Source organism: Coloeus monedula (genome assembly GCF_965178545.1).
Source record: "Coloeus monedula genome assembly, chromosome: 1".
In the NCBI taxonomy this organism is placed as follows: Eukaryota; Metazoa; Chordata; class Aves; order Passeriformes; family Corvidae; genus Coloeus; species Coloeus monedula.
In genome coordinates, this window is record NC_138781.1 from 43470803 (window position 1) to 43614981 (window position 144179).

At 39.0% G+C, this 144179-nt stretch overlaps 2 protein-coding genes across 4 annotated transcripts; one reads left to right on the forward strand and one right to left on the reverse strand.

Moving 5' to 3' along the window:
- Window positions 1-802: 802 nt before the first annotated feature.
- COL6A6 (collagen type VI alpha 6 chain) lies at window positions 803-67588 on the forward strand (the record flags this gene model as incomplete). The annotated part of the gene is made up of 32 exons (XM_082303011.1): window positions 803-1323; window positions 28160-28265; window positions 29609-29903; window positions 31920-32263; window positions 35293-35371; window positions 35956-36101; window positions 36202-36294; window positions 37635-37688; window positions 38176-38247; window positions 38725-38751; window positions 41082-41126; window positions 41360-41413; window positions 41645-41707; window positions 42844-42909; window positions 43999-44052; window positions 45017-45052; window positions 49423-49485; window positions 50243-50305; window positions 50991-51053; window positions 52649-52711; window positions 53153-53203; window positions 54751-54786; window positions 54914-54976; window positions 55286-55348; window positions 57324-57359; window positions 58227-58263; window positions 58946-59466; window positions 61334-61424; window positions 63658-64329; window positions 65169-65262; window positions 65468-65739; window positions 67416-67588. 32 exons carry the CDS (start codon window positions 803-805, stop codon window positions 67586-67588), a joined length of 4416 nt encoding a protein of 1471 aa, XP_082159137.1.
- Window positions 67589-99075: 31487 nt separating this feature from the next.
- Window positions 99076-120776, reverse strand: PIK3R4 (phosphoinositide-3-kinase regulatory subunit 4). Of its 3 annotated transcripts, XM_082295809.1 has the most exons (20): window positions 120689-120719; window positions 119746-120527; window positions 118369-118502; window positions 117617-118199; window positions 116108-116242; window positions 113971-114192; window positions 112596-112769; window positions 111291-111436; window positions 109958-110161; window positions 108961-109162; window positions 107185-107384; window positions 106032-106242; window positions 105552-105717; window positions 104937-105101; window positions 103648-103859; window positions 103231-103362; window positions 101907-102007; window positions 100818-100906; window positions 100251-100359; window positions 99076-99305 (listed from the first exon to the last, which is right to left on the reverse strand). In XM_082295809.1, the coding sequence occupies exons 2-20, from the start codon at window positions 120473-120475 to the stop codon at window positions 99135-99137; spliced, it is 4086 nt and encodes a 1361-aa protein (XP_082151935.1). In that variant the 5' UTR covers window positions 120476-120527; window positions 120689-120719; the 3' UTR covers window positions 99076-99134. The 3 variants fall into 3 exon arrangements, with proteins under 3 accessions (XP_082151935.1, XP_082151934.1, XP_082151936.1); XM_082295808.1 differs by having other exon boundaries at window positions 119746-120776; XM_082295810.1 differs by lacking the exons at window positions 99076-99305; window positions 100251-100359; window positions 100818-100906; window positions 101907-102007; window positions 103231-103362 and adding an exon at window positions 103412-103536 and having other exon boundaries at window positions 119746-120776.
- Between the last annotated feature and the right edge of the window lie 23403 nt (window positions 120777-144179).

The following is a 144179-nucleotide window of genomic DNA, read 5'->3' on the forward strand; positions in this document are numbered from 1 at the left end:
TCGTTGTTTAAGAATCATTTTAAGTTTGAGATAAATATCCATATGCGGCTCTGAAAGCCAAGAGTCTTCCCACCGTTCCTCCATAGTTTAGATATGGAATAGCAAAACAGAACCAAGAAGAGGAATCCAAAGTTTCCAGGGTTTACTCACACAAATCAGTCGCTTAGGGATCAGGGATCGTTCTGCTCACAAATCTCCACCATTATGTTGCAGTGGGGATACTGCAACATGCATATACCAAACCAGGAGTCCCGTGGAAAGGAAATATATATGGACAGACAGATTCTTGCTAGCTGTTTCAGAGATGTTTATTTCTCCAGCCGCATGGCCGGGGCTCTGCCCAGGAACTGTTCCAGTCACGGACCGAGGGTCCTTCTGCCCGCGCAGGGAACACAAACCAACCCATGGGAACAAGGCTGAGCAGGGGCAGGGAAACCCCGTGTCTGTGCCCTCAGGGCCCCTCTGCCAGGGCTACATGGCAGGGGAGGGACCCCAACAGGTAGCCAAAAACTAAGTCCTGAAAGAATTACAGGGATTTTATCCCTCCCTCCTCCCTCTTCAAAGAAGGAGGTTAGGAGACTGCTGGGGCTACTGGGATATTGCAGACTATGGATTAAAGGATATACACAAGCAGTAAAATTTTTATATGAAAAATTAACAGTAGGAGACAATATACAATGGACCAAAAACTGAAGTTGAAACTGGCCTCAGTACCATCCCTGAGCTTTCCCTCACTAGAAAAGCCCTTTTATTTATATGTGAATGCAGAGAATGGAGTAGCTCATGGTGTTTTAGTCCAGGAATGGGGAGGGGTGAGAAGACCAATAGCTTATTTATCCAAGTATTGGACCCAGTAAGCCGTGGCTGGCCAGTATGCATTCGAGCCATAGCAGCTACTGCTATTTTGGTGGAGGAGAGCCGTAAGCTCACCTTTGGAAGTAAACTGATTGTATACACACCCCATGTGGTTCAAAATGTCCTAAATCAAAGAGCTGAAAAATGGTTAACAGACTCCAGGATATTAAAATATGAAGAAATTCTGATTGACAGTAATGATTTAACCATAGAAATGAGCAAAAGCCTTAATCCGGCCCAATTCCTGTATGGGGAACCAAAAGATGACCTGGCACATGATTGCTTGGAAATTATTCAATACCAAACAAAAGTTCGGGAAGATCTAGAAGAACAAGCCCTCTTGGAAGGGGAAAGAATATATGTTGATGGTTCATCCAGATGCTTGCAAGGAAAAAGAATGTCAGGATATGCCTTAGTTGATGGGATAAATATGCAGACCATCGAAAAAGGAAAGCTACCTTCAAATTGGTCAGCGCAATCTTGTGAATTATACGCTCTAAAGAGAGCACTGGAGCATTTAGCACACAAAAAGGGGACCATCTATACTGATTCAAAGTATGCCTTTGGGAAGATCTGGGAAGAAAGGGGTTTACTAAATTCAAAAGGGAAGGAACTGATACATTAAGGCCTTGTTTCAGAAGTTTTGGAGGCATTAAAGCTGCCTGAAGAAATAGCCGTAGTGCATATCAAAGGACACCAAAAAGGGATGACCCCAGAAATAAGAGGGAATAATCTGGCAGATCAAGAAGCCAAAGATGCAGCAGAAAATGGGACTAAACGAATTACATTAATCTTGACCCCAGAGAGGGAAGAATTGGAAATCCCTAAATTTAGTGAAGAAGAAGAAAAGGAATTATCTAAGATAGGGGGAGAACAAGATCAATCTGGAAAATGGAAATGATGGGAGACAGTTACTTAATAAGCCACTCACTAGGAGAATATTAGAAGATATGCATCAAAAAACTCATTGGGGCACTCAGGCTTTGTGTGATCATTTTTTAAGAAATTATGAGTGTATTGGAATCTTTGGGGTAGCAAAACAAGTAACTGAGAACTGTATAACTTGCCAAAAAGTAAATAGGAAAATAATGAGAAAAACAACAGTAGGAGGCTGTGAGTTAGCTCTGCGACCATTCCAAAGTATCCAAGCATATTTTACTGAATTTCCCCAAGTACAGAGATGGAAGTTCCTATTGGTAATAGTGGACCATTTAACGCATTGGGTAGAAGCAGTTCCTGCCACTAGAGCTACAGCTAATGTAGTATGCAAAACCCTTCTGGAACACATTATTCCCAGATATGGAATGGTTAATAAAATAGACCCAGATAGAGGAACACATTTTACATCCAAAGTCTTACAACAAATAAGTCAAGCCTTAGGAATAAAATGGGAATTACATACCCCCGGCACCCACAAAGTTCAGGCCGGATAGAAAGAATGAACCAGACTTTAAAAAGAACTTTGACAAAATTAATGATTGAAACTCAAATGTCGTGGATAAAGTGCTTACCTTTGGCTCTGTTGAGAGTCCAAACACAGCCCAGGTCAGACCTGGGAGTATCATCTTATGAGATGATGTTCGGATTACCCTTCCTTACCACTCAACATGAAACAGCCACTTATGAAGTAGGGGAAGTAAGTGTCAGAAAATATGTCACCACAATTGCCAGAACACTTGAAAATTTGCAGATGAAAGGAATGATCCCTCAAACCACAACCTTGGAGTTCAAAATTTATACTATCCATCCAGGGGAATGGGTACAAATGAAAACATGGAAAGAACAATCTTTGACTCCACAATGGGAGGGTCCTTTTCAGGCACTGCTAACAACTGAGGCTGCAGTCTAGACCAAGGAATGAGGGTGGATCCACACCAGCAGAATCAAAGGACCTGTAAAAGAACCTGAAGAATGGACTGTAATATCCAAACCAGGTGATACCAAATTGACTCTTAAACGGAGACCAGGTGGCAATGAACTGGAACAATCTAAATAATCCAAAGGATGGGCAAAGAATCACACCTAACTGAGAAGTAAAGCCAAGTGCCCCCTAGACAAATTCTAAGACATCTTGGGAAGGAATATTCCCACTTCAAACAGGAGGGTTGGGGACTGTATCAAACAGGGGATTCTCATGTTCTGATTCCAGCCTGTGACTTGTATTTAGAAGGGGGAGAATCACAACTTCCATCAGTGCCACATCATATACCCTGTTTGAATCATTCTAACACAGGGCATGCCAGTTAGGTCAAATATAAGTATTTAATCTGTGGGAAAATTGGCATTTCACACCATTGATGTCCTAGTTGTAAGGAGTGTCAAGCACAGAATTGACCCTCTATCCAGGCAGAATTACAAGTAACAGAAGTAATAACTTTGTTCTGCAGATGGGAATTACTAGTGCCTGTTGAATGGGAAATACCTGAGATACAGTGGGATACTACAGTTAAGAAGTGCCAGAAGAGATTTACCTAAAAGCTACAAAAAGGGAAGTGACAAGGAAATAGAGGGCAAGACTGGGTTGGCCACTGTACTCGCCACCGAGAAGATCCAATACACCTGCTATGGGTTGCAACCTCATAGGCAAGGGAGGTGGGAGTATAAGCCTTGCTGGACCTCTATTATTCCTTCTTTTGTCACTTATCCTGGTCCCTTTCGGGACACCGGCAAGACCGTGTTACAAATGCTACCGAAAGCTCTACATGGAAAGACACCGGGGCTTCTTTCTTATTACTCATACCCATATCAGCAGTCACTGTTATGACTCGTACAAATTAGGTATTTGCATGCATAAAGGGGAAAAATATTGGATTACAGAAAATTTAGGAACAAGTGGAAACAGACTAGGAAGTAGTTGTCCAAAAGGAGAAAAATGGATTTGCTTCACAGCTGCCACCAGGAGAACAGTCCAAGATTTGGTAAAAGAACAAGTAGTAAGAAAATATACAAAGCCAGCACAGCAACCTCGCCCTATACTAACCTCACGTCAAGACCTATATGCAAAGCTTAAACAACAATTAAAAGAGGAAAAACATACCCCAAGGTTGGGAAAGAGCCTGTTTGTGGAACTGGGGGAGAGGATAGGTAAGGAACTTAACATAACCAACTGTTGGGTCTGTGGAGGGGCTTTAATGACAGAAGAAGGAGGGGCTTTAATGACAGAAGAATGGCCACGGAAAGGTAGCAGCATAGGCCCGGTAGAACTCTTTAAATGGAACCGGACAAATATAAGAGGGGGGAACCAACCTGAAGGGTGGATTTTAAGTTCAACAGTGATAGGGGAAGAATGCCTCTGGTGAACTGGGAAAAATTTTCTTAATGAAGTAGGAAACACTCCCTGTAAAAGGTATAAAGTAAGTAATAAAACGTCAACATGGTGGGTCCCAGAAAAACCAACTTGGTATTGGGCTCAGAAAAAAACAAAGGACTGTGTATATGATAATGAAATTGGACTCTTTCAATATAATGACACAGGGAAAAATCCCTATTTTGAAATCCCAGAAATATCCAAATTTTGGGAAAATATAAATCAACAAGAAGACAATTATTGGAAAGCACTGGATGGCTTATTTTGGATATGTGGGAGAAGGGCATACCCGAGATTCCCTTCACATTGGAAAGGGAGTTGTACCCTAGGAATCATTCAACCAGGGTTTTTCCTTTTGCCACAACCAGAGGGAGATAAATTAGGAATACCTGTCTATGAAGACTTCAAAAGAAATAAAAGAGATTTGATTGGAGGATTTCAAAAATGGAAAGATGAGGAATGGCCCCCTGAACGAATATTAGAAACATATGGGCCAGCTACCTGGGCACAAGATGGAAGCTGGGGATATTGAACCCCAATTTACATGCTGAATCGTATCATCAGACTCCAAACTCTTGTAGAGATCATAACCAATGAAACAGCTGGGGCTATGGAATTAACAGTCAGTCAGCAACGCCAAACCAAAGCTGCAATATATCAAAATAAACTGGCTTTAGACTATTTATTGGCTGAAGAAGGGGGTGTATGTGAGAAGTTTAATACATCAGATTGTTGTTTAAAAATCTATGACAATGGAGATGCCGTTCTAGATATCGCCAACAATATCAGAAAAATACCAGTCCAAAAGTGAGAATCAATAATGACTGCTAACTGGTAAGATGGCATATTAGAGAAAGAATGGTAGAAGAAGCTAGGTTTCTTCCTCTTATGTGCTACAGCTGGTCTAATATTTCTCCCTTGCTTGATCCCCTGTTTTATTTGGCTAATCACCAGCGTAGTTCAAGGCATGCAAGTTGTGGCAATGCCTACTGACCCAAAGTTGGCTATGTCTGGAACAGCACAAAAAATTATTGTATTAAAAAGACAAAGTCATATAAAAGACCCTCTCGAAGAAGCCAAATTGATCTGTGAAAAGAACAAACGGGCATTAGAAGCCAAGAAAAAAAGAATTATTGCTCAAGCCAAATGATTTATAAAATAGAAAAAGGGGGAATTGTTATAAACATATCTCGTAATATTGGCTTCTCGCAAGTATAAAGGTAGAGATTATATAATGTTAGAAATGCTTTTGCCGTGTGGATGTAGTTTTCTTTCTTTTTAGCAAGAATGTTATCAAGTGTGAGCAAGTAAGATAACCTCCAAGTGAACAGAGGATGAGGCCAGAGAAGCTGCTAATCAACACTTTGTCCAGGGAACAAAGGGGCCCAAAGGCTGCTCCGCCCGGAGAACTGGTGGCCAGGAGAGTCCGAGAGCCGCTATCACCGCTCTGCCTGGAGAGACGAAGAGGCCCAAAGCTGCAATCAGCCCTGACTGTCTGGGGAATTAAGAGGCCCACACTACTATCAACTCCCACCTGGTGAAGCCAAGCCCAAGAATCAAAAGAAATAAAACCACAAGGCAGAAGAATACGCATGCTCTAAAAAGGCAGAACCAAGGAGGGGCCATGCAGAACAGCTCTTGGAAAAGTTTGAATATGCATAAAGAACAGACAGTAAAAATGGTATAAAAAAGGACTATCCCTGAGCATCAGGTGTGCTCTTGGCAGAGCGCCAAGGCACCCGGCCGTTACCCCTTTGCTTTATTTTATGTGTCTCTTATTGTCTTTATATTAAATTTTTTTAATTCTCACAGGAGAGTGAACCTCGTTTTTCACACTACTTTCACTCTGTTGAGGCAATACAGAGTCAGAACAGGAGTTACTCTAGTCCTTTCTTCCTCTGACTGGAGTATACTTGATGCCTGTTGAAAGAGTACAAGAATAGGATAAAGTCAAAGTAATGTTTTGTCTCAGCTTCCTGTGAGTTGAACTCACGTTATTGCCTCTGATACTACTTGCTGGGTTTCTTTTCAGTTAGTTAGTCTAATTGTTGCTTTAGCACATTTTGATTTTGGCATTCAAAATATTTTGAGGGAATGTTTAAATTTGTTGTATAACATTCCATTAAAATAAAAAGCCCGAAAAAAACCCCAACCTCCATGCTGTTTCTTGGTGCATTTTTTCACCCTTTCTCCCCTGCTTATATGATTAAATTATGATCCTATCACTCACATCTTTTATTTTGCCCATAAATTTGTGTTCTTTACTATCTCTTTCTACCAACATTTTGTTTGTCATACATTCTCTTTTCAATCTCACATTGTTTGCTTTGACATGGAGTGACTGGAATGATGTGCAGTATTAGAGTTGTCTTATTAATTTTGTATCCTTATGCATTGTTTTCTTCTGTTTCATAATGATTCCTAACGCTCTATTTGCATTTTTTACCACTGCTTAGCATTGACTGAAGTTCTGAGTACTCTCCAGAATGACTCAGCTTTTCTGAGAAAGGATAGATGGTTTAGCATCTGCCATTATGTACCTAATGTGGTGTTTTTTCCCCTGTGATTTAACAGCATTTAATTTCACAGGCTGTTTACTATATACCCAGGAGAGATCCTTGCACAACTTTCTGTAGTAGGCTTTCACAAACCAGAGTATTTGTATCACTGGCTGTGGAAAATTGCCAGGCTTGCCGTGGAGAATTGTTGAGGCTGGTTGAGCCAACGTGAGATGAGGCACTTGCTTGTCTTGCACCTGGCTAGAGCAAGGCTTAACGACTCAATATGTGGGGTGAAGCACAGGCCCCACAGCCCACATGTTGTCTCAGTGAAGCACAGAAGAGCACTGACACCTCTGTACAGGGGTGTTGATTCTGGGATGTGAATTCCCCTCACCCAGGTGTAACAGGCCTTGATAGAAGTATGAATCTGGTTGTTTGAGGAGACAATGATATATGGTTTTAACATGCTGGTGGGAGTAGACTAGCAGGCAGAGGTCAGACAGCCTTTCCTGCTGCTTTGACTTTTTGGGGGGTGGAAGCAATGCTGAAGTGTCAAGGTTCTATTCTGCCTTTGATTCATCTGTAAGTCCTATAGCTCAGCTTGACCAAAGGTAAGCAAATCCCTCATTATCCTTCCTTTATGTGTGAAAAAATATACCCATCAATATCAAAATGAGAAGGGGGCTGCCCCCCCCACCTATGACAGCAACATTTGACCAATTATATTTGACTATAGTCCCACCCCCATTTACCCAAAAATATAACACTGACATTTGGAATCCTCCATGCAGAGGATGACAATATGACCCCAGTTCACAGACAAGTTGATGGGCTTGCTCCTCTCTCCTCCCCAAACCAGGTAGGTGTTTTTTGCTAAGATTTGTGATTCTGACTGTGTCAGAGCATATCCCGGTGAAACCAAGCTAATTAACAGTGAAGTTAAGCTTAATGAAAAGCTGAATTTGTTACTTTAGCTTGAATTGTTAATTTAGTTTAATTAATCGCTAGCTAGCCTTGATATATTTATCACTAATACAGTAAGTGCATTTATCAATGGCTATTCCAAATCCTTTTTTCTCTTGCTTCAATAGACCAGACCAGTAATGAATCTATGATTGTGAAAGTTCTTATTGAACATGACTAGACTTATAGGGCCAAATTGCTTACAATCAGAAATTCAGCCTAGCCGCACCCAGCCCCTCTGATCTCTAAGGACTAGCTGAAATGCAAGGGGGATTATTTTCTCCCAAATTTCATACTCTAATGCAGCACTGGCTCTTCTCCTTATTATTTCTTGCCATTTTAAGGTTTTTTCTGAGTTTCTGCAGTAGGTGACCACTTCGTTCAGAAGCAGAAGTTGGATATGCTGTTTCATGTTTCACAGTGGCCTCGCCCTACACCATTTTAAGAACCAGGATCCCATATATTTTACCAATGGTTACTTTTTCCTCTACTTGTTAAAGAAGAGCTCTGTGTGGGAAACTTTAAGTACTGTATTGAACTGTCTTCCAGATTTCTACTCTCTTATGAGTGACATAAGAGACTACCCTTTCCCTAGTGCTCTCCTTTTACAAGTTGCTTTTCAAACCTTCTACATGAGATGCTGTTCATATTTTGACACTATTGCTTAGCCAGGACAGTGTTCTCTCATTGCTTCCATGGACTGTGCTGTTTCATGTCTAGTCAGACTATAGGTAATCTCTTGCTATTTTTAGTTCCAAGTACAGCAAGAATATGGTAATTATCACTACTGTAAAATAAATAAAACTAATCACTGTATTGGCCCCCTCCCCCTTCATGTCATTTGTATTATTTTAGTCACTGAAGTACGTTGAATAATCTCTTAATTCTACATTAAAAATTTGTAGGTTTGTGTTTTCTAGTTTGATTCAGTACAGTAACTATCAGGTTAATTTCTTTTAGACATGTGATGGTTAGTATTTTAAAGACTTTGGGAGATCTGGGACTTAGAGGCATGGAGCGAAGTGACAAGCTAAGGAAGGTAAAGCAGCTCTCTAAGGAATGGCTGCTGTTTGTTCAGAACATCACTGAATATCAATATCTGTTTCATCAATAACTTGTTGAACCTGTATACACAAGTGTAAGATGGATTCTCCAATAATTTAGGCAAATGTTGCCTATATTTTTCAGCTATGTAGGAGCAACTCCTTATATCTATATTTATGGGCCTGGTTTGCTTGGCTGTTCCAGAGCAAACCTGTTTATATTCTCTAGTGCATAAAATGTTTCCTTAAACAGACTAAATAATCTTGGCTTATTTTTGTGCAAAGTACCACAAATTTGTTATTACATGGGCTATCTAAGTATTGTATTTTCAGGCCTGAATCCCTTCTTATTGATTATATTAAACTCTTTTTGCAACAAAATTTAATTTTCCTTGATTAAAGGCTTCTGATTATGAACCCAGACCTCTGATTGCTGTGTGGTACTTTTATGAAAATAAGAAGGCAGGGAAAGCACAGGAGAAAATAAAGGCTTTAGGTTTGTATATAGTATTTTAATTTTTAATATGCTGGAAATCCTTTCTATTCATAGGGCTTGGATTTATGAAACTATTTCAAAAAAGGAATCAATTATATTTTACCACTAGGTGTCCATCTATGGTTAGATTGAAGCTAGAATTTTTTGCATGGTTAAAGGAACAGAAATTGAAAAAATACATTTTTAGTTTGGCTCTGGTTTAGCTACAAGTGCGTGTGTTGAAGTTGCTTGAGTTAATTTTGGTTTTGAAGTTTTCTTGACTCTGTCACAGAGATTTAGATTTGGTTTTTGCAGTCAAACATCCAGTCTGGTCTGAAATTTTGGGTCCCCCTACCCCCAAGCACTAGAGAAATAGTGGTATGAAATATAAAATCATGTTACTATAGATTCTGTAGATTTTTTTTTTTAGTAAGTAACACAGTTTCAGCAGAGATTATTGCAGTCCTCTAAAATTCTTAGTTAGTTTATTGCGAAAAGGAATAAAATTTTCTAAATCCAAGTGTTCCTCCTCACACTTTTAAAACACTGGTTCTCAGCTTTTTAGGCTGTACTTTGTGGCATCTGTTTAGAAACAATAGTCATGGTGACAGGGACTGTGATCCTTACTATGGAAAGAGGGAACAAAAGAGAGAAATATATCTTTATAACAATATATCAAAATATTTAGCATAGCCCTAGTTAATTTTCTCAGTTTCAAGGACAGAAAAGTTATATAATAGATGCTCAAGTGTGTCTCTGTCATCTGTTGAAAAACATTTCTGTAAAGAAAACCTTATTCTCTATAGGATACCAAATTTTTTACCAGAAGCAACCCCTAAAGGGTTAGTATTGGCTGATTTTTAATTTCCTTTTGAAGAAAAATTAAAATTCAGACTCTATGGATTGGGTGAGAAGGGCCTTTTTTAAAAGTGTTCCTTTGGTGCTATTTATTTTCTCATTTCTGATGAAGGCATTTTAATTAGCATGAATGATGTTATTTGCAAGAAACTTGAATTTAATCAACCAAGTCCTTTACTGAAACAGCCTGTTATGCTGTCAAATCTGTACTCCCAGGTAATAAAAAATTTAAAACTCCAGACACATTCCTCGTTGTGATGGGTTGGCTTCAGCTGGCAGCCAAGCTCTCACACTTCTACCTCCACATCAGGGCAGGGCTGGGGGAGGAACAGAGAAAACAGAAGAACAGGAGTGAGAAGACTCATGAATCAAAATAAAGTCAAGGAAATCATTCACCAGTCACTGTTTACAAACAGACTCCAGCTGGGGAATTTAAATTAATTTATTGTCCATTAACATAAACATTTAGTTAGTGATTTGGGCACTGGGAAACAAAGATAACAAGCATTTCAACACTTTGTGAAAACATTTATTTTCCCCCTTTTCCAGGCTTCACTTCAGACACCTCTCCTCCCCTCTTGTTACTGGTACAAGTTAAGAGAGGGTGATGTATGATGCAGGAGTTAGGGGTCAGTATGTAGCAGTTTCTCTTTGCTGCTCCTTGTTTCTTTATTCTTCTGCTGCATTTACTTGTGTGCTTTGCTCAGGTGTGGGTTCTCCACTGATTGTAGTCCCTTTGGGGTTGTACCTCCTCCAGCATGGAGTGCCTCCTACTGTGACCCTGTTGCTCTTTTGATACCATACACTGGTCGTCTCAGTTTTTTTGCCCTTTCTTAACATTATTTTCAGAGAGGTTTGACAAACTTTGGCTGGCTCAGCTTTAGGCTGTGGTGGGTCCATTGCTGGGTCAGCTGTGTTTGACACAGAGCAGCCCCAAACCTCTTTTCACTGAGGCCACTTCTGCAACCCCACCACCACTACCAAAACCCTGTTCTTTATACCCAGTGTACTCATAAAGGGATCAGCTTGAAGAGAAATAAGAGATCATTACAAATAAGGATTTTTCCTCCTCAGATTTGTTAACAGGCAACTCAGTAAAATTAAGGCAGTCAGTTGGACTGGATTAGTTATTGCTTGATATGTAAGGCACAACTGAAAACCTGTTGGAGGGTAACAAGACCCATATGGAGGATACATGGATTTCAAGTTCCCTTTCTAGGGTTACCCTCTTCTATTTGCAGAGGGTGTACCCTGGAGTGCAGTTTATGAGCTGAACTAAAGCCACAGCTGCAGAAGGAAACAATCCCTGCTGCCTCAGCTGATATTGCTGAAGCTGGCAGGGAAGACCCTTGTTGAAGACCCTTGTTGGTGATCAAGGGGACATAGGTCAGAAACCGCTGATACCTCCTGCGGGTTGTCCTTCATGTACAGGTGGTATGTTTTTGTGGCTGCTGTTCTCATGAAGGTTTGGGTATTAGGAGTGTTGCCTTCTCCTGTTGGAAGGAGGTTCGTGTAAGAATGTATTTTTGCCATTTTGCCAGTAAAACTAAGGTTCCAAACTTGATGTATATCAGCTGCACTGTGCCAAGTACTGTGTGAAAGCAATTCTAGATAGTGAGATCAGTGAGAAGGTAAAACTGCTTTGTGCATTTTGTCTTTTAGAGGGTAATGTACACGGGGCAACTGTTCATTGAGTTTGCACTTGACCTTCCCAAACAGGAATTTTGATTACATATTGCACTCTTAATTGAGACTGTGTCTTTCAGGTGCTTGATTGGTCACTCTTGACTACCTTTTTCATGCCCTCCCCCAGCCCCCCCAAATCTCACACTGTACTCAGGTTCTGATCGCTCTCTCTGATTTGTTAGCAAGTTTAGCATTTCTAATAAATATAGATCTAAATGGGTTAAATTTCAACTTTTGTCTAAGTATGGAAATGGAATGGGGAAAGTTTGAAGAACATTCACATCAGTTGGACTTGATTAGAAAGGTCAGCTCAGTGGACTGTGGGGAGGCTGAGTTTTTTGGCAAATCCTTGGGATCGCAGTAATGGTTTCCGTGGATTATAAGTAAGATGGTTTGATACAGGACTGGGTAGTTTATCCTCCTGCCAATACCACTAATAAAATTGGTCTGTAAACATTCTGATTATTTTGCTTGATGTGCTTACTCTAATTAAAAACTAAAATATTGTTTTAATTTAAGTAACGCTTCTCCATTAAAGTACATTCTTGCAGGATTTCATCAAATAACCACACTCTTTATAACTGTCTTCCAGGATGAGCAAGATATTGGATGCTTGAAGAACCTTTTCCTTCACGAATGAACTTCATTCCTGTACTAATGACATCTGACTGAATTTTGGAGATAGCTTTGTGGTAAAAATATTTTCATGTCCTTAAGCTATAAAATCTAGGTGAAAAGAACAAATGTTTATGAAGGAATGTGGAAATGTATATGAAAGAATGAGGAAAAACTGCTCAGAAGAATTGTAATGGGAGGATGGAGTGCAATTGCTCCAAGAGTGTTTACACCCACCTTGGTAATTGTCACTTTTCTGAGAAAGTTTTTCCTCATGAATTGACACAGAGAACTAATCTGATAGCATTTGAAGTAGATACCAAGTGTTCAGCTTTCCCTATCTTTCCCTGTGTGCATAAATACACTTGTGCTCAGCCAAGCCAGTTTTTACTACAGATTTTTTCCATTTTTAAGTCAAATGACATGATTTCATCAATCATCAAATTACATGATTTGTTTTTGTTTTTGAAGGAGGCCAGACACATTATTGTAAGCAGTAAGTAGGCAGGCAGCAGACAGATTCCCCGATGTGTGCTAAAATAATGCCATTTATATTGCATAGGAATGCAGCAGGAAAAAAAGATGACATTGAAGTCCTGAGCACACCAATGTGTATGTAATAGTGGACCTCATTCAGTTATTGCAGATCCTAAATTTTTACTTTACCCTTGAAAATTTCACTAGGATTAAGTTGTTCATGAGCATAAGTGTTTGTACAGCTGGAACAAGAGAAATTATAGGTACACTACATTTGAATCCCTTAACCTAACCATAACTCTCCAGCTATTTATAAAAAAAAAGCATGCAAAAAAAATCTAGTCCGTTTTTCAAATGAAAAACCAACTATTATTTTTTTCTCCTGCAAGTAACCAAAGTCTCCCTTTAGTCCTGTGGGATGGGACCATTATGCAGTATTTAATGGTGTGACAAAATAACACTGAATAAAGTCTAGTATGTAGTAGGTTTTGTAATCTGCATTGTTACAGCATGTCTGCTCTGAGTTACCAAAATAAAATGGCCAAGTACAATCAGAAGGAATTAAGAACAGAAAACCATGACCTGGAAATGTCACTTCTGATCTGGCTGTCATATCCTACAACCTTTCCACATGGTAGTAGTGGCTTTGCATGTGATGGTCTCATTTTCATTATGTTTTTACTTATACATTGAATGTCTTAAAGTTAAAAGGAAATAAGGCATTTGATTTTCAAAGAAATTGTGTCTGCCTCAGACAAGTAAACAGAATGATGATATGAAAATGTCCCTCAGAACTAAGACAATTCCTGTGCTTTGTTTATTTTTAAAGTACTGCAGGCAAGGAAGTTGGCAGTGAACATGGTCTGGAAAACAGAACTTGGACCTCCAACAGTATTGGTGAATGAACATTTCTTTGACTGTTTTGCTGCCTAAAAACAAAGAAGCAGTTTAGAACTGGAACTGGAGCAGCCTGGAAGTTACAACTGTTTTGGGCAAAAATCCCCAGTGTTTCTTGCAGGAAATAGTTTTTCTGCTGTGTTTTACAAGTGACATGTGCATATGCTTTTTTTAAAGTGGATCCTGTCATTAGAGCTGAACTTCAGGCTCTCTGCAACAATCTTTAACTTGAGTTCTAAGAGGAATCCTTGTGTTCTATATGATGATAAATTTTTCAGATCCTTGGTTTATCAAAATTTTTTCAAATAATTTTTCCACCCTCCCTGGAAGTCTGTGTGAGAGAAGAGTAAAAGGTCACAGCAGAAATGTAGTAATGCTCTAGGATCAGAGAGCTGGGAGCTAAAAGGTGGATTTTTAATGCCTTATGATTTATTTACTATCAATTCATTGGCTCTTTGTGTTTATCTCAAGTCTTAGCAATCCCAATACCCTGCTGCAAAGCTTTCCACAACTTAAGCACCCAGTGCTTGAGCCTCCATTTTGCTTGCTGTGAATCTGCCAGCATCTAGCTTCAGTTGATATCCCGTCCTTTTGTTTAAGAGCCATTGTCTCCAACTTGTTCATGGCTTTATAAACACCCATCATATCTTTACTTAGCCATCTATTTTTTTCCACTAGTCTGGGTAGTCACTTTATACTTAGATGTCTTTCCATACCTTTTATTTATCTTCTTTAGCCTGCTTTGTACTTGGATGAATCTGCAGAATTATTGCTGATTTCTGAAATCACTATTACTTTACTTCAGTGGGGACATGGGAATTAGATCATATGAGGGAAAAAAGTGCAGGAAAAGAAACACATGGGCTTGAAGGATCTGAGTTGTCCAGTCAAATGCAAACATTGCTTCTTCTTTATGTGTCTCATGTGACACCCTGCAATAAAGTTACGCTCAAAATCTTCAAAATCAAACATTATGGCACAAGAACAGAAGTAAAAACCAAAGAAAATTAATGTTTAGGTGAGAGTAATATGTGTTATGAAGCAATAAAGGGAAATCAAGAAAAATAGTAAAGTTGTGCAACTGTGCGTGTTTTATTAACCTGATCTCATCTTTATGTAGCAGTCAAGTGGAAAGTATTCCAGTTTATAATAGATCTCAATAAACCCTCTATTCTTATGAACATAGCAAAGTTCACTTTGCCAGATGTTCTAATTTCCTTTCTTTTGTATGAAAACTGGTGATTGCCAGAGGAGGAAAGCATATTTCCGTAGAAGATGGGTGTGTCTTTGAGGATTTTCTTTATGCGTCGTCTAGTTGAAATTCCAGTAATTGTTGCTAAATATCAAAATTGCCACAGCAAGGTTTGATTTCAGCGATGACCTGTGTCAAAAGCCAGGAGTGTAGAGTTCATGCAGATGCATGAAAAACATGTAAAGTTTATACTATTTCTTTTCAGTGTTAAAGCTTTTGAGGTTTTACTTTTCGCATTTCCTGGTTTGAAATACTCAGACTTTTCAGTATCTGTAGTAAGAAACAAAATTAATCAGTTGGGAGTAGAGCCTATTTAGAGCTCACTGTGTGTTCTTCTAGACAGTGCATGCGTATTCAGATCAAGACCCTGAAGACATGATGAAGATTTAAGCCACTGGAGTAAAAAATTAATGATGCAAGGGTGGCATGCTGGGACAGTGGAATTTTTACCATAAGCCTGAGTTTGATCCCTTTAAAAATAATCACACAAAAAATGTATTGTGCTCAAAAACTGCTCTCAGCTACAATGAGGTAAGCCTGCCTATTTCTTTCCCTCCATCTCCCCAGTTTGCTTCCATCTATGAAGTACCTTAATGTTCCCAGCAATGCGAAAATGAAACCAAAACAGGTTCCCAAGAGACCTAGCTTTGCTATTCATAATAAGAAAATAAATTATATAGTAGTTTTCTTTCGACCTGGAGAATTATATTGTGCTCTGAGTTTATTAAGGAATAAAGACTGATCTTGCGTTAAATTCTGAAAAGGTATAGTGATGCAGTGATTGGTTAGACTGGAATGGGTTTAGTCCTCAGTTTTGACTGAGCATTTTTGTTACAGCGGGGATTACTGTAACATGCATATATCAAACCAGGAGTCCTGTGGAAAAGAAATATCTATGGACGGATTCTTGCTAGCTGTTTCAGAGATGTTTATTTCTCCAGCCGCATGGCCGGGGCTCTGCCCAGGAACTGTTACAGTCACGGGACCCAAGGGTCCTTCTGCCCGCGCAGGGAACACAAACCAACCCATGGGAACGAGGCTGAGCAGGGGCAGGGAAACCCCGTGTCTGTGCCCTCAGGGCCCCTCTCCCAGGGCTCCATGGCAGGGGAGGGACCCCAACACATTTTAATAGTTTTTCTTCATAAGAAAATCTCAACTTTATTAAGACATGGTATTATTTCACTTCTTGCTGGCTTCTGCAATGCAGGTGTAAAGCTCCTTGAAAGGATATTCATGTGATGGCTCCAGGCTTCTTAACGTAAGAGACTGTCTGACTTTTTTTTTTTTTTTTTTTTTTTATTGCTTGAAACAGGTGGCTACCTAAGGCATCAACCTCTTGGCATGATAGCCTGTCTGTGTTAGGAAGGGTAGGAATCAATTTTTCCAGCAGCTGCTGCTGCTCCTCTGACCCGGCTCCTTAGCTTCACTAACCCCTGCCTAGTTTCTTGTTCTTTTATTCTCCACATCCATTCCATCCTTTTATTTAAAACTGTCATCCTTGACATGGGATGCCAACCTGTGTACAAACAGACATAGGTACCCTTGTTGCTTCCAAGGAGGCTGAGGGTGGACAACCTGGTGTGCCACGACCTTCCAATAGAGCGACAGGAGCCTTGTATAGCAGTTCCCCAGAGGTAGCCTTCATTGGCCAGCAGTCCCCGTGAAGGGGTGGCCAGGGACAAGGCTCCCTGCATCAGGGCTAGGGGGCAGAGGTTATATGGGGTAGGCAGGGGGTGGGGTAGAAACCAGCTAGCCAACGGGGTACTGGGTATTACCACATAGAAACAAGGCATGCTGCAGGTGGTTCACTTTCTCACCAAGACCCAGCGGAAGGTTGCTTATCTCTGGGGAAGATCGTCTTGCCCTCAGGCCTCTCTTCTCCAAGAGAGAGCAGAGGGCTCCTGTGCCACGGGTTCCCAGCCTTCTACATGCCCTGTAACAAGCAGCATTTTGTATTAGCTTTATTTGGCAGGATAAATGAATCTGGTGTTACCAACTAATGGGGTTAGATCGTCCCACAGCAATGCCAGCTAGCCAGTTTTCTACATGTAGATACTTGTATTCCTCAGTGTTGTCTGTTTTCTTTGACAGCATGTGTTCGCTTCTGGAACTACCATGGAGCCATGAGATGTCACTGCAGGGTTGTAAACTGAGCCAAAGATATTTGTAAGAAGTTTAAAAAGTCAGGTTTTTAAAATGTGTTTTTATGAAGAATTCTCACCTTCCTAGGGTGTGAGGATTTTTTATCTGTACAGGGTTAAATACACTACCTGTGTACTGTCATCATGTGAATGTGCTACAGGATCAGGATGATCCAGAAACTTTTTCAGGTATTCTGAAAGTAGGTTTAGTCTGACTGTTGGATCAGGCAAACATTCGGCAGTGTCCATCTCATATTCTGACCAATGGGATCCCTAACCCCCAAATTCAGGAGAGACTAGCAAAACATTACAGTATTTGATGCCTGAAATCAGTTTTTCAATAAAAGGTACAACAAAATAGAATTAAAGCCACTACATCCCTGAAAGCATCCCAAACAGTGCAATTGCCCCATTACTTGGTGTGATGCAGTCCATAGTGTGTAGAGTGCCTTGTAATTGGAGCAGGGATAGATTTGCAGGAATCATCACTCATGTGATCTCTGTTCCAGCATTAGCCTTGCTTATGGTGGCATTATTAGCTCATACTTCTTTTAGCTTTTACACCTTTCTCAGTTACTGTATTCAGAAAGGATGGACTTTCCTACTAAATTTCTCTTTCACTGGAAATAAAGCAAAAGATCTCTCTTGTATCTTGAAGCAGTGTGACCTGCAGAGTCACTCTTGCAATAGCTGGTCATTGCCAGTGCTGGACAGTCTAAAGTTCAATAGCTTTCCCTTTTCCTTCTAAGGGAAGAGGGAGAGGTTGGAATGAAAGAGGTTGGAGATGAAAGCCCCATCTGTACACCAGATCCTTATCTACTCTAACCTGTGCTATTGAAGTTGTTGGTATTTTGCTATTTGTATCCCAAGGGATATGTTGAATAGGAAATAAATTGGAAAAAAAAGCAAAGTTGCTGCCTGTCTTTTCTGAGACAGCTGATTGCTATAAAACAGAACAAAAAGCGTGGGGGTTTTGAGACTGTATGATACATAGAAGATGTTTCCTGGGGAAACAAAAAAAAAAAAGGATGACACAGCTGTAGGTTAAAGCAAATTGAAGATAAAATGAAATACTGAAGAGAAGAAGTCAGGGTGCAGGGGGGGAATCAGGAAAGCCAAGGCTCACCTGGGGCTGAACCTGGCTAGAGAAATAAAAAATAACAAACAGGTTTTCTTCAGGTACTTAGGACAACAAAGGAAGAGAAAAAAACTGTACCCTCCCTGATCGGTGGGAAACGGGGGACCTGTCTGCGACTGACATGTACAAGACTGAGATACTCAACAACAATTTTTTGCTTTGGTCTTCACCAGCAAGTGCTCCAGTCATGTTGCCCAGTTCAGAATCCAAAGGCAGGGACTGGGAAAATGCCCATTTAATACCCATTTAGAGAAGATCAGGTTCAAGACCACCTAAGGGATCTGAATGTGCACAAGTTCCACCTTTTCCAGGTGTCCTTGCCTTCTGTCCCTACCTTCCCAGGTGCCCTTGCACAATAGGTGTGAGGCTCTGCAAGTGGAAGCAAACAATTACAAAGACGATGATTCATCTTACATGGGGGTGTCACTGAGGTTAAGTCGCTCTACTCCCTGCATCAAAACTGCTTCCTTAAAGAAAAGAATATAGGTGAGACTCCCTTCTGCAGGGAACAGAAGACCCAATATCTCTGATATGGGCAAATGAACTTTCAGCATTTTCTTTCCCATTTCAGTTTGAAACATCTCAAACATTTCTGCAGCATGAAGAAGCATTTTTCTTACCTACAATGACTCCAGATAAATTTGGTAACGTAGTGGTTGCTGTCTCCCTTTCATTGAAGGGAACTTTACTGTCTGTTGAGGCCAGTGTCTCTGGGTGGTGCTTCGACCCACTTCTCAATTTTCAGACAATCCCAGGAGCTCTGCTTGCAGTGTTTGGAAGTAATTAGCATGTTTTAAAAAAGGGACTGAACTGCAGTTAAATCATCTGTATGTCAGTATGTTGTGCAGGACGGCATGCAAGATTCAACTTCTTTTTAGCTTTCCTGACATCAGATGACATAAAAGCATTTGTTTAGAAGCCCTTTTACATCTGAACTGAACCTACAACCTTCCACAGCAAAATTAGAATGTAGAAACATAATGGCTCATGCAAGAATTCTAATCAGTAAATAATTAGAGGCATATGGTAGTCTTGAACTGAAACATTGTCCAGGAAATGTTAGTAGTGCTCAGGGAGAAAACATTGATACTGTACTTGTTTTCTTTTGTATGGTCCTAGAAAAACAGAGGATTCTTTTTGTAGATGATGCTGTAGAGGCCAAATTCTATGAATATTATTAATTGTATATTATCTCAAAATACATTTTCTACATAGGCTATTCAGTGTGCATGAAGTAGATTTCAGTGTGCTTTGTCAATATAAAAAAATGTGGTGAAGGAGTTTATGTGCACAATTCTTGCTGGATTGGAACATCAGGGACAAGGCTTTGAAGGAAGAGAATGCAACACCTTTAGCAGTAGTCTGGAGACTCAAGTGATATTCTTTCATCTTCCTACATAGTCCTATGTAATAATGACTAATCATGTACGACAAAACCTCATTTTGGAGCTCATTTCGGAGCTCATTTCAGTGTTTAAAAGCTTGGTATTTTAGTATTAAAAAAAAAAAAATCAGAGAAAAAATTTTTTTTTAGAAAATGCAGCACTTGGGAGATGCCAAATTGTATTCAAATTAATTTACCTTAAGGGAAAAATTGAAATTTTTGGCTTATTTTGGTTCAGTATAAAGCTACATTTTAAAGTTTCTTAGCTCCTCACAAAACTGTTTTTCAAGATCTGCTATAGTGGGATACCATTTCTGAGGATTATTGATGAATGCTTGCATATGCATTGACTTACATTTTATCTAGTGCATTGTGACTTTAGTGCATGGTGAGTGTCACAAAATGTGTTGTCTAAGTTACCTGCATAGGCACACAGACACCTGAGAAAGTGTCAGATTTCCACATGTACTTTCCAGAATTTATTCTGGATTCTTCTCACGATGTGGCAATATATAAAACATGCTGTTTAATTTTCATTGGTTTCACAACAGCTGCAGTTGTAAATTTGATTGCCACAAAGTTACTCAGCTCTAATTTGCCTGCATACAATCATTTACATAATTCTTCCACACATTCAAATCCAAATACAGTATCATTCAGTCAAACAAATATCCTTCATGTCAATGAATAAGAAAAGAGCCTTTGGATAAACAAAATGTATTCCAAATGATTCAAAGTAAAACATGCACCTAGTAATAATATTAGGATGCTTCAGAAATGTGTATGTCTCTTTGTTTTGTTCATATTACAAAGATGTTTCATTTGACAAGACAAGATGAGGCTTGAACTAATTATGGGCGATACTGTAGTCTTGTGAAGATATTCACAAGCAAAAGTCTTGATTCTTCCTAGCCTCATATTTTCCTGACACCAAAAGTGATAGATTCTGGTAAAAATGCATGACTTTCAGCACTTGAAATGAGAGGATAATTAGGTGGGGTTTTTTAAGCAAGTATGTTAGCAGAAGTTTTACTTTTATTGACTATTGCAAGGTAAGATTTTTCTAATATTAAGTCTTTATAAAGCAAGAATTTGCATCTTGCCACCACCAGTGAGCTCATATTCTCAGTCTTATCTCAAAGGTATGTCTAGCATATGTTAGTGAATAATTGATGGTTTAAAATTTGTGTCCTCAGTTTTAAATTCCCCACTTTGTGGTAGTTCAACATGAGGTGACTTACACTATTTTTATTCTAAACCAAGACTTTTTATAAAATTAATTTGTTCCAGATGAGTTTGAGTACTCCTGTGGACAGGATGATTTCCCACTCAATATTCCTGGAAGTAGGAGAGTCACATCTGCTGGTTTTCTTAAGAACTTTTGGCTTTGAGAAGCTGCTTTCATGAATGAAATGTTTGTGTTTAGTTCACTTAATATCCTTTACTGAATGAGTCAGTTAAGCACATGTGGGTAAGGTTTAGCCTTTATGCTGTTGACATTTGTCTACTTTCCAGTCAAAGGGACTGGCAAGGATATGAAAAATTACTTATATCATCCTCCAGGTTTAGCTGGCCCATTTTACAAGGTCTGTCAAATGGTTTTGGTTTCCTGCTTCAGTGCTTTTTATTGATCACTTTTATACTGTTTTCTTCATGTAAACAAACTTGATCTGTGGCACTGCCATGATATTTCTTTGATACTGACATGATGCTACAGCAAAGTAGGTCTGAAGCCAGGACAGATAGGAAAGAGAGAGAGGAACAATAACAAATGCATCTCTAGTTCCGTAAAAACTTTCTGATGTGGGAAAACTGCTCCTCCGTATGAAGGATCTCTTTTGGCTTCCTTTACTCCTTTTTAACAAATCCCTTAGTAAAATACATATATACAGGTTATTGATTACAATACCAAGTTGTCATATGAGGTCCCCTACTGCTCTTCTTTTATTGAGGCCAAAGAACAGAGTGTTTAAGAGTTCGAAAGTGAACTAGTTCTGGGTCAAAATGAGTCATTGCTAGGTAAGAACTCATTTAACAAGTAGACTTACTTGTTAGACTCTTCAGTTTCACAGCTCCGTTTACCAGGTTTGGTTTTAAAAATTCTTTCCCCCATATGCGATGAAAGGTGAAACGTAACCTTCACCTTGACTTCTTTTTTGAGGAAACTAAACCAGAAGTAAAGTCTAAAGTCATAGTAATGTACATAGTTATGTTCACGTTTTAATAACAACACGGGATAGTCTAGTTGAATTCATACACATAGAGGATGATTTAATTAATTTCAACAGAGTATAGCAGTTTAGATTAGGGTGTAATTAGTAAACAGCTAATTACAGAATGTGCAAAGTGAAGAAATGAAAGCTTTTCAGGCTCTCAGAATAGCTAGCTGTGGTCTTAGGTAGATGTTGTAAGTATTCCAGTTAGATTTAATTTTCAACTAGTGAGGTTTTCAGCTGTTTCTTTTATTTTATTCTGTGTTAGAAAATAGCTTTTTGAGGAAAAAACCCCAGACTTTTCACTGAAGATTTCCTGAAAGCAAAGTATTGGGAGTTGGTGCAGGCAACAGAGCAGTGTCAGAAAATTTGTTGCATGAGTCCTATGGAATTTTTACTTCTGACACCTGGCAGGCAGCAAGGACAGCTCTGTTTGTCTTGCTACCATGCATTATGGAGCTGCAGGCTGGTCATGCTGAGCTAAGGGAAGGTATGTAAAACAGAGAACGTTTTTTAAAGGATGCTGAGAACTTCAGAAGGAATTGTCCTGATCTTGAGGGAATATACATATGTACTTGATACATTCAACACATTTCACTTCAAGAGAGACTAAAAGGGTATGGTGACTTCAGATACAGAGATGTCATAAATAGTTGGGCTCTCTGACAGAAGATTGGTTTTTGAGGGATCTTCTGGACTGAAGAGAGAAACTACAATTTTTTTTATTAATTTCATGATAGGTTAAGAACTGTTTGTGGCTGCGAGGATACCAGGGTCCATTTATAATTTTTTTTTAAATGTGTATTTATAGCTATTTGTGCTGTATAAGCTATCAGGAAGATAGAAGTGTGAATAGTAATGAATGTTTACTTACAGGATCATAACATGCTAATTATTAAGCTTTACTCAGAAATGGAAAACAGCCAATAAGCTTATAAAAGGTGCACCAAATACTGAAATGGAAAATCATTATGTCTCTTCATTCTTTAAAATGAAGTCAGCAAGTAAACATCCATCCATCCCATTTGCTCACAGGCGGGCAGACACTGATTTTAACAGTAAATGAAACTGATTTTTACTGTCAGTTAGTTTTTCCTTGTAAGATTGAGTGTAGACTCCTCATGGGCTGGTTGTGCGCTTGTATGTACTTAGGTCTGACTGTGGGGGTGTTCCTATCCTGGTGGCCACGCCCTTTCCAGCTGTGTCTGCATGCCGTCTAAACAAAACCACTCCTTAAAACGTATTGAACCTCATGTTGATCACACTGACTTCCTTAGTCAGGTAAGTCATCCAGGGTCTCCTTGCTTGAATCAGTGCCTGGCCCTGTGATTACACCTGGAATCACTAGGAAACTTCTTTTTTCTCTGGGAAACCTGCAATGAGTAAAGCAGCAACTTTCTTCCTGAGACATTTCAGTGCTAACAAAAAGATAATGTAATTGTAGGAAAAAATAAGTGCCTGTAGAGAAGAGATAACTAACAAAAATATTCCTTCCTTTGTGTAAAGAGCTGACACCTAGAAAATATTTTGCATTATTTTTACAGCAACATTTATCTTTCTTTTGGTACTCTGATTCTCAGTGTTTGAATTTCAGTACATGGATGTATGAGTAGAGTGGTAAGGTGGGAGGGTGGGTATGGACTTCTTCTGTTTTACTGTTTGATGAAACCAGAAAATTCCACCGTTGAAAACCAGGCTTTAACTTTGCTTTAGTGAGAGAAAAGGGGATGGTGGAGGAAAGGAATAACCAACTGGGGCATGTAAGCTGAAGCTTTGTGTCTGCTGTATTCCAGGACATGAGCTTGTATCAGAAGGAATGAAATCAGCCTGTAGAAGCTGAAGTAATCTAACTGGGGTTCTTCAGTAGGTAGGAGAAAACTACGTGGTCACATTTATTTGCACTGGTAGAGATGGGATTTTAAGTTGTAACAAGAAAGATTGCATTCCTTTTGTTAGTATATACCAACATGAGAAGGAAAATATCCCCAAATCAGGTGTGCAGGGAGATCCTGTATGCAAGATGGTTATAAATCATAGGTGAAAAAGAGATGTTGCTTCAAGATCTCTGAGCTTTTGACAGTGTGCTTAAGGAGTATATTATCATTTGAGAATGCATTTTGCTCTGGCAGCAAAAATCTACAGAATTACTTTTTTACCTACCTAAAACACTGAAGCAGCTGAAGATAAGATTGGGACATTAATTGGTTAAAAAAATAAAAGCAGTGGCAAGTAGTTTTTGTCAAGCATTTAAAGGATTCAGGAGTACTGTTGATCTTTTCCTTCCTTTGAGATGTATATTCATATAGGTGTATCTCTGGGAACAGCCAGCATAAGTAAAAATGCTGGCAGTAAAATCAGCTTTAAAATATGTATTATTTTATACTGTTTTCTAAGGACTTCTAATAATTTTCATATTGTTGTCTCCTAAAATAGAACTAAAGTGGAAAGATGTCTTAGATTTTTGAGAATTGCTGCTTTAGCATCTTGCATAATTATGCTTATATATATATTTATATAAACAACTACAGATAGTAAGTACCTTATGCTAAGATCTTGTGTATACTATTTTACATTCAAATAAATTTTAGAATTAAGGTATTGCTAGTGTAATGCTCTGTAGCACTGCATGTTTCTGAGTGAGTTTATTTGGGCTTTGGTAATATCTAAGAGCTGCATGACATGAATTTTCCATTAAATTTCTTCTCATTTTGGGTTAGTAAATAATGAAGAATACACATAGAAGGCCTAAAGTACCTCTGTCTATGCAGCTTGTAGTGCATGATTGGAATTTTGTATGTGAAGGCAAAATAAATAGTACAAGTAGGAAAATTAGTCTGCACATATTTCTAAATTGCAGTGTTTCTGTGTATTTGAAGAAGCTGCCTGATGTCAGTAGGGACTAATTAAGGGAAAATCAAAGCAAGTGGTAAATAGGTTCTCATCTACACTCATTGTTTAGGAAGAGTGGGAGAGATTTTTCAGGTCTCGGATATCTGACCCGATGAGCAGGGAACATTCTTAGGGAATATTCTTGAGTCATGGGGCAGAAAGAAGCTAAAGGAGGCAAACAGAGACCACAGTTGTTAGGAGGCATGGAAATAGTTGCATAGCTAAACAGTCACAGATTATTTTTTATATTATAACAGTAAGAGCTATATTTTCGTATGAAATCTGAATATTTACATAATTGAGGAAAGTCTAGCCCCCTGCTAAAACACCAGCTGTATTTTACTCATCTGACTGTGGGCAGCTTGGAATCTTGCTGCTATTGGTGGCCTTGAGTTTTTCACATACTCAGTCATGGAAATTTCTAGAGCGAAACACTGATTAGAGGCTTTGGGAATACTGGCAGCAATTTACTTGTCTGCCTTTGAATATGTACATGTCTAGCTGGGTCTATAGATCTGTGAGCAATTTATTAAAACAAGAGAGTTCAAGATGTTAATGCTGCTCTGGCATAATAACTGTGCTATCAAAGCAGGAACTGTGTAACACCGTAATGAAAATTAGTAATCATTATTATTTTTGGGGAGTACCATTAAAATACTTAATTGTCTCTCAGTATAAAGTTTTAGCTTATTAACATCTAAAAAAGAGGCTCATATAATGAGGTATAAGAGTGAAAATAGGTAACAAGATTAAGTCAAAGTGATCGAGGGGAACTCTTAAGAGATTCATTAACTCTCAGGAATATATGCAGAAAAATTAATTAAATCCAAGACAAAATTTAATTGTGAAGATGGCATGTAAAATGGTTGCAAAACAGTTTCCTTTATGTTAGTAATGGTTACTAAAGAAAATTGTTATGTGCAGAGGCATGAAGGAGGTTTCCTCAGTGCACCAACTCCAGCATTGTTTTCTGTCCTTGTTGAGGACTACATAATACCTGGAACCTCTTTGGTTGCGTAGGGACCTCAGTTGCATCTGGAATTTCTGTGTTACTGCAGTTCTAATAAAAGTGAAAAGTGCCTGTGTCTGATAAATGTCTTCAAATATAGAAAATGTGGTGCTAGTCCCCCCAAAGAACTCTTCGAGAGCCTCAGTGCAGCTTGGTGTGGTGATACTTGGAAATGAAATTTTGCTGTTGCCTGAGGTTAGAACATAGATTCAATCAGATAATTTCTATTCATTGCCTTTTGTTACTTACAAGACCTAGGGTAATATTACATGGTGTTACCCTAAGAACCTGGAACGGAACCCTGTGCTATAATGTTAGACCAGCTGTAGCCTTTCTACTAAGTTGTCTTTGCAGATCCAAGATACAGAATAAACAGTGTAATGAGCTGTTAAAGGCAGCATCAAGGGTACTTGTGTCCTACAATAGAAAGTTTTTCAAAACTGCTTTGTTCTCATTTGTTTAGTGTGCTTAAGCTCAATATGCCTTAATTTCATACTTTCTGAGAGATTTTCATTCTCATTATCCACAGCATTGAGTTTGGCTTTTGGGAAATTTTTATGCTTTATTCCATTTTTCTATGACAAGTGTCTTTATTACTGGCCCACTGGCATATTTCGTTTGTAAATGAATGCTTGTTCTTATCCATGTGTATCACATATAGATACCACCACCAAACTTTTCTTTTAAATCGATGTGTGGGTTGGAAATTTCAAGGCTAGAAGGGAATCTTAAAAGCATAACTCCCAATAATCTTACACTGTGAATAGCTTGCTTTTAGCTGAATTTTAGATCATTGTAAATATAGCTGTGTGAATCAGAATAAAGCATGATTGTGAGAGCAAAGCATTGTATAGTTCCTTTTGGTTATATCCTGTACATCAGTGTCAAACTCTAACAGCTCTGCGTTCAAAGCCTGTATGTTAAAAACTGAGGGAAAAAAATGAATTTAAAGTGATGGTTTAAATTGCATACAGCTAGAAAGCCTCCGTGTTGTTAATAAAATGCACTTACCCAGTTCCCCCACAATTGAAAACCTCTTTTTTAGGGAATTATTCTCTGTATTTCTTATATATTTGGTTTTGATTTTTTTTCCCTAGGAAGGTTTTCAAAATGGTTGCCTGGAAACCACTTCTTCTTCTCTACATTTTCACCTTCTCTACAGAGGCACAGGAGACTGGTAATACACTAAAGAAATGATGCTTCAAGTTGATAGCAAAATTGGTTTTTTACATTTATACCCAATGTGAGAGAGAGATGAAGAGTTGATGACATTTTTTTCTAACTAGGAATTATAATTAGGGATAATACAGTATGTTTTTATGAAACTTATATTTATAACTACAATAGGAGAGTTTTCCTAAAAAAATGCAAAATTTAATGCAGCAGCTCATTAAATTTGGGTTTGTTCATGCATTCTGAGGTTTCATACGTGCAAAAGCAATGTAAAGCTCTTAAAATTGTAAGACTGCCAAAAGCAAGATAAGTTACAGTATTTAGCAGTTCCATTTTGGTAGTCAGGTCTTTTGGAAGATCTGTTTAAGAAGTGTTCTGCCCAGTTGCAGGATATTTTCTGCATGACTGTTGATTTGAGGAAATAATAACTGTTCCATCCATGCTCTGCTAGCTTCTGGAATTTGTGGAAACACATACGTTTAATACTTATAACAGAGAAATATGCTTAGTACTCTTTAAGTTGGAACTGATTTTTTTTCCCCTCCAAAAATAAATATTAATTAGTAATCTATGCATGCAGAATGGAGCTCAAAGGGTGTGACTAAATTTTCCTTTGCTCTCTTGAGAGCAGGCCAACACATTCCTATGGTTGTGTTTCACATACAGAAATGTTTAATATGCATTTACTACAGATAAGTTCTGAGCAGACTGTGAATGAAAATTGTGTTGTAGATTTCAGCATCTCTCATTTTCCTATGAATGGTGTTGCAGAAAGATGTATCTTCTGATCCTCTGTATGATAAATAGGGGAAAAGAAGGAACTAGTGGGTGATGACAATTTAGCAGGATAGATGGAAGGGATTTTCTGGAACAGGCCAATAGGTCTTGGATTCTGAAAAGCAATTAGGATTTAAAATTGCTGTTCTATTAGATTACACAACTTTTAGGGGAAAAGTTGCAACATATTCCTTCAGTCTGCAGGAAAGCTTCCATGACAGACATAGTTTTCCTGGTAGATGGATCCTGGAGTATAGGGACAAAGAACTTCAACATCATGCACAATGATCAATGTCAAGACAAAATCTCTGGGTTTTGTGATTCATCACAACAATGTGACATACACTGAATTCCTGTTGAACACTTGTTATAACAAGAATGACTCCTTACAGAAGATAGAAAAAAATCACATTACAAAGAAGGAGGCACCAAAACAGGGCAGAGACTCCAGTTTATACTAGAGAACCACTTAGTAGCAAAAGAGGCTTGTCCAGAGCCTTTTTCAGTGAGTACTCTGCTGACAGGGTAGAGGATGTAGCAATGGCTTTGAGGAACAATGGGATCCATGTCTTTGAAGCTGACATAGGGATGATAAAATCCCCTTTGAGAGCTGTTTTTAATAGCTGATGACGCAGGGAGAGTTCCCAGTGGAAACCTTGATGCACTGAAAATCATCAAAAAGAATGTCAATCGGGTCTGTTAATCCAAACATCTCCCTGGTCAGGGTAAGGAACAAACTTTTTGTTGAGTGTATAATGACAAATATCCACATGGCTTTCTGCAGTCGCTGATAAAAGTACCTGAGCTGGCTGGACTGCAGTGCAATTGTTTTACTAGAGAATACTGCCCACATTACTCAGTTTGTGACTCACAGTTTGTACTTTGCTTCAGTCAAGAGCCACTACAGTCTTTGCTATGGTAAATAGCTTCTGAGGTAAGACAATGCTTCACATCAAGCCTTCATATGCATAGTTCCTCAGTGTCTGAAAGGAACCACAGCAGATACTCCATCAGGTATCTTAATGAAAAAAGGGAAACAGACAATTCAGTGATATTTTAAAAAGAACCTCCTAGAAACATAACTTTGCCGTCTCCAGCTGACCATTCTGCTTCAGTGGGACTGTCAGCACTCACTGTCTGTCAACAAGACTGAAGAGTCACAGAGGCACTGTGCAGAGGGGGGGTGTAAGGAAATCCATCCTTGGATATGTGGGAGGTATTGGCAAGATGTGAATAGCAATTCTGAAGTAATTCTGAAGTGCTACCCAAAAGCTTTTCCTAGATGAGAAACAGAAAGTGCTATCCCTTACTATATCTTTTGGATGCCAACAGTGGCTTGAATGCCACACAGCCTGAGAGGCTGCCAACCCCAAAGAAAATAAACGTTCAGTAATGCTTTTAGTTAGCATAGCAACTTTTATCAGATGTCACATGCTGGTTTTGGGTCTGTTTTTTCTGACTTGATGCTGCATTATCAGTTGCCTTATCATGGGGGAATAGCGACGTACAGAGCATACACAGTTGCTCTTTAACATTGTGTATTCATGCCAGCTATGCATTTACGTAATACTGTAGATGTGGTTCTTAAGTTGCAAAAAGAAAAATGGAGTGCATGACAAATCAAAAAGCTGATATCTTCTGACTGTGGTGTAAGTGCGTGGCATTGATTGGGGACGGCAGGAAGAGACGGTTCTGGAGCATTTCTTCTCTCTGTGCTTATCCTTATAGGGACTGTGACTGTCCTTTAAAGCTCCTTGTTGTCTTCCTGGTGTTTTCACCATAGAGGTGGTATTTTACATGTGTTGGATACATGCTCTTTGTTCTGCCATAAAACTGATCCAATGCAGTTCTCCAGGGTTCATTCCCTTTGTGATCAGAAACCTTCTGAGAGAAAGGAACACCAGGATGACCACACTGCTTTTTGTAACAACTACTGAGCCTCTCATGCATCCTAGGCTAGTGAGATCTTGAACACCCCAAAACTGGCTGGTGTTTGCCAGGGTGTTGGGGGCCAAAATGAAGAGCTGAGCCTTTCTTCCCTGAGACAGAAGCAATTCTGTGTGAATTATATTCGCTCAGGTGGTTTGCAGAGAGAACAGCTGGGCCTGATTCAGTATGAGCTCTGCACTCCCACCCACTCTTTTTCCCATCAAGAGCTGAGCAGAGTCCCAGATGAAAAAGCATTCCTCGGCTTCTGCAAGCAGAGAGAGAAGGCTGCTGTGGAAGTGGAGTGCACTGCCATGGAGCAGCGTGACCATGGCTGATGCAGTAGCACCTCCTGGTGTTTTATGGCAGGGAACAGGGAGATGTAGTGGGAGATACAGCAGTGACCTATATATATATATATCTACAGGCACACTTGTTTAGAGAGAGAGAAGTCAAGAAAAGCATATTTGTTTTCATCTCAGTGATGCATATATTTATTACTAAGCTCTGCATAAATTTGTCTCATAAAATGAATATCAATTTTCTGCGAAGCCTGTTTTATCTTGTCCTGGCATCTTTTTTTATATATTCACTGACCTTCTTTCCTGTAATAAATCTATTATTTCCCTTTACTCCAGTAACCTTCTCTTAAACTGCCAGATTTTTCAATTTAAAAAATTTCATTTCAGGGACAGCATGTTGACAGGAGAAAAAAGGTACCTTTGCAGCAGTAAGATAGGGCAGTTTAACAATGTGGATGTTTGTAGGAGAACAGGTGGTGAGAAAGAGTTTGGCAACACAGAGGTGTTTGCTCCTGCAAATAAATAGCGATTAACAACAGGGTGTAGAATACCTACCAGTAAATGTTTTACACATTCTCATGCACAACATAGTAGCACAAAAAGTGAACTATTTACTGCTGTTCTGTTATTATTGCTGGTACACTGAGGACTTGACAGAGAACATTTTAAGAGCTGAACAGTGTGGATGACCATCAGGGCAAAATTTCTGAGTTCATGCTTACCCTTCACACTGCCTCCAAACTATGTGACTTAAAAGACCCAGGTCTTAGAAGAATCTCATTGTGAACACATACTCTCTGTATGCTCTACAAGAACACATACTGGAAGAAACATCCATTAGATTTTGTGTTCACGTGTGTGTAGACATGCATGCATATAAGGATATATTTAACTGATTGCTTTTTGTGAGCTAAAAAGATAAGTGGCATAGATTTTTGATGTTGCTCTGAGGTCTGAATGTCAGATTTTTTTAGCCATATAATCTCATTCAATGTGACCTTTTACATTCAAAGATTTTCATGCTACTTTCCAGCAGATCATACCCTCTAGGGGGCAGTTTGTACCACAAGTGAAAATATTGAACCATAATGATGGTCCCTCTGAGATGAAATTATTTCTAGAAGTATTTGACTAAAGAACTGAACACAGTTATCTCTTCCGTGAGAGAGGGAAAACTCAGGAAACTTACGTGGAATAATGGGAACAAGCCCAAACTAGCAAACACAGAAAGCAATCTTGTGATTGCTAAGTGTTTCAGAGTCAATGAGTGAAAAGAGAATAAAATTAGGTAGAGTGCTGTTTTACAGCTAAAATTGCACACCTCTGACTTCCTTGCAGAGGTACAATAACAAATAATAATGCATCTAGGATCACAGAATAAAATTCAAAGTGAGAAATGAATAATCAAGGTAGAGAAGAAACAAACATGTTTAATGAGGGCGAGATGATTGGGGAGGGAGAAGGAATTAACCACATCACACTATTTGTTATTATTATAAGGAGCAATGCAAGCACTTCCATCACTGAGGTAGCCATCACCTTACAACAGCTGTTTTTCACAATGGTTATGACATTTCATGTAGGCAGTGCTGCCTCTTTCTCATGTTTGTTTCTTTGGCCTGTTGTTCTGCATTTATATGTATCACCTGGTCTTGTGACAAAGTCAGTCATCAGGGTTCCCTTTGCAATTGGAATTTGTGTTGTACATTCTCAGTTGGCAGCAAAGCCTATGGAGACATTTTCAAGATTAGGCCCTTTGAGGATACTGGGTAGCTGGAGAACAGACATGTTTTGCAGTTTGGGTATGTGCAGATGTCAAGTAATTTAGTTCTTAGTATTTGCAAGTTCACATGGGCACACTGAAGCCTGTGGGCTGAGGTATTTTATGTTTATGGAAAACCAAACTTACTGGTCTTACTTCTGGCTTTAAATCTACCATGTTGAATTTTGTTCCACTCCCATGATTCTGACAAAAACCAGGATCACAAAGAGTGTATGCTCATAGTTTCCTGTTTCCTAGATATATTTTTTTTTTCAGAATGCAACATAGATCTTTCTATAGCAATTGATATTTCAAGGCGCACGCAGCCGGTACCCACAATGCTTCTGAAACAGAGACTGCAAGCATTCCTCCCCAGACTTCTACTACAGATGAAATCACTGCCAAATACCAGCTGTAATGCTCCAGTTGACATTGGGTTCAAGTTCCAAGTATTGGCACAGAACAAACAATTAATCTTTGACTCTGGTTTTGAAGACTATAATGAAGAGATCATCCAGAAGTTCTTAGAGGCACAGACCACTGTGGACACCTACCTGAATGCAGACTTCTTGCAGGCACTTGAGGAGAACTTCTTTAACGTGACCTCTGCTAAAGTTAAGGTAACTTAATGGTATGAACATATAGCTTGGAAAAATTAGACAGTTTGGTATTTACAGACTCTGATGCTGAGTACTCCAGGAAGACAAAAAAGTAGTTCAGGAATAGATGATGCTAGTAAACAGAATGACAGAATGGTAGAGATTAGAAGGAATCCCTGGAAGTCACCTTCTTCAATCCATCTGCTCAAGGAGGGTCAACTAGAGCAGGCCATCCAGGGCCGTGTCCAGATGGCTTTTGTGTATCTCCAGGAATGGAGACTCCTCAGCATCTCCAGGCAACCGGTGCCAGTGCTCAGTCACCCTTGTGTTTTCTTAAGTTTATATAGAACTTCCTGTTTTTCGTTGACCTAATATAACCTGATATATCAGTTCCAATTTTCTAGGCACTCCTGTAGTGAGGTGGTACCCAGAACACTTGGCTTAATACATGTGATGATGAGTATTCACACAGACAACCTTCTTATATCTACTGTGGAATGATTTTACTTTGGGTAGTGGAAAGTAGTTTTCTTTCAGGGACTCTTATTCCTGAAAGGAAACTACTTTCTTATTCCTGAATCTGCATCTTTGTCCAGAATAGTGACAGCTCGAAGCAGAAGTCGCAGAAAAAGGTCATCTGACAAATTTGTTTACAGAAGTTTGTTCATGTCATTAACTTGTCAAATAATTTCAAATAACAAAGCTGAGTTCTACTTACAGATAACAGATGATCAGGAAAATCTGCCTAGATGCTGCAGTTAATTCATCCATCTTGAAGTGAGGTGAAGGAAAAAGCATAAAGCTTCATCTAATCTGTTCTGAAATGAATAGGGATTCTTTCAACCTGGGTTCAAGAAATTCAGATCTCATTGAAGTGTTTCAGAATCAGTGCCTTGACAATTTATTCTAAATGAGGCACTGACTCTGTAAAGCACTGAGCAAGTCCTGTAGTAGCTGTTTGAATATTAGCGCTTACTAAGGTCTCCATGCAGGAAGACCTTCCTACTAAGGAAGGACTGGTTAGTTCTTGCAAAATACATAAGGGGTTTCCTCTTCCAACTTTATTTTCACTTTTATAAAACACCGATTTTAATCTGACATGGAGTGAGGAAGCCATATTACAAATTCCCCTGCTTTCAGATGAAAGTTGGCATTCTATTTTTTACAGCATTTGCATAGGTATGTGTGTCTTATCAATTTAAGTTGTCATTTGGTGTATATTTAATGGAGTTTTTTTCCAAAGATTGCTTAAAATATCTGAACAGGGAACATGACCACACAAGATTTTGCTGCTTCTGAGTCTCAGAGAAAGAATTTGTTTGACATAAAAGTAAAAGCAGTGCTTTTTCCCTCCTAATTGCCAATTCTGGAGATCAGCATCAAGCAAGGCTTCTTTCTGCTTAGGCATTATTACTATAAATAAATATGCTGCATATCTCAGCATTTTACCAGTGGATTAATATTCCTCTCTGAAACTGCTTATGTACAAATTGAGAGTACAAGGCTTTAGAATGCACATGAAATCACAATTTAATCTTCCTAGGATCCTGAGCAATAACATGCTTATTCTGTAAAGAATATTAGTTATAAACCTCATCAGAGACCATGATTCTCTGTTGGTTGAATTTCTTCTTTTCTTTGTTATTTGTTTGCTTAGCAGCAAAAAAGCTGGACCTAGTTCCAGCATTTTTAACAAAACATGACTTGGATGTGTTCCAACAAGAGCTTGATATAAACAAATGTTTTGTAAACATAATAATATATCTTTACATATATTTACATATAATGCCCAAAGTAACACCCCACATTCCCTCTTCCCCATGTTTTTAAACTGGAGATCGTAGGAAAAACAATCAAACCCAGGCCTACAGTGTTGTCTCTAACAACCTGGGATGTGTTTGCCCATCCATGGTCCAGGTGTCTGCTGCTATCACACAGTGCTTGAACAAGTGTAGTATTTGTACCAGTACCTCCATAGTGTATGCTTGGGAACTTACCAGTTAGGTCTAGCTTAAATTCTTGTCTCCTAGCTGCTTTAGTACAGAAGTGGGATGTTTGGTGTGGCAGTCACTTCATTTGCTTTTGTCATCTGTGGAAAAATTTGCCTTAACAAAAGTAATGGAGTTTGCATTGGTAAAAGCTGTGCCTTGCATAGGGAATGTAAAATATGAAGGGTGGAAGGGAAGAAGCTGTAACTGTGCTTGTCCACTTGTTGGTCAGAGAGCTTAGGAGGATTTTAAGTCATTACCATTGGGGAAAGGACACAGTTTACCTGTGCAGCTTCTTTTTGGGCAAACGAAACCACTCTGTGAGTGGGACCTGAGAAGTCTTCTGTTGAAGAGGGAGGAGAGAAATGAGAAAAGACTGATAGGTTGAAGGGGAACAGTAAGAAGTTGTGCTTTCCTCCATCCTAGAAGAGACTTAGTTATAGTTGTTTGGCCTGAAAAGATGGAAATGTAGACAATACAAATTATTAGCATCCTGAGGTGAGTGAAACCTCATGTCTTAAGAAGGAAACACAAGGCAGAGAATGGAGCAGGGTGATGTACTGCCTGTGTGGAAAGGGCAAAAGGACATAAATATCTGCATGGGGTGAGGATTAGACCCAGAGAGGATGCACTTCCTGGTGTTGCTGAGTTGACAGCCAACGGGAGCTGCTCTTGCAGATATGGGAAAATTTGTTCACTCTAAATTCTTCTCCACATTCACATATATGAGAACTCTTCAGACATAAGAGAAAGTTTTTCAGTAGGTAAGTTGTAAAAGAATTTTTCTTTTACCTCGCATGCAAAGAAGATGACACAAATAATAGCCATTCTATGTTCAGCAAGAAAAATCCCTCGAATGGAGGTGCTATCAGGGAAGAGCAGCTTTTGTGTTTTGTTCTCGTTGTTCCTCCCTACCATTTTCCAGCACACATTTCAGATCTACCACAGTGTAGTGCAATTTGACCATCTCATAGCCATTTCTCCATGTGAACTGTATTTTTTACAAAGACTGAACTTTCAGTCCCTTTGCAATTGACTTGGCATTACTCCCTTTTCTGACAGGTTCTGTTAGTATTTTCGGATGGGCTGGATGATTCACTGGAAGACCTGAAGAAAGCAGCAGACTCACTTCGCTTTAGAGGTATTATTACAGTACTACGTTGATGCTCCAGCCTCCTACTACCAAAGGCCTGATTTACAGCTCCCTCATTGCAACTTTTCCATGTAACACTGCCTCTCCATGCTCGTGTGGCATTGCCCAGGAGTCCCTGGCAGAGTATTCCCTTCTCCATGTGAAGCAGTGTACATGATGATATGTCACTATTTGGCAGATGACACCAGAAACATGCTTAGGGGGCAGAGGTTCTAGTTTCTGGAGTCCAGCTCCAACAGCTGGAGCAATTCAGGACAGACCCCTTTCACTGGTGGGAACAGCACCAGAGGTTAGATACAACTCTGACTTCTCTAGGAAAAAGCAGGTTTAAGCTTGTGTTTGGGCACTGAGTAGCAGGCTGGTCTGACAGCTGGGGAGAGAAGTCAGTTGGAAAATTACTGGTCTGGATTTTTCTCTTACACATTTTTCTCAAGAGATTGCTTTCTTTTAACATACTGTGTTGAAGTCACGAAGTGTAAGTCCTTTAGGGAATTGCTGCTATTCAAGTTTATATTGTTAGTTAATAGTATGTTTCAGGTATTCACTAATTTAAATCTGTGCTTATGTCGAAGGTCTTGATGCACTTCTATTAGTTGGCCTGGACAATACACAGAACTTGACTGAATTTTGGGAAATAGAGTTTGGCAGAGGGTTTGGATACAACGAACCTCTGAGTGTTGGGTTTGCAGATATTGCAAACATCTTGCAGAGAAACCTTGTAAGTCCTTCTGTGATATTAAAAAAAGGGGGGGGGGGAGGAATCAGTCTTTGTTTTATGATTAATATATGTAAACAAAATGTTTCTTGTAATTTTTCAGGATACTGTTGCAGAAAGAAAATGCTGTAAGGTTATTTGTAAGTGTCTTGGAGAAAATGGTGATCATGGTGTCCGGGGAAGTCCTGGAAGGAAGGTAGGAGGTCTAAGATAGACATTACATAAGAATTGCTTCATTTTTCAAAGTGTTTCTGTTTTTTGTAGTATTTCAGATCATGCATGCATGTCTCCATAACATTTAATGTTAGGACAGATGAAGGAGTAACATGAAATGGGAACCTTTCTCTGCTGCATGCTTCTATGCGAAAGTATTTTTGTAATGAAAATTATTTGTGCATATAAAAATCATTAAGCACTCCTCTGCATGAATTCATCAGAAAATGAGGGGGATTAAAAAAATTAAGTGTAACTAATCAAGAGGCTTATTATCTATTGGGAACGAGTGACTTCCAAATGACAAGCTGAGAGTAGAAAATAATCCTTTTTCACTAGGTATGTGCCTTATCCTTTTGTGACTGGTTATTCCAAATATCTTTTTCTGTAAGTCTGTTTTCATCCAAAAGGATTGCTTCTTTTAAGATTTTAAATTGTTTAAGTATTTTTGAATATTACAGATATCACTTCTTCTACAGCATGCTAGTAGAATTCCTTATTAAGGTTTTTAATATGTGTAATCTCTATTTGACTGCTATTCATTCCATTCTTTCTACTTATTTCAGGAGCATGTGAGATAAATGATATCTGTAGTTCACACTCTTCAGTTATGTGGTTGCAGTTAAATGAAGTTTTGGTTATCTCTTAACAAAAGCATAGTTTTCTAATACTTCTTCATAAACCAATTTACCAATTTCTTCCATTATTCTTGTTGATTTTCTTACACCTTTCTGTTTAACTAAAAGGCTAGATTAAGGTGCTTAGACAGTGTTCAGAATGTAGACATAGTTGTTTTGCAACTAGAAATTCCCTTCGTTCCAGTTTCTCTCTGCTCAAGTTTTTGCCCTAAAGGTATGATATTTGCATGACTTCCAACACAAAGTTGAAACGTTCCTATGTGTTTGCAAAGCATTGCAATAACTTTGTCCTAACAAGTTTCCAACTCCTTATATTTTTCATTTCACCTTAGAATTTCATTACTGTGTAATGCTTCCTTTTCCAAATCACTACAAAGATGTTTAATTTGACCAAGTATCCCAATGAGCTTTGTTAAGCTATCAGAGAGTTTCCTGAAATAAAAACCTGACATTTTATATTAAACATTGTTGTTTCCTTGGGTTTGGGGTTTTTTTCACAGCCGTGTCAAATACATAGGACTGTACAGAGTGTCTGTGTAAATGCAGGGAGCCTGCCCTCCTCAGCATAACCACATCTAATATTCAGGGAATGTTTTCTATCTCTAAGTGCAGAATAATCTGATAGAGATGAACCCAGTGTGTTTGGAGAACAGTGTAACTTATCTTTTAAATTTTCGTTTTTCAGGGAAGTACAGGTTATAGAGGATCTCCTGGCCATCCTGGTGAGGAAGGTGGGATTGTAAGTAAACATTTATCTTCCTTCTATGATGATGTTAGTTGGTGCTTGAACCTGTCTATGCTTATTCACTGAGTACCCATCAATGTTAACCCAAAATGTGTTAAAGGAGCAGGTAAATACACAGATCTGTTTCTCTGTGACTCTGCACCTTACCACACATAGTTACTCACTTGAAAAAACAACTCACCAAATGTGGGCCAGTTATTCAGTTAAAAAAACTAACCCACCTTCAAGTACAGACATTTTAGCTGGAGATTGGTAATGCAGTATAAACATGGCATGACAGTGAGAGTGAAGAACCAGGTGCAACTCAGATTAGTAACTGATGTTCTCTTATGGCCTACATGAAAATTTCCATGTGACTTGTATTTGTGTCCTTAGTGCACTGAATGGTGATATAGGTCTGTCTTTCTTTAGTCTTATGTGATGAATTAACCAGTAATTATCATTGTATGGATGACATTGAATATTTTCTTTTGTTTCTTAGGGGGAGAGAGGCCCAGCTGGTTTCAGTGGGACTCAAGGAGACAGGGGATGTCCAGGTGTCAGAGGCCGTAAGGCAAGTGTTTAACTTTGAAACATTTCCTGATGTTGTTTCCCACAAACCTGTTTTCTGTGCTGGGAACAAATCCCTGTGCTGTCTTCCTGAAGCATGGATGGACAGCAAGGTCCAGCTGTAAGAATGGCAGACTTTGTTTGCTGTCTCATTTTGAAAGGTGTTTTGTGTAACCCAGGCGTGGTTGAGTGGTTCAGGATTTTGCTGACTAAGCAACTTGATGGTGACTTTTTCACCACCAGCTCCCGGCTGGCCTTAGTTAAAGCTATAAAGCTTTATGGAATGGGAATGAAAATGAAGCCTGTACTGTCTTCCCAGAGGAAAGGAGTAAATCCTATATGTGGCAGTAGAGGGTTTTACAGTAGGGACTACCAATACTGAGCCCAGCATACCTCTGCACATCAAGCTATTTTGCCCTGCTTCTCAAGCTCAATAAAAATACTTTTACCAAATTTCATCTGTATTTATTTTCAATTCCAGGGGGCAAGAGGCTATAGAGGAAGTCAGGTATGTGTTTTTGTGTGTGATCAATTTTCTCTGGGAGCAATGTTCTGCTTCCTTTTAAGTCCATGTTACTCTGTAAAAGGAAATTATCAACAAAGAAGGAAAATAGTGTAAAAATTTCACAGCACTTAATATACTTTTGCTATGGTTCTGTAAGAATGGATTTAAGATTCCTATCACATTAATCAAAATCAGCAGTCATAATTGTATTTTTATATGACTGCAGTCATAATTGATTTAGTCTAACTGATGGGAAAAGGATTTATTTACTGACTAGTTTGATAATCTGTTAAGGTGGTAATTCTGGTCAGCTGAATTTCATTCTAATTGTTGAGGAAGAGGAGCAGAGGGAAAAAAAGGTTGTGAATAATATTTATTGGGGATCAGACAGCATTTTCACTAGATCATTACTGACATATTTTCAATATCCAAACTTCTCTTCAAACTGTTTTTCATCTCATCTGCTAATGTTGCAAGTCTGCTTGTTTAACCTTTCAAACATACCTGTTCATCAAGGAGATATGGTCACCAACTCGTTAATAAAATGTGAAGCCTGGAAGACAATGATCTATAAAAGTAATCCTTTCCAAGCTACAGTGATTAAAATGAAATTAACATGTATTGAATGCTTTGATACAAAACCACTTCTGAAAAAGACTTGTGAGCCTCCAACACTCAGAAGATGTTTGCCTCCATAACTGAGCAGCTGCGAGAAAGTTCAGAGAGTGTTTCTGAAACCTCAGCTCTATTTAAAGTACTGCTCTGTACTAACTTTTTAATCTTCTCATGTATTTCTCGTTCCTTTTCAATTTTCTCCTGTGTTCTCTGAAGTAATTTGCCCTCCTTCAAATATCCAAAACATCTGATTATAGAAGAGGGAGACTACTTGCTGATGATTTCGATCTGTCGAAGTTAAAAAGTGCAGTAGGAGATACCAGGCACACAAACCATACTGAAATCCAGTGAATATGTAAATATCTTCATTGTTGTGTCATTATATCCACAAACTTTATTTTAGCTAAAAGTGTGAAACTTTCAACACACAAAAAATGTGATTCAATTGTGCTAACTTAGTAAGGCTGAGGCAGTTTATTGAAGTTATTGAAGTCTGCAAGGCATTTTACTATAGCTATTTGGAGAAAAGGCAATACTGAATATTTAATGGTATGAAGTTTGGCTCAGGTTTTCTGAGGTAGGAAATGACTGATGGAAAAAATAACACTTCAATAAAAGTCATGATTACTTAGTGTTCAAAATTTTTCTGGAATGCTTATTCAAGAAATTCTTGTTTGTGATGTATTAATCTTATCGAAATGTACAGCCAGCTGTTTTTTCTTGTAGTAGATATAGAACTGTTTTAAATGAAAGAAGTTCTTCCTCAGGAATTTTAGCTTGGTAGTTTTGCAAAGTCAATTTACGATCAAAACCTGCAAAGCAATTGTATCTGTTGCCTCTATCAGAGTGAGACTCCTGATGTTTTTAACTTGTTCTTGTGCCACTTACAGTATTTATTGAATATCATTTCAGCTTTCTGACTAGTTGTCTCTGCTAAGTTAATTTCTTACTACAAATCAAAACACCACAGTTAATTCCTTCATTTCTGTCCTAAAAAAGAAAAATGGAAGAAATTTCGAAATATCCTTTAAAAATTGAATGTGTGATTTGGCTGGGTCTGAAACATTGAGGAGCATACATAAATGAAATAAAATTCTCACAGTTATAACTTTATTTAGATGCCTCACACAAGCTAACACTTCAAACTCCTTAAATATTTATTAATTTTATTATAATTTTTTAATCATGGTTATTCTTCCTGGTTTTTCAATCCACTGTTCATGTTATAAAACTATGCAAAAAAGAAAAAAAGCACAAAACAAACACATATGATGGTTCAAATCAGCATTACAAGTTATCAGCATGATAGATCAATTACTATATATTTTGGAATATATTTGGATTTTGAAGGTGCTGCAGTTGGGAAAAGATCTGAAAGCTAAAAGAAGGAAAAGCAGAATTTAAATCTATATAAATAGATTCTATATAATAGATTTCTATATAGAAATCTATAATTTAGATTTCTATTTAGGTTTCTCTTTTTATTTCTAATTTAGGTTTCTCTTATTAAGGGTCCTTAACCATTAGTTGTTTTATACATTCTTAATTCATTAAAATATGAATTATTAATTCAAATTTATAGTTATTATTCTTAATTATTCTTGCTAACTGTTAAAGACCACAGATCTTCAAGTTTCCAAATGCAGGGTGAGCACTTCTTTCCTCAAAGAGACAAGTGGACTAATGCTAACTGGTTTTTTTTTTCCTTATTACTACAGGGTGAACATGGTGAGAGTGGATTTGATGGCACTGATGGAGAGCAGGTAATCATTAGTTTAAATGTGCAGTGCTATTAAAGACACCAACCTCAGGGTTCAGAGGTACAGATTTTGTGCCTTGAATGGGTTTTAATGCTGAACAGAAATTCTGTTGTTGGGTGTTTAGAATTCCATATCTGATTGAAGCTGGATTCTGCCAGACAAAACTTGAGAACCCGATTTAGCAGGAAGAACAACCATTAATTTTTTTCTTCTTTCTTTCCTCTTTCTGAGTCTAGGGAGAACATGGATTTCCTGGACCTTCTGGAGACAAAGGCAGCAGAGGAAAATGGGTGAAGTACCGTTTACAGTAATGCTTACATTTTATTGAAACATCTTTCCAAAGTGTAATGCTGTCTGTAAAGCCTGTGAGTTGTTTGTAATAGCTGCCTGTTCTCTAATAAGCTGTCACTCCTGCTCTGAATCAGCATAGCTCCACTGACTCCAACAGATCTGGCCCTCCACTGCCACAGATACTATTTATACTTGTACCTGAATTGTTTGTGCTCTTTTTATGAATTTAGGGCATAAAAGGCCCCAGAGGAGAACCAGGTGAACGAGGAGAATCTGGTCTAAGAGGAGATCATGTAAGTGCATTCCTTTATTTTTGTTATATTTCACTGATTTGCACCTCGATTTTGGGATGGAGATGTCTGAAATGTGATTTGAAGAGTTTTTCACAGTCTAGACAGTGCAGTACTCTGCAAGGAGAATGGTGTATTCTAGGAGTTCTGAACTTTTTAGATGTAGGTGGACTGATGTGTTTTGATATGTTGCTTGGAAGGAGGTTTTTAAGCCTCAGGTCCCACGCTTGTTTCATGAATTTTTGGTTGGTTGATTTGTTTGTTTGTTTTTACCAGAGGCAACATAACTCCTTCTGAGGCTATTTATCATAGAATCATAGAATGGTTTGGGCTGAAAGGGACCTTAAAGATAGCTAGTTCCACACCCCTGCCATGGGCAGGGACACCTCACACTAGACTAGATTATCTGGTGAAAAGACCGGGTGGACTAGGTCAGTCTTCCCTGTTGGTTCCCACCCTGCAGAGGAATTTTAGATCACTTGAAAACCCTGTGCACTGACTCTTGGTTAGCAATTTATAATGATGCAAAGGCAAGTTACTTCTTCATGTTCACATTTTTTCCTTGCATGCTCAAGAGACCTATATAAATGCACTCCCTGAGGACTAAAATTCCAGTGCAGACAGCACACTTCTTGTGTCACAACTTTGTCTTTTCACATGTATTTCAAAGACTTTGTTCCAAACAATCATACACTGTGCTAACTCCAGTCTTTAATGCTTATATTGAAATGTTCAGGTGTCATGGTAATTTGCCTCTTTGGGAGATAGAATTTCACCTGATCTAGTATTAAGTGGCTAAATGGAACTCCATTCTGGTGTAACCCCCCATCTGAAATTCATGAGTTATTATCTTAACTCTATTAACTATATTGAATCAACCAGAACAGTTTCACATTTTCAGTTTAATTTGTTGCCCATTAGTAATTTTGCTTTTAATCTCTGAGGAAAAGAACTTTGTGGACTTTGCAGAACTTCCTATATAGTGTTCTTACAAGCAGCTTCATTTAAAATAGCCTTTTTAGTTCTTGCTGTCTGCAATTACAAATCTAATTAATTCTATTTCTGTATCCTGCCTCTGTAGTCAAAGTAATAAAGGTATGGTAACTGAAAATGCTGAGGTTTCCGTTGATCTTTTTCAGGGAGATCCTGGAGCTAACAATAATGTTACTGGTCCAAAGGGTGAAAAGGGAAACCTAGCACCACAGGTAAGCATGTTGTTCTATTTTGTGGGGAGAGGATTTGCATAATTGCTAATTTCTATTGGCTGTCCAGTGACCCAGGAGGTTTTTGTTTGTTTGCATTTTGCCTTTAGTGTTTGTCTGCAACACAGAAAGCCTCAGGAACTGCTTGATACAGTAAAAAAAGAAAAAAAAAACCTAAAAATGTTTATAAAGACTATGGAAATATTCTCATAATGTAGAGCTAAGGGAGAATATGAATTTCGTATAAATATATTATTCTACCACAAATTTACATCAGTAACCTGAGAGGCTTCAAGATATGGGTTGTAAGGATACTGGTGAGAATCGTGCTGGGAAAAATGCACAGGGTACCAACAGGCTGTGCTCATTTTGTTACAGAACTGCTATTGCCTCAGGGTGGTGGGTAAACTTCATTTTGATCTGTAAATAGAGTATAAGAGCTGGGATATGTCCTTTTATAGTGATGTTTGAGTTTTTAGCAGGTGTTTGAGCAAAACTGCAAGAAAAGAAGCATAAGAGAAAAGTGCAGCTTGCATTGCCATTACACTTTGTTTGGAAAGAATAAGAAAAGTTGATAAGTAGTTGGACAGTGGTACATAAATGGTGGTGAATGAGAGCTTAAGTGGGTGGCAAACATGTGAGAAAAATCCCCTATTTTAGAAGTCTGATTTTCTCGGAAAAAGTAGGGTTGTATGCACACATGTATGTCTATGTAGAGTGTGCTGAAAGCAGTAGAAAAACTCCGAGGGTTACTTTTTGGAGAGTAATTGGGTTTTGATGACTCTTTGGAAGCAAATCTCATCTTATGTAGTCCAGCTGAAAGGCTGAAGTCAACAAAAATGATTTCAAGGAAGCCTTGACTTAATATTGGCTGTTAGTAATTGGAAATCCAAAGCAGACATGATCTGTGTGGTTTATAATTTTTGAATAGAAATGATTTGCAGAAAGCAAGAATCAGCTTTAGTATGACACAACTGATTGCAATGAAAATACTTAGAAGAAGAAACAAAGAAGGAATGTATAAAGAAGAATGTGTATGTACAAGAAAAAAGGAAAGTGTTTAAAGAGCTTGGTAATTACTTTGTTTTGCAGGGAGACCCAGGCCCACATGGAGTCCAAGGAGAGCAGGGTGATGCTGGCCTAGATGTAAGAATAGTAATCAATATGGGGTGGAAATAACTGATAAAAGATACAGTAGGGTTCCCACTGTAAAACCCATTTTTGTCTTCTTCCTGTCATCCCACCCTTCAAACTCCTGCAAGGAGAGGGAACAAAAATCTTCTTAAGTTTTCATAGTGAAACATATTTGGCTTCAAGTTTAGTAGCTTATATATATTGCAATGTGTTTTCTTCTCTTTAAAATCAGGAGTTTGCATTCCTGTTAATTTCAGGTCTGATTCGTATGAAGTCACAAGACTTAAACTCCATTTCTTTTTCAATGAACCTTAATTGCTTCATGATTCCACCCTAGATATATTTATCTCTTCTTTCTGCCCATAACTACAAGTTTTCTATGTCTGTTCAAGCATACAGATAAGCTCACTGGCAGCTGAGCTGCTCATTTTTAGTTCACTGGAGACTAGAAATTGTGAAGGCCCCTCTTCTAGGCTGTCAGAACGGTTGCCTAATGCCAGAGTCTGGCACGATCACTCCTCAGTCAGGCTGCAAAAACATCCTAAAGGCCTGCGGTGATGTGAGGTTTAGCAGTAGCATTCACTAGAGCTGCTGAGCAGTGTGCAGCAGGAAGTGGTGCAAACCTCTGGTCTCACAGGGAGAGAAGAGGGCTTTTATTCTCTTCTTACAGAAAAAAAGCCAAAGGGCAGCTGACTGGGAAGATGTTTTCCAGAATTTTGTTGAAATGTCTTCCCTCTGCACTCATTAAGGATCTAAAATCTTTTTGCATTTTGGAAAGACTTACTCATGTAAGAATTTCTGTCCCAAATCCACCCTTTTCTCATTTTTTTTACCTTAAATCTTTCTGTGAAAATAATCTCTTCTTTCTTTAAGCTGTATTTGATTTTATTGTATATATAATGTGTTTTATGATAAACAGCTGTTTCACATATTGCTCAGTATTCTGGATGTAATCTCTCATGCCACTCCTTCCTAGGGTGCAGCAGGTCGAAGAGGCCCTCCAGGTATAAAGGTGAGTGGCTGACACTGCAGCTACCTCTTTATATGCAGCTACATGGCCAGCCAGAGTGTTTGTTCCTCTTAAAGGAAAAATTTCATTGTGAGCCAACACACAAGTGTTTAACAATCAAAAGTCTATTTCAAGCTAAGACAGCCTTTGACTCTCAGGTGGATATATTAGAGGCCTTCCTGACTTGAAGGATTTAGAATTGGAAAGGAGGTTTCATCAAAATAAAAGGACAGTTACTTTTACTATTAGGGCAAGTATGGGAACGTAACTAGAGAAAAGACTTTCACTAAAGATGACAGGAATGAGTAGTCAGGCTGCAAAGTCTGACAGTTTATTCCTCCTTTGCTGCATGCACACAGAGATATGCATGATACACACATTCAGCACAGATAAAATTAGGGGAAGTTCTACATGATGCTTTGCTCAAAATAAACTTAACAGTGTTAACTGCAGCTCTGAAAGTTGGCTCAAAGCATATAATGTAATCAAGATTTTAGAAATAATTTCCTAAGTCAATATCTAAAAGAATATAGGATGTACAGAATGGGTCAAACCCACTGCATGCTGACTGATCATTCCAGGAAGATCCTCTGGTGGAAAAAGGTCTCATGTCATTGAGAGATGACAATCTCTCTCTCACTGTTAGGTAGTAGCCTCGGTTCTCCTAGGCTTATACCCCACACAGTCACAATGAAAGAAATCTTTCCTGAGGCGTACTTAGTAAAGACATCCCTGCAATTCTCTTAAATGATGATTCAAATAATGTTCTTGGAAAAGAAAACTTGTTTGTTCCAGAGTATGAATTACAAAATACAGTTACCAAAGCAAATCTAAAGGCAGCTATATTCAAGGGCGGGTTAGTGCAAGTAAAAATTAAATTCTGGGTATTCTCAAGTATAGATTACGTGATCATTCTAGAAAATCTTGCTTTAGCACAAGTGGTTCACATTTACCCAGTCTCTCTGCAAAGTTGCTGACACAGATAAAGAAGATGGTATATGCCATGGTATAGCATTTCCCCTTTATCTTAGTGCATATAAACCCAAGGAAACATTACAATTTTGTGTATAACACTGTCAGTACCAGCAGGATGGAATATATCTTGAAGTCCTACCCTGTGTTGGAGTCTGGGGAATAGGTAGAGTTGTAGCTTCTGAATGAAACTGCAAACCAGCATTTTGAATAGGCCAAGTGTAAAATGTTAATAAATAATAGAAAGAACCACCACAGTGGTGCAATATAGAACATAAATTTCAGCAAAGGAAAAAGACTACTGGGAGGGGGTAGTCTCTTTTATGACAGTAGTATTTCTTCAGCAGCACAATGTTTGATTTGTCTCTAATTTCTGGTCTTCCTGTTCCTCTCCTGTTGAGAGGCTTTGCTATACCTTTATTACTTTTTTCCTGTGTTTGGCAGCCAGGTAACACAGATTTTTTTACATTTAGAATTATTCAAATTAATATTTCACTGGGAAATGTCAATCAGAAGTGAGAGTTCTGCAAGTTCCCTAAACTACAGTCTGGTCACTTCCCAGCTTTTTGCAATGCACATGTATGTCTCGTGCCAAAACCCCTGTCTCCACCTGGTTTCTGAAAGCCCCAATTTGGATTTCACTTTGAGAATCCAGAATTTTCACTGAGGCATTGCAGATAGGAATATACTGGAAAATTTTGATACTGTCTGCCAGCAGGGAGAAAGCACCATGCTTTGCCTATTTCCAGAATCAGCATAACTTGAAAGAATATGAGCTTTTTACAGTTGTTTCCTATTTCTATCTTAGAAATTCTTTATAGGTGAATGAAGATGTTTTAAATTAAAATATTGAAGAATCTTCAGCAATTCTGCCTCTTAATTATTCCAATCCTTGCTTGATCACTCAGAAATTCATTTCTTAGGTAGTTATGAAACTTGGTGCCTTTTTTTCTTTTCCCCATTGGATTGCAGCTGAACTCTGATGAATGTTTGCATTATTCTGTCAGGTTACAATAAAAAGAAATAATCCAAGTAACCTATGGAGGTTACAGGACCAAAACTGAAGTCAGTGGAAATCGATCTGTACCATATCTTGGTTGTACTGACAAGCACAAGAATTCTCATGTGGCTAGAAAATAAGAATGTTTAAATTGTTTAGTAAATTCACAGAGTACAGAATTAGTTGAACCTTTTCAACTAATTGAATGTTAGTTGAGACAACCCTCTTCATCTCACTGGAAGCCCCCTCAGCCAATGGTGAGGCCACCCTTTTGTAAAATGGCAGGGAACAAGAGAAATGACTGAAACTCAGAGCAACAGAGAACTTTTAAACTGTTTTCATTCAGGTACTTGATGATGAGCTTTGACTTCCAAAAGCATAATAAAAAAATATTTTTCTGGGTCAGTAGGCATTGAAAGGTAGGTCTCAATCAATGATCAAATGCATGTAAATGTCCTTCACTGAAAAGGTGTAAGAAAGGAATGGCAAAGAGAATTGCACACTTCTGTCTTCCACATCCCCTGGAGAAGCAAGATGGAACAGGAAACCCTGCAATATGACAGTGGCATCCATCCTTGGGTGAGATTGTGGGTGTTGTGTCTTCCCACTGAGATCTCTTGCATGGCAGGATGTTACAAAGCTGCCACAGGGCACAGCTCTATCAGCAGAAGTTAGGAGAGCTTCACTGTGAAGCTTTCCTGATGTCTCTGGGCCAGGAAGCAGAACTATTCGGTCCTGATGTTTGTGGGGTCTTCAAAGACCCTTCCGTGGACCACAGCATCCTGCTTTGTAAGGAAATATGATATGGCCAGTCCCTCTGGAAGAGGAAGATTTTGTGCTGAAATGGAATAAAGAGGAATCTCTCTTTCAAGTAGATAGATATTGGTGGTGATGTACTTAGGGACAAATAATCAAATTAGAGACAGTGAGACAGATTTACCCACCTAACACATAAGGGCTTGTTTTGGGTTTAGCTCTTAATAAAAGGCACTGAAATAATACCCTCATCAACAAAGTCATTAACTTCCCTTGCAGTCTGCATGGACACACTGCTGTTCACCATATCCTGAGAAGGACTCCTCCCAGGACTTGTAGTTCCAATTATCTGTACCTTTTTGTAATAAAGGGAGGGTACCTTTTTCAATTAGTTGAAACAACATAAAGAAGCACAGCTAGCCATACTTAACAGTCAGAAGTAGTCAGCAGGCAGAAGGTGTGGTGTCGTGTCAGAGGTGTGTTTGTCACTGACAAGAACAACACTGCAGTCTGTGTGCTGGAAACAAAGCAAAATAGTGAAGAGCAAAAGGAGAATAAATTAAAGGAAGGCAAGAGAGAGAAGAAAAGAGAGAGGAGAAAAAAGGGCAACCACTTTTCTGAGTTTTGATTCAAAGTAAATTTAAGTAGCTGAAAACTTTATATTGGTTTTGGATTTTAGTAGAGTGTGCCTAAGTAATGTATCCATTTTCATTATAGTCAAAATTATTTTTGTGGAAATCTATTGCTACATGATTTTTTTTTGCATCTGGAAATAACATTTACTTACTGATGTTCCATTTTACAGTGTTCTTACTCTGGCTATAAATTAGCTTTCTTTTTTGCTTTTGGCTTTTTTTTTTTTCCCTGTTGTTATCTTTTGTTTCATTCATATGGTGGAGAATGAAAGTTCAGCCTTTAAATTCATTTTTGCTCAGAAGATTCTTTCCAGAACCATCTGTTTCCCAAGAATCTTCAGACACATGTTTATGATTTCTCCAGTGAAAGGGGTTCTGCAAGGCCTGGAATATCTTGGTGCTAGTTGTCACCATTTTACTCCATCCAGAAGACAGTGAGTATTTCTTATGGATGTCAGCTAAACTGACTCATCCTCAGATGGCAGCCTTATGGAGATGGAAGCTGGAAGAGGTTTTTTCCCATCATCAAGGCAGATTTGATTTGCCTCACTGAAATAACCAGAATGAAAGATGGGGAGTAAAAATGGGTCTAATTCTAGTGTGATTGTGAAGTCATGATTCCCCCTCAGAGCCATTCTCCATGGGTAATGGGAAAGAAGATCTGCCCTTGTGGCTTGGCTTTATGACTTCTGGTCTGCAGTGGACAAGGGTAATGCACAAATATTGCTGACACATGGTGAAAAATGTATTCAGCAAAATAAAACTGACCTCTTCTGCTGCAGCTTTTATATTCATCACACCCCCTAGAAAACCAAGGAAAAGCTACTCTTCTGCTTTTTGAGTTTTCTTCAACAGGAATTTGAAGCTGTTGGAAAGCTGTTTGAGAGCATTGGAAAAGTTTCTATCAACTGATACTCTGTACAGAGATGAAATTATTATATTTTGATGTGCAAATGACAGGTACTAATTTGTCTGGGTTTGTTGTTGTTTTCTTGGGTTTTGTTTGGCAGGGTGAGCAAGGAGATCTGGGGGAAACAGGTTACTCAGGAGAAACTGGTCTTCCAGGCCCACAGGTAACTAACAGAATTTCTGAGTTGTTTTTATGTTAGTTATGGAGAAAATAAATTGTCAGTCTTGGTATTTTGTTTGTATTTTGGAAAGCTTTGTTGACTTCGGCTAATGAATATTATGAGTAAGACTTCTCCTTGGTAAATCTCTTCTGTAACCCCGAGGAATTAAATGTGGCAAGTTACATGGGTGCAACTTCTAGTGAAACTAGAAGAGGAACATGAGTAGCAAAAATAAGTAATTTAGCCAACACATCTCCAACTTTCATGATACTATCAAGCAGATATCTGCAAAATGAATTAATTAGAAATTGCTAGCAATAAATACATAAAATCTATTGCATTGACAAAACCAGTGAGAAAAGCTTTGTTTAAAAACTTTTCTAGGTGGAGTCATTTTGAAGAGAATTATCATGGTAGACTTACAGTAGCTTCTAGCTTAAAGATGCTCTTAAATACTCTAGAGATGCTTTTAACTTTACATTTTAGGATGGAGAAGGCATGCCTACTTGATAGTAGGCTGCTTATGGCTCCCTTGGTATCTTAGACACCTCAGTGAGTCTCTGAATCAGGCTGGCAGGCAGTGACTGTCTCAGCTGCTTAACCCAGGCAAATTCATACAGTGAAACAGCCAGAAGTTTCACCTGTAAAATAAGGCTTGTGAAACAGGCACTGGGATTCTGATTGTTGCAGCAATCTGATTGTCTTTGAAAGGCTGTTAACACTGAACTGACTTTTTCTTTCAATGGTTTCTTTACATCAGGGCCCAAGAGGACCACAAGGCATCAGAGGACCTCCAGGACCACAAGGCATGTCAGGCCCTCTGGTTAGCATTAAATAATATATTCCAGCTGTGCACGTTAGGCCTTTTCATTCTCGGTGTTGATGTTGTTCTTATAAAGAGTTTTCAAAAAGCTCATAAAAAGTAGAAACCAAGGGCTTTTTGGTGTAATACTTAAGGAAACTGATTTGCAGTTTCATATGATAAAATAACAGCCCTGAAAATAGATTTAGGTGCGTGAATAGCAAGTGCCAGAGTGTGATGAGGTTGTAACTGTTGAGCACTGTCTGCTGAACTTCTCGCTTGTGTGATGCTGTTGATTTTGTGGATTCTTGTTCTGGAATTACACCATTGTAACTCAAGACTGGAATGTCCTATGTCATCAGCCTTGGTCATCTGTTTCAGTCAAGTAATGATGCTCATGCTTACATACCCAATTATATATGTGCATTAATATATCTGTGCATATATGCATGTATTAAGTAGGTATCTATGTAGATGGAAAATAACATTTATGTCATACTTGATAACATTTTGAGAATTTTATGGCAGTTGTACAGATGGCAGGAAATAAGTGGAATGATAGCTTGACCAGTAACTTACTTGTGGCCCTCAAAAGCCTGTTATTTTTACTGATTCCATAGTAATTTCAAGCGGCAATGAATCCTTGAGTGCAGTGAGCCCTTGATTTTGTCATTGTGCACCTTTTAACGGATTCTTCTTATTACAGGGTAGTCTGGGAACTCCAGGTTCACCTGGCTCTGTTGGAAAGTTAGGTGCAAGAGGAGCAAAGGTAAAAATTTTTAAAGTATCTAATTGCAGCAATCTAACAGTGTCATTCATTCAAGAATCTGACCAAAGAAGCATGGACTAACAAGGGGCAGTTCCCTACTGTGAAACGTGCAGAATGTTAAGTTTTTAAGATATTTTTAGCTTGCATGGCAAGACAAGTGATGTGCTCAAGGTAATCTTACACATATCAGAGCTATACTAAGAAGGTTTTAGTGTTGCCATGACCACTGTTGTAATTGCTCTTGTGGTAATGGTTCTGAATGGGACCTGGCTTCTCACAAAATGGAGCAGAAGGCAGTACTGACCCCTGAATTTGTTTTATGATTCCTAGAATTTGCCCAATCCATTGAAAATACTCACCAGTGAATCGTAGAATATCTTGTAGATAATGGTTGGAGGGGATCCATGAGAATCATCAAGTCCAACTCCCTGCTTCTTGCGGGACTACTTAAAACTAAACCATAAAGAGCATCATTCATGCTGCTTGAACTCTGACAGGCTTTGTGCCATGATCACTTTTTTTGGGGAGCCTGTTCCAGTGATTAACACTGGATCAGTGACTTTACCCTTGGGGGAAGAACTTTTTCCTAACCTCCAATCTGACCTTCCCAGTTCAAAGAAGATGCTTATGTTAACCTTGTTTTTCTAAAGATTCCAAACAAGTCCAAGGAAGCTTGACTGTTATGATGTCTATTTTAGAGGAATGTGCATGTTGAGATGAACTGCATAAGCATGAAGTCAAACAAAAAGGCTAATACTAACAGCTTGTTCACGTTAGAGTTTACTTACTTATAATAAATGTTATCCTTACTTTCCTTTCATTTATGCTTGTTGATATGTGAGATTTTATTTAATAAAAATAACTCAATTTGGGTGTTGTTGCATCTTTGAATCTAAAAATCACAAATAACACCAGTTAGCTAAGCCTTTCAGACTCTTTGAAGGGTTGTAGCATTTAGTGACAGAGAGGTACCAGAAGGTCAAAGTGCTACTATGAAAAACATCACTGTGTGGAAACATATTAAAACAGTGACAAAAATTGGGAAGATATATAGGAATCTCCATCATACATTCCATTTTCTCAGTCTGGTTTCGTGCTGTTTAATATTAAGGTCTTTGTTAGAAGAATGTTCAATAAGAAAGTGAAAACAAAAATGGAATTGAAGAAAAGAAACCTTGCAAGAGGACTAAGAACACAATGCAGACAGCCTGCCTGGGAAATATAATTTGCTATCAACAGGTGCTTCAGGCTGGTAGAATTCCAGAATATGTCCTGCTACCATTAATATATATTTTTTTCAAACTCCACTTTTTTCGCTTGTAATTCTTTATAACAATGGGAGTTGTATTGAACAAAGGCCTTTGGGGTTTAGCCGCATGAGTGCTCAGCATGTTCTGATTTGCCAAGTCCGTTCCAGTTCCACCACCAGGAACAGTCCATGAAACATGGTCTGTAATGGAAGGCTTTTGCCCAGCATCAAGTAATCTATAAAATGTATAGGCACACTTCAGTTTAAGAGACAAGTTTGTGTTTCAGAGAGAAGAACTCTCCTGAATGAGCCAAACCTAATGGCTTTTGTGTTGCAATTATAACAGGGTGAACCTGGTGACCCTGGAGAGAAGGGCCTAGTTGGACCACCTGGACAGAGAGGCATTCCTGTGAGTCTTTCTGCCATAATTTAGGACTCCTGTATTTTAATACCTATCCATCTGAATCAGTACCATTCATTCCCTTCTATTTTCTCTATTTGATACCATTAAAACTATTTCACCTTTGGTTCTCAGTTTCCTTATGGACACCAGATTTCTTGTGGGCTAGAGAGAATATCTTTTCCCTCAAATTCTCTAGAAGTGAGACAGTATGATAAATGTAGGGCACACAGTGGAAAGGAACTATGACCTCTGTCCTTGTTTTCCCTCTACAGTTTTTGCCATCATTTGCTAGTGGTTTTAGATTGTGTTTTGGTAGCTTGTCCTACTTCATCAGTCTTAACAGCGTGGGCACCTCATTGTAATGGGACATCTTTATTCCAAAATGAAATTGAATATAAACCTAATCCTCTATTAAAAGCTAACTCATACTATATTTAACCTACACAGGGCAAGGATGGCAGAGATGCCTATGGTCCTGAAGGAAGCAAAGGAGCAAAGGTGAGTGCTTCAAGTCAGAGAGTCTCTCGGCCTCCATTCTACTGTGCCATCAAACATGACCATCCATATTTAATTAAAAAGAATGCCAAGTGCATTTCTATGGTTCGGTGAGAGGCTCAGGATTATCACAATCCTTGTGAGACATTTTTCCATAGGATATTGTTTTGAGGACCACTCACTCTTACTCTTTCCCTGATGTGTGTATGTATATGTGGAGGATTGTACTTCTTGGAGTACACAGTCCTTTCTTCCCACTTCAGCCTGCCTGACCAGACACTGTTATTGGCAAGTATTGGTAGGCCAGCCACTAAGGGATCTTTTAATTTTTCTTCTTTCAGAGGAGGGATTCCTCAGCTACAAAGTTGGGGATGATATGCTTCAAACACCCTTGCTGTTTTAATGTGAAATATTCTTCTTTGTTCTCCTAAGGTCAGCAGTAAAATCTGAGGATTAACTTCTGGATTGCTAAGAAATTCTTATCATTCCACTCACAGTGCTGAAAAAAAAAAATAATTAAATGGCTACTTCCCTAAAATTGTGTAAGAATTCAGCTAAAATAAAAAGTATACAGAAAGTATGAGGTCAAAATCATTGCACCAGTGGATCAGTCCGTGAACAAAGCAGTCAGGATGTTGGAAACAGCTGCAGTTCTCCTTTCAGAGAGTTTGTGCAGTATTGCAACTAGTCCATTCTTGTTGCTTGTGAAACAGAAAGGGTCCAGTGAATCTCACTCGTAGGCCTATCTGTTTCACTCTCTCTTTTTGTGGGAGAGCCAGAGTGTTGCCGAAAGCTGCAGAAAAGATATGGAAAGCCTTCTAGGAGCCTCTCCAATAGATAAACTCCTTTTTCAAAAATGGCTTTTTGGTAAAATGACTCTTGATATTTCTTCTTTTCCAATCTCTTTTCTTACCTTCTTAGCTCTACCAATTTCCTTTGATGGCAGGGTTTCGTGGGTTACACATACTTTGTATGCAAGAGGACAAGGACATATATAGGTAGTGTGAATTCTGGTGTTTAGGAAAGGTACACTTCACTTCTGATTGGTTTTTGTGAGAGCTTCTGTATTTCTCATGGATGAACAAAGAACACACTAAAAACTGAAGTAACTGAAAACAGTTGATGACTTGACTTCTAGTAAGCCAAGAAAATATTATGGTATCATTTTTTAGTCTGGGTGGTACAAAATTTTGAAACTACATTCGAACACTGAGTTCTGAATGTTATACTTTACTCATAAGTGCTCCACATGAATTCCTCTACATGTTATTAGGAGGCATGAATAAGTTTTGATAAAACACTTACTTGAGAAATGGAATATTCTCAAAAATTTAGAAACTATTGGAAATTCTTAAAATGCTCTTGTTTTAGATGAGCAAGGTATTAATCTAAAATGGTGTCATTTGAGACCAGACTAGCAGCCACTATTACTCGGATGGGTTCTAAAGCTGAGAATAATTTTGAAATTGTTTTCGGTTTAATGACATCACACTCTAAGCAGATTACAACATTCCAGATTCTTATGAAATCTATGTCCTTTCTTTTCATAGGGAGAGTCTGGATTCATAGGACATCCTGGTCCACAGGTATGATTACATGGGCGTGTTTGTGTGCTTTTTGTCTTGTTTTACATTATTCTTATTTGGAACAAGTTACCTGTGTTTCTATCTGTCTTCTCCTTCCCAACAAATTCTGGATTTCATTAATTTTCAGGGAGAAGAAGGAGATCCAGGCATTCCAGGAGCTGAAGGACCCAAAGGAATTAGGGGTAGAAGAGTAAGAATGATGAATCTGCTAACTCTGTGAGAGTTCTAAAAGTAAAACCCTTACACCCAAAGTGTTTCTTACCAAAAGTTTTTTAAATTGGTTCCCACACTAATCTTTTATTGCCATACCTTGGGCAAGAGGTCTTGAGAGAATGCAGGTCTAAATCTTCATAAGTGATAGTTGCTAATAATTCTTAGGAGTGGTAGTCTATAAAAATGCAGGATCCAACTCACAGTATCATTACAGTTTATCTGCCTGATAAAATTTGGTACTAGTGCATGCAATTATAAAGAATAAAACTTGTATTTCTATTTTTAGGGTAATGCTGGCACACCAGGTTCCCTGGGAGATCCAGGTGACCAAGGGCCATCAGGACCTATGGTAATTTTATTTTTTTTTTAATAAAATTTTTATTTTTAAAAATCACCCTTGAATTGCTCTTGAACTTACTATTAGATTGATGGAATATCTAATAGTGTTTCACATGGTAAACTATGCTTAATCGGCCTGGCAGTTGCACAGAGTTATGTCTTGCTTGTGGGTGTGTGTGTGCAGGAGCACCTGTTGGAAATGGAACTGCAACAATACAATGCTGGCCCGAATTTCTTCCACAGTACCTGGTATTGTCTTTAGGCTGGGTAAACATCTAATTAAAAGAACAGAAAATACTGAAATGTAGAACTGAATAGATCTGCTGAAAGCCAATGCATTTTTTTTTTAAATTTAAAAAGAAAAGCCATTTAAAATCAAACTTGAAGTTAAAGGCACTTATTTAAAGCTTAAATTGACTATAACCTCTTAATCCATAATACAAGTAGATGCCTTGATGTACTTTTCCAGTGTCTGTGTTCTGCATTTTATACAACAAAATGTTTTATTCTCTATCTAAGCAGATGAAAGGATTGTGGATTTCAGTAGGATTTAGGACTAGCCCTTTAGGTAGTTAGGAAAATCTCTGTATGTGTCTGTCTCTACCCTGTGGCAATTCTGAAAATCAGCTCCACAGTGACCAGAGACAATCCCTACTGTTAGTGACTTGTTTACTTTCTTAAGCTTACTCTTTCAGTTTAAATGTGGAACATTACTGGTAACAGTATCTTTACCTGTAAAACATGGCCCACAGGATGTGTGCAACTTAGAAAACATTTTTTTTCCCTTCTCATTACATTGTGTTGGTTAATGAATGTACCTGTCCCACTTTATTCTATGATGCTGGGCACAGAATGGCTAAAAGAGTGCCTGCTGGAGTACATTGCCCTCTCTGCTGCTTGGCCACTCACAAAATTGATGGATAGACAGATCTTGTGAGCTGATGATCCACAGCTGTAGGCCTTGCCAGTCCATGGTACAAGAAGTCTTCAGAGGTATTTCAAGTTCAAGATCTCCTCTTCAAGTGTAGAAATGAGAACAGAGCTTGGGATGTATGGGCTTGGTGGGATTACTGCAGTAGCAGTGAATCAGTGAAATGAGAAAGTGGGAACACTATAAGAAGTGGAAGAGATAGGAATGCAGGAAGAGGTACAGGTAGTAGGCAGGGCCAGCCAAGACAGGCTTGTTTCACCCATCCTTGGTGATTTGATTATCCAATGTGTCAAGTCTGCACAGCTCAGTCACCACCACTGTAGTGGTACGGTAGAGAGAGGGTAAGGAGAAGGAAGTGTGATGTGGAGTTCAAATTGTTTGCTGTATCTCAGTGCAGCTCCCTGGGACTAAGTGAAATTTTTCAGTAGTCTTCTTATGTATCTGAAATGCACACATGATGAATGCTCTCAGACTCCCTTGAAAATTAGTTATTTTTCCTGTATTTTATTCCTGTTATGAAGATTAAACAATACTTTTATTTTGAAAAAAAGGATGCTTGGAGTGCTGTTATTTTCCCAAAGCTCCCAAGGAGAAGGTTGCAGAGTAGGCAAAGCTGTCATGATGTGTATATGGTCTGCACGATCTTCCAGGGTAGAACTGTGGGGTTTGTACTGTACAAGAGGAGAGGGAAAGCTTGTCACACACGAGATGTTGGAAAGTATGTGAAGTGCAAATAACAGAACCATAGCAGAGAAACTGCTGTTTATAAAGGAACCCAGTTCTGAATTATGCTGGTCCTCAAGGGCAACAAGTATTGAAAATTTAAAAACCATTAAGGAAAATGGACTGAGAAATAAATATTAAAGGAATAAAGTAAACTGCAACTCCAAGCAGGTCCACAGAAATCTATGCTGGGAACCACTGTCTCCTCGTATTTCAAATTCATAAACAGTTGTTGGGAAACACTGTTTGCCTGCATTTTCTTTGGGCTACAGAGTAATGGAAATGCATTATCAGGGTCTGATTTCTTCGACCTGTGTTTAATTTGTTTCAGGGTGCCAAGGGACCAGTGGGCACCATTTTAATGGAAGTAAGTAATCACCTTACAGCTAACTGTATACTACATGGAATTATCTTTAGTCCTCCGTTTGTGATCACTGACAGCAATGAGCACAATTAGCTGTTTTAAACCAGTATCTTTGCCATGTGCTTGTCAGAGTGTGCAGTGGGTTCTTCCATTCTGCAAGCAACCAAGGAATGAGAAACAATAATGCGTGTGGATTAACACCATGTGCTAGCTTTTGCAAACTGTTGGACCATTAATATTCATTTATCAGTTTCTTCATATCAGTTGACATACCAGCTCATGTTAGGGTTGCTTTTTCCCCTCTTGTAAAGGAAGGCATTTCTTCAGCAACAGTTATTTTCACTGGGAATAGAAGTGCAGAATTTCTTCACAGTCCTAATCCCACGTAAAATGAACACTTCTGAGTAAAGGCTTCATTAATCCTTGCATGGGTGACTACCTGCAGGCAATACTGTTGCAGGTGTGTTCTATGTCCAGATGGCATCCTCCTCTCCTTCATGGACCTCTCTCTTCCTATGTGAGTCACTACTGGAATGCCCATTGTTTATGGAAGTGCCATTGACTGGTGACATCCTAGATCAATTTATTAAACAAAATGAAGAATGGATAGATGATTTCTTAATACTTCAGAACATCATTAAATGCCAACAGAATATGTCTAAAAAATGTGCCTAGTTTCTTCAGCAAGAGGGGAGAGTCCCTGTACTACCTATTATTAAAAGGAACTGGACTCTGTGATTCTGGATTTACTGTAATGAAAATTATTTTAGGACCTGGGATACAACCTTCAGCTCAAACCAATAGTGAGTTTCCCAGTCTGGGCTGGTCTGGGGTTTGCCATTAATTCCTTGTTTCATTTTGATCCTGCAGCCTTGTGAACTTGTGAATTTTACCCGAAAAAACTGCCGTAAGTGGGGAACTTCTTTTACCTCTGATTCTGCCTAGTCACTCTTCTTAAATGGAATAGCCTTCACTGAGAACCCTAAAACTGGTAATTTGTTTCTGGGTTCAGTTTGACTGGTAGTTGTTAATTGTGAAGGGGTTTCAGCAGGTGTATGAAGCAGATTTACACTTTTTGCTCATTTTTCCTATGTGTTTATTACAAAAACACTAACAAATATCTCTTTTCCTCATTAAAGATTAAATTAATCTTTGGCATTGTGCCAATACCCTTTGGGGAGTTCTCTTAGCGAAGACAGTATTTGTATATCAGCTGTCCTCCAGATTACGTGTGTTCATTCTCAGACGTGTGCTCAGCAGAACCCAGGACAATTTTTTAAAATTCTTATCCAGTAAAATTGCACTGTTTCACGTATTTGATTGTAGAAGAGGAATGTGGTCTTGCACTGACAGACTCTGTCAGTTGTCTGAACTTTTAGTCAGGCTCTTTATTGAAAGCAAATGAATATTTGAAATTATTTTAATATGAAATTATATGAAATTATTTTAATGCATATGAGTCCAAAATAATTTAATTGCTCTCCCTCTCTTCCTTCCAGCATGCGCATCAGGTAAGCCCACCTGGTCTCTGCACATCCATTCTTTTATAGACTTGAAGAAAAAACTAACAATGTTTGAGTTGTGGAAAGGTTCTCACACAACTTTCCTGCTTCGATATACAGACGCATGTCCAGCTTATCCAACTGAAGTGGTATTTGCCTTGGATATGTCTGATGACGTTACACCAGCTGCATTTGAAAGAATGAGGAGCATTGTTACCTTATTGCTGAAGACTGTTAAGATCAGTGAAAGCAATTGCCCAACAGGCGCTCGTGTCTCTGTTGTTTCTTTCAATACCAACATGCACTACCTCATCCGATTCTCAGAATTCCAAAAAAGCAACTTGCTGCTACAAGCAGTCCAGAGAATCCCTCTAGAGAGATCCACTGGAAAACGAAATATTGGGGCGGCCATGAGATTTGTTGCAAGAAATGTCTTCAAACGTGTTCGTCAGGGCATCCTCACAAGGAAAGTTGCCCTATTTTTTACCAATGGTCCATCACAGGATGATGTTGCCATCAGCACAGCTGTGCTTGAGTTGAGTGCCTTGGATATCACTCCAGTGGTTATTGCCTTCAGTGAAGTGCCGAATGTCAGACGTGCCTTCTCTGTAAGTATTGGAAACTGAGTCCATCACCCATTTGCTGAGTATCTGCTTGATATTTGAGCGAATCCTGTTCTCAAGCCACTAAGTTCTACAGGAACTATCCAATCATTTATTAGAAAGGTATACAGTAAATGTTACTATTTTAACAAAGAAACAGTGTTTCACTGGACTATAATGATCACCATCTGACCTCTTTCTGCACATGAATTATAAATCACTTGTGCTTTTAGGGCAAATCAGAGAATTTTCGTAATGCTGTGTTAATTTCACTTACTTACCTATGCCATTATACTCCTGAAGTTGTGACACATAATAACGATGTAACTAACAAACTCTGGCCCTAGTTTCTAGAAAAAGTAGTAGAAGGCTTCAAGCACACTAGGTTCTTTCAAAAGAACATTAAGTTAGCAAAGCTCCTTTTGATGTCTTTAGTGCCATTAGTACAGGAGAAAATGATGAAATTTTGTTTTAAAATATGACTTCCTATGAAAGATAGCAAACAAAAATAAACAGTTCATTTTACAAGGTACAAAAGGAAGGCAATTCTGAATTTATTTAAGGTTTCATAATATAGATTCTATGTTCTCTGTCTTTTCAATTTGTTTAATATCATCTGAGCTCAGTTTTAATTTTAAATAAAAACCTTTCCAGCTGTTATTTCCTCAAAATTTTCCTTCTAAAAGGAAATACGTTCACTTGTACATGATGAAAAGTGCAAAACTTGGAGTCTAAGCTCTGATCTAGCAACATCCAAGTCAGCCCTTTATTATTCATATTATATTTGTTCTCATGCAGCCTCGTATTTCTTAGTTGATTCTTGTATTTTTCTGGCTGAATGATAATTTAGCAGAATAAAAAATTTCTGCTGACATATGAGAAGGAAGCTTATAGTTTATTGCCTGGGTTGCTTCACAGGATAAGCAGGAGCAAGAATCAGTATTTTCTTTACTTAGTATAAGCAGATTAAAACTCTGAATGCATGTGATGACATCTGGTGACTTTACATAAATCAGCCTTCAGAGTAGAAAAGTTTAAAAGAGCTGCTTAGCAGGGGGAAAGGCAAAAAATTCTCTGCCCAGCACTCCCTTAAATTTGAAATGATGGCAAGGCAATCAGCCTCACCACCACCCCCCAAGTAAATACAACTTCCCTTTTTCTTTCAGATGGATTTCTGCCCTTGCAGTTGTGAGTTGGTGTAATCTTTATGATCCTACAAGTCTGTAGCCACAGATACTTACTGGCTTTACTTTGCTGTAGGAACTTCAGTTTAGAGATCACTCACACAGTCATTGCCAATTCTAATTCCTTTGAAGAGTTCTATGTATAACATTCCTTACAGATGTTAATAAGAATTTGTGTTGTGTATAACACACAAAGCTGAAGTTTAATGCAAAGAAGTAATTATTTCTTTGCTCACCATTATATCCTGTAATACTGTGATATTTTAGAGCCATTTTTATTTATCTTAGTCCACAAGGAAATGCTTTTCCATTGGATCACATTTGGATGAGGTTGGGTGGTGGTCAGTGAAATTGTAGAATTCTGGAGCTTCTTCAGGGTTCCTCAAGCAATTCTGTGTTCAAATCTTCTACTGTAAAGATTGTCTTTCTTCAGATGATCACAGGAAACACATAGGTTGTTCTCATGCTAGAACTTTCTAATGCTAGAATTTTCTCTCCCAAGAAATCATCTTCACTCTTTGTCCCAGAAAGAGCTGAGATATCCTGCCCTTTTCTCTGTAGAAAAATAGCACCCATTAAGAAAAGGTGATAATCCTTCACTGGCAGAAAAAACAAAATGAAAAAAGAAAAAGTTCTAATACATTTTGCCCATCTTCTAATGTTACTTTTGTGCCTGCTTTAAAACACAGATTGATGACACTAGAAGATTTCAATTATTTGTTTGGGAAAGACAAGAGGATGAAAATGTGGAGGGCATCACATATTGTACACTTTGCTTTGGTAAGACATTTTACTAATTGCATCCGTTGTATTGGCCTATTTACCATTTCAATGACAAATTCTATAGCTTTTATTTTGCAAAGTAGTGATGGGGATTTTTTATGGTACACCTTAAGCATGTCTGTGCTGAAATATAAAAGAAAAATATTAATGAACAACACATTGGTCAGAATCCTACTGCCATAAATGGTCCTACAAGGAGTTTGCAGATGTGTTAAGAACAGTATGGTTGGTTGCATGGAGCAACTCAGCCCATGGAGGTGTCTGAGTGTTCCCATTACAGGCTGGCTACAAGACAGTGCTGTGGCTGTTTCTTGTCATCTCCAAGAGAAACTTCACTCCTTTACAGTGGAAACTTCACTCCCTTTTCTGTCTCTGACATTCCAGCTTCCAGCCAGTTGAACCCTTCTGCAGCTGGGCCTTCTTGCCCTCTGTGACAGATCATTTTGTGTTTACAGAATACCACTGCTGGGGAGTTACAATTCTAACTTCCTCTTCAGTGGATGGTAAGAACTAGAATCTCAAAACCACGAAAGCTGTATAATTAATTTCTGTCTCAGCCATGTGAAATGAATTACTGTGTTTAGCATTTCCTTTCCAACAGAAATGCACTTAAAATAGCAGTATGATTTTGGGAAACCAGGCTCATTTGCTATAAATTCTACACTGTGAGAGGGGAAGAAGCTACTAAATGATAATATGTCAAAATGTTAAACAATGACCTGAGATGAAAATTAGAGTTTGATTCTGTGTCCTTTACAGTGTTTAGATTTGAACAGGAGAAAATTCTTCCAGGGAACTGTTATCCATGAAGTTTTACCTTATGAATCTTTTTCTGCTCTTATGCATGAATAATTTCCCATGGTATCTCAAAAACTTCTTCATCTGTCGTTCCTTGCTAGAACAAAAAGATTCCAAGCTCCCATGTTGTTGGCTGGTGGGTTTTGTTTGTTGTTTGTTTGGGGGTTTTTTAGTTGTTTGGTTTTCTGGATCAAAGTTTAAGAATAATAAAAAAGATTTTTGTAGTGGGCTGACCCTGTCTGGATGCCAGGCACTCACCAAAGCCTCTCTATCTTTCCCCTCAACAGCTGGGCAGGGGATAGAAAATATAATGAAGGGTTGATGGATTGAGATAAGGACAGAGATCACTCATCAAATACTGCCATGGGCAAAACCAAACTCTAATTAGAAATATTAATTGAATTTATTACTAACAAAATCAGAGCAGGATAATTAAAAGTAAAAATTAGACCTTAAAAGCACCTTCCCCCCACCCCTCCCTCCTTCCCAGCTCTACCTTCTCCCCACCAGCAGCACATGGAGATGGGGAATGGGGGTCATGGTCAGTTCATCACACTTTGTTTCTGCCATTGCTCAGGGAGAGTGTGGGGTCCCACCCATGGGACATAGTTCTTCATGAACATCTCCAACAGGAGATGGGAGTCCATCCCACGAGTAACAGTTTTCTGCAAACTGCTGCAATGTGAGTTCATCCCACGGGCAACAGTCCTCCCCAGACTGCTGCAGCATGGGTCACTCTTCCATGGGGTGCAGTCTTTCAGGCACAGGGTCACAAGTCTTGCCATCAAACCTGCTCCAGCCTGGGCTCCTCTCTCCAGGGGTCTGCAGGTCCCTGCCAGGAACCTATTCCAGCATGCGCTTCCCACAGGTTCACAGCCTCCTCTCAGGCATCCACCTGCTCCTGCATGGGGTTCAGCCATAGGCTGCAGCTGGATCTCTGCATCCCCATGGATCTCCATGGGCTGCAGAGGCACAGCTGCCTCACCATGGTCTTCACCACAGGCTGAAGGGGAATGTCTGCTCTGGTACTTGGAGCACCTCCTCCCCCTCCTTCTCCGCTAACCTTAATGTCTGCAGAGTTGTTCCTGTCACATATTTCCACTCTGATTTTCTCTGGCCACAATTAAATCTGCACAATAGCTTTTTTCCTTCTTCTTGTTCTTAAATATGTTATCACAGAGGCATTTCCACCATTTCTAATTGGCCTTGGCCAGTGGCATGTCTCTCTTGGAGCTGGCTGGCATTGGCTCTGCGGGACATGGAGGAAGCTTCCATCAGCTTCTTACAGAAGCCACCCCTGTAGCCCCCCCACTACCAAAACCTGGCCACACAAATGTTATACAGATCTACAGGACTGTGTGAATTTTTTTATAAATCATTGGTTTTGTTATATTGCTAAATAATTCAATGCCTATTGGCTCTTCCTCTCTAGATAAATGCAATCCAAGAACCAACTGTGAGGTGCCTTTTTCTCCCCTGGTTCAGATGGATATGGATATCACTTACATCATGGACAGCTCTCGCAGCATTAGCAGTGAAGAGTTTCAGAGAGCCAAAGACTTTGTGAGCAACATGTTGGATCAGTTTGTTGTTTCCTCACAGCCAAATGAATCATATGGAGGCATCAGAGTGGCACTGGTGCAGCAGGCTCCCAGGGGCTTCCTGCCTGACAGAAACCAGACACCTGTGGCCTTGGAGTTTGATCTAGTCACATACAGCAATAAAGATTTGATGAAGAAACACATCCAAGAGTCTGTTCACCAACTGGAAGGGCCATCAGCCATTGCTTCTGCTCTACAGTGGACAGTTGAAAACGTGTTCTTTAAAGCCCCCAGACAAAGATCTCACAGGGTCATATTTACAATAGTTGGAAGCAAAACAAGCACATGGGACAGAGAAAAGCTGAGAGAGATTTCACTCGGAGCCAGGTGCCAAGGATTCACCTTGTTCACTCTTGCACTTGGCAGAGATGTGAGTGACAATCAGCTGGTGGAGATGTCAAGCTCCCCCACAGACCAGCACTTACTGACAGTGGGCAGGCTTTCCACACCAGAGATGGTGTATGCTCAGAGGTTTAGCCGGGCATTCCTAAATCTTCTACAACGTAAGTATCACACAGTGGCATTTGCTTAAGTTATGTAATGAAAGACAAATGCTGTGTAGAAAAAGGTAGTCAGTATGTATATGTTATCATTCAGTTCCTGGTCATACTTAGCTGCTTATCTTTCATGATTAGTTTACCTTAGATGCTGGACATTAATGATGGTGCCAGTAATGACAGAACAGCATTCTATTCTAGTCTTAAGTAGTCTTTTCCCCTTAAGGTTTTATTTAATGTGTGGCTTTGTGGACTCCACTTTCACTAAAGATGGACCATTCTTCAGCTAAGAGAACACCATCATATTCCTGATTTAGGCCCACATTTCTCCTCAGACCATTGGCAAATCCAGATTTACTGAGCTGTTTATGCCTATTTAGGCTTTTGGACAGGTACAGGATAAATATTTAGCACATTTGACCTTGACCTCTATACGGAGCAGAGAGAGGACTCACTTTTCAAGACACATTAATGCAGATTAGAAGGTCTTAGATGCTTTGACATGGAAACAAGAGAATATCAAAAAGGAAATCGCCGTTTATTTAAAATCCTCATCAGAAGCATATGCTTGGAGACGTCAAATTTTCTATAGAAGGATAAATAGTGTATTACAGAGCAAGACAAAAGTACAAAAGATTGGTTTTGGAGTCATTCTCATCTAGCTTATCTCTATTATAATTTTCATTTTCCTGGACATGGTGTTCTGTCACTCGGGATGTAGTGTGTTACTTAATGAAAGATGCAAATTCCGGATCACAAAAACAGCCATGTAGTGGCTTTTTATTAACGGTATTGGGGTTTCATGGACTTTAAAACTCACCTATGTTACCTGTGCTTTCTCACAGAAGAAATGAACAGTTATCCTTCACCTGAACTTCAAGAAGAGTGTGAAAACTTAGATCGGGGAGACGTACAACAGGAGGCATCTACGACAGAAAGGTTGGAAATCGCCTATTTAACTTCTTGAGTGTGTACCTCTGAATGTAAGATTTCTCCCTTTGGGTTAGTAGTTACATTCAAAGTAGTTATAATAGAAATGGGATTGGGGTCAAAATTTTTTCACATTTTTCAGAAGGAATGAACCAGATGCATTTTTCAAGGTCATATTGGTGCTTAAATATATTTTTCCCCCCATCCCTGGAAGGATGCCTTTTCCTGGAATGGCTGAAACTGGTTCCAGTCAAGTTTTGGAAGACGTGGAAAAAAATAAAAGTAGAGTCATGAAGAGTATGAAAGAGAATGCCAAAGAACCTGTATACACAATGCCAGAAATGAGAGATGATTATGAGGAGAATGAACATTTCACAGAGGAAGATCCTAAAAGAGAAAAGCCTCAAGAGTGTGGAAAAGCTCAGGAGAAGAACAAGAAAAACTTAAAGACAACAGTAGAAACTAGAGGTGCCTGTAATGATTATGGTATGATTCTAGAATATGAAAATCTCTTTTAATTCAGTAAAAAGACTAAATTGTGAAGGACTCAATTGAATATTTTTACAAGAGGAAGAATTCCCAATTACATTTTTCCAAAGCTTTTAGTCACCATATATTAGTATTCAGTCCAAATCTATATAGTAGTTAAAGACTGAATTACAGGTGTCATTATAACTTCAGTTTTGATTTATAACTTTTTGTAATAATATCATATAAAGTTCTAATCCACCTTACTAAAACAGTCAATCATTTTAAAATCCCCAAGTTGCACTGCAATTAGTGAGTTACTCCTGCTGCTGATTTAGCTGAACGTGGAGGAGCTAAATATATCTCTGCTACAGTCTGTTCCTGTAGGAAGAACAGGATCCATCAGCAGAGGTATCAAAATATATATACTTCATGGTTTTGACTTCGTTTCCTAATGATGCATTTTTCATTGCAGATTTGCCATTAGATATAGTTATGGGAAGCTGATTGTGAGATTATTTGTCACTGATGTTCTTTTAACACTATTGAGTGTTTTTCTTGTTTAAACTACAATTAGAGAGAATTTATGTGAAAATAAATGAAAAGGTATCTGGACAGTTTGGGGTGTGGTTGCTCATTTTTACAGCTGTTATCCATTTGTTTTTCATCTCTCTCCACTCAAGAATGGTTCTGGAAATGCCTGGTAGCCTCATTCATGATGAGAGAGGATTAGTAACAGGAAGATATAAATGAATATATAAATAAAATATTTCCTTTGAGGAAATAGTCATGGTCACTGCATTTAAGTGAGAAATGACCCAAGTCACTTATGAGAGATGTATGAACTGCCTTTCCCAATCCCGTGCTGTAGTTAGTGATCCAACAGTTTACTTCTAAAAACATGTTCCAGAACTTGCCTTTTGAGAGATGTACTTTGTGCTCATCTCTTGCTTGAAATTTTTGCTTTTCAGTTGGTTAGGAGAAGGTTATGTCATTTTAAATCTTTAAAATGTATTGCTATTGGTATATTTCTTTATTTCTCAGTTCTTCCTCTTTAATGTTGTACTGACACCAAAGTCTAGAGCTGCCTTTCTGTCGTCTTTTGAGTAACTCCAAATTTACATCGGTGAAAGATGATTTGATCTGTTCTTACTGAATACCAGATTGCTACAAACTATGCTTCTCTCACCTGCTTTGCTAATTTATGCAGTTTGAATCTGTAATACTCTTGGATTTGGCTAAGAGACTACCATGGATAGTTTAACAACCTATGTATATTAATTTACGAAATTTTATTGATGGATACCAGTATAAGAAGTTGGAATAAAGAAGAGGGGAATTATTAAAAAGTTTATTCTACTAATCCCTATGGACCAGGTATAGTTATTTTAGAATCATTTAAATAAAAATTTTATGTTAGAAAAGTAAACACCTTTTAGCATTCCTTCTGTTTATGGCAATGAAAATCTTCTTGTTTCAGAAATTCTTTCTGGGTAAAGATATCATGAAAAGAGGGTGTTCACGCTGACACTTGTGGGGTTATAGATGAATACTTAGTGAATCTTTATAAGACCTTGAAGACTGGCTACTTTTGTCTGACAGTTTGCACTGAACATTGCTTTTCCCTGAATTTACAATTCTGAGAAGGGTAGACTTTTCTTTCATTAAATCTGTCTCTTATTTCCCTTTTCCAGATGCATGTGACCTTGTTCAAGATAGCGGAGAATGTCAGAATTACATTTTGAAGTGGTACTACGACAAAGAGCAGAAAATGTGTGGTCAGTTCTGGTATGGGGGCTGTGGAGGCAATAAAAATAGATTTGAAACACAAGAAGAATGTGGATTCTTGTGTATAGAGTCTTCCTAGTGCAGAGACACTTAAATTACATTAATTCATCAGTTAGACTATCAGGTTGATGTGGAAAAGGCATTCAAAGAGGAAGCTTTACATAACCACTTGGCTCCCATATTTCAGTTGAAAGAAATACTTGATTATAAAGTTATTATCTGGTAACATAACTGTGAAAATAAAATTTAGTCTATTTCTCCGTTGATCTAACATGTTGAGTATTGAGAAACTCTTGTTAGCCAACAGTGCATTGTTTAAAAGGCATAAAAGTATTGAAACTTGACTTTCTTCCATAAATACAAAAATATGCACTTTCTGAATATACTGCATAAAATAAAGCAGTGCCTCAGAGAATTACACAAAATAATATCAGATGCAAGACACTAACATCAAAATATTTTGATGTGTTTGCTTACGTTTATCCTCCTTATAGAAAATACCAGAAAGCATTTAGATCTCAAATGACAGAATTCCTAGAACTTAATTCACTTAACAGGGTTTAAGAGATTTATTACCATAGAGTCATTCTTGGCTTCTTCTTCTTTTTTTTTTTTTTTTTCCTTCGGAATAATCCAATATGTGAATAAAATCAATCATTCTCAAATGTTTTACTTCTGTTGTTAGTTCTTGAAACAGGTGTAAGCATATTCTCATGGTGTGGCTTTCCATTGGTAAATAAGCATTGGTCCCCTTTCCTAGTTACCAGATGTCAGACAAGTGCTTTTATTTTAGAACATTAGATTTTCATGGCTGCTCTTGAGTGAAAGAAAAAATCCTGAGGACATCTGATTGAGGACAGTAAATGCAGTGCCCTGCAGAAGGGTAGGACTTAGCTGAAATCTCATACTCTGATGACTTACCCAAACTCTGTTGTTGCCCACTTTATGGCTGTAGATGTCATGGTGCACTTAACTTTGTCACCACAGGCCATTCTGCAGAGGTGGCTGTACTCACCTGGAATTTTATTCTTCTCTGGATTCACTTACAAGATACAAGAATAGATCTAGCAGCATCCCTTGAAAAAAAGAAAAAAGATTAAACTGGAAGAAGAGCTGTAAAAATTTTGCAGAAAATGTTTCTTACTTAAGAAATAAAGTGAAATAATGACATATATTCTGTACATGAAGATGGATGTCACTGGATATAAAACAATATGTGCCAGCTTTCCTTATACAAAATTTTAACACTCCCTTTAAAAATACTGGGTTTGCTCTGATTCAGAGAAATCCCATGCATGACAGTGAGCTCTTCTTAGCAGAATGGGAGGGCTGGTTACACTACTGACTCTATGGAAAGAAGTTCTTGTCCACTTGTAGAAGAAGCTAGCAGGGAATTCTATGATCAGTATTAGAGGGGCCCTGCCTCCAGCCAGGTGAAGGAGAGGGATAACTGGGTTTGCTGAACTGTGTGGATTTGATGGCCTGACATATCAGACCCACAGGAGTACAAGGCTTTAGTAGACACTGGTGCACAGTGTGTCCTAATGCCATCAAGCTATGGAGGAGCACAAGTCATTTGTGTTCCTGGAGAGACGGGAGGATCCCAGCAGCTGACTCTGTTGGAGTCTGAGATTAGCCTTAGACTGGGAATGAGTAGTGAAAGCATCCCATTGGGACTAGACCAGTGGGTCCATACATCCCTGGCATAGACTGTCTCAGGAGAGGGTATTCCAAGGACCCAAGAAGGTATTGGTGAGCTTTCAGTGTAGCTGTCCTGGAGACAGAGGAAATTAAACAGCTGTCTGCCTTACCTGGTCTCTTAGACAGCACATGTCATGTTGCTGAAGGCTGGAGAGCAATAGGTGCCAATCACTACCACAGCAGTGCACCAGAAGCAATATTGCATCAACTAAGACTCCATGATTTCCACCCGTAAACTGATTTGTTGACTGAAGAGCCCAGGAGTGATCAGCAGGACCTGCTCGCCCTTTAACAGCTCCATCTGTCCAGTGAGAAAGCTTAATGGAGGATGGAGGCTGACAGCAGACTACTGTGTCTTGAATGAAGTCATGCCACTGCTCAGCACCACTGGACCAGACATGCTGAACTTCCATATGAACTGCAGTCAAAGGCAGCCAAGTGCTGTGCCAAAATTAACACTTGCTAATGCCTTTTTTTCAGTCCCTTTGGCAGCAGAGTGCAGGGCACACTTTGCTTTCACTTGGAGGTATTACTGTATACCTGAAATCGACTGCCCCAGGGGTAGGAAAAAGCCCTACTGCCATGGACTGATGCAGGCTGCACTGGAGCAGGGTGAAGCTCCAGAACACCTGCAGTACATCGATGATACCATTGTGTGGGGCAATACAGCAGAAAAAGTTTTTGCGAAAGGGAAGAAAATAGTCCAAATCCTTTCGAAATTCAGTTTTGCCATAAAACAAAGTAGAGCGAAGGGACCTGCACAGGAGATCCAGATTTTTAGGTGCTTCTCCTGACACCCTGATTACCCATGTTGGATTGAATGTTCTGCGGGAGGCTTTCCTGGGCACATCATGCAACTAATGCTACATGGAGTAAGTGGGTCACATTGATCACGTAATGAGTTCAAATAAGGAACCCCAGTCATCCAGGAATTTTGGAAGTGATCATGGACTGGCCAGAAGGCAAAGATTTTGGAATGTCACCTGAGGAGGAGGTAATACATGCTGAAAAGGCCTCACTATAGAATAAGTTAGCAGAATATGAGAAGCAATATGCCTTCTTTACTGGGTGGAACCTGCCATCCTGTGAGAAGGCATCAGATATGGAAAGCCACTGCATGGAGTCCCTTACTAAAAGTCACAGAAACTGCTGAAGGAGAAGGTGAATCGAGTCAATTTGCAGAGGTCAAAGCCATCCAGCTGGATTTAGACTCTGCCGAATACGAAAGGTGTTCAATCCTTTATACTGATTCCTGGATGCTGGCAAGTGCCCTGTGGGCCTGGCTGCAGCAGTGGAAGCAAAATAACTGGCACTATAGGGCTAAGCCCATCTGGGCTGCCATATTGTGGCAAAGTACTGCTGCCTGGGTGGAGAATCTGGTTGTGCAGGTACATCATGTAGATGCTCATGCACCCAAGAGTTGGGCCACTGAAAAACGTAAGAACAACCAGCAGCTGCCAAGGCTGAAGTGTGTCTCAGGTGGATTTGGATTGGCAGCATAAGCATGAATTATTTCTATCTCAGTGGGCCCATGACACCTCGGGACGTCAAGGAAGAGATAGGTGGGCTTGTGACTGAGGAGTGGACTTAACCATAGACATTATCCATGGATGTGAAAAATGCAATTAAGCAAGCCAGGCTGTTAAAACCTCTTTGGTACAGAGGACAATGACTGAAATACAAGTATGGGGAGGCCTGGCAGATTGACTGTGCCACACTCCCTAACCCATGACGGCAAGTGCCATGTGCTTACAATGGTAGAAACAACCACCAGATGGCTGGAAACATACCCTGTGCCCCATGCCGCTGCCCAGGACACTATCATGGGCCTTGAAAAGCAAATCTTAGGGCAACACAGTACTCCAGAAAGAAATGAATCAGTGGAACTCATTTCCAAAACCATCTCATAGATACTTGGGCCAAAGAACATGACATTTGAGTGGGTGTATCACATTCCCTATCGTACAGCAACCCCTAGAAAGATCAAACAATGTAATGGACTGTTAAAGACTGCACGGAGAGCAGTGGGTGGTGGGACCTTCAAATACTGGCATTTAGCATTTAGTGAAGGCTGCCTGGTTAGTGAACACCAGGGAATCTGCCAATCCGACTGGCCCTAACCAGTCAAAAATTTACATACTGTAGAAGGGGATAGAATTCCTGTAGTGCATATTAAAAATGTGATGAGGAAAACTTGTGTTATTCCTACCTTAGGCAAGGCAAACCCTTTCTACACTAGTCCCAGCAGCTAGAAAGGACTGCCATGGTTTAACCCCAGCCAGCAACTAAGCCCCACGCAGCCAAGGAAGAGAACTGAGAATGTAAAAGGGAGAAAACTCAAGGGCTGGGACAAAGGCAGTTTAATAGGTGAAGCAAAAGCCATGCACGCAAGGAAAGCAAAACAAGGAATTCATTCAACACTTCTCATGCCATCCTCAGGAAGGCAGAACTACCTCATGTGTAATGGTTACTTGGGAAGATAAATGCCATCGCTCTGAACATCTCCCTTTTTGTTCTTCCCCAGCTTTAGATGCTGAGCATGTTGCCATGTGGTATAGAATATCCCTTGGATCAGTGTGGATTGGCTGTCCCAGCTGTGTCCCCTCCCACCTTCTTGTGCTTCTCCAGCTTTCTTGATGACGCGGTGGGGTGAGAAACAGAAAAGGCCTTGACTCTGCAAGCACTGTTCTGCAATAACCAAAACATCCCTGACTTATGAACAGTGTTTTCACCACAAACCCAAAACCAACCTCTATACCAGCTACTGTGAAGAAAATCAGCTTTACCCCATTCAGCAAACACCAGCACATGCTCCACCCCTATAAGCACTGGGTTGACCATGGCTGGATATCAGGTGACCACCAAAGCCAGTCTTCATACTCTTTCCCTGCTCCAGTGTGGGGTCCCTCCCATGGAGTGCAGTCCTTTGGAAAGAGGCTGCTCCAGCATGGGACCCCTACAGAGTCACCAGTCCTGCCAGCAAATCTGCTCCAACATGGACTCTTCTCTCTAACGGACCAGCTTTCTAGATGTTCAAATTTTTGGTCTATTTCTAGACCAAATAAAGTCTCTGGGCCCTTTTTATAGCCCTACATAAAACTGCACTTCTCTAGATGAATTATGTTATAGTTGTCATCGGCCATTCTTGCCTGTCTCACCTCTTCCCCTCAACTAGGCCAAATCCCTGAGCAAAGCTTTAGTTACTGTAGAATTCTAGTGGCAGTCTTTGATAAGAGTTTTGTAACAGCTGATCATTTCATGCCTGGATAGTTACAGTCCAGATGTCTGTCAGGCCTGTCAGCTGAAGAAACTGTCCAAGCGCTTGAAGGTGTTTTTAGTGTTTTATCAGGCTGTCCATCAATGAAAAATCCAAGAGTTTACACAAGCCAAGAAACTAATTTGTCAGAGTAACACCACTCTGGGGTCTTTAGTGAAACGAGGTTTCTCTGACGATATGAGTTCTTCTAGGTGACACCTTCTGCTCATTTGTATCACCTTTGCTTTGTCAAGGTCAATGTTCCCTGACTGTTTTACCCTCACAGAGTGGTCTTTGTGCTCTTTTCCACGTGGTATGTCTTCTGCTCTTGGGACCTGGCCTTTTTCAGGAGGTGAAAGAAGAGAGAAGGAAGTTTCCAACAGTCTCTGAACCTCTGGGGCAATTATTTTGCAGCCTCACGACAGTGCTCCTCTCCAACAACTCTGCAGGACAGCCTGTTAGCAGGTGCACATCACTGTGTCTCTCACAGGAAGCAAAAAAAAATGATTCAAATTACTTCAGAGGCAACTGGCATAAGTCCAACTCACATCAAATATGAATGCACCTTCTGGACAATAGACAACTCTGCCACATCCATCTACTGTTTCCCGAGTCAAGCAGTGTAGTGAAGCATTTTGTATGACCCATTTCTGCCCAGATTGCTTTCTTTCTGGGTGAGTGCATGTTTCATGTTCCAGGGATGTCTGTCTGCAGATTTTAAGATCTTAGGGAAAATCTTTTTACTTCCAAATCCCCTTCTTGCTTTTTGAAAAAAACAAAGTAAATAAATAAGAAATATAAAAATCTTATTGTTAGCTCTTAAGTGTGTCTAATGGAAGATCATATCAGTTTCATCTGAGAAACATGGTATTTGATTGTGAAAACCAGGGACTGCTTGATAATTTCTTCAAATTAAAACACTTTTTAGGAGGAAGCTGTGTATTACTCCTTTCCAGATATTTATTGCTAACCCGTAGAAATAGCTGAGAACACAGCTATTGGAAAACCAATTAACTGCGATCTACAGCAAGGGAGGTCAAGGGTTTACTGTAACAGAGTTGTGAAGGACAATGTTCTCTAGTGGGATCTAAGTGGGAAATACCATATAATTTCTCTTCTTTAATTAGTTTTCTTGTCTAATTTAATCCACAGCTTCAAGTTCTGAGATTCTCTTATCTTTACACTTTCTGTGACAAGAAATCTCTGAGTTGCTACAGAATTCCCAAGGCAAGGCAGTGCTAGCAGCCACAGCCCCAGGAAAGGGCACATCTGAAGGGCCCTCAGGAGCCAAATCTGTAACTGCTAAAACTGAAATTGCAAGTCAGAACTGCCAGCACTGGCAAAAAAAAAAATGTTCTAGTAGTTGAAGACCATGTTGCAATTATCTTATCCCTGTTCTGTTCCTGCCTCCCTATCTCAGCTGTGCCTAGATAACCCCCGGTATCTGTAATGGAGTGCAGGAGACTCTTCCAGAGTCCTCAGATCAGCAGAGCCTGAGCTCATGAGGAAGTTAAGTCCTTGGCTGTAGCCTTGCTGAGGTTTTAAAAGAGCTATCAGCTTTATGTCCAGAAATATTGCATTGCAGTAGTTTGCATTGACAATTGTTTCCTAATGACTTGGATACACATATATGTGTTTTATACACATATCTTTATGAAATATTATACTAATAATCCTGCAAAATAAATGTTTTGTTGTAGCAAGTGTTCTGTCATCAGTAGATTCATAGGAATCGATTCTTCTCAACTAAAATAAATTCACATAAATCAAACCTCAGAGCACAGTCTTGCCCACTAAAATTAGTGGAACTAAAATCACCACTCAATATTTTGTAAAAAGATTTTCACCACATATTACTTTAAAAAACAAGATGAAAACCTTTTATGGAAAATAATGGTATATCAATATAAGATACCCAACCTTCCTGAAATCACAAACATGCCCATTTATTAAGGATTAATAACTGTTCAAAACACTTTTTTTCTTAAATAGTTACCATTTGATTAATAGGTGGCTAGTTAAGTGTTTTCCACTTTCCTCCAAATTGGAAAAAAAAAAAAAAAAGCAGGATGCATCTGGAGTTCAATAGAGCCAGCTTTTCCTGGTACACATGCATGTTAAAATCCAGCTTCTTCAACTTTCTGACTGTGGCCATTCTTTTCACCTCCCTCAGAGAGAACCACCAGGACCAAAAGGAAGACAAGGGAACATGGGATAACCAGTTAAAAAAGGTTTAAAGGTTAAACAAAAATTCTGAAAATACTATGTAATTATGATTTAAAATAATTCTTCAGTGTTTTTATGACATGTTTTTCTAACTTTTGCCATCATTTTGCTTTTCATGGGTGCAAGGATTTTTTGGGAAAAGGGTACAGTGTTACTCTAGATAGTCTAAATTTGTCCATGCAATATTTTTTAGGGTTTTCTCTTGCAATAATTGAAGATTTTGAGAGTTTTGCAGAGATGTCAGTGAGTGTTAAGTCAATGTTACTTTTTTAAAGCTGTGTGCAGATATCTGCTGCAGTGCCCACTTTGTGGTTTTGCCTAGGAAACACATGGGAAATCTAACTGCAAGCATTAATTCCTGTGTTTAGGGTTTTTTTCTTCCTTTTTTTTCTGGTTGGTTGGTTGGTTGGTTGGTTATGTGAAAAATTCATGCACATTTTTATTATTTCAGGAACAATGGGGAGGATGGGAGTGATGGAATTAGAGGAGAAGAGATACATTATTGTCTTTCTTTTGCCTTCTTGACCTCAAAGTTACTGAGTGGTAAAAATGAAATAATGTACTATATTTTGTCTCTAAGAGATCTCTTGGGGTTCCTGGAAAGAAAGGAGAAAAGGGTGACTTTGTATATCAGTAACACTTAGTCATCTTTTATTGGTTAGGATTTGGATTTAAGAACAACAGTATGGCTATTTCATGAAACTGTCCCTGTGAGAAATGTCTTTAATAAACTCTCAAGCACAAGGCACAACTTTTTACCATGAAGTTACTTGCGCTTCCTTTTGTTTGAATTTCTATCAGAAGAGATATTACAGGACTTAAAATACTTTTTTGCTCTTCTGAAAAAGGGCGAACTACTGATGAATAGCCAGTGGGTAGTTTTGAAAACAGGGTATATATTCAGTAGAAGAGGACAGTGTAGGACAGGGGAGAAAACAGACAAGATTGTCGCAGTAGACTTTATCAGAAGGTGATTATTAACACATGTGCAATGCTCTATAATAACTACTTGGTACCTCACTTCCAGATAAAACTTTTGTGCCCTTTCTGTCCTTACAGAGGTGCTGAAGGATACACAGAGCTATATATGTTCCAAATATTGCACAGATAAAACTGCAAGTTTTAGCTATTTATAGCTTGCATGTAAGTATTGTTAGATTTATAACATTTCTTTTTTCATTTATTTGTGTCATCTTCCACCACCAGGCCTAGTGCTCAGCAAGTCTTTCCCAGTGATTACAGTAGTAAATGATTTTTTAGTGTCCATACACAAGATTTTATTTCAAGACCATTACCACTGCATGGTTTCAGGAGGACTGTCTTTGAGTTGTTTTTGCTGTGTTGATTGCTAGTTCTTTCTCTGTCTGCAGTGTTCAATGATGAAATCAGACTGAAAAGATAGTTCCTCTGGAATCTTCATTGCCATCTGTAAATGAAAGGAAGTATGATATACATAAGAGGAAGATGTAAAGAAAAAGTTAAACCTTTTCGATACGATGAACTGCTGAACAGCATGGCTTGGTGACACTGTGGGCAGACGTCTGACCCAAAGCTTTCTAGTAACTTGTCATTTGTATATTGAGTAAAGAAGAGTAAGAAGTACTTCATGTTCCCACAGTTTGCTGACTGATATACATTCCCCCATAGATGTAGAAAATCTGCCAGAGGCTTGTTCCAGTTGATATCACTGGACATTTTCAATGTTCTGTGCACAGAAATTGCCTTTAATGTTTTCTCCAATATTTTTACTTACACAGAAATTAAGGAGCAATTAGAAGTTTTGTTAAATAAATTGAACTGACAGCTCTTCCCTGTTCTCATGGGAAATCAGTGTGCGCTTCAGTAAACAAGTAGATAAATCACACTTTGGAAGCAGCCCACTTCTGCCACAGACAATATTACTTGGAGAAAATACAGTCAAAAGGATAGTTGAGGCAGATTAAAAAGAAGAGTACTTTCAGTTGTATGAAACAAGATGTTGCAAGTCTTTTGTTATCTTATGATGCTGCAAAGGAACAGCTGCACCTCATTTTCCTTTTTTGCAGTAAAAAATTGTTGACTGGTCATTGTGCAAGTTTGATTTGGGGTTTTTATGCAAATCTATGACTAATATTTTGTGTTCCATATCCTTGTGTTTCTGGGGGAAAATGCTGTCATAATTTCTTGAGAAGCTTGCATTTTTTATCAGAAGAACTTCTTGTCACATTTTAATTGCATTTTTTCCAACTAATTTGGGTAAACCTGGAGACAAGGGACTTGCAGGAGAACGTGCACTAAAAATATATAGAGGCAGAATGACAAGTACATCATCATTGATATTCTTTAATGGATTTTTTTTTAACAGGTTCCTCCTTTATGTGTGCTGATTGCACATTTGTATTGATTTTTAAATGTTATGTCTGTCATTTGCAAAAGCTGTTAATGCTCTGTCCCTGTGTAAGTCACACTAAGCAGAAGCAATGACCATCTCTGGATATCCTACTATATGTGTTCCAGTTCACCTTCCTTTTTTGCCTTGGGTAAAAAACTGCTGTAGAAGAAATTATCTGGTTTAAGAGCAGTGTGATGGTCACTTTCATTCCCCATTAACTTCTTTGTCCTGTTTTTTTCGAGCTTCATTTCTCTCTCCTTTTTCTTCACAAGCTTTTCCACGGCTGAATAGTAACTTCAGATGTTCTCTGCTATGACAGGGGCTGACAAGGGCTGGCTGCTCCCTGCTGAAGCATGTGCTAATATTATTTTAGGGACTGTATTTTTAAATGGACTTTGAACATATTGGAAGTAACTCAGTTAACAAAAATGAGCTGAACTACTAGAAGAAAATTGGTGCTTTGATGTTATCCATCCAGGTTGTTCATCTCTTAAAAGTGAAAATGGTGTCAGACCTGATGCTCTTCTTTCTTATTTCTCATTTCAATGAATTCAGTGGAACTTAAGCATGTAGCAAATAAGGGAAGAAGGAAAGAAATCTGTTAATTTCCAAAAAAAAAAAAAAAAAATCATGTCACCTCTGTATGTTGTTTGAATATCACATATGTAACATGCCACTATTCATAGGGCTATTCCAGGACCTGCTGCTCTGCAAGACAGTTGAAGTGACAGGGGATCTCCAGGATGCAGGGCAAGACCTAGACTCCAAATATTTTCCCATTAGTGGAACCTATGCTTGTTCTTTTTCATTTTTAAGGGAAAATAAGGAATGAAACAAAATGTTTTCTTCCTGTTGTGGTGGTCTGGAGTGGTAATTTGTGCAATGTCCTGACAACTTCCAATGATGCAAATTGTAAATTGTAATTTACAATATTGTAAATTGCATGATTGTGTTACACTGTGAACTTCAATATTTTATTAAATAAAGAAGACTGTGAATCCATCTTTATGTAAGCACAAATCAGGTTCTTCTGAATGCAAGTGGGTAATTGTATACCTATAAATGTAATTTTCAGAAGCCACCAGCTAAATGCATGATTTGTGTGTATTTGAAAAGTGTACCTGACTCAGAGCCTTTCCTTTTCACTGATGCAAAGGAGAATGATTACTGTAATTTTTGATTGTCACTAGCACAGTAAATTTTGCAATTATGTGTTCCTAACAAACCCTTTAGGAGTACCATTGTGGGAATTCAACAGTATGTATCTTTAGTCTCAAATGAAAGAGGCTCACTTTAGAAAGGTTTATTTCCTCTTTGACTTTCACTTTGCAAGTTCAACACAGTATAAAAGACAGATTGGGTTCATTTTTCTCTCATTAATTGTTACCATTGCTAAGAAGTCTGCAGCTCTTGCTAAGGTAGTATTTTCCCTGTACATCTTTATACAGATGATATACTGTGAATTTCTTACAGCTTCAAAATAAGACCAAAGGTGAAATGAATGGCAACAGTCATGTTTAAAAATTTCTGTAAGTACTAGAGGTCTGTCCTCTCAAACAAAAACCCATATGTTTTCTCAACCTAAATGAAATTAACATATATATGTATGCATATATATATGTATATGTGTGTATATATATATTTATATATATACAAAAAATTAAAATAACAAATAACAGGTAGTGAAACCTTCAATTCTACTGTAGAATTTCAGTATCCCCAAATCATAGTAGACATTAAATAAAATATATAAAAATGTATAATTATAAATGTGTAATTAGCTCTTGGCTTTGATTGGTTTTTTTCACCCATTATTAGTAAAGTATCTGAGCAGTTGAGAGAGATGAAGAGAACACAACTATAAATTTTTTCTTTTTTTTTTTTTTTAAGGGGAATAAATGACTGAATGGACAAGCCTGATTTTCTGCACCTATCTCAAGCAACGTCCATGTTACAAACACAGACAATGCACCACCTCCCTAAGTAATCATGTGCTGATGTATGGCTTTTTTGTTCTTGTCCACAGCCATGTGAACTCATTACCTACATCTACAAACACAGGTGTAAGAATTCAATCCTGTTTTATATTGTAAACCTGAGTAATCACTTGCTTTCTTCCCTGATTTATTAGTATCACATTGATTCTGTGTTCAGCACACCTGTGAATTTATGGTCTTAGCAGGCAGGTGTTTGAAAAATGATGTTAGGGCTGAGTATTTTATTGAAGTTACTGTAGCATAATTTATTAGAAATGTTAAATGTCTTGGTATCCAGTGGTTCCAGTTGCCATGAGGTAAGTTTGCATTATTTTTCCTAGTCTATCTCTGTTAATTCCTTAGGAGCTGATTTTGCTAAATACTGTGAGTTTCTACAACAAGAAGTATACTTATATTTTTAAACTCTGAGAGAAACCTCTAAACGAAAATGTTTAGTGTGGAGTAGGCCCAGGTCCTACTGGTCCTTTTACTTGGTTCTCCAATAAAACCAAAAGGAATTTAGCAAGCATACATAGCAGTGGAATTCAATAATGCATCTTAAGTCACTGAAAGCTTTATAATCTGTAGAACTATGGAAAATAAATTCGGTGTATGTTCCAACAGTGATTTCAGCTTTTGTTTTGAAAACTCTTTGGATGCAACATTTTTCAATTAAACTTTCCTTTTCTCTTTTTTAACTTCCTGGGATGGTAAGTACTTCTTACTCCTATGTTACTGATACTAATGGTACTGTTTATTTGTCAAATTGACCTAGCAGGATCTGACAAGCTGTGAACTACTTTGCCTGTATAACGGTAGGCCCCATTTAACCAAACATTCTGAGATAGGTGTTTCCTTCACAGGGGTAAAATCCTTCATTGAGTCAGGTGTTTACCGAGCTGCAGGTTCAGTTTGCTCATCCATGTGTAGGTAGGAGAAAATGAAGTGAAAAACAACATTTTAAACTGGATGTAGTTTCTTCAAATCTTTTATGTATCACAAATTTCTATTTACAGGAAAGACTATGGGTCTTCTTAGAGGCTTGTATCTTTTTGTTTCAATGATAATTTATTTAACCCCATTGGTAAGGGTATTGCTGGCAATAATGAAGTAGTACGAGTTCCTCCTTTGTAATTTCCCCCTGTTCTCTATGTTCCTGTGCTTATTATTTTTTATAATTTCTTTCCGCTTGTCCGTGAGAGATACAGCTTGAGTTATCCTTCTCTGACCTTTCATAATTCTAATTGACTTGCAGCTTCAGCACTGCAGATTGTCTTCCTTGTCCCTTCTCTGACCTTCTTTTCTGTTTAACTTCACTCCCACCAGTTCCTCCACTGCTTCACACTGAGCTGACAAATAATTTTATCACACCTATCATTTAAAACTTTCTCCTCTTTATTTGTTCTGATTTCAATACTGCTCTCCTTTGTTTTGCTTCGTGGGTTTTTTGTTGTTGTTTTTTTTTCCCTAACTATACTCAGTACTTGGTGTGTTCCATGCCAGAATGTGTCTGATACCAGTTATGTACAGGAAAAGATAATGGAACCCCTGTCCTACACTGAATTTGGCTGGAATGGTGAGTCAGTAATCTCTTCCCTTCATGAGTGCTAGATAAATGATCTTATTATTACTGTAGTTATGATGCCTGCTGTAGCCTGTGATTTTTTGAATTACATTTTTCTTCATGATGCAGCACAGTATTTTCTTCAACACTATTTCTGCTTATAGATGTAATATAATGGCCGGAGTAATTACAAGATGAAATGTGTTTTACTACAGAAATGTCACATTCATTACAAAGCCTGAACAGTTCTCTTCGTAATAATGCAGTAATATTAGCATCAAATAGGTATCTGAGCCACACAGCAGTACTTGAATTAGTGTAGGCCTGCACTGTGCCACAGAGGAGCTTTAAAAGGGAGTATTGTGTGATGAAATTGCAGGGTACAGCTATACACCCCAATGCAGACAGTTGCAAGCTCCCTCTGAGCTCAGCAGGGCAGATCCTTCCTCTGCAGGCACACTCAGCTAGGGGGCACAGGCTGCAGCAGGTTTGCATTACCAGAGGTTGAGTGCAGGTGAATGTGAGCCTGCCAGAAGCTGGACAAAACCAAGATAATTTCTACCCCTGTTGTTGTCCTGTGCTTAGGTGGTGCTGGAAAAGCAACTTCTTTTCTCTACTGCAGCTTATCCATCTGTAAATAGTGCTAATATAATTTAGCACTATTTTTCAAATATCTTTGTAAAACATTTTCACAGAAAAAAAGCAATTTTTACTCTTCTGTGCTTCACTTCAGTATACATTGGGCAGATTTTTGTCTAGCTCCCCATGTTTCTCTGTGCTTGTATCCAGTGTGGGATGTAGCTTAGCATTGTGTTATATGGCTTTTATGTGCATTACTCTCTGCATCTGAGATGCAAGAGAACAAAATAATTTGGGGGTGTTTTTTGTTTCCTGCTACTCTGTTACCACCACCTTATCTACTGCTCGGAGTTTCACAACAAGAATACGCTACTCAGTGCACTAAAAAATATTTCTCATCAGAGATCCTCCAGTGAACAGGACACTGGATGTGTGATGAGATTCATTCCCATTAATGTTTTCAGGAGAGCTCTACAAGGTACTAAAGTGAGAAAAATAGCTGTGATTTACAGCCATGGACCAGCTTCTTCTGTTAAAAGAAGCTGTTATGGAGAGCTGTTATGGAGATGAGTGCAGTAGAAGTCATTCCAGTAGTTATTATGAAGTCTCTTGTTTTGAGGGACTGCATGAAGAAGGGATGGGTGTGGAGCTTCTGCTTCATGAGAAAAACTGCAAAATGCCTCTACTTGCCTGTTCTGGTGCAGAGCCATCTTCTCACATGTAGATGTTCTGACCTACTTTTACCTATGAGTGAATGCAGATTCACTTTACAAAATGAGTTCTCAGAAAGGAGTAGCACTCTGCCACCTGATGTGCTTTCCTCTTGTGGTCTTAGTTTCCATTCTCTGTCATTTATTTTAAAGAAAATGGATGAGAGGCTGATAACTGGGCTTCTTCCATCTTGCTTTAGGAGCACAGGTCAGGGAAGATACGCCAGGAGAAGGGACCCTGTAAGGGATTGAGACTGACACAGTTCATGAACTGTTTTCACAAAAGAGAAACTGAAACAGCATGAGCATAGGAAGTCTTTGGAGATGGAAGACATGGACCAGCTGAGCAGCCTGGCTACTTAGTTGGATGTTGTCATCCACATTGCAAATCTCTCCTATCCATTGTTGCAAAAACTGCATTAGTTGTATTGTAAAGTTAGGTGGCTTTTATCACTGATGACTTCAAAATCCTCAAGCCAAAGAACTTTTTCTCTTGCAAATTTTGAGCTGAAATCAATAGTGCCCATAGAGCAGCTAATGAAAATACAAAACCTCTTCTGAGGTGTTTTCTACCTTTTTCTTATATTTTAAGTAATAAAGCTCAAAATTGTTAGTAGTCATGTTGCTCTTAACAGGGCATTTTGTAGAATTACTATAGGTAGGCTCTATTTCTAAAGTAAATTGCTACATGCGGTAAGTTCACTAAAGTATGGATTTTATGTTTTATTATTTTGCTGTTTAGTTTCTGGAAGGATTTTATACTCTTGTCACATGCTGTAAAAAAAATGTTAGAAAGGAGTTCATAACTGTAGTGGTTCATTTGCTACTGCCAAGTGGCCCTACAGGGAAATATGATCCGTATATTATAAATGTCCTAGGAAATAATGTAATTTCATTCTAGCTGAAAAAGACCAAATATCATAACATATAGTTGACATTAAAGAACATGTTGTGGAATGAGAGTGTATTTCTATGAAAAAATGCAAAAAAGAATGTACAATAACTATAAAGTCTGTATTGAGAGTAAACTATTTTTCTGTCTGATTAGGAATGAGTAAAAGGATATATGAAAAAATAACAGTAAGAAGGACATGGAAGATTTTTACACAAAGAAAATTGAGTTAGTGATTTAGATTTTGTTAATGCTCACCAAAAATAATATGTGATCTTGCAGAAATTATAATAATACTGCTACATAGGAAGGATTTTAGGAATTTAAAGCGTCTATTCTTCCTTTTTGCCCTATATCATAAAGAAAAACACTTGTTTTAAAATTTATTAGGTAGTATTTCTCTAGCACACAGTTGAAACTCATGGAGCAATGTCCAAGATTATTAGGTTTTCATTCTGACTGGCATAATTAAATAATATTATCTGGGAAAAAGACTTCCATGTCACGCATAGTCTATGAAAAGTCTATGTTAGGTACAGTGTAACTTGTGTGAAAAACCCCAAAGGATAACTGTGTTTCTCATTAGGACTGAATTATTTAGTCCCATTCTGGTGGTTTCTATTGCAGATGAGTTATTTGAAATGGAAACCTCTTCCTTTTCCTCAAGTGTCATGCTCAGCTTAGAGGTTAACAGGTGAGAGACTGAAGTTGACTGAGTATTTCTGTTCCTGTTCATATGCCTCAGGCCGCCTCATGAGAGCAAGTCCAGCAGGAGCTGACCTGCCACTTCTTTCACATTCACTAGATTTTACTTATTTCCTAAAGCACTTTTTGTCTTCATCCAAAAAGGTGTGACTTTTATCTAAAACCAATGCATTAAAAAAACCCCCAAGTTTTAAAATACCACCACAAAAGATTATGTAATTTGCTAAAGTTTTGTGTACTCTGGCATCCAGCACAGTCTTAAACTTTATTCACCTTGCAAAATCATTACACGGTGCCAGTGGTCACTGCTGCTGCTTCCTCTGTGTCACATCCTGGGCCAATAGGGAGTTCACTGTCTTTCTTTTTCTTGTAAAAATGTGAGGAAGTTCATTTCAAGCTGCATCTGTTAGAGCAGTGGTGTGAGAGCAGACACAGACAGGGTATGGCAGAACTAGTTTGGCTGTTTCAGATCTTTCCATAAGGATAAACAGCAGTTGTCTGGAGATAAAGTTCATAAGCAAGAGTGAAAGTGATCCAAAAAGCTGCTACCAAATGACCTGGAAGCCTCACAGGGGTTCTGTGATATTCTGGCCATTACATTCCCTGTATATATGATAATGAACTCAAAAATCCTGCTTTTGTTTATTCCGAAGAGAAGAGTTATTGGAGTAACTCCTGAAAATTGTTCTGTCAGATATTGGGGATCATATATTTTATCGATCATGTATTTTATATTCATCATATAGCCAGAGAGGAAATTCAGCCATCATCAGGGTTGTTTAAATACAGAAAATGCAAATGGAACTGAGATCAGAATTCATTCTAACACCTAATTTTCTTACTACTGTAAAAATATAAACTCTGCCTGTCAAATGAGAATGAGAACCGTCTTGTGATTGTCTGTATCCTTTACAAAGTGTGTTAAATTGGGAATATAGACCATATTAAAAGACATTGAGCAAAAAATCAGAACACCTTACTAAGGAAATAAATAAGTAAGGTATGAATATAATCCTCACATTCATCTAAATGTTTATTTAGGTCCTTCATTTTTTTCATTCAAGTCTTCTTATTGATCAGTGGAGAATCAGACCACCATAGCATTCATATATACATACATATATATGTACACATATATATATATATATATATATGTATATGTATGTATGGTGTTTCTTATAAAATCAACCCAGTCACTTAATTTGCTGCTACTCTTGGATAAAGGCCAGAACTTTGCCAAAATCTTCCAAATTCCACAAAACTAATGAATTTTATTACTGTTTTCTGAACAAGAGAGGACAACTACACTCCAGAAGAGCCCAAGGGAAAGTGTAATAGACTCCACTTTCAGAATAGAAGAGCTGTGTAAGTCCATTAAATAATTATTCGGACATCAGGGGTTAATAGTGGACAAGATTTGCTCTCAGAGCACTGTCCTTATTGGGTATTTTCAGCAAGCTTTTTGTTTGATTGGTAAAATTCTGCTTGATTTGCAAAGAGAAAGAGTGGAACTGGACTATAAAAAACACATTAGAAATTGACATCATACCATGTTTGAAAAGGTCTAAAATTGTTGTGCATAATTAATGACATCCGTTGTGTAATTTCTGTGTTTATTCTGAGCTTTACAGTCACATGAAACTAGTCATTGTGCCCCTCTGAAGATTTCCAAATGCCATAACATTTTAATATTAAAGTGCTACTTCCTTTTGTTGTTGTTGTTACACGAAGGCATAAATACAATGAGAAAAGAGAAGTCAAAACTGAGGAAATCAGTCACTGCTGGCGTCCAGTTTTGTGATTCCTCCTGCCAAAGGCAGGTTCTGAAACTGAATCAAAGTGGAAAGGACTCACTTTCAATGCAGAGATTCACTAGGGAACTGCCCACTAGGACACATACTGGAAAGTGCTGCAAAAGGACTGCAGAGCCAGAGTTCTGATCAGCAAAATAAAGATGAAGGCATTATGAAACATGAAGTTTCCAAGCCATTGTCTTCACAACTAAGAACAGTGTGAAAGTTCCTAACACTTTCCTGGTTCCCATTACTACTGTATAGAAGGACGTCTGTTATGTGGGCAAGCACATTGTCTTCTTACAGCTACTTGTTAGGGCAGCTTTAGCACAAACCTGGAGAAGAATTTGAATTCTTGCATTAGAAAGAATAGTGGTAATAATAGGCAAAACAAAAGATTTTGAAAGCCTGCTCTTGGAGGAAAATAGCTGGAACAGCTGGTTGAGAGTTCTTGTTTCCATTTTCTTGTGTTTAGAAACACCATCTCTTATTTGCAGTTACCCCTTTTTGAGTTTTCTCTAGCAGCAGTTCACATTACAATGGATCATGGCTGATAATAGCAGTATTATTGACTTGTAAAAATCGACTTTGGTTTTGCTCCTGTTTCAAGCTGTTCTTTTCATTACTTTTCTCCTTCTCTATTTGCAAGTGAATGATTCACATAAGCCTCCATCCATTTTCTGAGTGAATCCTCTCTAAGGGGGACAAAAAACCTGATGCTTTTCCACTCACCTGCTGTGAGCTAGCCTTTTAAAGTACAAGTTGTCGTTTGGTTTCTCTCAGCTCCATGCTGTTTCCAAGACTTAGGTGAATAAAAACTGAACTGCAGAGTAGGTATCAAAATAGTCAATAGCTGCTTAGCTAAAAGGAATGGATCTTCTTCAAGAAAAAGTCCTACAAATCGTTCTTAGCTTTTTCTTGAATTGCATTTCCTGAGAATGGGTTTTGGGGTTTGCAATCAAATGTTAAAATATGTTTTGTAACTTTTATTCTGAATTATTTCTAGCTTTCATGCCTTTCCCAAGGTGTGAATTCCAACCACAGATACTACATTATAAGAAGAAAATTGCTAGCACCATAAAGAGATGAAATGGCTTTTCCTTGCAATTTTCTGCTATTCATTGTCCCTTCGGAATGCATCAGCAATATTTGCTGAAATCATGATCTGATGATGGCTCTTCTAAAAACTTGCAGATGAGAAGTCATTTTTAGCAGTTCTGCTATGAAAGAGGAGACCAGAAGGCAGGGATTTCAGGTCCTTCAGACAGAGAGTTGGAGAGATATATCAAATTAATTGCAGGTGGAGTACATGGATTCTCCAGTTTCCATATCTTTAGTTTATCTTTTTTTTTTTCTCATGCATTCTTAAGAGAAGAAAGGGGATTACGTTTTGCTGTTAGGGACTACAGTGCTCCACAGTGATGAGAAATGTTTTATTCCCATCTATTTCCATCACAGGCTCCTATAGGAGCACTCTTTAAATCTGCAAGCTCGACCAAGCATGTGAATTGGGAAGAGATTCCCTCAATGAAATATTTGGTATCTTGAAAACAAAGAGGATGCAGAAGATGGGGAGAAATAACCAAAGAAATAAGTTTCTGTCTTCATAAGCCTATGTTTGTGTTTGTTTTGCTTGTCAGATGTCTGGGAAGGGGAGAAGGAATGTGCTCTCCTTAAAGGGCACGCAGTAACCCGAAGACAGGCAGAAGCCATTCATGATTTTACTCTGAAAGTACACTGCATTCCAGAGAGATGTCTGTTTCTCTTCAATGTTTCCAAGAGTTACAGAGACCGAGGTCACTAGAAAGATACTTTGTTTTGAAATTACAGTAACTGTTCCTCATGCTTCAGACAAATAAAATATCTCCATTACTTTCAGAAACCTGAAAATACACTTGAGCTCGTATGTTAATATGTAGCCTCTATACTGCACAGGTGAGGCTATTGAGAAGCTGCATCCTACCACAGTCCATCTGGGTTCTATACTGGTGTTAATTGGTTTGCAAGGTGCCGTGAAGTTTGTGTTTACTTTTTGTTTTGTTTTTTTTTTTTTGTTGTTGTTGTTAATAAACTACATTTCAGGGTTTCCATTTATCCTGATGGCTCTGCTATAACATGTATATCCTTCCTTATTAAAATGTTCTGCACAAAAATCATCTACAGGACAATTTCTTTCAGATGAAAGAGAATTGTGAAGTAAAAAGTAAATTTGTCATGTTTGTGAGACAGCATGTGCGTATCCCCTTTGCAATTTACAGCCTTGTCTATATCTCACAATATGGAATTGTCCCCCAGAGGTATAGGAATCTGGAATAGTGAGGATAAAGAGGATAAATATTCTTTGTCTTCCAAGAAACTTTGTGAAGAGCTGGGCTGTAATGGAGTTCTGATACAGAAAAACAGAAGAGATTTGTAGGGAGACAACACTGTAGTTTTATTTGAGTTATGTAATTTCAAGTCATCATAAAAATGGAAAATGTTGGCTGCTCAATAAATTAACAGCAAGAAATGAGCATGTGCCATAACTCTTTATAGCTTATTAATTGTAATACATTCAACACAGAATATCAGCTTCTTTCTATAGATGAGTCAATTCTGATATCATTTAAATTACCAACTACTTCATTTATTAAACTTTTTAATGTGGAATTTTGCTGTACCCAAGATGACATGGAAGAATTGTAGTACAAAACAAAAAAAAATTTAACCATCAGAATTGCCAGTAAAAATACTTTAGATATGTCGTATAATACTGGGTTTCTTGCTGGTCTAAACTTCTCTTAAATATACGCTACTGAACCTATTTTACAGAAGGAGACTAACATTAACTTTGTAGAATAGATTCATTTTCTTATAATTACTGTAAAAGAAGAATTGGATCTGGATATTCTTAAAGGACTGGTAACTGTTTCCTTCATTAAGTTATAAGGTGAGTATGGGGGAATAAGGAAACTGCACATTCTCCATTCTACAGTTACAAGAAGTCTTTTCTAAAGTATTCGTTATTTGTTCATTCAAATGGAGGGGAAAAAAGTTCATACTCTGATTGGAATAATTGTGTCCTTAGCCAGGCTGGGCAAGTAAGGAGGAAAAGGATAGAAAGTGGGGCTCTCCCACTCTGTTCTCTGCCATCACCCCAACTGTCCTGATTCTGCTTATAATGGCATTCTCAGCATCTTTTCCTCTTCTCTCTCCTTGCTCTTTCACAGCACAGTTAAATATTGAAATCCATTCTTAGTTCTACCAGTTCTTGTTCTTTCAAACCATTCTCTTTTCTCTCCCAGTCAAAATATTTCAAAAAAATGATCATTTATAGTAAGAAATTTGCATCTATTTTAACTATTTCACAAAAACCAAAACCAAACAAAAAATCGTCAAACTACTTGGAGACATCTTAATTCCGTGTCGCAGCTGAAGTTGTTTGATCCCTGTGCCCCTGTCTTTGTGAAGTTGACCATTGGTTCTTACTTCACACATCTCAGCATGTCTAGCACAGAAGTACTTGGACTTTCTTGGTAATGATTGCAGTGTAAGACATAAGGAAGCTCTAAAATGAAATGGATGCATAGAATTATCCATGGCCATGGCTGGGTATATGTGATGTGTCTCTTGGACAGTGCAGGTTGCATCTGAGATCACACCCTGCTTTTCGTCTTAACAGACCTTTAAATTTGTCTCTAACCACTGTATTGCTGTCATCTCTGTAAATTCTGCAGGAAATTCACAACTTTGAGACCTCTACCTTTCTGTCACGTTTAGTTGAAATTGGCCAACATGTTCACAGTTCTACTGTGGCAAGAATAAACAGACAGACGCTTGTAACAATATCAACCTCATTTTCATTGGAAAGGAGGCTAGAAAAGAACTGTAGAAAAGCAGGATTGGTACACTCCACCCTTCCTTCTCAAAATGGTCAGATTTTCATTGTACATGTGGAAAACTTGCTTTTAAAGACTTTCTTTTTAAAGCTAGCCCAGGTTATGAGATTGTGAAGAATTTTACAGGATGTCATATTTTTAAACTGAAAATGAAACATGGACTGAAGCAAGAAGTAGATTTCCAGCTAACCTTCTCTGACTAAACTGTCAAATAAAAGCTGGCCCAGAAATTTATTTCATAATTTATGTCCTACATGATTCAACCTGTGGTTCTGGATCCTGAGTCCTTTTTGCTTGCTGTGAAGGTAAACCACAGGACTACTTATGACTGTATGATTTCCTGTGGCTGGTTTGTACTAACTCTCTCTGGCTTTTTGATTCTTTTTTTTCCCTCTTTTGAGAAAACATTCACAAAATACAATACAGTATAAAATACTCATTTTCTCCAAGGAAAACAGAAAAACCAATAGGTGTTCCAGCATAGCCTGTTTTGTATGATACTTTGATATGCATGGACTTCCAAAGCATGTGTTACTTTTCAGTATGAGGATTGAACTGGGCTCCTGTGTGATGGAAAAGCGTCATTGAATGCCAGGGGCTTTTTCTTTCACTCAGTCTTTTTACAGCTTAGGACATAATGGCCTTTTCTTGCCTCAGTCTGAGATTAAAATTTTGGCTTGTGCTAGTTAATACAAAGCTATACATTTATGCATGTTACATTTTTATTGCAAGATGAGGATTTATGAATTTTAAAAGTCATGTGTTCTGTCTCCCTTGGCAATACCCTTTTCATTCTGCCCTGCATAGTTAAATCAGCTGGCATTTAGAAATAGATTCTTTTCAAAATTTGCTTTGCATCCAGGAGAATTTCTGGACTTTACACATTATTTCTGTTTTCACTTTTGCTACCTTTTATTCTTGGGTTTTTTTCATTTTCAGATGCTAAGGCACTCTTGCAATTTTTGTTTGAGAAATCATTCTTTTAAAACCATGCACAAGTGAGAGATCAAAAAGAAGGATTTAAAAAATGTTGTTTGAAATAGATGCCTTAACTCATGCACCCCAAAACTCCAAGAAGTAGTAATAAAAATGGGTATGTCCAAACCTGGTTTGTAATATACTCAGGAGATGAAGCAAAGAAGAATAAACTGCATTCTGGTGGCCGATGCTGGCAGATGGTTATGGCTTGACTTTCATTTCCAACCTTTTCCTAAACATTCTGCTTTTGACTCAAGCACAGATTCCACTGAGATCATGTAAACTGTGCCAGAAGTGGACCCTCTAAACTGCATCTCACCGGCAGATGTGATATTTACATGGAACTGCCAAGGTAGATCTCATCTTGAAGAGATTAGTGGGAAGCCCAAGCTCCTATTTTTTGAATGAAAAATTTTGACATTCTGAAAACAATAGAAGATGATTTTGTCCTTGTCATCACTCCTCCTGAGTATGGCAAGTTCTATAATTTACAGTAACTCATGTTAATTCATCTATTCATTAATTCATTTCAGATTCAGTGGTGATTATTTTAATGAGGTAAATAACAAAGAGGTGTTTTCTTCTTGCAAAGTCACCTTTTCATACAGTGTGTACATGGATGAAGTTGATTTCATTTGCAGATTAGCCCATCTGACCCCATTGCCTTCAAAGATGTAATATCTCCTTCTGATCATCTGCAACACTAACATCAACCATCCTTGATTTGGGATTTGAGAGCGAGTTCTTTCTGTTACTCAGCTTGCTTGCATAATTTTCAGGTCTTTGTCTCCCCTGTGATTTTTAGACATACTGTCCTTGCCCTTCCTTTCCACAAATCCTTGAAAGATCACTTTCTTTGGCAGTGCCTTTCTTTTCTGTGTATCTAAGAATTTTAACTTCTTTCTCCTAATTATGCTAGCAAGGCCTCTTGTGATACAGTCTCTTCCCAGGAGACTACACTTGGTATCTCTTATCAAATCACTTCTATGTAATACCAATGTAATGTATTGTAATAATATTCTATTTCAGTTTCTTCTAGTCTCTGATTCACTCATTCAAAACCCAGCTTTTACAGATATATGTAGATGATGATTTTATGCGTAATTATCTCCTTTGAAGCTGACACTTTGAAGAAATCAATGAGCTATGGAAATAATAAGGTGAGAAAACAGGCTTCATTTCAGTTGTTATCCCTATCCTGCATTCTAGGAGATGACTGCCAAACTGGTGTCAGCTGGAAGAGAAGAATCTCTTGGAGGCTCCAACCAGCACAGCACAAACTCATTACAGTGCAGGATGAAAACCAGTGATTTTTAACACTTTATTTTTCCCTCTCCTTGCAGGAGAAGAAAATCTGGACTGTTATTTCCACAGGTAAAAATAGAACTTTTCCTTCTCATTTCAGAGCTGTTGCCAGCTTTACTTTACTGGTAGTGCTAATGGTTTTCTTCCTCCCAGAATCCATGGCACCTTGGTGCCTTATGGAAGCTGGTCTAATTTTGACAAGAAGTAAATTACCTGAGCAAAGCCAAGTCTTTGCTTTTTCTGTGGTGAGGATATACTAGCCCATGAGTATTTAAAGTTGGAAGGAAAGGGGATTTGTGATTCTGGCTGAATTTTTACAGTCTCAGCCAGGTAATTCATAACAGTATTGCTAACATCAAACCGCTTCTGTTTTCATGGAAACTGAATTCCATTCAGGAAGTCGTTTTAATAAAAATACAATTTTCACTCCCATTTTACAGAAACCTGTGTGCACACAAATAAAATTTCATTATTTTTTTCACGGGCCACCCATGTCAGAAAATTCATGCAGGAGATATTGCAAAAATCACAACTTTAATTTTAAATATGGCATTTTTGTGTATAGCAGTTTTGTGACCAGTTGCCCTTAATGGAATCTTATTTGCTCTGAATGTACTTAAGTATTATTTGAACACAGGCAAACCTTGGTGTTCACAACAGCCCAAAAGTATGAGTTTCATCACTTAATTACATGCTTTATGAAATAGTACATTCTTTTGTACTTGTTTATCTCATCTTTTATGTGATACTCTGTAGTTCTTGCATTAAGAGCATGAGCAAACAGTTATTTCCTATTCAGTGTTTCCTGCCATTGCTTATTTACAGATCTGTTATATCTTTCTTCTGTTTTCCAGATGCTGACTCTGAGTCTAGTTAACTGCTCTTTATATGGAAACCATTCTTTACCCACAATAGGCCTCTCTCTCTGTGCCTCCCACAGTTGTATTATATATATTTTCATTATTAAGGGGAAGCGCTACACACATTATTCACAGTAAGAGGGCACCATGGATTTGTTTGCTGGTGTATTATCCTACTCTTTCCCTTATAATGTCTAACATTTGCTGTAACTTCTGGATCAATACTGAGTATTTAGTTAATCTTTTTCTAGGACTGTCTGTTATAACGCCAACATTTTTTCCCGGAACAGGACTATGTATGCAGGACTCATTCAGGACTGCTCATTATGTACACAAAGTTAAGGGTGGGCTGTGTTTACCATGTACACCATTTTTACCTGCAAATAATTTATTTTACATGGGATCGTTCAGCCATCCACTGTAATGAAATCCTTATGTAAAATTTTTGCAGTCAGTTTTCATTCCTACTGCTTCAAGTAACTTCCTGTCTTCAGCGACTTTGGGCATATTGCTGTTCCTTTCTCTTTTCTAAGTCACTGATAAACATTATGAATGACTGACAGCTTTATTCTACTGGGAAAATGGATCTATTAATGATATCACATATTGTGTCTTAACTAGTATTAAATGGTATTTAATTTACCAACCATCTTTAACAATGTTAGTCTGCAGGAATATTTTGTATAAGATGACAACATTAATTATTTTTGGATGGCATTCATTGGGGAACTTGTCAAAAGCCTTCTGAAAAAGCAAGACAATCAGCCAGATGTGTATTGTTCACATGGCTAGCAATTCTTTCAAAGATAAGCTTATGATAAAAGACTCTACCTTACATGTTGGCTCTTCCTTGATAGAGCACATTTATTGATGTCTTTACCACCTCTGCTCTTTTATATAATTCATAGTAGTTTGCCTACTGCATACATTAGGCTGGTCTCAAAACTCCCCAGGATTTTTCTTTAAGATCTGGTGTGAATTCTGACAGTTTCGACTTTTTTAATACTTGAGCAGTTTTAAGCAAGAGGCTCCAAACCATAGTTAGCAGTTTGGCTGTTTCATTCCTGATGCCCTTTAAAACATATAATCTTTTGGATGAGAATTATTTGCTCTTGGCAATTTACTCCTGATTGAAACCTCTCCTACCAACCTGGCAGATGTTTCAGGCAGAGAGATGCTGTGGCACATCACATACGTGGGCAGAAAAGGGACAGGATTCTAGTATAGGAACCCCCTGAAATCCTCCAAGGTGAGCACAGAGGCAAAGTACCCATCTAATTATCTGCCATGGCCTTGTTTTGTTTGAAATCTTCTTTTATACCTTACTCAATTATTGGCCAAACAGAAACTGTCAGATTCTCATTCCCAATATATTTGGAAAGAAGTTTATTATTTGCTTTTATATTTTTCAGAATGCTTTCCTGAGAATATATTTTGCCTTGCTATATTGTATTTTACATATGGTTTCCAAAGTCTATTTTTCTGTGATTTCCATTTTAGTGTGACTTATGACTTTTGAAAGGTTTCCTTTACCTAATACTGGTCTTTAATATGTTACTGTGAACGGGTTATCTGAAAATATTATCCTTGTTTAAATGTCACACAGAAGTAGGATGTCATCATCATCATGGCAGTTAAATGGAGTCTTTCGTGATTGTGTTTTCCACCTTTGCAGCCTCTGTAATTTCCTTTAGCACAGATGGAATTGCCTTTCTGGTAGGAAAATCTATGCCTTCTTTTGATGGGATTCTGCTGCTTCAGCCTCCCTTTTGAGTTTTGCCAAGCTCTGCTCCAGGCCTAATCTGAGGATAAAAGCTTCTATTGACAGGAACCCAGAAGAAACGTCACTGCAAATATCATGCCCTTTCACATCCGTTCTCCGCTCCCCTTGTCTTTCCTTTAAATATTTCATTAAAACCAGTCTAACTGTAACTGTCAGCAGTGTGGTATAATTTTAGTTTAAGACCATCTTTCCTGAAGGAGCTACAAATGGTTCCCCCGTACTCACTGAATCTCAGTTCTGCCTCCATACACTGCTTCCCTGGACAGACTTTGTCTCTTTTGGGGAGTGTACGTGATTCTGGAAAGCTATTTTGGAAAATAATATTGTGACAGTAATGGACCTTTACCTCCTTGTTAAAAGCTCAGTTTTTGACTCCGTAACATGTTTCCCATTGTTTTGTCTGTGATACCTGCCCACACAATGATTACCTGCCCCAATGAACTGGGCCTCCTTCAGATTTCCTAAGAGTCCGTCTGAATATCTTGCTCTGTGTTTGCACAGCAACCAGACAAGCCACCCTCTATTATTCCGTGGCATTACAAACCTGGCTATCACCTGTCAAATGCTATCAGCAGGGAGTCCCATTCCCTGTTTCATTCCCTGCTTCAATCCTGCTTCATTTGGATTGGTTTGTCTTTTTGCTTCCCAGACCTGTCTGAATTTTCTTGTTTTGACTTAACTCTGCTCCTAACGATGGTGACAACACCAGCTTGTTGCCCTTGCAGTTAAACTGCCCTTTACCCACTTGAAGGCCTTACCTGGCTCACCCTATGCTCTGCCTGGACCATGGGAATTTTCCGGCTCACACATTTACCTATGTGGCAAGACTCCTATACCAAAGATAACCTAACAAGGCTGCCTTCCTTGATGAGCCATGAACGGCTTCTATTTAGTTAAGCATGGTTAGTTTTGCTGTCACAATGTCCTGTATCTTTGTGCAAAATTCCTAAGACAGTTTTGCACTTCAGGCTTTGGGATTGGTTTAGCCAGCTACTTGAAATGTGTTTTGAACTATGGTTGAAGCACCAAGCTCCTGAGCTCTAAGATGCTTTTGATGAAATATTGATGAAATCTGCTGAGTTTTATCTGCCGCTTCTCTAGCTTTGGGAGGGAGAACAGGGACTGAACCAATGTTGCTACTCTGAGAAAGGTTAAAGACAGGTCCTGAAATATTGGGTAAATCAGCAATTCCACTTAAGCCAGAAGCCTTCCTTGTTACAGGAAACAGTAAATTAGTAGTTGAAAAATCCTTGTTACTAATAGAGTAGTATTCTATAAGATGTAAGAGTTTTTTTAAATATTATTGAATATAATTTTGGTTTTTTTTTCCCGCTTGGCATCTGTCTACAGTGCAGCAGTGCCCCGCATGCATGGTTGTCTTTTCCTAACCCTGATCTAAAAGGTGCTCCTGAGTTTAAATAATCTGATTTTAAAAGTTTGGGACTACAGGCAACACCAGAGAAGACCTTACTGTCTTCCTGGACTGTGACCCAGCAACTTTTTTCCATGTGATCAGTCTTGGTGCAGTTTTTTGTGGGTCTGTGGGTCAAAATGGTATTAGACATGAGAGAAAAACACCTACTTCTATTAATCCTTGTGGTCTGTGACACTTTGCTCTTGGTTTAGGTATGCCAGCATGTCCTGTGCCTCCCACAGATTAGCACTGTTTTCCCTGGACTTTCACTCAGAAGCTACATCTCAAATATTTAAAATAATGAAAGAAATTATAATTCTAGTAGGCAATGTCACCGAACTCAGATACAACAACCTCCCTGTAGGAACCAGTCGTTGTCTCCTACACCTTGGCTATCTACAGCCTGGTCTGCTTCTCAGAGTCCTGCAACAGCAATAAACACCTCAAAGGTCATAAAAACCCCGAACTACCAGAGATCCTCAAGTGGACACAATATTGGCAATGCAGTGAGGACACTGACAGAAACTTTTTCAAGTGAATGATACAAGGTCCTAACAGAAGAAAGAGCTGTGTATTTCAGCCAGATCCCAACACAAATATAATATTAAATACTGCAATCCTGAAGTACTGCAAATTGGACATTTGTAAGTGTATTTTTGCAAGTCATGCCTTTAATCGTCCTGCCTTTTCTTACAGGGTTGTATAAACTCCTGTGTCCTCTGACTCCCTCATAATTTGGATTACTCCCTTGAATTGCTGGCTGTGTTGAGTCCTGAAGGGATTCATGGCTCCTCACCAGGTGAGTGTATTTCTGACTTTTACTACATTTGTTTCTCTTTCAACCTTGAGCTATGCACCCATGGAGTAATTCCACCTTGCTACTGCTTTCTATTCCATTTGGTATCCATGTATCTATGGTATCAGTGTAAGCTCCTGTGAAAGGCTGTCTAATATCAGGTGAGAATGCTGTATTTTAAATTAAAATTTATAAACTTTGGGGAATATATTCCTCCTAGATGTGACTGGGTAAACATGGAATTCACCTTAAGATTAAATGGGTGCATATTGTGGAGTTTGGATCAGAATTTGTTAGGTAAAAAATTGTATACAATAATCCCCCAAATATATGATTCACAAAGATCACCAAATAAGGTTGAAACTGAGTGGAAGACATAGTATTTTTCTACCAAGACATGCAGAAACTGTTTTCTCTAGAACAACTGAACTGTTCCAAGCTGCTACCAGCTCTGGCAGCTCTAGGACATAGTTTCTAGCTGCACCAGACGAGGTTGAAGCTGGACATAACAAGGAATTTCTTCACAGAAAGAGTGATTAGACATTGGAACGGGCTGCCCAGAGAAGTGGTAGAGTCACTTCCCTGGAGGTGTTCAAGGAAAGATTGGACATGGCACTCAGTGCCATGGTCTTGTTGACAAAGTGGTGACTGGTCAAAGGTTGGACTTGATGATCTGAGATATTTTCCAACCTAATTGATTCTGTGGTTCTAGCAGCTCACTTACATAAATTCAATTACATCAGGCATTCAAATCAACAATGTCTACACTCACCTAAAATATATTAAAAACCCCCTTCATATTTGATCTAGATATTATTAACATACTGCCATCTCTTAAGCAAAATGCTTCTGAGCTGTCTATAAACACCAAGAGTAAAAAGAATCAAAAGTCAACAAAGGTGTATTATAACACCAGATAGAGGAGCTACTGAAACTGTAACTGCTGTGCTGCTTGAAAATACTGACATTTCTTAAGGCGGGGGCAAAGCTCATTTCCCTACAAGTGGTCCCACTGAAGCCCAACGAGATTTCTTGTAAAAATTGACATCCTTATTTTTTTCCTCCACAACATTACTATATATGTGCAAAAGCCTCACTCAGACATAGTTTACTGGTTATGATGGTTCATTGCTTTTCCAGGTTTATGACCTTTTAAATGATCACTAGAAATCATTTTAACATTGTGGAGATAAGGTTATATTGCAAATTCTTTTTAATACTTCAAGATTCAAGAGTCCTGTGTTTCATACTACTTAAAATGTCTTGTAAGCTTCATATGGTGTCAGTGGATTATAACACCTGAAAATGAAACCTGATCTGCTTCTTTCATCACACTATTTTGTCAATGGACAAAACCATTAACCAAGCAATGCAGCCAAAGAGATGGTTCCCTTCACCATGTGCATAAGGACCTGTTCAGGGCTGCACATCCAATGGATACAGCAGCAGAACAAGCTTGACTTACCACCCTCTTCCTTGCTACTCTGCGATACAAGTGGACTGAGAAAACCTTCCTTATTCCCAAATTCATACAACATAAAGGGACAGCACCAGCTCCTCTATACAAAGCAAATAAAAAACTTTTTCCAGCATAACAGTGAGCAGAAATTACAAGGTCTGCAAAGAAATGTCACACTGTTCTTGAGCTCACTTCCTCTTCTGAACTTGTTACACTTTGGGCAATGTCTACCTACTACACTAAATTATCCAAGTAATGCACTCTCTAATGAAAAGCAGGCAGAGTCTTTTTCCACTGAATTCTGAGACTTTTTAAACAAGTCATTATTTCATGTGTTGTCTCTTCAAAGAACCCAGTTCACAAGTTAAGAGCATTCCCTGCTTCCATCAGAAACTGTAGAGAAGTAGGCTTCCATTTTTCTCCAGCTACACTCAAGAAACACCTATCAAATTAGTGCTGTTTGTTGTCAGTGGCCTTCTGAGTCCATCCATGCAGACGGGGTCAATCACCTGTTTTAGGGGGAAAAGTAGAGTCTGGAAATGCAGGTGGGGAATGTTAAGTTTGAAAAAGATTTGGGTATCTGAAAAACTGGATCAGAGGGAGTGGTGGGAGAGTGGTGAGAACATTTACTGCCCCTGTCGGACATTCAGGACTTCCTCTCACATGAACATTCCATGACAAAAAGTACTTCCTGCTGAAAGCCATATTTTGTCTACATTTGATATCCATACTGAATGACAGAGAACATCGTCCTGGTGGTGAGGTTAGCCTTAGACTCAAGTTTTATGCAAGCTGGATGCAAAGCACAGTTGAGGATTGACACAAGGCTAAGCTGATCTCAAATCACAAGGAACAGCCCAATGGCTCTGGCAGCTGAGACTGCGGAATCACCGCAGAGGAACCACGGATGTAAAGAAACCCAAGCACCAAACAGGGAAGCTCAAGTGGACTTTATTATAGTTATTAGAATGTACAGGGACATTAGTGCACTGGTTCTTATTTAATTTCTCAGATTCAACACAGGAGCAGCTAGACACCAGCTCTTTGCTTTGTGCACATTTAGAATGTGTCATTTGGGATGTCCTTAAATAATTTCCTGAAAGATTCTTGAAGAACAATGCAGTCAAAACCAGGCTAAGTGATTTCTTCATAGATTCCTTGGTATCTCAAGGAAATGCTATGGATATGAAAAAGCTTTAATATAAGAAGTGATTAGGAAGCGCCAACAGGGTGGTAGGATACAGGTAACTGATTTTATCATCACTTCTATAGTTTTTAAAGTCCATTCCATTCCATTAACTGGAAACAGTCCTTGAAAACTTCATTATAACACTATTTCTTTATTACAAATATTTACATACCATATATTAATACAACTTTTATTTCCACACTTTAACAATCCCATCCCTTGACGCAGTTACTATAAACCCTTGTGTGGTCTGGAAAGTCGCGATATCTGTGATAATATCATGATGTCCAACTGGGAGAGACTCTGGACCCTTCCGAGGGGTCTCATCAGTGGGCCCCAGCTTTTGTTTGTTCTGAATTTCCTGTATAAAAACAAAGTGAGAAATACTATTTACAGAAGAGTGAGCATTTGCAAAGAGTAACTGTCGCCCATATTAGGTTATCAGTGTAAGAAGACCACAAAACCTCTTCAAACAAAAAACCAATCAAATGAAAATGCCCAACCATACAACCTCACACCCTTTGACAGTTCTATCAGGATTACTCCTTGGTTCATTTCTTTTCATCAAACACAACCTAAGTCTTAATCTGAACTGACATTATAGCTCTTCGATTAGGTAAACAATGGGTTTTTTTCCTCATATTTATTTCAATGACACTAAGATTTGATATTCCAATAGGGGTAAAAAAGTTATGCAAACGGATACATCTTGGTTCCCCAAAGTTTTTATAAAATCTGGTTCAATAGCATGAATGTAATTCAGAAGTTTGAGAAGAAGCACTAAAAAACCAGTACACTGGGTAGACCCCTACTGACTTTTTTTAGTCACCTTTGAAGTATTTGTCAAACTGAAACAAAACATTGTGCTATTTAACAGCTAGCAACACTGCCAGTTCCAAAAGTCACTCTGAAAGATGTAACAAAAACTGCAGCATTTAGCTACTGTATTTTCCTGGTGCCAGTACGTCTCCCATTGCCTTGCTAAGATCCTACTCAAAAGGCATTTCAAACACTGATCAAAACCAGAAGTGCTAGAAGACTAAATTTCAATATCCCAAAAGAAACATATGACTCTGGCTTCTGCATGCAAGTAGTGCTTGGTGAGTCCAACTCTGTCAAAAACAGATTATGTTTTTCTTGTAAAGTAACTTCTTCCAAGCTGCCTGAAAATGCAATGCTGACACCATCCACAAAAAGTAAAAGTGAGGGAGTTATAATTAAAGACATCATGCAATGAATAAAATCCATAGGGTAGGGCCATCCAAAAGGCAAGCAGAATAGGTGTTTATCAAACAAAGCGAAATACCTGAACCACCTCTGTGCCCTCAATTATCTTCCTGTAGTAGGAAACAGACGGGCAATTAGAACTTCCAGCAACAACATATGATCTCTCAGGGTAGGCTAGATCCCAAAACCTAAACATGAAGAAACAAAATCAAGGTGAGATGTTCAATTTTATCAGATTAAAATTGCTGCTTAGAAGTGGTCATGCTCTTATGATGAAAGAGTGGGCACAAATGCTATCTGCTTTCTACACTTAGTGGAAGGGAGTGCTGCAGAGAAATCTACACTCATATCAAGCTCACACATGAGCTGTTTTTCAGTTTTTGTCATGCAGCCTGTTAAGAATTTTACAGAAGGATACACATTGTGTTTCAGAGTCCACATTGTGTTTCACACAAGCACCAAGTTCTGCAGCATTTTTGCTGACAACAAGTTCCTCAGCTCAGTGATGTTTACTAATGAACACATGTTCAGTATTATGTTTTGGCTTCTTAGAGATTACTTACGCAATGCTTCGCAAAATTTAGTACAAAATTTAGCAGGGGTGGAGGGGAGGGTGACAAACAAGAAAGTTGTTTAGTTTCATTACCTTATTTTCATGTCTGAGCCTGCTGTCAGTAATATGGGATTACCAGAAGCTGGACTACAGTATATTCCATGGATGCTGTGAGGAGAAGGCTAGCAGGGAAAAGGGAGATATAAAAATAACTTATCACCAATAGCTGTCACCATGCTTCAGAAAGGGAATGTATTCCTTGCCACATTCATCCACCCAATTACCAAATCTTTCTGGCAAATGCCAAATCACTTTAATGGGCCACATTTTAATATATCAATGTAAATTGCTCCCTTACACTTTACAGAGCAATGCAACAGTTAACCCTCCACAATAGTTTTTTTTTGAATCTTGGAATTACATTCTCAATGATGAGAAATCATTCTTAAAAGAATCAGGCAGGCAAATCCTACTGAAAAGCACCTGGACGCTTAAATTTTTAGGCTATGAAGGCATTAAGGGACAGAAATAGAACAGAAAACTACCTTAGATCACAGAGCTCCCTGTGTGAAAAGGGCAGGACTAAAATGAACTCCACCTGCAATCTCTGTAGCATGTACAAACTTAAGTTTAAGTAGATTCCAGATATGCATTTACAACATTTATGGAAGCAGCTGTAGTTATTTTTGTCTATGTATTTGTGAACGATATTACAGATTGCTCCTTCCCCACTTAACTCCTTGAAGAAGAGCCACTTCATGCTTTCAACTAGCAGTTAAGTGTAGTAGTGGCATTATATTACAGAAAGAATGTGTAACAGAGCAGGTGCTTACAGAAGTATGCATAGTCCCAGGAACAGCAAGTAAAAATAAGTACAAGATGCCATACCATGAATTTTGGCTTTCTCATAATCTTTACAGGCTTGACAGCTCACTGGTTTTCTAAGAACATGAGTGGGTATAACAAGTGAGGGTTACAAGTACATTCCATAGACAGTGGAAGGTACCAATGAAGATTCAGGTTACACTGATGTTTTACAAAGGGGATTTAATTCTGACAAGTAAAACAAATATAGTGCCAAAATGAATGCCAGGGCAAGTTCTGTACTGATGCACAGCATGGAGTCTAAGGTTGTTCTAACTCTGGCTACACAACAGAAACTGGAAAAGAAAGAGACCAGACCTGCAGTTCTGAAAGAGGTGGTGCACTGCTGGCCCATAGAGTGAAGCGTCGATCACCAGTTTCCATATCCCACATGGAGACTTCATTATTGCCTTGAACAGCTACAGGAAAGATAAAGCCAATGCAAAAAGTACAAAACAGGTTGTGTGGCTCGTGCTATTTGCTCTGCTGACATCACATAGAGGGTATGACATAGAGACACTCTCCGTTTGCTCTCTGCAGCATTTGTGTCAGTCTTGCTTTAGTAGTTTGGTTTTACTGCTTGAAAGCAGCTTCACTATAATTAAAAGTGCCTGATTAAAGATCAAAGAGTTTAAAGGGAACCTGATTTAATCCCCAACCCTTTAAAAAAAAATTTATAAAACCCTCACTTTCCTCCCTAGATAACTTCTCAGCCTTCTTTGAGAAGGATAGATGGTTTGTTCAGCATAGTCACCAGGGGCTTCAGAGAATACTTCTATGCAGGTAAGAAAACAATCCAAAGTGACAGAGTTGAGTAGCTAAAATGAAGTTCCACACTCACGTGGACAGATAAAGAATTCAGTTCAAGGGATTGTTTACAAGCCTGGCAGCAACCTAGCAGGCAAGGACTTTTTAATAATAATCTGAAATTATGAACTTTGTCACTCATTTAGCCTTTAGCTGGAAGGAAAAAAACTAGAAAGCATGGTGAAGCTTGCTTTATTTGCATGTTTTTTCAAGAAATTTGTTTTATCTCCCAGGGTGGTTAATAACTCAAAATAGGAAGTGAAGCCTAAGAAGAAAGTAAAATATGAAACTCAAATTACTCTTATTTTACAGCAACTTAATACATTTTGTTTTTGTAGGATTAGTTTAAGCTACTTGTCCATTTCAGAATGTGTTCCTGACACAAAAATATAAAAGTCTATGACAGTGCCACATGCAGTGAGGATGAAGCAGCTGTGAGCACATCAGATGAGGAATCTTGGAGATTTCCAGAAGGTCTAACCCATGACACAGCTGGTTTAGATTGAAGGGGGAATTGGAATGGGAAACCTTCAGTCTTTGCTCTATAGAAGGTGGTGGCAGATTTCCCATCAACTTCAATACATGTCATGAGTTTGAGTTTTATCTTTTACAACATTTTGTCCTTAAAAAAGGATGGGGTAGACAGCACACAGGGAGGGCCACTCATGAGAGTTGTGATCCTCAGAAGATGAGAATTGTCTGTCATTCCGACAATGGCTAAACCCTACTGTTTTTCTTTTCAACTCCCCACCAGGGCTTGAAGCAGAAGCTGAAAGAAAAGCTGCTTTAATCACAACTTCTGGCAGTTGTGAGGTAAATTTAAGACATCTTTTACCTGCAATTACCCAGGACTGATAGACAGGATGCATGAGCAGGCGTCTGATTCGGGCCTTGGAAGGATGAGAGTGGCTGGAGATAGGTAACTGAAACCTCATGTCCCAGCACGCCATGGTACCATTGCTTGTTCCTGGCGAGAAAAAGCTCTCCTTAGTCAGAGGGATAAATATATGAGTTTTTGTCCTTATCTTTGTGCCGCTGTTCCTAGCGAGATGGCCTTCAGCCTCAAGTACTTAGCAGGCAGAGTGCTTCCCAAAAATAGGTGAGAAGGTATTTCTCTCCTCTTGTTTGAGAAAAGCATACGCTAGTAAAATCAGATCAAGAAAAAGCTTGAGCTGTAGTTACTGTAAGAGAAAACCATAAGGAAGAGGGGGTAGGGAAGAGAGAGTGAAACTAACAAGAAATACAGGCTTACCAATACACAGCCAGCATTGGTGTATGTCCACAGCAAATGAAGTTATGAGGCCTAACTTCAAATCGTGTTTCAGTGTCCAAGCATTGCTGCTAGATCGCAAATCCCATCCAACCAGAGATCCATTAACTGTCCCATAAGCCAGTACTGACTGGGCTCCTGAATTGAAGTGATGCATATCTACCACACAGCCATCATCCTTCAGATCTAATGACCTGGGTTAAAAGAATAAACTTAATTTAGACACAGGGATGACTCCCTCCAAGTTCAAGACTCCTTCCCATAGCTTATGCTGAGCAGCTTTTTTCTCTTTGTGTCACTTCTCAAGGCATCTGCCAGAAAAAACTTTCTGATTTTAGTACAATGGATGCTTATGCTCTCTCAAATCTCTCCGCTGATAGGACCTGCAAGGCTGTCAGCAGCTCTTTGCAAACATAAACACAGCTCTGTGCTCTGGGTCAGGGCAATCCCAAGCACAAATACAGGCTGGGTGGAGAATACACTGAGACCAGCCCTGAGCAAAAAGATTTGGAGATGTTGGCTGAGGAGAAGCTCAGCATGATCCAGCAATGCGTGCTCACAGCCAAAAAAGTCACCCACAACAAAAGAATCAAAACTGTGGGCAGCAGGTTGTGGGAGGTGATTCTCCCTCTCTGCTCCACACTTGTGAGACTCCACGAGCAGTACTGTGAGTACTTTCTGAGGCCTGGACATATCTCTCACTCAAACTGGAAGATTAAGCTGTAGCATCAGTGCCAAATATTCAAACACTGCTCATAAGGAGGTAAGAAAGAGCTAAACCAAGCCCAAGGACTCCCCTAAATAGTATCTCATTACCCCTATCTCTACCACCTTATCACATTAAGAGCCTGAGAGGAAAAACTGCAGGTCTGAGGCCAAATCACATGCTGTACCTCTGTAAACATTTATCTAATGACCTGCAAAAGAACCTTCAAAATTACTTTGTAAGTATTAAGGTTATAACAAAGGAACTAACAAATCCCAGTACATAAATAAAACAATTGAGAACTATTCAGAATGGCTGTTTCAAGTTCATAATGCCTTCAGTGACATAGGAGGTACAAATATCCTAGAGCTAAGAATTGTCAGCTCTGCACAGTTGCCTTTCAACCCTTCTTTATGAAGCAGGATAAGAACATGGATTACAGCCTTCCAGTATAGTCTGGGCTCAGCCAGCAAGAAGCCTAGAGCAAATTAAAGGATCTATCTGAGGAATGTACTAACAGCTTGAGCTCTGTGTGTGGTAAGATTTAACTGCTTTAAAGACATACCTGCTTTGTATTGGATGAATTTTAGGAGATTTAGGGAGCTTTGAGGCTTCAATACCAAGAAGCTGGATGGCACCATTATCTGAAGCTATAGCCAAGTAATGCGAGCCTTGGCAAAAAGTAAGTGTCTTTACATGTCCTCCAATCCGAGAGTATGTCAAAATTGATCTAAACAGGACAGAGAGAAATAGGGGGAGAGAAAAAAAGAGATTATTTTTGATGGTACTTAAAAAAAAATTACTTCTCAAACACCTACTTAAAACCAATGGCTCTTGAGAGAGCTCTGAAAATAACATTTTCTAGCTGTTCCAAAATGAGAAAGCAAAAAAGCCAGTGTTGGCTTTAAACAACAACACCAGAATACATTTATATATGTACAGAAATGAAATCAAAAGGCCTGTAATTATTATTGCTACAGAGCAGTCCCTTTGCATTTTTTTCTTTTATTAACTAATTGAAACAGCATCTAGTATTATAGATGCAAGCCAAGAGGAACACCAATATATCTCCTTATTGATATTTCCAGCACATCCACAAGTAATTAATATTTTGCTCCCTGCTCTACTTTATTTTTCACTCTAAAAGTGCAGCCCCAAACACCATGGGTTTTTAAAGTACCTGGTTGTAGTGGTTTTTCCTTCCATTTTTTGGCTGTTCCAGACCTTCACTGTGCCATCATTTGAGCAAGTGGCAAAAATGGAGTGTTCATCAGAGACTCGAATGCGATTCACCGCAGACTTGTGTTCGTGAAGGTGAGCTACCAACAACCCTTTGGGACGCCATCCTACAGGGAAAACAAAACCACAACCTAATTAGGAACATGCAAGTCCCCCTAGATCCATCCACTAACAGCTATAGCAGGATACAGTCATTACAGCTGCAAAGCACAGACAGCACTAAAAACAGTTTTAAGGCATTTTAAATATTAAAGGCAAAAGCCTACTTGCTCAATTCTAAATTAGACAATAGGTCATAGGTGTTCTGCACAGTAAACACATTTCCTAAACTAAGAATTTCCTCTTTTCCTCATCCTTTGCACTCTCTCTCTCTCTATATATATAATTTTTAATCTAATAACCTCAGTGGCCTGTGATCTACCTGGAGGTGGGGGCTTGCTCTCCCACTCAGCATTCTCCATCATCTGTTTGGCAAGTCTCTCTGCATTACACTGCTCTCTCTTCTGCTGGATCAGCTGCTGCAGCTCAGTTTTGCAGGTAGTGATGCGCAGCTGGTGTGCAGATGGGGATGCTGTGCTGCTCAGGGCCTGCAGGGTTGGTTTCCTGGGCTGGACAACTGCTCCATCAGATGCCTGTAAGAAATCAGCCCTTAAAAATATATGCCTTACATTCTACACACAGATAAATCCCCCTTGTAAGATTTCTGGGTCACACACAGTGAATAAAAATGGAAAAATCTTTTTTATTGAATCAATTAGCAATGAATTAGCATTAAAAAAAAATCATGCTTGCATGAAGACAATTAAAAATAGTGAAAATTATTATTTATATAAAAGATTAACAATTCTCTTATTCTACCCTGTTTACCTACTCTGTTCTGTACTTTATCTAAAGAAACTGTAATGTGCTGTGCACATCTCTTAACGTGAATATTACAGAGGCAGTTATTGCTCTCAAGACTAAGAGAATTAGAGGTTAGCTCTCAAATTTGTTTATACTGGGCTTTAAAAAACAAAGTGTGAAGTGTTTCCCTCATAGTTCAGAGCAGTCACACTCATTTAAAGCTAGCAGAAGTTAATCTCCAACTAGAACCCAAACAGAAAACAGTGTTCAGTGTCAACAGACACCCCCAGCCCATTCTTCTCTAGCCAGTACTAAGTATTACAGGTACAGGATGTCTAAATGCAGCTGTAATTTCCAAGTTAAAATCATAATATCTCTTCCTCACAACATGTATCAGGGCATGCAACTTGAGGAAACGTCTTTCCTGCCAGAAAAGTTTACATAATAATTGTCTAATCCACAAAGCCCCATCTCTTTGTGCAAAGCATCTATTTATTAATGAAGCTCTTCTGTTCAAGAGACTAAACTTACTTCAATCCTCTCTCAGCTCCTATTTTAAAAATAAGAACTTGAAAGTCAGCAAATTTGCTGAAGACATCAGGCAATAGCATGGCCAGTGTCAAATAACCTCCAAACAAAACAAGAACACCACATCCCTATAGTCCCACTTGACTTTGAAACAATTGAATCATTGCAGTTTAAAATGAGAACATAGTATTTTTCAGGTATACCTGAGGAGAGGACGACAAAGTGGCACAAATGCCAGCTGAGGACTCTGAACGAAGTGGTTTCCCAGCTTGGATGGCTTCAGGATCTGTAGTTTGCCCATGTCCTTTGGATATTGGCTGGGAGATGTTTGTTGGTTCCAGGGACCCAAACATGCTTTTCCATTCTTCATTTACATTTGAATCTTGCTTTACATGCTTTCTAGCTATAAGTAGTTTGGAGGGAGGGAGGGAGGGAGAAGGTTGGAGGAGAAGAAAAAAGGAAACAACCCGCCCAACATTATCATGACAACATTCACTCGGGACTGTCATTACTTTGAGACTACATGGAAGTCTAATGTTTACATGCCAGACTGTTATTTATGTACAGAGAAAACCCTACTGCTATGTTGTGGAGGTCAGCTGACAAGCATTTATGAGGGAAACAAAACAAAGCACCTGCCACGTGTGTTCACATCTTCTTAATCCTACAGTTGACTCATGCAATAAATCATTTCACTAGAGGGAAAGCTTACATCTAGAGGGCTGCAGGATTAGACTCCACCATATGACAAATTTTTCTTATAGAAGCATGGAGGGTTTGGGTTGGAAGGGACCTGCAAAGGTCATTTAGTCCAACCACACTGCAATGAGCAGGGATATCAAGAATAAATTTGTAACAGCACAGTATGCAAATCATTGCTAGTGTCAAATACAATCAGTTTTCCATCACAATTGCGACATCACCTGTAGATTTAAGTATGTTATCTCTTTAAATAGGAAATTTATCTATTTTCAGCATTCCTTTAGAGTCACTTAGAACTGCAAAATATGGACAGAAAAATAAAAACATGGGGCAAATTAAATTTGGACAAAGTCAGTGAAGAAAAGTTAAAGGCATGAAAACTTCGAGGGTAACAGCTTTGAGTGAAACAAATTAGTTCAAATATAGACTTCATATACACCAAGTTTTAAATCATGTTGACTCCTGATTCAAGGATATGCAAAAAAATGTAAAATCCTATAGTTCAGTACTGTCTTTTAAAATTATATGCAAATCAGCCTAACTCTGGAAATAAGATAGCAATAGCTATAGGCTTTACAGATATTTCTGTATTTTTATATGTAAAAACACAGAACCTACCAGTGATGTAATAGAGGAGGAAACTACAAGCTTAAGAGAATAAAGAAGAAGCTCAAACTGTCTGGTAAAGAAGAATTTTGAGGATGCAGAGAACTGGAATAGTTAGCAGCAGGTGGATTTCAAATCTGAACAAGGAAATGAAAGAGGTTTTTTGAGCTGAAAGAGGAGCAAGCAAAAAGGTAAAAATGGGAATGGATGAAACGACGAAGAACCCAAGGGCCAAAAAGCGTGTACTTGGGTGAGCAACAGCTGGCAACTCTGTTGCCAGAGGAAACTTTCAGTTTTTTTCTCAGGCTACCTCAAGAAAACACCCAGGATTTTCACAGTTAAAGAGCTTAGCACTTGCTGAAAGGAAAAAGAGAGAGAATTGTAGCCTTCAACATTTACACTGTTGCCATGAGTCACTAGAGTCCTATTTGTCACAACCAGCTGAACAACTGCACATGCAGTCAAAATAATTTAAAGTATTCTCAGGGAAAAAAATAATCCCCATCTTTCAATGATCAGAGAACATTCCACCACCTCACATTTCAAACAGAAGCAGTAATTTTCCTATTGCAAACTTAGTGAGGATGGTGATAGTTATGTAGGCTGATTTACTGAAAACACCCTGAAAGAAAGGCTATACTTCATCTATATAGATCACAAAATATACTAACCACGTTTGTCATCAGACTCCTGCTTTGTTTTAACAAGATCCACTTGTCTTCCAGTTATTCCCAGAGCTGACAAGTCAATCACCCCTTTCTGACTGCTGTCATGCAGGTGGCTCTGATCCACAATATTGGCTTTAGCTTTATTAGATTTTAACATAAAGTCCTTCAGTGCTAACAGTTTGTCTTCTTCCTCCTCAGTCATCCCCTACAGAATAAAAGAAAAGGTAATATTACTCACTTTTAACAATAACATGCATCAAGGCATGAAGATTTAAGAAGCAATAAAATTAATGACTGGTTTAGAAGTGGTAGGAGAGAGCACATCCTCAGAATTCAAAGCATCGGCCCATTACTCATACAAAACATAAGGCAAGCTGCTGCAGTGTAAGAGTATTTTTCCTCCTAAGGAATGGGGCTAGGAATAGTGAAAGGGCAGAATAGAATTTAATGCTGGATCACTATCTGGTACAATCTGCTTAGCTGCCACCTAGACCATGCTTACAGCCCACAAGCCATAGGGGAAAAAAACCTACACAGGCACAGTCCTTTTTCTTCCCAGTTCTCACTTTGGGTGGGTGATTCTTTATGTTTCCCTCTTCACACATAAGCCTCAAGACTTTCCAGCTCCATTTGCTTTTGGCACCACATGTCTAGCACTTTGACAAATACATACTCCTTTACGCAGCACAATGCACAGCAATGCTCTGTAATGCTGCCGCATCACAGATGCATCAGAACTTTGAGACTTACAGACATTTTTTAAAGACTTAGGTTGTTATTTGTATTTCTCTATATCTGGCAGATCTTCTAAAAATCTTTAAGTTCTGAACAACTTGTCCCACAAGCATATACTGAAATCAGTGAAGTTAATGGCTTGGAGAATCAGAACCTCAGACTGGGAGTCCCTCACAGCAGCAGCTGCAAGGTCAGGGTTTGTGGAGGTGTACAGAGCTCAATTGTCTCAAGCCTGACTTTTAAAGTACAAATAAAATGCAATTACTTGTGAAAGAAGCTTCTTCAACAGCTGTGCAATGGCAGGGTCCTCTGGGGGCGGGCACTCAGAGAGAGCTCCACTTCTCTTCTTTTGACGCAAGTGAAGGTGTCGGAAGAGGCTTGTGATATCCTTTGATCTTAAGACATAATCAAATATGGAACGACTGACAGGCTCCTTAAGTACACTTAACAGGACTATTTCTTTGTCTACCTGCAATTCAAAACAACAGAGCAGTCAACATGATGACATCCACATAAATTGCACAAACCATCTAGATTCAACTGGTCTCCTTTCTTGAAAATAAGATCTGTGTTGGTCATATCAGACTTTCTCCATTCTCTTTCCCTCTTTCCTATAAAGTGCTTCTCATAGCTTGCTGTCCACATGAGAAACAACTTCAAAATGAGAGTAAGGACTTCATTACAATCCAACTTAATGTTACCCAGTACTTGCCTGCTAAATATAGTGTTGCATAGCAAAGAAAAGATTTATATACTAAAATGAAGCAGAAAAGATTTATATACTAAAATGAAACATGAAGTGAGTAAGACAGATTTATCAATCAATGCCTAAAACACAGCACAAAGAACATGTAAACAAGGAAAAATGTTATTATAGAACAAGGAAAAATGTTATTACAGTGAAGTTCCCATCTGCAAGATTTACAACAAAATGTTAAACACAGGATGCATTCCTCAATGTAAGTACTGCAACTATTTCTTATCTATTTAAACACCTGAGAAGTGCAGTCTACAGGTCCTGAAGTTGTATGCCAAGATGCCTATATGATCATATTACCAGCATCAGGCAGGTCATTCCTGGACATGCACTGATATGAAATGGCTTCATTCATTCATGCTGAGCGTTGTGCCCTGACCCTTGGCAAAACACTGAAACACAGGAGCAGTGCTGGTGATATCACAAGCACAGCAATCACTACCTAACAGACTGGTCTTGTAGAAGAAAGCACAGAACAAAAACCCACTTGTTTCACAGCCAGCTTTTCATGCCTTTCAGACTCCTATAAACTAGCACAATATTGCTGGAGTTTGACTATAAACAAGACAGAAGAGGCTTGAATCAAAAACATACCTGTTGATTTTAGGCTTTGTAAAATGTTTTGCATTTTGCAACAAATTTGAGACAACAATCTTTAAAACATGGAAAACAATGGCCATTCTATCAATCTGCCAGCAGAGATCAAAAATCTGTAATTGCCTGTAATCTTAACTGAAGAAAAAGTAATCTAATATTCTTACAGCCAGGACCATGGCCAAGACAAACTTAAGAATCATGGCTAGTCAAGATATATTCCCATTAATACTATTTGAAGTATTACCTGGATTATTGGTTGTGTGATAAAAGGATGGAGGTATGGCATTAGCTTGCAGTAGACATCAGCAATATTCAAATACTGTGCTACCACAGTGATAAATCCAACTGCACCATAACATATCCAAAGATTAGGGTGACACAGGAATGGTGCTGAAAGAAAAATAGGCTGTTAAAGTACATCATTCATCTAGCAGAGAGGAGATCATCCTGCATATGGCAGCCTGTGATGTAATTTCCTTCTGATAGAATTACTCCCAAACTGAGCCTTCCCTCCTCCAGAACACCAAGGTGAAAACATTCATACAAAAGAAATTATTTCATGGATTTCACTGTGCTCATGCTGCTCAGTTTCCTTGCTCTGGCCAAAAAGCATATTTTCCCTATTTATTCATTTCAATCCCTAATTGTCAACTACAGATTTGCAATGGAGACAAATCCAAAAACAAGTATCAACCACATTCTGACAATTACAGTGAATCCTAATACTGGTGGTTTTTTTTCTTTTTAAGTGAATACTTTATTCCTTCCTGCTTTCCCTCTCTTCCTTGAAGAGTCTTATTATATTCTGAAGAGTATAGTATAGTATAGTATAGACTCTGAAGAGTCTACTTATATTCTAAGATTATGACACTCAGAAGTCCCTCTAACTATGTGGGCTTTAAGAAGTTGTTGTCAAGCCACTGTATCTAGTCATGAGACATAATCACAAATCATCTGCCCCAAATTCTGAGTGCATTTGAAAAACTGTAACACTAAGAAGAAGCAGACTACATCTCAAAAGATCATTTGGTATTTTTTTTCCATAAATAGCTGGTAAATCTTGGGCACATCTAAATTAAATGGATAAGCCTGATAAATAAGGAGAGACCAACTCTGCAACCAAGAGTGTATTGAGTTAATGGGTATTTATGGTGTTAGAGTAAGAAAGGATCATGATTGCCTGAATTCTCTCATCTTCAAATGCTAATCTGTAAGCATTTGCAAGTTATGTGCCCGATGGACTACCAAAAGCAACCAGGATTTTTTCTTTATAGGAGGTTGTCATGTAGAACAAGGAAAGCTCTTAAAGCAGAAAGTTTTTGGACTAATCCGAGAAGATACTTCCGATTTGTTCCACCAAAACAATTATTTTAGATTCCTGAGCACTAACATGGTTCAACTAGCAGTAGTTCCTTACCACAATTTTGTTTAGATTCCAAAGCAGCACTGCACATTTGCATTCTGGACAGCTAAACTGTCAGTGTAGCTTTATGTAGCACTGAGATTTCTTTACTAAGAAAACAGGGTATTCTCCAGTATTCCAACTTACCAATATCACAAGCAAACTCATAAATATGGGGCTTTTGCAAGAGCCCCAGCTGGCACATACAAGTAAGAGCATTGAGGGCTTTATAAATGACAAATTCTTCAGCATCACTGAGACCTTGCTGAAGCAGAGGTTTGAGTATTGATGAGCTTTGCCAGCCAACATAAGCAGCAACACCTGAAACATAAAAAGAATACATAAAAATCCAAAGCAGATTGATAAACACCAGAAAACACTATGTCTTCCCATCAGAATTGAGAGCAAACATAAAATAACTATCATATCTAATCTAATAGGGTAATAATCAATATACTTGTTCATGTCTTAAAGCTGGACTTTGCAACCTTTTGCTAAAAAGAAGGGAGGAAGAAGAGAGAAATCCCCTCAGAGCCACTGTTACAGAAGGGCATCTGCTCCCAGCTATAGGCAGCAGTGCCTGCACTTACTTAAACACCAGTTAGAGAGATCAGTTTTAAAGATGTGCAAAAGCTTGAAATAAACTAAAAATATAATCATAGAACTTTATCTTAATTCTTCTGTGGATGTTTTGAACAGATACTAGGAGAGGAGTTAAAAATACAGGTTACATGTCTTCACTTTTAATTGCTTCACATCTCTCTCTATGTCTTTTGCAAGACACTCTGACCTGTGCTTTGGCTTCTCCATTGCTCCTTCTAAACAATTTCTGATAAGTTATCAACATCACCTCTTGGCAGTTGGGAAAGTTTTCTTGACCCACAAATCCTGAGCACTGACTGTCAGCAACAGTCATGTGGAATCATTTCCAACACACATGAAGCATTAGATATACTCAACAGCTGATGTAATTACTGGTAAAATATTTTTTTAACTGCTATGAAGTTTTCTGAAGTGATGGGAATCTTTAGATGAGGTTTTAAGGCACTAAAAAAACTTTTCCAGTTATATGCTTAGCATATGCTAATGCATAGTTTTCATCATATGAACAGATTTACTGAAGTTAATGGGACCATGTACACATGTGAAGTGATGCATCTACGATAGAGCTTGCAGAAATCCTAGTATTCACTTGCCATAATTTAGCTTTTCAAGCTAGTGGCTGTAGCAGAGATTCAAAGACAAAAAAAAGCATTTAAATTCCAATTTTTTAATGTTAACCTACCCTAGACTTAAATGCCTCAGCCTCATTTGTATCAAATATTTGTATCTACATTGTTTCATCTTCAGTCCCTAAAAAAAACATTTCCACCCAATAATTCCAAAAAAGTCTTTTCTTATAAATTCTAGAAATCTTTATTAAAAATTACTTTTATATGACTTATTTTTTCATATCCTGGAAACTGTTAATTTATTTACATTATTTTCTTTCTACTCTATTTAGCTGAAACCAAACACTTACCAACAATGCTGTCAAAGAAAGCTCCTCGAAGATGCCAGTCATTCTTGTCATTTAAGAAAGTGATCATATGAGACAGAAGAACATCATTGGCTTTTTGACGTCCAAAGAACACACACAGACGTGTTATTCCATTTTCCATCAGTGTTTGTTTCACAATATTCTCTGGGTCACTTAGCAAAGTCACAACTTTCTGCTGGACCATTTCATGCAAGGCTTGCAACTCTGCAAGGGGCAACAGGATGAACATTTTGGCTGATGAGAAACAGCATGTGCATGTGTACCACCTGCTGCTAAAGGAGTTACAGTGACAGGTCATCCTGAAGAACACCAGACTCAGGAAGATGGGCAATGCAACAGAACCTCAACAGTTCCAACAAGGGCTTACCAAAGACTTCAGGCTAAAAATGAGGCAGTGACAAAGACAAAGAGTAGAGAAATGTGAGACATTTTTACCCAGATCAATTTATTCTAAACTTGTTGCAACTTCCACTAAGATGATTCTGCTCATTTTATACATACAGGTGATATGCAAATGTGAAGAAGCATCAGAATGAGTCAGCAGCAACGTTACCACAGTAAGCAAAATGCTCTGAGGCAATTTTGGTTTGATATGTTTGACTATGAGTTTCAAAATTTGTGAACTGACAACAGATCAAGAGTATGTTTTTAGTTAGGCAGATAGATTCACTTCATTAAGCATACAGAGCGGAATATAAGAACATTTGAAAAAGTGAGTGCTTCCCATTTCATTAAATTTCTGCAGTTACCCTAACAATACCGATGAAAAATTTGATGGCCTTGCCTATGGCATCTACTCCATGACACAATTAAAAAAATATTTCTGCTAAATGGAAATAACAGATTGTTAATGCACCGGCTATTATTGAAAACTGTACCAGACAGGATCTCAAACAAGTAACACAAAAATTTCAGCTACTGCTGCACCAGGTTTGAGGGGTGATTATCATTTGCCTGCAGTCAGAAGTCCAGCTAATTTGCTTTCTATCATGACCCTGTCTATCAGTCACACGAAAAATCTGCCTCCTGGGTTCAAATTTCTCATGCTTGGTTTCTGAAAGGGTGAAAATAACAGAACTACTCAAGTTTCTTTCTTCCTTGTGTTACTTCCTTCATCTCCAAGCTATCTCAAGGGATAGGGGACAGCATTTCCTGGAAATAGAGCCCATACTATGGAGCTTCCTCTCTCACTCCTCAGCAATTCTAAGCACCCCATGGCTTATGTGAAGGAACTTGAAGAGGATCTTTTATATTTCATTTTAGTAGGTTCATTGCTGTTTTATTTTGAAGTATCATCCTGCAACTAGTTAAGAGACAATTGTCTTTTCCCCAAATGGAATATGTGCAGGATGTTTACCAGCTCTGATTAGTCACAGATGGATCTACTTAGCCCAGAAGAGAAATGACAGTTTTTAACCACAAACTCTTCCCAGTTTAGAAGACTTGCCCAACATTCTTCTGGGAATTTATGCAACACTAAAAGGCACTGGAGATGACACACAGGTCACTTATTACCATATGTCTTTCTGAAGGGAAAGGAAAGGAAAACCCATCCTTAGGATTTTAACTCATTCTCTGTGTTAGTTATAATACAAAGTTACAGTAATGTTACTGCAAAATGGAATCCAGCCATTTAGTTTGGCCAGGCAAAAAGACAAGAATTGTGAGGTGTAGGGACAGAAAACGAAGAATGACTAAAAAATACAGCACTATGACTATGCTAGAATTTGACAGGTTTTCCAAAGCTAACAGTGCTTCCCACACCAACAGAAGGAGTATTTGGAACACAGGAATGTTTTTGCAGCTGACTTGTTTATGAGACAAGCTGGAAGTGAAGCTGGACATGCAACCAGGCAGTCAACATCACAGTCAAATACCTTGAGGACCATTGGAGAAGAAGAATATGTTCATTTTTACACTTTTTTGTCTCTCACAACATTAAGAGCAGAGGTGTCTGTCTCTGCATGAAGCTGTAACACACACACTTTGATACTGGTCAAGGCAAAACATTCTTCCCATTTAATAGGAAGGCTAAGATTTGAGAGATGAGACAGATCAGTGCTAGCTGGGAGCTTTGGCCCATGATTTGCTATTATAAGCAGGCAAAAAGTGACATTACCTGTGTCATAGTTATCACTAGGGTGAGATGTTTCATCCATTTCTTCACCATTTGGTTCATTTTCCATATTCAGATTTTTCAGCTGTACTAACTCCAGAAATCTCAGAGCTGTTTCTGCCAACAATGCTATGTTTTCTGCAACGGAAAACACTTTGGTTAAGAATTGTTCTGCTTTCCCAATTTACAGCAGCCTGATGATCCCCCTGAAGAGAGATTATAGCCATTGACAACACCAGTCATGATGGGCAAACAGGACTGAAACTACACAGCATGCTCTGGTCAACCCACTTCTGTTGACACCCAGCAAAGCTACTAATACATCAAATTACACAGTTCTTTTGTCATGTAAATAAGTGGAAAAATCCTAATGATATTAGGTGTAACAAAGACTAATTTAACACTTCTAAAACTGGCCCTAAATGCCACTTAATCTCAGTTTAGCGACTAAATAACTTGATAGAATGTAAAGGCCAAATAGCCTGAATTACCTAACATTGCCACATAGTAGAGTGCAGCAAAGTAACAACAAACCATCAGACCAGGATAAGTATCCTAGGGAATAACAACTTGTTACGCTGGAATCCATTTTTAGAACATTTGTCAGGGTATCTATCCAGCTGATTTGGCACCGTTCTGCACCATTTGGAAGCTGCTGAAGCAACTCAGGCTGCATTATATGGGTCAGGCCACTGCTGGCACAGGAACAATGACATCAAGGCACAAGTCCCACTTAAGCAGCCGTTCTGAGTGTCATCCAAAACAACAGCAACATGCCAATGGAGCCTGTCCACAGCCCAGACTAAATCCTCTTAAGTCACAAGTCCAACCACTTACAAAAGTGTACCATAGTAACAGAGGTTACCTCAGCTAGACTACCTTTAAATACATCTATGTATTTGAAATATAAATTGATCACGGTGACCACAAGCAATTGGTTCTACTCATTAAGTATACAAAGTATTCAATACTAGTTTTATCAGTTTACTTAGTAAACAAAAGAAAAACATCACCTGAGGCATTTTCAACTGAAAACCACATTTACAACTAAAAAAAATCCCCAAACCCAGAACTAAAACAACACACCTGAAAATGTGCTAGTCATAGAAAGTAAGGGTACATAGTAAATACCAAACCTGGGCATGACTACAAAGCTTCTTCCTGAACTGTGCAGAACTCATGTATCTGAATAACATCTGAAGAAAACATCTGTTATAGTGTAAGCCAGTTTATTACAGAGCAAATAATCTAATTTCAGCCACTGCATTTCAAATTTCATTTTGTGGGAAAACAACTCTGCAGCCCAGCAACACATTGATGCTTTAAGTTAGTTTTGTATTTATTCAGTTCCACCAGGCCATTTTAGGTAAACAATCAGAGCTAATGCAATGTGAGTACAGGTGCCATTAGCTGCAGTCATTTCTGAGACTTCTGGTGAGTTTTACTGACAGAAACAGTTAAGAGAATACAGAAAAGCTCAAGATTTGGAGTTTTGACTGGATGTCCTCTTACCAGCATATGCAAGTCTGACGATGGTGGCTTCATCCTGGGCCAGGTGTGCAATGCCTGGCAGAATGTATTCTGGGTAAATGTTAATATCATTGCGTGGCACCTCTTTGACGAGAGCAAGAACTTTAGTTAGTGTCCTCACAGATTCTGCCCTCACCCTGGGCACAGAGTCGTTGCTGAAATGTAACAGATAAGGAGTAATACGATCCAGAAGAATCTCTACACTTAATCTTGGTGCTAAATGAAGAATCAGCTCCAAAGCAGCCAGTTTTGAATCACAGTATTTGAGAGTCTGTAAACAGGATGTTATCACAGACACTAGAATAACCAGCCCATTCTCTTTTGTCTCTCCCTCGGCCTTCTCTGTGCGATCGTGCCCACAGAGATTGTGAATGATGTTGTCCAGATCTTTACGTATGACCAATATACGCTCATCTGCTGACACAAATGTTTCCTTGGCAAACTGGGCCATGTAAGGCTGAAGGAAAGTGTAAAATATTTCGGGAAATGCATTGTTACGTTGCTGTTTCAAATAATCTTCGGCTGCTAAACGTTTATCTGGCTCTCGATGGATCATCTGAGTGACCTTGAGAAAGGCAGAAGTAGGAGGGAGCAGGAGAGAAAGATTAAAGGTTTAGACATTTGTAATACAAAAACATCAAAACCCAAACCTAACCAATAAGCAATCTGTCACAGAAGCAGGTGAACTACAAACAGAACACGCAGATGGTTCTAATTCTGTAGTCCATCCTTACCAGTTCTCTGATACTGCGGTCTTCAATTTTGTTTAGGACTTGATCGGGGGAAAAGAGACCATTTCTGTAAGCCAAAAGCTGGGATAAATCAAACAAGGGTACACCTTCTGTGAAAAGCTCTGCTATTACACAACCTGGGAAACAAAAAAAAAAAAGAAAAAAAGATGTCAGAGGATTATAAACAGATGTTTTAACTTTGTTTTCTATATGCAGACAAGAACAAACCCTAAACAACTCATTGCTTAATTAAAAATAAGGCAAACAAGTTGCCAAATTAATTTGCAGAAAGGAGATAACATCTCAAGCTCCAAAACATGGCTTTTATACTTGATGCCTGAAATATGTCCCAAGTAATATATTTCAAGCATGTCAACAGCAGAGGAGTTTGCAATTAGAAAACATGAGGCAGTGACTTCAGCCACCTGCCAGCTGGAAAATCAATCACTAGAAAAGGAGCCCACATCACTGTCATGTGGAAGAAGAGTGTGGTAAGTCAGCATGGATGGGGCAGTAGGTCAAAATTAAGCAACCCTTTTACAGAAGGTAAAGAAATAACTTCTGCTCCCACAGCTGATGCCAGGAGACAGCATATATTCACTCACACGACTGCCAAACACAGACCCCTGTGTTGTGTACACAACACAAAGTACCTCTTCAAAGAACCCACTCCTGCAGTTTGCTCCCACTAGTCTGCTTTATTAGTGGAGTGTCCCGAAAGTTTGGCCATAAGAGCAACCTGTAAAATGAAGTACTCATTTCCTTTAGATTCATATTTTCACTCTCTTTAAGGGAGAAAAAAACCCCAAAAAACAAGGGCAAAACTCGTGGTTTTCAAACTGCCCAAGATAAGCCAAGATTCAAGGCAGTCTCCCACAGTCAAACTCTAACAAGTATTTGCAAGTGGGACTATGCTCCCACCTCCTGCCTGTGGGGAAAAGGAAATGAGAATGGGCTTCTAGAGCCAATATTGCCAAATTACCCTGAAAGCTGTCTCAGTCCCCCCAGAACTGGACCACTGACTGGTTCCTCCTCTCAGGCCCCATGAGGCACATGCTTCTGTCATAAAAAGATGATGGTCTGTGCCTTCCAGAACCACCTCTTTCCTAGAGCATAGTTGAACCATAACAGAATAGTTTGTGATTTCCCTCCTCAGACAATAGTGATATACAAAAATTATGTAGCCTACTGTGTTGTGTCAGTATTTTTCTGTGAATGAAAAAGGTTTGGGTCTTTGCTTAAAATAAACAAGTTTTTTAACATGCTGATCTCCAAGCCTGCTGTAAAAAAAAAAAAAGACCCCAAAAAAGGACCCTAACTCTTCTGCTCTGCATTACAGTCAGAAACAACACACAGGTCTCTCCTGATAGTTCCAAGTACCTGCAGAAAAGATATCCATTGCACGTTTTAACTCCCCTCTGGTTCGCTGATTGCTATTTGCCAAGTCTACCAAAGGAGTTGAAGGGTCCCGCATGTTTTCCAGCTCCGTGGCAAACATGCTGCCATCAACAAAGCGCTCAGGAGCGATGTAACACGTTCTCCTCCGTGATGTGTCAAAGAAATAGTTGAAGTCAGCAGGATTGTCTTCAGGAAGGTAAGTTGGTTTAAAACTGGCAAAGTCAGTTAGAAGAACCCAGTTCCAGCTGGTCACCATGATGTTCTCTGTTTTAATATCCCCGTGGCGGACTCCAGATTTGTGCGCTTGGTCCACTGCAGTGAGGATCTGGAAAGCAATCCACCTTTTCTCAATGTTGTTCAGGAATGGCCTGGTACTAATTCGGTCATAAAGGTTGTCCCGTACGTACTGTCTGAAAAGCATGGCGGCCTTCTCGGACAGGGTGGCTTTCTGGAAGGGGAGGCAGTTCTGTGCCGAGTGTAACCTTATCTTCAGCTCCTCCAGCTCCTGCTTGTAGCTCGTCAGGGGTAAGGTCGGATCCTGAATGGCAAACACCTTCACGACCACCAGCCCCTCCCGGTGCTTGGCTCGGGCCACCTTGAAGAAGCGGGTGCTGCCCAGGCTCTTGTCATACTCGAAGTCGTGGATGTCCGAGAAGTAGCTGTCCACCGATAGTATCTGCGAGGGAGCGATGCCAGCCAGCTGGTTCCCCATGGCGACACCTCCTCCGGCCGCAGGCACCGCGCCGGGGCTCTCGCGCGTCTGCCTGCGGACAAACACAGCGCGGATCTCAGGCAGTCCCGGGTCCGCCCCGCTGCCCGGGCCCGCGGGCCGCGCTCCCCGCCCCGAGCGGGCCCGGCCGCCGCCGCTGCCCAGGCCCCAGCGCCGGGCCGGCCCCAGGGGCGCGGGTCCCCCCGCAGCACTCACCGGCCCAGGCGGAGCCGGGACCCCCGGCCCCGGAGGCGGCGAGAGGGAACGAGGCGGGACTCGGGGCAGGACTCGGGGCGGCGGAACCGGCACCGCGGGCCGGGCGGGGAAGGGGCGGTGCCGTGAGCTCACATCCTGCGCCCGGCCGGCGGCGCCCGGGCTGTCCCCGAGAGTCCGCGGTGGTGCCTGCGCGGTGACACCATTCCGACTCTTCCCGCGACCTGGTCTCGTGGCCTCCTGATGAACTTTTTTTTTTTCCCTTCTGGCTCCCTTCCCTGGAGGAGTTTCTTCTTGTTTTGTGCTCTGCAGTGGGAAGAAGATAGGGCTGTAGCGTTTAAGTGATGTGTTCAGGCCGGCTTTAAGTTGTTTTTGTCTATTTGTTTAGCCATGTTAAGGAAGAGCTGTGGGAGTGCAGCGTCTCCTGTAAGCCTGGTGCTGAGCTGGCTCAAGCAGTGCGGGTCGGAAGGTGCCTGCGGGAGAGGGGGGGTGCTGGTGGAACGGGCCTCAGGAGCATCAGTCAGGACCTTCTCTCGGAAAACAGGACAACAGCTGCCATGCTTCCATCTCCTGGTGCTTAGCACTGGGTGCCTGAAGGAGGAATGCTTTTCCATGTGGCTTCACTACTAGGTCTGTCCTGACAGGGTTTGGTATATCTGAAATACGAGGAAAAAGGCTTTTCGTGGTAAACAAAATCATTGCCTTTCTCACAGTTTAATCTGAAAGTGCTTGAGACCAAGGACAAGCCCAGGGCAGAGTTTGTTCATTCTTCCCTATGCCTTTTCCCTTTGCCCTGTTCTTTCTTTGCTACCTATGATACATTACTAAAGACGTGATATTTGGGTCTCATAGACCAGTGCCTGTATGCTCAAACCTTTCCTGAATACAAGATTGCCACCAGCTATGTGTGAGGTCACTTAATCATGCAGTCTTCAAAGTGGTTTGGGTTGTGCTAGTGAGGGTTTCTTGCCAGCGGGACTCTCACATCAGTAATGGACACCTGGAGAGTTAGCCTGTCCCAGGATAGAAATCTTAGCCCAGGCCTGGGGTTATGGTTAGGACTAGGATCAGGGTGAGGAGAGCGAGAAATAGGGAACCTTCTGGCATTAGACTGGTGCCTAGGCACAGTTCCTTCTAGGGTCATAACTGTCATGCAATTTTTTCCCTTTGGAATCCCATGATCTGGACATAACTTCCATTCACAATACCTTTACCTGGAGTGCTGGCAGGGTAGGCATCAAGTGCTGCCCAGGGGAATTTGGAAGAGAAGGCAAATAACTCAGTTTTCTGCTCTGCTAGAAGCTTGGCAGGTTGGCTTCGTGCTGTAACACTGTAAACAGCACTGTTTAGCTCCTGTCACAGTGGGTAGGGAAGGGAATGTGGAGTGGTGACTATTGTGCTTCCTTTTTGACTTTGAAACAGACAGTATGCTAATGGTACCCTGTTATGATCCTTCCTAATCACCTAAAACTTCATTCCCTCATTTTAGGGCATAACATGGGTGGAGAAAGCTGTGTAAGGAGAAAATTGAGTGGCTGCTAAAAGTCTGGCTAAGTTGGATGTTGATTGTCTTGTAAGTTCTAAAAAGGTAATTGGAAAATCTCCATGGACTTGTCTGCAAAACAGTTACACAGGTGTTGCTCTCTCTAATGGAAAAAGGAAATGGATTTAAAGCAGAAAGATTTTCTCAGTTCCATCTGTCAGCCCCTGCAGCTTAGCTGTGCTCTCCTGCCTTTGATCATAGGAGGTAGGCACCATTTCCAAAAGAGAGTAGGGCTTTTTCATAGCCAGGGTTCTTTGTAGCTGCCTCAGGCAGACTTTGCTCAGAGCTGAGCCATTAGCTGCTGTCTCTGAGCTAAGACATATTTATTGCCTGTGCCTGCGGTTGTGATGGGCTAGGGTCATGCTTCAAGACAGTTTTTCAGCCACCTGTGTCAGGATGATAGCCTCCACAGTACTGCCAGGTGTACAGCATCTGTGGGCACAGGTGCTGGGAGAGATACAACAGCACATTTTCATGCTCTGTAATTGGAGTTAAGCTAAACTGGCTGCAACAAATAGAGAAGGTGCATTTGTGGCTTCAGAGCAATAAAATGGACACAAAGAGTGAAGTGTATATATGCTCTTCTCCTTAACTCCTCCTCTTCCTAGGTCACATACTGTTTAGGTGCTCCTCCAAATCAAAAACAAATAGAAAGGAAAACTTGTAATTTCACTGTGGCATCTTTGGTCAGCATTTCTTCAGAAGTATATATGAAGTAAAAATAGACACTTAGCTTTAGGTGTTGACCATGCTGAAGTTAACAGAAATTATGTAAGCTGCCGAATACACTGTCATCTTTTTCCTTGACTTCCAAATCTATTTCCTTTCTAAAGCAAACATCCTTGGGTATCTATGCAAATGCAGTGCCTTTCATCATTTCTGGAAAATGTCAGAACTCTGATGCTTCTGCAGAGCTGAGCTTAGAAACAGAAAAGCAAAGAGCTGTCAGAAGTCTCCTTTAAATCATGGGTGAGGACTGGAAATTGCCTGGAAACTGATTGGGCTCAGTGGTGTGTCCTATGGATCTCTAATGCTCTTGCACCAAGAATTTGTCCCTATTCATTCATTCCAGGGCTTATGGAAATGTTTATGTCGTGTGAAACCAAAACTGCTTTGAAAGAAGAAAGGAGAGTTAATGAATCTTTAATCTAAAGCATCTTGTAATAAGAACAAAACTTCTGAAATGTTCAAATTTGTATATTTTACAGAAAAGGGCTTGGAAGGTTTTAATTTCTTATGATTCTCTATGCCAGCACTTTGGGCAATTTTTTCCTTTAAAAATGGTTCATTAATATGTCAGTTGACTTTCTAGGAATGGTGCTTTTTAAATTACTAATTTGCAAAGGGATTCAAGATCTGTTCATATCTCCCCTGATTAGTATGTGTGTACATTTTAAAACATTCTGCAGTACCATTCTGTGCTATCACGTCTTGTGACAGTCTGTCCTGCTGATTTAGCAAGACTTCACTGCTTGCAATATGGCACTGATCCCAGGGACTTAAATGGGTGAGAGAAATGGTTTATAGAACAGTTTCTTTAAAAGTACCTAAGGCAGAAGAACTGCCTCAAGTTTAGTCTGCAGGCTGATGTACTGACAGATTTGTTCCCTAGTCATGTGCTAATTGTTTTGGAATGAGAATCACTTGCTCCTGGATCCTTCTACCAAAGCAGCATGTACAAAATTAATTTCACAAAACTCAACAACAGACCATATGGAAGGGGAAAATGGTATTTAAACAAAGTTGATTTCAGTCACTAACACATTGTGTTGTAGATGTCAGTCCCTTGCACTCCCACACCATGTACTCAGAAGCATCCAGTCATGTGTGATACTTTCATACACAATCTTCTATTAATGTTTCATTCAGACCAAGTTCAGTATTTCTGCCACACAGTAAGTTAAATTGCACTAGCATACATGCCCACCACTGGGTTATACTGGTGCAGTTTTCTTCTGTGTCTGCAGCTACTTTTAACTTTGGGAATTAAAAAGAGAAAGCTGGAAATTGTAGGGGTGAGCTCTATTACATACCTTAAAAAGCTAAGCCTTAAACATACCTGCAAGCTGTGGATAGTTCTCATAACCATCCCCTTTCAGGGAGAGTGGAGCAGGAAGAGTGCTTTGCTTTTTTTCTTTTACAGAACAATGGAAATTCACTGAGGAAAATGTTGCCCTGCTTTGAGCGTCAAATGAAATTTGGGTAACTCTTTAATCTTAGGAACTAAACTGTGTCAATTTTCCCTTTCCTATATTTGATTCCTCTGCCTGAGACTGAGAAATGGCTCTTCTGTATTAGCCACAAGTCAACTAATGGTCATCTTTTGTTGGACTAAGTCAGCTGCAGCGCCAAACACCTCATGCTTTTTATTATCTTGTATTTTAGTTTTCGTTTAGCCTAAGCTCCAATGCCAAACATATATTTAATTAAATTAGTGTAATTTAATTTAATTTTTTTCCTTTGTTTTGTTTATTATGGTTTTGTTTGGTTTATTTTATTTGATTTTTAAATTTTATTTTATTTCATTTTATTTTATACAGAGACTAGTTAGTCTTCCTTTGAAATCTGGGGTACAAATCCCAAACTGTGCTCTTGGGCACAGATTTACCATGTTCTTCAATGAAGATACCAGCCCTGTGCTAAATGAGCTGCTGTCTGCCAGATCCAGATTCGGTCTTGGCTGTGACCCCTCAGAAATGCCAAGTGTTTCCAAGGAAGCAGGCCTCTGCTGGAAGCTGAGAGGTTTGTGTGTTTCATCTGTTTATTTTGTGTGCTGATGAGAATTTGGGAGGGTGTAACAGAGTGGCCATCACAATTAGGAAACATGTTTTAGATGGGCAGGTTTTATGGAAAGTGGATGCCTTCCCAAAACAATTGTAACTTGCCATTTCCAGGGCTTTGGTTTCCCATGCCCCACTTGTTCCTGTCTCAGTAGGAAATAATTTCACCAAGACATAGAGTTCAAAGCATCTGCTGACAAAAGGCTGAGTATCATGTTGCAAATTCATGTCCTCATTTGCTGGAATTGTAGAGGCAAAAGATAGCACAGAACTAGAGTTGAACATTAAATTTCCCAGCAAAAACCAGCTAGCAGGTGCTAGTTGCTGTGAAATCTGGATGAAATTATGTGATTCCTCCCTTGCAAGGGAGATGATGATGTGAGAGTGAGCTCTTTGGGAACAGGTAAGCTTTGGAGAAAGCCTACTGAGAAAGGTCAGGTGTTAAGCTTGCCTGGCACACAACTGTCAGAAGAATTGGAATGGCAACATCTGGGGAGGTGATGCAGGGCTAGGAATATCTGGCTGGTCAGTGGTGTTAGTTATGGGAATGGCAGGAGAGAGGACAGTGCAATAGTTATGGTCAGTCCCGTAACTGGGTATTATTGTCCTCCAGGCCTGTGTGTGAGAGCAGCCACAGTAATCCTGGGTTTTCCCCAGGAAAAAGGACTGAGAACAGAATCCCTGCTCTTCACGATCTCCTCATGTGGACATACAGCATTAAAAACAGTTGCACCTTATTCTTTCAGTGACAACTTTCTGGCACAGGCAGAAGCAGTAATGTTTATACTGTGATATCAAACAGTGCCCTTTCTTCTCCACTCTTGCCAGCCCCACTGAAACAGTAAAATATCAGGAAAATTCACTGCTAGAATCTCTGTCTTGCTGCAGTCAGATTGTGTTTAGCTCTAAATCCTGGTCTGAATACAACTAATACTGTCAAAGATTTTGGTTTTTCAAATTTGAGAGAAAAATGGTGGATTCAGGCCCATCTTTAGTGGGGGATCTATTATCAGATGCCAGGGGTAGTTAGATCAGAACATAATTACATACATCAGTGCAATTTTCAGTTGTTAGTCATTCTTCCCTAATGGTGAAATGCGTGACAGTTTCAGGTTTTGATTGGCACCGCCATTACCTGCTCTTAGTAAACAGATTATTGGCCTCTTTTTTTTTTTTTTAATAGAAATTTGCCATCTTCACCTTGCACACAGTCTTGTTACCCAGCCTGCTCTAATGTGTGCTGCTACTAATAAATGAGCAGCTGCCATGGCTACTGTAGCCACACAAAGAAAAGCTCTTCGGCTTTTAAGGAGTGGCTGGAGGCAGGTAATTAACCACAGCTTCACTCCTTGCACTCAAAGCGTCTGGAAAGCAATGCGCCGGGCTTCCCGGTGGATTTTCCTTTTATCAGCACTTACTTCAAGGATTGCAATGTCGCTGCCAGTTCTGGCTGCAGCAAGAGAGTAAGAAAAAGCAAGGCAAATCCAGTTATAATTAAGCTGGTGATAACAAAGGGATCTTAAAAATATAATAGCAGATTAATCTTTGGAGAACTTCCTTCTCCTGCTTCCTTTCCCCCATTTTGGGCTTTACTCCTTCATGCTGTTTTCTGTTCACTGCTTCAAGAAATGCATCTCTAATGCATCCAGGAGTAGGAGGGTGTTCACCAAACAATCTTGGCTCTTTTCATACTAATGCATTGTCATTTATGCATCTTAATCCACTGGTCCTCTATTTCCGAAGAATCCCTGATATTATAGAGCTATTTAAAAATAATTTTTTAGCATGCAGGGTAAATCACATCCTGCTATGTAGCAGATTGTTATTTGTCTGTCAGCCTACAGTAAGAGGTCTGATTTCTGCCCACTGACTTCACTGCAAAGTTCTCAGTTGCCTATAATTAGGGTAAAATTGGGTCCAAGAGTGATAAATTGTATCTTCTACAGCACAGAAGAGCGTGCCCTGACTGTCAGCCATATCAATCTGTTTGCAAACAACAGTGAAATTCTTTCTGGCTCTCACTGAGCCACGGCAACATGATAGGCTCTTAGACCTGTAGATTGGATTTCAGGTCAGAAATTGCTACTTCCAGCTAGTTTGAATTCTTGTAGAGGGAGGCAAAAATTCAGTGAGAAACTTGCTGCAAACCTATACATCCTGGGCAAGGTGTAGGCCAAGAACTGCAGCCTCTTTGTCTCAATAACAAAAAACTCTTACCAGGAAAGCTACTGGTATTGGTTTATTGGAGTATATTTTATTTCTGTCTCTCTCCCTTCATGTCTCATTCAGAGCTTATTCCCTTGTCTCAGAAATTCAAACCATTAGTAATTGCTCTTTAAAGGTCGACAATAATTTTAAGTTGCTATAAAATTAATCTGAAGCTGAAGTTGCAATTTCACTCATACTCCTACTGTTCAAGGAGTATATTTTAAAGTGTTTGAGGCTTTGGGCCAAGCATTGGTATAAATCAAAATAAATACTTGGCTGACTTGCTTGGGTGGCTTCCTTTGGCAATCTGTTTCTAGCTCACAGTTTGGCCTTCTTTGCAGCTGAGATACCTGGTTCTTTTTCTGCCAGCTTTTTTTTTTTTTAGTTGTTTGTTTTTGCTCTTGTTTTTGGTTGCTGTTTTTGCATTTTCTGTCTGAAGCAAAAAGTATCTTGGTTCAACAGTCTGACATTGCACTTCATGATTTCTCAACCCTCCAATCAAGAGTTTTCAAGCTTCCTTGACTTTTGGCACTGCAATCCACATGTTTAAAAAAATACTGCTTTTTACCTAACTTGTGTAGGTCTCTATAATTAATTTTTTTCCAAGACAAAGAATTATGGTGATAACTGCTGGCATTGACTCACACTGCTGTTTGTGCCCAGCCTGCTTACTGACTGACTTCCATCAGGCTGCTAATGTAAGGTTAGCGAGACTCTGCAAGAAAATAAGCTTCTTAAAGATGTCCTTCTTTTAAACATAGGTTTCAGTCCATCTTCGTCCCTTCCCCAACCTCTCCTGATTCCTGAACTGTGTTTTCTGTGGCCTCACTTCTAAGGCATGTTTGAGCCTTGCATAATGCCTGACTGGAGAGGAGGCAAATAGTGATGAAAGCCAGCTGCCTCAGCCAGCTGGGGAACTGAGTTCTGGGGAAGCAGTTTTTGTCCTTGGTCTCCACCACCCCCTTCTGCACCAGTACTGACTGTGGGAGCCAGCTCAGTAAGTACAGCTGAGGAACTACGGCTGACTTGGGATGACTGGATTCCTCTTGAGAGCTTAAGTTCCAGCTGTTCTCTGGGCTTCTGCACCCTTTAGAAAGGATGAGTGGGATGTTTTGTTGTCCTGTTGTTTTCAACTGATTTAAGTATCTTTTAAACTTGGGGACACTTGGGGATAACAAGTGAAACAGTTGTCTTAGCATCTTTTGAAAATACTTCAAACAGCAGCAGAGTGCAACTTACAGGGAAAATATTTCCCATTTTGGGGTGATGGTGTTTGCAACCCTGGGTCATTTAGAGAATCTCTCAGCATGCCCACTGCAGACCACCAGAAAAAAAAAAAAGAAAAAGGAGGAGCTAAACAGCTGTATTTTCTACTGTAGTGGCACGCACTGTCTGGCCAATACATTCATTTTGAAAAACAGCACTATTGCAACTCATTCTGGTCAAAATCTGAGTGGTGAAAGAGTAGTAAGACTGAACTGGTGGGTAGGAATTGCATCTACACTGCTCAGTGCTTGCTCCAGCTCTGAGACTGGGAGGAGACTTCAGGCTCCTCTTGGGCCATACGTCTGCTGTGAAGCCATCTGATGGCAAAAATACAGTAGGAAAGACCAATTTTGAGAGTTATAGCAGATTATTAGGAAATGTGCCTGTGTAAGAAAATTCTTTTTCTTTGCACCACAGAGCCAGGCACGCTCCTTGTCTTTGTGCTTTTTGGCTATAGGGACAGATTCTGCCTCACAGAAGAGCAATGTTGATTATCTCAAAATACTTGCAGAGGGGCAAAGCACAGCCAAGATCCACTCTCCACCATGTGCTGCTGGTCAGCTGGCACAACAGCATTGTACAAAGAAAACACTTTTTCTTCCTTCAGTGAAACGTCCGTTCTTCCTTCAGTAAAAAGCCCATTGCATTAGAAGCAGCAGGATGAATTCTGCTATGCTTCTCTTATACTAATTGTGTATTAGGGTATACACAAGCTAATTTTAAAGTGAGATTTTTCATTCCCAGCCTGTGAAACATTCTGTTTTCCAGCTGCTGGAAAATAACATGAGTTGATCCTGTAATGAACTCTCTCAAGTAAGAATTGCCTCATTACCACTAAATGTTGCCAGCTCTTAGATTTGTGTTCTACTTCATAAATTCTAAAAAGCAGCTCAATGTATTTAGAAGCTATTTCCCTGTTTTAAAAGGAACCAGAGTCTATTCCAGGACCCACACCAGATCCCTTACAGTTTAAATGAAGATAGATTGCCATGAACTTATTTCAGAAGATGAAGAAAAAGTTTTTGCAGAGCAATTTCTCTTTCCTTTTCTTTCCATTTCTTTCCTTTCCTTTTCTTTCCAAACCTGTGCTTTTTGTGTTCCTGAAGAACAGTGAATAAGTCCACAAAATTGCACTATTGCGTGTGCCTACTAGTCAAGTATGACTATAATTTTTTTTCCATTGACAAAAGGCAATAAAAGGCCAGAATCCATTCTCCCTGATTCTACATACCAACTCCGCAGGGCTCAATTCACTCTAAAATAAAGTGGAGCTGCTTTGGAAGAGCTAATGATGAGGTCTGGAGGGTTTCTCCCATCAATTTTTAATTTGAATATAATCCATGTCAATGTTGAGCACTTTAGGTCAGCTCCGTGTTGCTTGACTGCTATCAAACAATGAAAATCTCTTCTAATCGTGGTGGGTGGTTACTGTGATTTTTCATTTTTATTGGCAGCCTGAAGTAGTGAATAGGAAAAAGAGGCAGTTTTATTTTCCTGCCTAGACAGGTATAGGCAGAGCAGCACAACAAATTTGTACTGTTATTCATGTTGCATATGCCCATAAGAAATAGAAGGGAATTTGCTATAGGCTGCAAAAGTAGTTCACAAAAATAAAGTTGCCAGGGAGAAACATCAGTTCTGAACTGTGTACCTTCCAAATATCTGGGAATTCTGCCTGGGCAAAACAGTAATGTTGGATCTTAATAGACAGTGGTACACACGTCTTGGGTTTAACTGATAAATCTTTCCAAAAGGAGCTGCAGAAGAGAAAAATCCGTAATACAGTTGGGCACATTTCTCATTTCCCATTGAAATCTGTCTGTTTCCACCATGTCCAGGCAGATTTAAGCAGATGAAAGGGTCAACTAAACAATGATTGTATATGCACATAAATTAAGATATGAGAGCATTCAGTAATTTATTTTAGCTATTAAAATGCTGCTGTGATTTTGACTTTGAGAAAGAAAGAGCCTTAGAAGGATCAGAAGGCAGTATCTCATGGCAAACAACCAAAGCTGGATGAGTTCAAATATGCAAGAGGATGTATTCAGTCTGTTGAAAAAGGAGCACGCAACTGTGTCCTAATAAAAAGAAATAATTTAATTCATTTGATCTTCTAGGGTTCTTTCCTTCCTAATCAATTCAAGAGAGTATTTTTTGATGTTATGACTTCTTTTTTTCATAACATCTTTCAAAACCAGGTCTAGTGTCAAGAACCCCTCCTTTCCAGTGTCAGCTCTGTCATTTGGCTATTGGTTGGTTCATTACATCGGATCCCTTCTGCACTGCTCCTGGAGAACTGCACAGCAGACAGCTGGGAAAGCCATGGCTGGACCTGGACTGTGGGTTTCCCATCCACAGAGGACAGAAATATGCAGAGAAGAAAAGCACCAGGTCTGACATGACAGTGCTGAGAAAAGCTTCTAGCTGAATTAATAGTTACACCAGGAAACTGTTGGATTCTCTATGGGGACTTGTTTTACTATCTAAACCCAGAATTCAATTTTGCTTGTCATGTCCTAGCTAGGAGTACATTAAACAGACTGAAATTCCAAGTGTGAGTATAATCAAATATTTAATCCTGGTACCCTATTCAGCCATTATTTAGTGTTCCTTTCAGTTTTAAGAAAAAAGTGGATTTTCTTCCAGTTTTTCCTCAGAAAACCTGTTAACAGTTATAATTTCTTATTGCAAGAAGGGCTGAGAAATTTGGCATCTGAACATCATCACCTTATGGCATGTTGTACCTGAACAAAAATGTACCCCCACACTTCACAAAAGCAGAACCCATGGCAGGAACAGTTGTAGCACTTTGAAGTGCTATTTAGGCTGTCAATTCTCTTTCCATAAATGTTTTTAAATCAGGGATTTAAATTAAGCACTCACATTAATCGCTCTCAAACTAATCAGTGAATTGATTCCAAATCTGGCAGCCAGTCAGTGTTGATACAAGATTTGCTGCACGTATACTCACAAATTTTGTTTGCACGGTATTTTATTGCAAATATTAAAAGGCAAATGCAGTTGTCAATTATGAATGAAATTGAATCAGGATAAACTGAAGTATGAAACTGGTGTATATACATTCAGCAGCCTGTTGGTATGGACAAAACCACCCATGATTTGACATCTTATTTGATAGATCTTCTTGTAAATAATAAATCACATTTTCTTGAAAACATGAACCATGTTCATCATTTGAGATCCTATACATTATTAACAGCCTGGCAGAGAGTTCAGAAACTCAGCAGACAAAATATTCAGGAGATCCTATATATTTTATATTAGGATTCCAGGCTGATCTTTTGTACACAGCCTTCCTATTTTAGTAGCAAATTTACATGATTTTGTATTAGACAGGAAAGTCGTGGTCTTCTGTTTCTTGGGGCATTTTCATACTGGAAGTATTCTGAAATATGATTTGAACGACAAGAATCACAGAATGTCTTGTTGAAAGAAACATTTAAAGATCATCTAGTCCAACCCTCTGCCATGGACAAGGACACCTTTCATCAAACTGGGTGGCTCAGAGCCCATCCAACATGGCCTTGAGCATTTCCAATGGTGAGGCATCCACAGCTTCTCTCAGAAACATTTCTCAGTGCCTCCCCACCCTCATCATTAAAAATGTCTTCGTTTTATCCAATCTAAATTGTCCCTCTTTCAGTTTAACACCATTGCCCCATGTCCAACCACTACAGGAAGGCTGGAATCTTTTTTACTCAAGTAATGCCTGCAGTTTGCTATGTATTTCAGAAAGTGAGAGATTTCCAGCAGTGCTCTTACATTTTTACAGCTCCTGGAAGTGATGTGCCAAGGAGTAAAGTTCTTCTCAGGTACAGTCTGGCTCAACATGGGTCCTAAAGAAGCCATGGCAGAACAAGGGAAGAAAGACAAAAGGTACAAAGAGAATACAGACAACTCCTAAGCCACAAAATAATCCTATTCCTCATCTGAAGACAGTAACACACAAAAATATGACTTTGTAGCTAAAGCTGGTTATTTTCTAGTCTTGACATGCTTTAAAAAAATTATTTCTATGATGTAACCAACAATAACAGCCTGTTATCTGATGAAGACAGTTGTACCTTAAAAGCCTCATTGAGTGATGCAGAGCTGGGCCTGTATGTTTACTCCCAAAAATGCTAAACGTTCCTGTGTAGGAAGGAAATTCCATATTCTCACTGCAGGTGCTTAGTGGGCAAAAAGAGGAAACCAAAAAAACCATCACGATGGAAGAAAATAATTCTGAAGTTCAAGAAGCACAAAACAGATGGTGTACTCCTTTCTCCCAATCCTTTTTGTTATCTGAAATACACCTTCACAAAACCTGAGGGTTGCTGAGGCAGGGAAGAAAACTTGGCAGGAAAGGACTCAGATCCATGCCTTTTTCCTGGTGCTGTAGTGAGCATGGGGAGGGTGGACATGGAGATGGGGGACAATGACACAGTCAGGGTTCTCTTGCACAATGGCCACTTAATCTTTGGCTGTAGCAGTAGAAACTCTCTCTCCGCACCCTTCCAGTACAAGATCCATGGTCCTGAGTTCCCTGGGGCAGGTGTACATGTTTCAAGAAGGATTACGAGCATCCTGTTCTTGCACACCCTAAAAATCCTCACACGAACAGCCAAGTTTGGCTTTTGGTCTTGAAATTACATGTGGGCTGCTGAAAGTAAAGCTATCATTAAATATTCATTAATTCCTTTCTAGGGGTAATTTATTCTTCTTACTTTTTTTCCCTCCCTCAAATAGACATCTCTTCCTCTGGTTTTTGTGGCAGATAACCTGCCACAAAAGTTTGTGGCCTTATTTCTAGAGTGATTTGGATTGGTGGTGTATCACTGAAAGAAACAGCCATCCTAGCTGCTAGGCAATTTTAGTGGTGATTTAGCCACTTTCCCCTTATTTATTGTGGACTTCTTTTCTTAGTTTCATGTTTTCTTGTTTTTAAGCTAAACGTCCAGTTCATAGATATATAATTATTTACTGTAAACAAAGCAGAGATTTCTTCCAATTGTGATTTGTAATAATTATATAAAATCTAAAAGGAAGAAAAACAGCCTGGTACCCTAGGGAATGTATAATATCTGCAACACATCTTCTTCATTGCTCTAACCTGTACTCTTCAACACATAAGCTTACTGAAAGACCTGCAGGAACATCACACATGCACATCTAATTAGTTAAAGCTAAACAAATCTGAGTGTTAATTCTGTAGAATCCTCTGCACTGGTAGACAGCCAACTCAATTAAACAGTTATCCTGATAAAGAGACACAAAAATGCTTCTGAGAAGACTTGCCATGACATAAAGTAGCCATCAAAGTAAAACTACAGCAATAAGGAGATTACTCACAGCATTTAATTAGTCTTTGGTATTTATTTCCTTATTATGACCAGAATCTCTGTTTGTGATAGACGTTTGGCATTTCACACTGATTTAAGAGCTTGTAATACTTTGCTTCTGTATCACTGAATGAATATATCCCTGTTAAGCAGTTTCACTGTCATTAAGTATAATTGCGCTAAATTAGCATCCATGGAGATGTCCTGGTTAAAAGTTTTTTCTATAGTGATTGTACACAAATAACATAATTAAAAATTCCTGATTAAAAAAAAGGAAAGGAAACCTGAGCAATAGCTAAGAGAAGGAATTTTAGTTGATTTTCAGAAGAGCAGGCAGGGAAGTGGCTTCACACCAGCATCTCCTGGGACAGGGAAGATGACATTTCTCAGCTAAGTCAACAGAGTTGTCATAGATTGCTATTTGACACAGGAGTTTCTCTAAAGGAGGCACATGACCATTGCAGTCCAGGCTTTGGCAGAGTCCTGATTTCCACAGAGCTTGGCTCTCTTGCTGAGTAGAAATTATCTGCAGTGGGTGTTTCTCTGGCTTCTTCTGTGCACCCTGCACAGGAACAGTTTGCCATACAAATTCTTCAAACGATCCTCTTAAGTATTAAAGTTGGGAGAAGGCTTTTTCCTTTCTGAGCTGTTATGTTTAACATCTAATTAGCCCATGGTGTCAAGGCTAACATGATAACTCTGTAGGCCAGACATTTCTCATGAGAAGTAAGACATAATTTAAAACCATCATTAGGAGCTGCAAGGTCTTGAAAATAGAAATTCTGTTCTCTTTATCTATAACTTTAGATAACTGTGCTACAGTATTCCTTCCAATTTAGTGCTCATTTCTGGAGTTACTAGGTAAAATAACAAGCTGACATCTGTACTGTATCATATGCTTGAATACCTGTATGCAGAAAATGGCAAAGAACTATTTCAGATAACCAAGTGATTTAATGCTTGAGGGAATTTCCAATATAATTAATCAGCATCTCAGGACATTAAACTGTTTGCTTAAGAAGGATTTTTAGTTAATTGAAATTCACTAACTAAGGTTACATAGAATGCAGAGCAACTTTTAGTTAGGCCTTGAAGTGTTGCACTGAAGGGTGTTTCAGAGGATTATTTGAAAAAATGTTTTTCACATCAAATAGTTTGCCTCTTAATTATCCTAATTACTAGCTATTTTATTATCTTTATTATTGTGTAAGCTAACCTGAGAGAAAATTATCTTCCTTTTTTATACAAAAGGAAGAGTAAGAGTTGATCATTACCTACATACAGACAAAATTTGAGTAAAAAACCCTTAAGATTCCATTGGTGCTGAAGCATGTTAAAGTATTATTAATTCATATTCATGTGCATAAATTGAACAAACATATATTTCAAAACTATCCTGATACAATCTATCTTTAACTGTGTGCTTCAATCAAAGCACCAGGACTGTGTTACAAGGGAAGGAAGAAGGAATTCCAGATGGAGGAATCTTCTATGATCATGTCTTTTCCCAGCCTCTGTTCAAACCCAGATATCTGCAATCAAGTACTTCATGGTTAATTTTGACAGCATTCTTATTTTAATTTTCTTAACAAATTGCAGATGAATGAATCACAGGAGGCACATTTTGACCAACAGATTACTCAGCTTAACTGACCACTAGATTGGTCCATGTGCCGCTGAAGAAATTTCCATATATATATGGATAATTTCCATCCCTGAAAGTCTTTGGTTACTGCGCAAACAATCACAGTGAGGAATAATACAAGATTTAGGACTCAGCAATAGTCTATGTCGATGTTTCTCAGCCTTTACCAGTTGAAGAACGAGCCAAAATTTAAGCAAAGAAAGATTTATCTTACTTGGTTTTTTGTCGTAATTGGTTTCTTGTATAACTAAACAAGTGCATTGAAATGCGACCATTCATGCTTTCATTTTTTATACTATCATTTTTATTCATTTGTTTGCTTGTATTTGGCTGTATATTTCACTAACATTAAGGGATTTTAAATTGTTTGGAAAGTGTGCCATCTAAGATATGATCAGACAATGGTGAAAAAATGTTGAGAAGCACTCAACTCGGAAACTTCTACAAGTCCTTTCTATCCATTTCCTCTACAACTCTTTCATATGTAGTCATTTGCAAGTAGTTGTTCTTTGGCACTCAACTTGCACCATTCACTTACAAGCAGTAAGAGGGAGGATACAAAACCTTCCCCTGCATTCCCCTGCTTTGTTTACACTGTTAAGCTACCAGGGCAAACAGAAATGTTTACTGCTGCTGTCTGCAGCCTGTTCATCCAAATTTCATTATTTCAGTGACCTTTCTTGTAGTAGCTGTGTGTAATGTTTGTAAAAGCAAATTTTGAGGCAAGGGATTTGTCTATAAATTCTCATTTGCTTCTACCTGTTTTATTTCTGATGAAATGTTCTGATTGACAAATTAAGTGTAATTACTATAAAAAACAGCCTTGATACATGCTGCCTTACAACTAATTCTTTATGAGGTGTTTGTGAACTCAGAGTCACTATGAATGTCAGCATGGGAAATATATTTAATCTTTCTGCACAGCTGTTTTTATCAACCTTTTCCTCAACCATTAACAAGCAGCTGATAAAGCCCTTGGGGGAACTTGCTGTGACACATACTGAAATTGGTTTGCCCAACCTATCCCTTCTTTTGCCTAGTGGAAGGTTAATGCTTTAAATTGGTCAGAGAGTTTGAGAAGATGGACTAATTCAGGAGCAGTTACACAAGTGATAAGAGGTATGAACTTGTCCCACAATCTGGTCTGAAATTAGAAGGCAACTCATTTCACTGGAAACAAGGCCTGCCTTCTAATGCTGGGATAAATTTTGTGATTTGTTAATTTATATCAATGGCTCAGCTGCTCTAGATGGAAATTCCGACTCACAACCTGTGGTGTTGGAGTGAAAGCTTCTCTGGACTCAGGCCCAGAGGAAAGCCAAAGCACAGGGATTGAATTAAAACCTTTGGACAAGCAGAGATACGTGAAGCCACACCAAAGTGAAATAGAAATATAGATTTTTAATTTTTAGTAGAAATATATGCTAAGTGCCTTAAACATTAAAAAGCTGTAGCAGAGACCTTAAACACAGTTCTTGCTGCAGCAGTGTTACCTTTTCACAGAATTCTTTATTTTAGACAAAATATAGATAGAACTATACTGTTCACATTTTTTAGATAGAGTGTTCACATAAACAATAAGAGCTGATAGAAACTGTATACTCAAATCTGTGTAATACCTATGTAACACTTGTGTAAGAGTTACGACTGTTAGAATTAGACCAGGATAGGTTAAGAAAAGGAAAACTAGAATCGTGTGTTAATCTTACTGGTCAGTTAACAAATATAATCCACACTTCTCTAAGAAAAGAATTAGATAATAGAAGAAACTAGAATTAGAAGAAGAAGCTGTTTTCTGCCTGCTCTTTGCCTGCTGCTGCTGTTGCTGCTTGGCCCTATCATGTAAACCCCTTGAACTCTGCCTTCAAGAAAGCTGTGAGACTATGAAATAAAGAACTTAGCAGAACAGCAGTCTCCTCTGCTCTCTTACCCTGGTCCAAGAAGGAAGGGTGTCCCATCAAAAACTCAGCACTGTGGGTTGCAGGTGAAGTGAGGGTAAAACACTTCCCACCCGTCTGCAAGATCCAAAGAAAGGCTATAACTTTGTAAATGCTATTTGCGACTAATTCCTGGTGCTATTCCTTTAAAAAGACTGGGTTGAAAACCTTCTATCAAAATTGATAAAGGCATTTCCATTATTATCAGTACAATTGGAATTTTATGCTGAAGAGGGAGAAATGTAATTTCAGAGTGGCTTTCTTGATAGTAGAGACTGTATGCCCATGATTTACCTAGGAAATTATTTTTCTAGTGCGTGGGAATTCCTGTTTTTCATTTCAGTCAAAATTGCTCTGTTGACAATGTTTACTCAGGACACATTGCACTACAAGACAGTCTTTCTTTGCTGAGTTTAACCAACAAAAGTCATTCAGTGGGACAGCTGATATTAATAAATAAATGATATTTAGGGTAGAATGTTTGAATTGTCCTTTGGCTGAAAGAGCATGGGAGTGCTACTGATTGTTGTTCATTCTGGCCATTTTGAACTTAAAAGGTACTGAGGAGTTCTTCAGTTCTGGAAATACATATGCTTTTGAGGGACAAAAAGGATAATATTGTAAATGACCTTTTTTATCAGAGTTTTGTGACGTAGAAAAGAATATTGCAAGAGTGACAAGTGTGTTCCTGTGAATTTATGGCCATGCTCCTAAATGGCATCCCTCACGACATTATTGGAGGTACTGTGGATTTACACAGAATTGTTTAAGTTGGAAAACACCTTCAAGATTGAGTCCAGCCATTGCAGACATTTGCAGGAGGTGTACAAAGTAAAGCCTTTTATTTGCAGCCAAGATGTAAGATGTGCCAGATGTGCCATGCTCTTGTAAAATACCTGTTTTCCCTTCTAGTGTCCCTTCAGCTTTTGGAAGAGAGGATCACAGCTGAATCTAAGAATGGAAGTAAGGCTTGGTTTTCAGAAAATGCTTGTGGTAAACACTCCTTACGTTACCTGTTTATCTACTTCTACGCCACTTATATGTGACCTGTATGTATGTAACCACCACTGGACAAAATACATGAGGTAATTTTGCAGCTCAGTTACCTTTTATAGTTAAAAGCTAGAATCTAGGGCAGTGGGCAGGAAGAGTTTTTATATATGACTGTTCAATCATCACTATGCAATGAATCAGTGGTGACAAAATCCACTTCACAGAACAGTGATGTTCATTTCATCGCAGTGGCCGTGATGAGACTGAGTGGGTACTGGGACTTAAAGAACTTCTTACCCTTGAGTGAGATTTGGCCTGTATTTTCAGCTGCCTGAGATTCATATCTCATGAGTAGACAGCTCCTTGCAAATACATCAGATAAATTATGCACAAACACTCCATCTTAGGCAAAAAAACCCCCCAGACACAAATGCTGCCTTCCTTTTCCCCAAAAGTGCTTGTTTCTATTCACACAATCTTCTCCTATCTCATACAGTACATTTACTTTATTTCCATTAATAGGCACTCTGTGCACTCATTTCATTGATGGAATGAAATAGCCCAGTACTGTTGAATGATATTCTGATACAGTAAAAATAAATGCAGATGTTTCCTATATGCAGGCTTCCCAGGTGGTTAATTGACAGTCTACACCAATGTTATTTTTTGGCACTGTTAATAATTTTTTTTTTGTGATTTGTGTCATAATACATTTATTTACAGAATCTATCATTGCATTGACAGAGGGGAGTACAGTGCGCTTTTTGTAAAGTCAGTCTGAAATTGTTATTTAAAGCAGAGTCCAAGGCTTACGAAGAAGATATCCCATGAGGTGATAAGGGAAATTGCATTGAGACAACACAGCAGGAGGTTAGCTTCCTGCACTCTGGAATGGAGAGATATGAGAAGCAAAACAGAACCGTAGTAAATCCCAGGGTAATGACATCATGTTATTTCATGGAATGCCATGGAAAAACAAATGCAAGGAGAATAGTAATGTCTTACATATACACTGTAAGCATCTATAGGCAAATTGAGTGACCTATATGCTGAAGATGGGTTTTAAATAGAAAAATGGGGGAAGAGAGGGGTGAGATGCCCTGCTAGCTCCAGTTGTGACATCACTAACTCCACTAGAAACCCTGTCTTAAAATGATCTCCTGAGAGTATGAAATGCAACTCTTCATTCTCCCACTCAAAAATCATAGCAGCTCAAAATCTCAAGAGCAATGTTCTGTGTACAGGAAGCCCTTGAGATGAGTCTTGACAGAGAACACCTGAAATGGAATCATAAGGAAAATAGAGGCTTCCTTTTTCTTCAGTGTTTTAAACCAGCAGAGCACCTGGCATCAGCTTTCTGCATCAGATAGGGAAGTGGGTATCATCTCTTACAAGATAAGCTGCTGTTGGGGAGAAGCAACAGCCTGAAGGTGCTTCCAGCAGCTCGGGGTGGGCTGGGAATGTGCAGCATTTGAGGCCTTAAGGTGGGCCTTGTGGCATTTACTCCCAGCTAACTTTGCCAACAAGCTCTCATGCTCCATCCCTGAATACTTTTTCTTGGTGTTACAAGCTTTCCTGCACTTCAAAAGGCAATACGACTAAGGTATAATAGCAGAGCATCCTCATCCCATTGCCCATTCCCATTGCAGAGAAATGGGGAAAAGTCCCTGTGTTTGACACCATCAGTGGATGATACCATTCTGCTGATCTCTTGATCTGTCCCAGCTTTGCAGTATTATTTTTCAAATTTCCCCATAATCCATAGAGTTAGTGAGCATTTCCCAGTTATATGCTGCACTGAACATCCCAAATACAGTGACTGTAAGGCAATTTTCTTTTCTGACTGGCAAATTGTGTACTGTTTCTCTATCAGGGAACCTTGACTGAGTCTGGAAACAGCATTTGAGCATATTTGGTGTATTGTATCGATCAAAACGGGGAGAAAGCCGAAGAAGGCGTTCTCCATAGAAACACAAGGTTACAGTGGGAACGCCGAGTCTTCTGTTGCTGATAAATGGCACTGAGAGTGTGATTGCTCTGCTCATGTAGTCTCTGGAGGTGTCTCTATGCAATAAATTTTTTACTAACATGCCCCTTTACTTTCCTTTTTTAATCTGCTCAACACTTCTGCTGCCAGATTTTACGTAAGTGAAACACACTGTATCATTTTTTCCCAAGAGTAGTTTTCCTAATATCTCTAAGCCCCAAATTTTATATTTGCATGTGAGCACAGTAGTATCAAATCATTCAAAGCAACTGATACTTCTAGACCTACCCCAGATCAAGGTCTGTTCTCAGTTACCAGTAAGAATTCAGCAGTAATTTAGCTACAGAAATTTATAGTTTCTGCTTTTTAGAGTGATTCATAAAGGAATTCGACAGCCAGAGGAATGATAAGAAGGGGAGCTCATTGTTACAGGATGCTACAGGCACCAGCAGTTTTTATGGACTCTTAGAGGAATCAGGGAAATTCATGCCCAAATAATTAATCTGGCCAAACCACTACACACACCTAAAGAGACCCCTCCTGATGGAGGATCTCCATGACCTGGAGATTGCTGGAAGCTGACGAAAGTACCTGGGGGAAGCAATGCTGTGTTCCTGCTCTGCTCTCAAGTCAGTTGTGTGTGCATCTGCTAAAAGCTCTTGCAGGAAGCAGGTCCCAGGGGACACATCCTCCGACTCGGTGCGGCTGCTCTTGTGAACCACTTCAGGCAAACAGTGAGACCTGCAAAGAGAACCCCCAGAACTGTAACTTGTGGTATAAGAAGGCAACAATACTCCTTCTGTTTGGCAGAAATGTGTGAAGATAGTCTCTCAACTCATGTGAGGGCCCTGAGGGCACCCTCTACCCCTGATGGGGGTTTGACTGCCAGGGCTCAGGGCCACTCTAGTGCCCTGTGACAGAGCTGCTGGTCTTAGGGACTCAGTGCTGCTGGTTGGTAGGACTCAGTGAGGTCTCTCCTCACCTGCTATTCACCCAGGATCTGGTTTTAAACTCAGGCTCTGGCTCCTTGGGTCCCAACCAGTCTACATTGCAGCTGCATCATGGTCATGCCCATGCTTGGCTGTGGACCCTTCTGATGGACTGCCCCTGACCCATGAATTGGCTTCCCAGCCTAACCCCAGAGCTACCTCATCACCCACGGGCTTGCTGTGCCTGGCTATCCCCTTCCAGCCTGCCCTGCTCCCTCCATGAGGCCAGTGGGATGAGCACTGGCTGGTGGGGCCATGCCCTCCCAGCTCACAGATCCTCCGTGGCTCACAGCTACCCACCTCTTACCCTGAGAGCTCACTCCGTTGCTGTGCCACACCAGTAGCCCACTCTGGGGTGCCATGACCAGGTTGTTGACCCAGTCTGTGATCCATTGCAGGTGATGAAAGGTTGGTGTTTTGTTGACCTCTGGTTTTATGCACCTTTAGCTGTGAGGCACAGGCATACCCTTCAGCAGTCACACACCCCACTCCCTAGGTGCTTGCCTTTTGTCAAGTGAATCTAGCACATGTGGTCCCCCACACTGGGAGAAAAAGTAATAGGTCTGACAGTTATATGCTTGATAATACAGCACCAGGATCTTATAATTCAGTTACGTCTTTACAGAGATTCTCTTACAAGAATTTATAAAGTTGAAGGTTACCATGCTAAACACAAAGGTTAAGGGTATTTATGGGCATGGCTGCTCAACAAACTTCAGTAATAATTATAAAGTGACTCAGACATGTTTTGCCTGGGGTTTCTAGAAGTTTGTCAGAGGGTCCTTTTGACTTCAAACAGACAAAGATAATAAAATGGCCTGGGCTGAAACATGGCTTATGGCTCGCTTGTAGTCATAAACTAGGATAATGAAGATGACTCAGCTACCAACAGGTTGTGTATCAACATATGCAGTGTTCAGAGTTGAGAGAAGTTAATAACACAGCAAACTCTGCAACTGGAATCTGTTCATCTAATTTGCCCCATGAGACAGAAAATCGGTTGCAGGTTTTCTCTTCCTGCCTTCCTTCCTTGAGAATTCACTGGCAGAGGAAGCCAGTGTCAAACAGCCCTGACAAATTATCATTTCTGTGCACAAAACACGTAATTCAGGTTTCATCACCCTTTCCTGTCAACAAGTTTCAATCCGTTGGGGAATGATCATTTCTATGTTACCTTCTGCCTCTGCTAGAATTGAACCATGTTCAGGCTCAGGATGAGAAAATACATATAGCAAATCATTTAGACAAATTGCCTCCCTGGTAAACCATCAACTTATATTAACAAAACTTTTAAACATTTAATATTGCATCTGCTCTGTGATTTGATTCACCGTAATTTTTGTTTTAATAAAAAATCCATTTATTCTTTTCTTCAGTATGTCACATTTCTGTTTCACCCTCTCTATAACTGTGATGCTCTTTTACTCACACATTTGGAACACTTTTCCTGCCTTTTCACAGTTCCACCTCATTGGCCTAGCCTCAGAACCTCACGTTGTTTCTCTCTGGCTGATCAACTGATGTTTCATCCCTTTCCTTCTTCGAAGGAGTAAGTTGGGGATTTTCTTTCTAAGTCACTACATGTTGATTCATTTGTATGTTTACTAATTCTGTTTCTATTTCCTTTTTGCATCTATATCCTCCCCTTGTGTTTTAGGTCAAAGGCATTATAAATGAATTAACAATTGTTACCCTGCCTGCCAGGATAACTGCTTATAAAAGTCTGGTTTCTAATTCCTTAGATGAGGGATCTTTGCCCTGAAGCATACAGTTTGATATCCCAGCCTGCACCCTTCCTAATGAATGTTCCTATTATACACTTACTTGTTCAATCTTCCTTTGAATCTCAGTAACATTTGACCTCTGAGATGGCATGCAGAAAAAAAAAATTCCACATTTTAATCGCTTCCTATTTTATTCAAAAGAAAATCTATTTAAAAACCAGACTTCCTTCCTATGTTTCAGATGTGCTGTATCTTGTTCTTCCGCACTTTCATTTCCCCGTGTCTGTCTCCTGCCAGCTCTAAACAGTTTGCATCTTTTCAGTCCTTCATATAAAAGCTTTTGTAGGACTATTCATGACCATTGTCTGTCTCGTGTCTTTGCATTCCTGCAGCTGGTTTTAGTGAGATGATGATAAATCTGGCTATGGGTGCTCTCAGTTAGACACATCCTTGGTTTGTAAAACAGAAAAAAATACAGCCCTCTCTTATTCTCTAGGCACACTTTTTTGATCATCTGTGCATAATGTGAGCAATAGCTTCTTCTTGATGGCTTTAAAGTGACTGTATATCTCTGCACTAGAGATCCAGGCTATCCAAAACTGACAGATAATTCAATCCTAAAATAATTTTTGGAGTGTGTACAAGGCAGAAAGAAGAGATTGACATGTAGCTACTAGGAAGAGTGTCCTTTGATATATAAACAGATAAAGTCTAAACCAGACATAATTTTTCAGAATCCATTTTCTGAATGTCTTTTTACTTTCAAATACCATTCTTCAAGTCATGTTTGCCAGTTTCGCAACATGAAATTCAGAGCCTGTTGGGCAAGCTTTTATTCTAAACTATCATGCTGATTCTTCCTTTTAGTTGTATGTAGGTTTCCAACACATTCTTCTTTTAATCTGATCAATAGAAAAATGAACTGCCCTGAGAGACAGATATTTTAAAATGGAATCTCTTATAAAGCAGGGTATGGTTTTTTTTCAGAAGATGATAAGCAGCAGAATTATTAATTGCACGTGGAGTTTCAGGTGCTCAGCAATTTGTCTATACTCTCCACCAGCTTTCAAATGACAT

Excerpts from the sequence above, each read along its gene's own strand:
- PIK3R4 (XM_082295808.1), bottom strand. The coding sequence starts at position 120,475 with ATGGGGAACCAGCTGGCTGGCATCGCTCCCTCGCAGATACTATCGGTG. Across the intron at positions 111,437-112,595 it reads TGAGTTTGCTTGTGATATTG|CACCATTCCTGTGTCACCCT; the intron begins GTAAGTTGGAAT and ends TTTTTCTTTCAG. Across the intron at positions 105,102-105,551 it reads GGAAAAACCACTACAACCAG|ATCAATTTTGACATACTCTC; the intron begins GTACTTTAAAAA and ends TGTCCTGTTTAG.